Source organism: Chiloscyllium punctatum, chromosome 5 (genome assembly GCF_047496795.1).
Source record: "Chiloscyllium punctatum isolate Juve2018m chromosome 5, sChiPun1.3, whole genome shotgun sequence".
Taxonomy (NCBI): Eukaryota; Metazoa; Chordata; class Chondrichthyes; order Orectolobiformes; family Hemiscylliidae; genus Chiloscyllium; species Chiloscyllium punctatum.
The window spans coordinates 50,501,835-50,646,013 of NC_092743.1; positions in this window are offsets into that span (position 1 = coordinate 50,501,835).

Genomic DNA, 144,179 nt, shown 5'->3' on the forward strand with positions numbered 1-144,179 from the left:
GCAATCAAATGCAATATTTCCAATTGCTGATAACACAAATCTAGGTGGGATTTTGAGTTGTGAGGAGGATGCAAGAAATGTCAGAGTTAACTAAACCTGCTTAGTGCATGAACAAACAATGGCAGATGCAGTATAAGGTGAATAAATGTGAAGTTATACAGTTTGGAGTGAAAAACAGAAAAGTAGACGGTCAATTTTGAATGTCAAAGTTTGGGTCCATGGTCACTTTATCACATTGGGATAGCAGGACTGTGTATGAGAAGTGATTGGTTCAGCAGGGCCTGTATTCAATGCAGTTTGATAGGATTGTGGGGGCGGGGGTTGGGGGGGTGTGTGGGATCTGATTGAAAAGTATAAAATTCTAACAGGATTGGACAGGGAGGCTGTTTTCCCTGACTGGGGAGTCTAGAACTGTACAAACAATCTCAGGATATGGGCTAGGCCATTTGGGACAGAAATAAAGAAACATTACTTTGTTTTGAGAGTGGTCAAATTGTGGAACTTGATGCCACAGAAGGCTGTGGTTAACGATTGACTGTGCATATTCAGGAAAGGTAATGGTTTTCTTTTGGATATTTTAGACGTCCATTTTAGAAAGAAATCAGGAGTATGGCATTCAGATAGAGGATCAGCCCTAATCGTATTAAATGGGGGAACAGGTTCAAAGGGCAAAATAGCCTACCCCACCTCCCAATTTCTTTGCTTCCATGATATAAGAAATTAGGAGGAGGAAGCCAAACCACTGTTGTGTCTTTCAATTTCCTTTCCATAACCCTTGGCTTTTCTAAAGTTGAAATATTTGTCCGACTCGCTTCACTTCAAATATAATCACCGAATCAGCTTCCACAGATGTCTGGTTCGCGAACGTCAAAGACTCATGACACAATGTCAGAAAAAAAGCCCTCATTTCCATCCTTATTCCATATATATAGGATGGGACCTGATGCCCATACCATTATTGTTAATTTTTCCACTGAGTGAACAGAGTCCCTTGATGTTGTAGCGAGAGTAATGAGTCGACCAGTGCTTGTCATTATGAAGGAGTAAATTGGATGGTAACATTTGACATGTGTACGCGCACAATTAAATAAGTTGCTGTCTAATTTGCCTTGCTCCTCCACAAGCTAAACGATTCCAGTATTTTTTACTGTGAGACTCAGTATTTAGACACAAATAGCATGGAGTTCTGTTCCTCAACCATTAGAAATGCATTAAGTACTGCAGTAAAAGTTAAAGACTGTTCATTCAACTATAACCAAATCTTTAATGGAGTGATAAATCTTAAGTACTCGCAAAGCATCTTTTGTTTCACTGAAAATTTACTTTTACAAACATGGGGTCTCTCAAGTTCCAAGTTAATATTAGACACCTAAAAATGTTTAAGATTCACTTTTACTATTTCATCCCTCATTATTTCATCCATATTATTTTGCCTTTCTTCCGTGCTCATTAGTATTCTTTCTGTACATGTTTTTTTACTTAGCAATTTAGAATTCCTAGCAGAGAGTCTGCATGCCTCAGTGAGGATCCTGCCTGATTGGTTGAGGAGACATGTCACTTAGGAGAAAGTAAGGACTGCAGATGCTGGAATTCAGAGTTGAGAGTTTGGTGCTGGAAAAGCACAGCAGGTCAGGCAGCATCCGAGGAGCAGGAAAATCAATGTTTCTGGCATATGCCCTTCATCAGGAATCAGGATTGTGGGCCAGGAGGCTAAGGGATATTTGGGAAGAGGATTGGGAGAAATGTAGCTGAGAATGCGATAGGTAGACAAAGGTGGGGGAGAAAGTGACATGTCACTTGCCTGGCTTGTACAGCAGAGGGAGCTGTTTCACTGTTCCAAAAGCCATGAAGTGGTGCTTTGGAACCCCCATTGCAGTATACTCTCAGGGAATTGCCTGGAAAATTGTAAATTGTGCAATATAATTCCCCTATATCTGGAACCCTCTGAAAGTATTCATTTCATTCAGAGAATTTGAAGAGCTCCACTGCAGTAATAAAATAGCAAAGTTAGACAAATAGAAACCTCGTCTAATATCTAAGTAATGGACTCACCACCCCCTATCCACAGAATCCTAACAATGTGGAAGCAGTCCATTCGGTCCATCAAACCCACTGAAGAGCATCCCACCGAGACCCACCCATCCCTGTAACCCTGTGTTTCTCATGGCTAACCCAGTTAGTGTGCACATTCCTGGACACTATGGGAAGTCACCAATGGCTAATCCACCCAACCTGCACATCTTTTGGGAGGAAACCAATGCAGACACAGGGAGAATATGCAAACTCCACATAGATAGTCACCCAAGGGTGGAATTGAACCCGAGTCCCTGGCACTGTGTTTCACAATCCTCAATTCACCACACAGCACTCCTCAAATCAACCTTCCTTATCCCGATACATCCCCAGACCCTGACATTCATTAAACTCAGGACCCAAAACATTCCCATCTCTCCTGGGATCCAACAACTGCTGCTGTTGGGCCAGACACCCACCATCTACTCCTGGGAGCTAACACTGTCAGGTCACTGCTAGAACAAATAACCCCTGCAGATCCCAAAAAGACCCTGGATACAATACCCTGTATCCCTTCCCACACCCCTTCAAGACCAGAGAGCCCCTAATGGACTGAATATCTTCCTCCCACCCCCAACCTATTCTAAACTCCATTACTTATCTGGCTTCCTTGTCATCTTGTACCCTGGCATCCTTACCACCTGGCACCTTATCTGCCATTCCATTACCCATCTAGAACACTGCTCACCTAGCACAGTACCCACTTGGACTCCTATTTTGTGGTATCCCACTCACCTCGCATCCTGTGTACCTTGCATCCTAGCCCCTACCCATCTGGCACCTGGCACCCTGACCACCTGGCACCCTACTTTAACCTCATACTCACCTTGTGTATTTCACTTTACACAGGAGGTATCAAAGTGACTATGTGATAAGTGGACTTTTAAATTCAGAATATGGCAATTGACTGTTGTGAGAAAAGGAGAGCGTTTTGCGATATTGTGACTATCCTGCATTGTGAAGAACCTGTCAGATTTAAAGAATAGCTTAACATTTCTGAAGGAGGCTTGATCAGAATCGCCAGTCAGAAATGCTGAGGTCTTTCTTAACATAAAAGAGGCAGTTTCTGTGGGTGAATGTCACTTGTTGGAATATCTGACTCAGTGTAATGAACTGAGATTGTTGCTTCATTATTGCTGACCACAAAATATAGACTATTAACTTCAAACAAACTTGGAACAATTATTTTTGAAGACTTGTGGCATAGTCGATGGATCCTAATGCAAACAAATATTGGACTGTGCATCTTACAGTAAACCTATTTAACTTCAAAATTGTAATCCTCTGTGTAATATAAGATGCAGATCCTATTTAGGCAGCCATGTGAAATGTTGCTTTGCATAACAGAATTCATGTATAAACTGGGAGCCTGTCTGTTTAGTTTTTGGATGCATCTTTGTAAGTTCTTATTTTGGAAGTGAAGCAAAGGGGTATTGCAATGTTCACACCTGGGTACTGTCCTGCTAATAAAGTAGGTCAGTGTGATTAGGAGAGCCTTCAATAAAGTGATCATGAGAAAGTGAAATTGTACACCATTTTCCATCATTATTGTCTCAGTAACGGTGAATGATATGAGTAGCCGTACAGAATGGTGGCATGTGAGAGGTGATGGGAATTGTTTTAAGGGTCAAAAGAGGGATGAAATAAATACAGAGAAGATAGATAAATGGGTCTACATTACCATTATATTGTCATTACTATTTTAAAAAATCAACTTTAATAGAACTTGCTGTTTTTCATTTCCTTCAGTGCTGTTTGATACCACAAATTACTCAACATACCTGATTCCTGTGGGAGCTCTCTGACAGAAAGGATTTTTTTTTAAACTGGACTCTGGCCAAGTTTGAAAAATCCATACTGTTTCAGGTTATAACAAGATGGCTTTTTAAAATTAGAGGCTGGCTCCAAAGAAAAGTAAGAGTTCTGAGCTCGAAAATGATTGACTGAAAACGAAGTGAGAATGGGAAAAAGTGTTTTTCATTGCGATGAAGGGATTTCCCTCTTTCACTTTTCATTTGGTGTCCCAACATCTTATGCTCTTCCCAACCCAGAGAATGAATTCTTGGGGATATCAACCAAAACCTGTTAAAATTGAGAACTTGAAGGTGCAGGAACAACTTAAGAATGATTTCCCTCATTGTTTGGGAGATACTGTGTACTTTTAAGCAATTTGGTGAATTAATATTGAGGATGCATTATATTGACAATGTAACTTTCCACCTTAACGTTCCATTATATATTGCATTTGGGGGAGTAGCTTCACCACATGATTTATCACTAGTTCAGGCCCATCACCATCCCAAGATTAACTAAGGAACAGCATAAATGTCAGCCTTTCAAGTCACACCCATATCCTGGCACTGTATTTTTAAATTGATCCTTCAATCTACCATGCCATTATACTGCTAGTATTATATATTATTATGGATTTTGGCACATGGCTCATAAAATGACAGGTTACATATTGCCACAATATGCAATCAACTTAAACTGTTGGAGTGCACCGCAGCTCGAAATGGAATGTGTTTGTAAGGAGCAAGAATAGAACAGCAATTTACAACTTAGTGGCTTTGCTTTCATTTATGTGATCTGGTGCAGTTGAAGAAAATTCTATATTGTCATGTGTGCTCACTTTGGGATTAAACATTAAATCAAGGCTAACTTTGCCTGGTCAAGTGGCTGTGATAGAGGCTAGAAAGGAAATTCTATTCAATGGGGTTGGGGTGGAGGGATGAAATTTTTTTCCATCCCTGTCACGGCCAGAACAATGGCAAGAAAGGTGGGAAACAATGGTCAGAATGAAAAAGTCAGATTCTAAATTTTGAGGATTATTTTCCCCCCTGTTTTTAACTGAAGCCTTAAAGGTGGGGAGTGGTGCCGGTATAATTACGGAAGATCGACTATTCTACGTAGCCCACAAAGAGACAGGCATAGCTGGGGCCCATACGGGTGCCCACAGCTACCCCTTTGGTCTGGAGGAAGTGGGAGGATTCGAAGGAGAAATTGTTAAGGGTGAGGACCAGTTCGGCCAAACGAACGAGAGTGTCATGGAAGGGTACTGTTGGGGATGTTCCAAGGAGCTGTAAAATCGACGTTCCTACCTCCATATCCAGCGGTCCTCAAACATTCCCGTAGATTCCCCTGGCCTCTGGAACTGCTCGGACACCATTAGCCATGCGACTGCTGCAGCTACCATCACCACGCTATTTGATGATGTCACTTCCGCCCCCATCATGGCCACTACCACAGTCAATTCTGCCCCTCACAATTCCTCATGCACCACACTTGACATCACTTCCCCCCCCTCACATCATCGCTGATGTCATACACTCATTGACTTCTGCCCCCGCCACTGCCGTGGTCACCACCACTTCCGTCCCCACCAATGCCACTCACCTGCATTCTGCTGACACGGCCCCCCACAGATCCCACTGTCACCATCCCCGCCCTCCAAAACCCTGAGGGGAACACTACCCCTGCTCATGATTCCACCCCCATTCCCCCCACCATCACACCCACTCCAGTTACAGGCTCTACCCCCACTCCCAGCTCCACACCCACACCCACACCAGATCCCAGCTCCCAGCCCTGTCGAGTTTTCACCATCCCTCCAGACCTTCCCCTCACTGAGGACGAACGATCAGTCCTCAGCAAAGGACTCACCTTCATCCTCCTCTGTCCATGCATCAATGGATTTAATACACGCCATGACGTTGAACAATTCCTCCGTCGCCTCAGCCTCCGAGCTTACTTTCACAATCAGGATTCCCGCCCACCTTCCGAAGACCCCTTCGCCCACCTCCAACACACTGCATCCACCTGGAAACCCCGCGTTAGCCTATTATCTGCCCTCTACCTCTTCATTTCCAACTGCCACCGGGACATTAACTGCCTCAACCTGTCGACCCCCCTCCCCCACTCCAACCTCTCACCCTCACAATGCGCAGCCCTCCAATCCCTCTGCTCCAATCCTGACCTCACCATCAAGCCAGTGGATAAAGGGGGCACAGTGGTAGTTTGGCGCACTGGCCTCTACACCGCTGAAGCCAAACGCCAACTCGAGGACACCTCTTCCTACCACCCTCTCGACCATGACCCCACCCCCCCATCACCAACCCATCATCTCCCAGACCATACAGAACCTCATCAGCTCAGGAGATCTCCCACCCACAGCTTCCAACCTCATAGTCCGGGAACCCCGCACTGCCCGGTTCTACCCCCTTCCCAAGATCCACAAGCCTGACCACCCTGGTCGACCCATTGTCTCAGCATGCTCCTGCCCCACTGAACTCATCTCGACCTACCTCAACACTGTCCTATTCCCCCCCAGTCCAGGAACACCCACATATGTTCGAGACACCACCTACGCCCTCCACGTCCTCCTAGACTTCTGTTTCCCCAGCCCCCGATGCCTCATCTTCACCATGGATATCCAATCCCTCTACACCTCCATCCGCCATGACCAGGCCTCCAAGCCCTCCGTTTCATCCCCTCCCAACAGTACCCTTCCACCAACACTCTCATTCGTTTGGCCGAACTGGTCCTCACCCTTAACAATTTCTCCTTCGAATCCTCCCACTTCCTCCAGACCAAAGGGGTAGCCATGGGCACCCGTATGGGCCCCAGCTATGCCTGTCTCTTTGTTGGTTACGTAGAACAGTTGATCTTCCATAATTACACCGGCACCACTCCCCACCTCTTCCTCCGCTACATTGATGACTGAATTGGCGCCACCTCGTGCTCCCGCGAGGAGGTTGAGCAATTTATCAACTTCACCAACACACTCCACCCTGACCTTAAATTTACCTGGACCATCTCTGACACCTCCTTCCCCTTCCTGGACCTCTCCATCTCCATCTCCATTAATGACAACCGACTTGATACCGACATTTTTTACAAACCCACCGACTCCCACAGCTACCTGGATTACACCTCTTCCCAACCTACCTCCTGCAAAAATGCCATTCCATCTTCCCAATTCCTCTGCCTCCACCGTACCTGGTCCCAGGAGGACCAGTTCCACCACAGAACACACCAGATGGCCTCCTTCTTTAGAGATCACAATTTCCCTTCCCATGTGGTTAAGGATGCCCTCCAACGCATCTTGTCTAAAACCCGCACCTCCACCCTAAGACCCCACCCCTCCAAACGTAACAAGGACAGAACGCCCCTGGTACTCACCTTCCACCCTACCAACCTTCGCATAAACCAAATCATCTGCTGACATTTCCGCCACCTCCAAACAGAAACCACCACCAGGGATATATTTCCCTCCCCACCCCTTTCCGCCTTCCACAAAGACCGTTCCCTCCGTGACTACCTGGTCAGGTCCACGCCCCCCCTACAACCCACCCTCCCATCCTGGCACCTTCCCCTGCCACCGCAGGAATTGCAAAACCTGCGCCCACACCTCCTCCCTCACCTCCATCCATGGCCCTAAAGGAGCCTTCCACATCCATCAAAGTTTTACCTGCACATCCACCAATATCATTTATTGTATCTGTTGCCCCCAATGCGGTCTCCTCTACATTGGGGAGACTGGACGCCTCCTAGCAGAGTGCTTTAGGGAACATCTCCGGGACTCCTGCACCAATCAACCACACCGCCCTGTGGCCCAACATTTTAACTCTCCCTCCCATTCTGCCGATGACATGGAGGTCCTGGGCATTCTTCACCGCCGCTCCCTCACCACCAGACCCCTGGAGGAAGAATGCCTCATCTTCCGCCTCAGAACACTTCAACCCCAGGGCATCAATGTGGACTTCAACAGTTTCCTCATTTCCCCTTCCCCCACCTCACCCCAGTTCCAAACTTCTAGCTCAGCACTGTCCCCATGACTTGTCCTACCTGCCTATCTCCTTTTCCACCTATCAACTCCACCCTCCTCCCTGACCTATCACCTTCATCCCCTCCCCCACTCACCTATTGCACTCTATGCTACTTTCTCCCCACCCCCACTCTCCTCTAGCTTATCTCTCCACCCTTCAGGCTCTCTGCCTTTATTCCTGATGAAGGGCTTTTGCCCGAAACGTCAATTTTACTGCTCCTCAGATGCTGCCTGAACTGCTGTGCTCTTCCAGCACCACCAATCCAGAATCTAGTTTCCAGCATCTGCAGTCATTGTTAGTGGTTTTAAACATTAGACACTCAAGAAAACCTATTTTGCAGTTTGACTATTTTAAAAATCATTTTTAAAGGAACAATTTGTTTTCCCACTGTAATTCTATTGTTTACCCCAAGAACATTCTGGATAAACTGTCAAATTTGTTACAGGTGAGAGGAAGCAGAGGGTGGAATTACCTCTCCTGTTCTTACCCCCACCTCTTGATCAGCCACAACAAATATATTATTTCTTCTTTAGCACATAGCTGTCACACTTAACAGATAATTTGCTCTGTTACTAAGGTTTTCTTGTGAGGAAGAAAGAGTGATTGTATTACTTACTATTCCAACAAAATAATAAAAATGTGACTTAAAACATTCTCACAAACTCTGATAATTACTTAAAAATCTTAGGATTCTTGACATGTGAGAGTGAACTCTGTGTCCGAGGCTGTTCTATTGTCTTGTTTCTACATCAGCAGCGACATCTCTATAGCCCTCACTTCTCAGTGAATGGCTGCTTTCCCAAGTTGCTTTTTGTAATTATTGTAATGAGGTGAGCCAGCTGGATCTCATAGAATGTGAGTTCCCTGATTGGGGCTGTTAATTTGGCAGTTTTTTTTTCTTTTTTTTTCTTTTCACAAAGTGCACGAATCTTTATTCAATTTCCACCACCAGGAAGATATGAAAAACACCCAAGTGGCCAGTGACAAGTACTGCCCTTCACATCAAAGGGAAATGCTGTGTGATCAAAACAGTGAAGGGGAGGGTAGGGACTAAATCAAAATAGAGTTGGACGGGGAAATAATGCACTCCACTCCCTGCGGTGCCCACTTCTCCCTGAACAACTCCAGGGTGTTGGTGGACACCGTGTGCTCCTTCTCCAAGGACACCTCTAACGTAACCAAGGCTCTAAGTTTCTAATGTAACCCCGGAAGAGGGGCAGGCAGTCGGCCCTAACAACCCCCTCCCCGGCCCGCTGCCTGGACCTGTTGATGGCCAGTTTGGCCAGGCCCAGGAGCAGACCCACGAAGAGGTCTTCAGACCTGCCCTCCCTCCTCCATACCAGGTGCCCGAAGATCAGGAGCGTGGGACTGAAGTGTAACCAAAAGCAGAGGAGAAGGTTTTTAAGAAAATCAAAAAGGGGGTGCAAACGCCCACACCCAACATATACATGGTCCACAGACTCCACAGCGCCACAGAACAAGCAGTTGGGAATTTGGCAGTTTAATACAAGTCAGTACTATTCTCATAGGCTATGCACTTGCAGGGCTCCGGCCCAAAACGTTGATTCTCCTGCTCCTCAGATGCTGCCTGACCTGCTGTGCTTTTCCAGCAACACCCTCTCAACTCTGATCTCCAGCATCTGCAGACCTCACTTTCTCCTTATATATTTCTGAGTCTTGTTTGATGGCTGTTCGAAGCTGAATACCCCAAGGGCAACTTTTCATTTCCCAATTGTTTGAACTTACTACACAAGCGTGAATTAAACCGAGATGTAAATGTTTTAAGACTGACTTAGGTGTTGGTTTCACTGTCTTTGGGTGAAATTATAATTACAGTGCAAATGAAGGCCAGTGTTTGTCCTTATTTAAAAATTACTTTTATTGCATTTTTACCATAATGTCTTATATGGCAGATCATGCTGAAAGGGCTGAATGGTAGATAAGCAGGAGAAATGCAGCAAGCCAGGCAGCATCAGCGGGTGGAGAAGTAAGGGGTAGATGTAAGGGGAGATGCAGATAAAGTGGAGGGGAGGGTAGTGGGGGAGGGTTTTGGGTGGGGAAAGGGGTAGAGTGCTGAGGTGGGGATAGGTAGTAGGGATAGGTGAACACAGGTAGAGGGTATGGGTGGAACGAATCTGGTTTGTAGCTGGAAGGAAGGGTCAATCAGAGGAATAGAAGGGAGGGGAAGGGACTGGAAAGGGAGTCAGAGGATGGGAAGGGAGGTTATTTGAAATTGGAGAACTCAATGTTGAGTCCTCTGGGCTGTAGGCTGCCTAGACGGAAGATGAGGTATTGTTTCTCCAATTTGAGGTCTGATTCACTGTGGCATTGGAGGAGGCCATGTCAGTCATATCGGAGAGGGATTGGGAAGGGGAATTAAAATCTGCATTGACTGGGAGGTCAGGTCAACCTTTGCGGGCCCCTTTGAGATGCTCAGCGAAATGTGCCCTCAGTTTACGTTTGAATCACAGAGTCATAGAATCCCTACAGTGTGGAAACAGGCCAGTTGGCCCAACAAGTGGTCTCCCCAATGTAGAGAGGACCACATCTGGAGCACCTGATGCAGTAAACTAGGTTGGAAGAGAGGGAGGTGAACCTCTGTCTCACCTGGAAAGACTGTTTGGGGCCCTGGATGGAAGTCGGTGTGCCGTCAGATTTTGCATCTTTTCTGGTTGTATGGGAAGGTACCCTAGGGATTCGGCAGAACTGGGGAGGGGGGGGGGGGGGGGGGGGTTGGGGTGGGAGTGGAGAAGGGAGTGGTTCTTGTGGAAGCCAGAGAGAAGTGGGGAGGGGAAGATGTTCTTGATGATGTGGTCTAGTTGGAGTTGGCGGAAATGTTTAAGGATGATACATCAGATGCAGAGACTGGTGAAGTGGTAAGCAACAAGAGGGTCCCTGTTTTTATTGTCCTAAATTCCTATCCTTCTGCCCATCTGATTTAAACCTTAAAGTGCAGAATAGAGGAATTTTTGAGGCGATAATTTCATCCCAGGAGCTGAACTGGTGTGTTTCTAAAGATGCAGTTTGAATATATTTTCCACAGTATATTTGTACATTTGTTTGAATAAATGTTAAAATATGAACCTAATTTAAGCAAATTCATAATTAACAGGCACAATCAACAGCAGCAGTGCTATAGCATTCATCATTACTGATTTCCATTTCATATTATTCATTTGTGCAATCAGCTGCTTTATCTCAAGAAACCATAGTCATTATCCTATCTAGAGTAATTACAAGTAATTATCCTTAACATTCTTAAGTAGTCGTGATTTTTTGAATCTAAAATGATCTAACCATGAATTTTGGAAGCCATGATGTACGTTTACTGAGAGAGCAGAGAGCCACCATGCAATACGCCTGAGGAGTGTTAAGACAAGTGCTGGTATCAGAACTGGCAGTGCACAGATAACCATGGACACAAAAGAGATGTGAGAAAATGCGATCATACTTCTTGAAATAATTTCAAAGAAAGCAAAGAGAAAGGAGTTCAGAGTGCACTTGAATAAAAGGACGGATTGAGTTTAAAAAACTTCATGCCTGGCTAATTACAAAGCACATCAAATGTATTTATTAACTAAGTACACATTCAAAATTACTGGTTAGATCGGAGCAGACAAAATAAATTCAACAAAATAAAATGATTCAAAATTTGCATTAAATAGGCACCTGATATATACAATATACGAGTATTTCTAATAAATTGGGCGGCACAGTGGCTAGCACTGCTGCCTAATAGTGCCAGGGACCCAGGTTTGATTCCTGTCTTGGGCGATTGTATGTGTGAAGTTTTCACATTCTCCCCATGTCAGTGTGGGTTTGCTCTGCATGCTCCAGTTTCCTCCTACAATCCAAAATTGTGCAGCTCAGGTGCAGTGACTGTGCTAAATTGCCCGTAGTGTCCAGGGGTATGTTGGTTAGGTGCATTAATCAGGGGTAAACATAGGGGAATGGGTTACTCTTTGGATGGTCGGTGTAGACCTGTTGGGCCAAATGGCCTAGTTCCACACTATAGGGATTCTATGATGATCGGTAGCACCCTTCCACATATATAGGATCATAAACAGGTAACAAATTCATTAAGGATGAGATACTTTTGCGAATGGTTGAAGACACCACCAGAGTCAGGTTCTGCTACAAGAAGAGATGAAGTGATTATTAGTTGTCACTGTGAATTATAGATTTTTGATGCCTGTTATCAAGTTGCTATACTTACAGATTTTCATGGTGACACATCACAGGTCATGTCATATTGCCATTTACTGCTCTCATTGGCACTTAGTGTCTCCCAGGTGTGAGACCAATGTTCCTTCACATTGTTCGATAAGATCTAGATGAAATGCCATGAATGTGCTCCAAGCATAAAAGCTGAACACTGTTACTCCTCTTTTCTTGGGATCTGTAAGTCATCCATGTTTCACAGTAATATAATAAGATACCGAGAGCATAGACCTTGCGTCCAAGTTCTAAAAGTCGGCTTGATGCCTCTCAATACACATTTTATGAGTTTTCCAAAAGTGGTAACTTCTTTCATGGACTAAATACTTCCAGCATGGTGTTGTTTAGTGTAATAAGCAATGGCGGTGTGATACCTTGTCCCCTAACCATGACTTGCTTGATATTTATAGTTAGTGAGAACAAATTAAAATAAGGGAGAGATGAATAACTAAATAAATGAAAACTCCCTTCCACGTGTACAAGGAATGAAAATATCAGGATGTGGAGAAGAAGGTCCCCCAACCATAATCCAAGTTATAGCCTTGCTTCACTCACTTCTCACTGGCAAATAGTGTTATTAAACTGTACAGCACATTGCATGTTATCATGAAAGGAGCAGCTGAGACTAAAGAGATTTTTGGGCACTGTCAATTTTATCAATATTTTTGCAGATTTCTGCCTTGCTGATGGTGCAGGTACTTTGCTAAAAACTACAAAAGCAACGTTCCCTTCACTTGTCTTGTAGCTCATATATAGAGAATGTCATGGCCACTTTTTTGAATATACTCACTCTGTAAGTTGATGGAGCCTTTTCAACATTGTGAAGTGTCAACTATACCTTTAGTCTAAAAATAGTTACTGAGTTTGGGTGGATGGAGCTCTGTCATAGTGAAATCAGATCAGAGGGAGTCTGTATCTATCAGGTTCCAAAAAATGTCCTTTTTAACCATCATTTGTACATAGTTCTGTTTATTAAAGCCAGTTAATGTTCACTTACAATAGTGTAGACCAGATATTATGATGTGATGAGAAACAATGACCAGAACTGCAGAACTGGAAGCAAGGAGCATGAAGTCTGGCGACAATACAGTGCTATTATATAGGACAAGGGCAGGCCAATGATCTGATCACAGAAGTTGGGAATAATTAGCAGTGACATGGAACAGCAGGCAATGCACTTCAGGGCCCACCTGCAGAGAGGGTAATGTGCATAAAAGCTGAAGGGAAAACACAAGACAAATCCCAAAATAGGGAACACAGTAAACAAGAAGATTAATTGACACATTGAGTAAGGCACGACAATGAATCAAGGGGATGAGGAACAAAACAAAGCACTTATTATGTTTGCCAGGAGAAAATGTATGAAGATATAATGGATGCTGTTAAGGAACCCCAACAGTGGGAACTAGGCCAAATCAATCTTACAGAAAGCCTTCCAATAGAGACCAGAATGGAGCTGCATTGGCTGCACAAAGAATACAAACAGACCACAGCAGTCAGCAAGTTTCCTGGCATCAGAGGACACTGAGGAACAGGTTGAATTCTCTTTGAAGGAATATAGCAGACCCATAAACATGTTTGATCCTCCTGATTTTGCAGCCTCACAACATGAATTCTAGTATGTAGTTATCAAGATTATCAAGGCAAGAAAACTAATTTTAAATTGGATGCAGGGGCAGATGCACCTATTCTCTTAGATGTTTAGTCTAAAATTCTCAGTCCATCCTCCAATCAACTTTGGGGATCAGGAAATTATTAAAATCAGTCTGAATGGACAGGTGCATACTATGTGTCACTACATTGGAAGAGAGATTGTAGAAACCTGTCTGAAATTCCTATTCATTGTGCTTACTTATTCAGTGGAGCTGCCTGCAGACCTTTGGTTCCGTTTTGAATTTTTCTTTGGTTAGCAGTGACCAATGTTGATTGAATGCACCCGGAATCATTCTCCACTTGCAGACACCCTGACTACAAGAATATTATGCAAGTCCTTCATTCCTCTAAGCTTCAAAAAATAAGCACAAAAGATTAAGGTGATAAGTTATGACAGGGTATTCTAGACCGTAGCTTGTTCCTACTGGACAGGTAGGCAAAAAAGAAGCCCACTACAGTAATCGTGTTATTCATTGAGTGAAGGCTAATATCCCAGACTTTTCTGTGCATTTGGATTTGAGTGCCACTGTTTCTGAAGTCCCTGCCCTTTCTTTTCAAGGGAGACATCCATTTGCAGAGGAAGGTAACAAAGAGATAGAGTTGTCAATCTGTTTCACTGAACCCAGCAGTGACACGAAACAGAATCAACAGCAACTTACAAATCATAATTAGCTGAAGACATGTCTCCCTGTGATACAGGCTGATGCATTTCAGGAAAGCAGAAATAGACCACCATCCTCATACTGTCACCTGCACATCCACACTTATTAGATATAAATAGGACATAGGCAAAGTTTCTGACGACACTGAGGAAGGTAAAGGCCCTGCCAGTGTTGCATGCTAAACGCAAATGGTTGGTTATGATGGAAGGTGCATTGTATACATTATATTTTGAGATCTAGGTTTTAAAATAGAGGCTAATGGTTGTGGATTGGTTCTGTAAAGACATTTTTCTAAAATAAAAAAGTCAAAAGTCATTCGCAGTAGTGATCTAAATTCGTTAGTTCCAAGAACATATGTTACTGCAATCAACTCCCTGGGAGAATTCCTGAAGGGTTAACAGATTGATCATTTATACTGTTGTGCTTACAAAGACTAGAGAATCATTCGTTAGTTTTGACTTCACAACAGAAGTTCCTAATTGTTCAGAAGAATCCAGAATTCAGTTTGGAAGGGAGAACAGTTTCGCCGAATAGGAAAGTGATGCTTTTAGTTCAGGGGAACCACTCACCCGAACTGAAGCGTTTTAGTCTTGTGAAGGTTCCAAGCCAAGAGAGTTTGGATAAAAGTCCTCAAGTTGCTAGAACTGAAGAAAATTTAGGCCACCAGCACGGTGAAATGTTCATGTCAGTGCACCTGGAAAAGAATTATAAAACTGTCTTTGCAGTCTAAGGAGAAGTTGGGAGCAATCCACGAAGGGAGGAGTTGTGGTTGGAGTGAACTTCCTCTGGAATTGAATATCTGTAACGAGATAGCATTTGGGAACAGGTTGAAACTTTGCCCTGATGTTTATATTAAGATCTTTCTAACACATACAGTTAGTCTGACCTCATTGGTGGGAAAGATGCTGGAGTCTATTATAAAGGATGAAATTACGACACATCTGGATAATAGTAACAGGATAGGACAGAGTCAGCATGGATTTATGAAGGGGAAATCATGCTTGACTAATCTTCTTGAATTTTTTGAGGATGTAACTCGGAAGATGGACGAGGGAGATCCAGTGGATGTAGTGTACCTGGACTTTCAGAAAGCTTTTGATAAAGTCCCACACAAGAGGTTAGTGAGTAAAATTAGGGCGCACGGGATTGGGGGCAAAGTACTAGATTGGATAGAGAATTGGTTGGCTAATAGGAAACAAAGGGTAGTGATTAACGGCTCCATTTCGAAATGGCAGGCAGTGACCAGTGGGGTATCGCAGGGATCCGTGCTGGGACCACAGCTTTTTACAATATATGTAAATGATATAGAAGATGGTATCAGCAATAACATTAGCAAATTTGCTGATGACACAAAGCTAGGTGGTAGGGTGAAATGTGATGAGGATGTTAGGGGATTACAGGGTGACCTGGACAAGTTAGGTGAGTGGGCAGATGCATGGCAGATGCAGTTTAATGTGGATAAATGTCTGGTTATCCACTTTGGTGGCAAGAACAGGAAGGCAGATTACTACCTCAATGGTATCAAATTAGGTAAAGGGGCTGTTCAGAGAGATCTGGGTGTTCTTGTCCACCAGTCAATGAAGGCAAGCATGCAGGTACAGCAGGTCGTGAAGAAGGCTAATAGCATGCTGGCCTTCATAACAAGAGGGATTGAGTATAGAAGCAAAGAGGTGCTTCTGCAGCTGTACAGGGCCCTGGTGAGACCACACCTGGAGTACTGTGTACAGTTCTGGTCTCCAAATTTGAGGAAAGACATTCTGGCTATTGAGGGAGTGCAGCGTAGGTTCACGAGGTCAATTCCTGGAATGGCAGGATTGCCTTACACGGAAAGACTGAAGCGACTGGGCTTGTATACCCTTGAGTTTAGAAGACTGAGAGGGGATCTGATTGAAACGTATAGGATTATGAAAGGACTGGACACTCTGGCAGGAGGAAACATATTTCCATTGATGGGGGAGTGCCGAACCAGAGGACACAACTTAAAAATACGGGGTAGACCATTTAGGACAGAGATGAGGAGAAACTACTTCACCCAGAGAGTGGTGGCTGTGTGGAATGCTCTGCCCCAGAGGGCAGTGGAGGCCCAGTCTCTGGAGTCATTTAAGAAAGAATTGGATAGAGCTCTTAAAGATAGTGGAGTCAAGGGGTATGGAGATAAGGCTGGAACAGGATACTGATTAGGAATGATCAGCCATGATCATATTGAATGGCGGTGCAGGCTCGAAGGGCAGAATGGCCTACTCCTGCATCTATTGTCTATTGTCTATTGTTTTCTTTCCTCATGTAATATGTTTATGTTCTGTTGTTAAAGAATATCTGTAGCCTTGTGCGAATATATTTTAGTGACTAACCATTGCTTTAATCAATTAAAAACAAATTGTCAAGACAAGTTTAATTCTGGGATCTGACTTATCCAGTATTACTATCAGCTAGAATCATAACGAAATGTTCTGACGTTGAAAAGAGAAGGTGGTGGTGTACAGCCTGATGTGCTATAGGTAGACTCACAATGCCATTTGCAAAGGAAACTCAGGATTCCCACCCAAAGAATAAGGATCTATTTCCAAATCTGGATGGTGAGTAGTTTCAAAGGAAACTTGCAGGTGTTGTTGTTCCCAAGGATCTGCTGCATTTCACCTTCCAGATGGTAGTGGTCATGAGTTTGGAAGATGCTCTCTGAGGACTCTTAGAGAGTTTGCAGGATGGAAAAAGCCGCTTTGGCCCCTAATTTCTGTGCCAATTATTAAGCATCCATCAATTCTCAACCCATCTTTCAGCACTTGGCCTGCAGTCTTCTATGCTATGTTGTTTCAAGTATACATCTAAATACTTTTTAAACATCTTGAGGGTTCCTGCCTATATCACCCTTTCAGTCATTGAGTTTCAGATGTCACCAATGTCTGGGGAAAGCATTTTTCCTCATGTCCTCTCTAAATGTCAGAATAATAGGGTGGTTACAGTAGGGGATTTTAACTTTCTGAACATAGGCTGAGACTGCCATAGTGTTAAGGGCTTAGATGGAAAGGAATTCGATAAGTGCGTACAAGACAATTTTCTGATTCAGTATGTGGATGTACCTACTAGAGAAGGTGCAAAATTTGACCTACTCTTGGGAAATAAAGCAGGGCAGGTGACTGGGGTGTCAGTGGGGGAGTACTTTGGGGCCAGCGACCATAATTCCATTAGTTTTAAAATAGTGATGGAAAAGGATAGACCAGATCTAAAAGTTGACGTTCTAAGTTGGAGGAAGGCCAATTTTGATGGTATTAGGCAAGAATTTTCAAAATCTGATTGAGGCAGATGTTCGCAGGTGAAGGGACGACTGGAAAATGGGAAGCCTTCAGAAATGAGATAACGAGAATCCAGAGAAAGTATATTCCTGTCAGGGTGAAAGGAAAGGCTGGTAGGTATAGGGAATGCTGGATGACTAAAGAAATTGAGGGTTTGGTTAGGAAAAAGAAGGAAGCATATGTACAGTATAGAGAGGATAGATCGAATGAATCCTTAGAAGACTATAAAGGCAGTAGGAGTATCCTTAAGAGGGAAATCAGGACGGCACAAAGTGGATATGAGATAGCTTTGGCAAGTAGAGTTGAGGAGAATCCAAAGGGTTTTTACAAATACATTAAGGACGAAAGGGTAACTAGGGTGAGAATAGGGCCCCTCAAAGATCAGCAAGGCGGCCTTTGTGTGGAGCCGCAGAAAATGGGAGGGATACTAAACGAGTATTTTGCATTAGTATTTACTGTGGAAAAGGATATGGAAGATATAGAAAGTCGCAAAATAGATGGTGATACCTTGCAAAATATCCATATTACAGAGGAGGAAGTGCTGGATGTCTTGAAAGGCACAAAGGTGGATAAATCCCCAGGACCTGATCAGATGTACCCTAGAACTCTGTGGGAAGCTAGAGAAGTGATTGCTGGGCCTCTTGCTGAGATATTTGTATCATCAATAGTCACAGGTGAGGTGCCGGAAGACTGGAGGTTGGCAAATGTGTTGCCACTCTTTAATAAGGGTGGTAAAGACAAGCCAGGGAATAAGAGACCAGTGAGCCTGACGTCAGTGGTGGGCAAGTTGTTGAAGGGAATCCTGAGGGATAGGATGTACATGTATTTGGAAAGGCAAGGACTGATTAGGGATAGACAGCATGGTTTTGTGCGAGGGAAATCATGTCTCACAAACTTGATTGAGTTTTTTGAAGTAACAAAGAGGATTGATGAGGGCAGAGCTGTAGATGTGATCTATATGGACTTCAGTAAGGCGTTCAACAAGGTTCCCCATGGGAGACTGGTTAGCAAGGTTACATCTCACAGAATAAAGAGAGAACTAGCCATTTGGATATAGAACTGGCTCAAAGGTAGAAAACAGAGGGTGGTGGTGGATGGTTGTTTTTCAGACTGGAGGCCTGTGACCAGTGGAGTGCCACAAGGATCAGTGCTGGGTCCTCTACGTTTTGCCATTTACATAAATGATTTGTATACGAGCATAAGAGGTACAGTTAGTTAGTTTGCAGATGACACCAAAATTGGAGGTGTAGTGGATAACGAAGAAGGTTACCTCAGATTACAACAGGATCTTGACCAGATGGGCCAATGGGCCGAGAAGTGGAAGATGGAGTTTAACTCAGATAAAAGTGAGGTGCTGCATTTTGGGAAAGCAAATATTTTCAGGACTTATTCACTTAATGGTAAAAGGCCTAGAGAGTGTTGCTGAACAAAGAACCCTTAGAGTGCAGGTTCATAGTTCCTTGAAAGTGGAGTCACAGGTAAATAGGATAGTGAAGAAGGCGTTTGGTAAGCTTTCCTTTATTGGTCAGAGTATTGAGTACAGGAGTTGGGAGGTCATGTTGCGGCTGTACAGGACATTGGTTAGGCCACTGTTGGAATATTGCGTGCAATTCTGGTCTCCTCCCTATCAGAGATATGTTGTGAAACTCGAAAGGATTCAGAAAAGTTTACAAGGATGTTGCTAGGGTTGGGTGATTTGAGCTATAGAGAGATCCTGAATTGGCTGGGTCTGTTTATCCTGGAGCATTGGAGGTTGAGGGGTGACATTATAGAGGTTTACAAAATTATGAGGGGCATGGATAGGATAAATAGACAAAGTCTTTTCCCTGGGATTGGGGAGTCCAGAACTAGAGGGCATAGGTTTAGGGTGAGAGGGGAAAGATATAAAAGAGTCCTAAGGGGCAACTTTTTCACACAGAGGGTGGTACGTGTATGGAATGAGCTGCCAGAGGAAGTGGTAGAGGCTGGTACAATTTTAACATTTAAAAGGCTTTTGGATGGGTATATGAATAGGAAGGGTTTGAAGGGATATGGGCCAAGTGCTTGCAGGTGGGACTAGATTGGGCTGGGATATCTGGTCGGCATGGATGGGTTGGGTCTGTTTCCATGCTGCACATCTCTGACTCTATGACTCTATGTCCTGATTACTACTTCAAAACTGCGCCCCTAGCTATTTACTGGATTAGTGGTGCTGGAAGAGCACAGCAGTTCAGGCAGCATCCAACAAGCAGCGAAATCGACGTTTCGGGCAAAAGCCCTTCATCAGGAATGAAGGCAGTGAGCCTGAAGCGTGGAGAGATAAGCTAGAGGAGGGTGGGGGTGGGGAGAGAGTAGCATAGAGTACAATGGGTGAGTGGGGGAGGAGATGAAGGTAATAGGTCAAGGAGGAGAGGGTGGAGTGGATAGGTGGAAAAGAAGATAGGCAGGTCGGACAAGTCAAGGAGACAGTGCTGAGCTCGAAGTTTGAAACTTGGATGAGGTGGGGGAAGGGGAAATGAGGAAGCTGTTGAAGTCCACATTGATGCCCTGGGGTTGAAGTGTTCCGAGGCGGAAGATGAGGCGTTCTTCCTCCAGGCGTCTGGTGGTGAGGGAGCGGCGGTGAAGGAGGCCCAGGACCTCCATGTCCTCGGCAGAGTGGGAGGGGGAGTTGAAATATTGGACCACGGGGCGGTTTGGTTGATTGGTGCGGGTGTCTCGGAGATGTTCCCTAAAGCGCTCTGCTAGGAGGCGCCCAGTCTCCCCAATGTAGAGGAGACCACATCGGGAGCAACGGATACAATAAATGATATTAGTGGATGTGCAAGTAAAACTTTGATGGATGTGGAAGGCTCCTTTAGGGCCTTAGATAGAGGTGAGGGAGGAGGTGTGGGCACAGGTTTTACAGTTCCTGCGGTGGCAGGGGAAAGTGCCAGAATGGGAGGGTGGGTTGTAGGGGGGTGTGGACCTGACCAGGTAGTCACAGAGGGAACGGTCTTTGTGGAAGGTGGAATGGGGTGGGGAGGGAAATATATCCCTGGTGGTGGGGTCTTTTTGGAGGCGGCGGAAATGTCGGCGGATGATTTGGTTTATGCAAAGGTTTGTAGCGTGGACGGTGAGCACCAGGGGCGTTCTGTCCTTGTTACGGTTGGAGGGGTGGGGTCTGAGGGCGGAGGTGCGGGATGTGGACGAGATGCGTTGGAGGGCATCTTTAACCACGTGGGAAGGGAAATTGCGGTCTCTAAAGAAGGAGGCCATCTGGTGTATTCTATGGTGGAACTGGTCCTCCTGGGAGCAGATACGGCGGAGGCGGAGAAATTGGGAATACGGGATGTCATTTTTGCAAGAGATAGGGTGGGAAGAGGTGTAATCCAGGTAGCTGTGGGAGTCGGTGGGTTTGTAAAAAATGTCAGTGTCAAGTCGGTCATCACTAATGGAGATGGAGAGGTCCAGGAAGGGGAGCGAGGTGTCAGAGATGGTCCAGGTAAATTTAAGGTCAGGGTGGAATGTGTTGGTGAAGTTGATGAATTGCTCAACCTCCTCGCAGGAGCACGAGGTGGCGCCAATGCAATCATCGTATTTACAGAGAGCCAGTGAAAAGTTCAAGTCCAGAATGCAGAATGGTTGCAGAGGACCACACACACACAAAAAAAGGGAGGCTAGTAAGGCATGGGTGAAACAGTGCTCTAACTTCAAGAAGCTGTAACACTTTGCATGCAAGGGCTTAATAAGAAATAAAATGAAACAAGGTCATAAAGATGGCTGCTGGAGAGCTGTCTGCTGATGATTCTGAAAAATCAACTCTACACCATACAACAACTTCATATTGTCAGATCTGAAGCTAATAAATGTCTTGTTGGAAAGAATACTGTAGAAAATAATCGTATATTTATCACCAAGGAGTTGAGAAAATAGCTGCGGAAGTGCATCCATAAAGGTGGTCGAGAAATTGAGTCTCGTCTGAGAAAAGCAAGCAAAGTGCTCTACTGGCCAAATCCGAGTAATGAGGTTAATGACCACATCAGTCTGTGTCGTGCTTATAACAAATATCAAGCTAACCGATTTAAAGAGCCACATATGATGCATAACATCACAGACAAACCATAGATGAAGGTTGGAGTAGATATCTTCACTCTTGCAGGAACTGATTATATTGTCTCTATTATTTCGATTACTGGGAACTAGACCAAGTGATGTCTATGACTAGGTAAAAACAAGGGCTGCAGATGCTGGAAACCAGAGAGTCTAGATTATAGTGGTGCTGGAAAAGCACAGCAGGTCAGGCAGCACCTGAGGAGCAGGAAAAAAAAACAAAAAAAAAAATCGACGTTTCAGGCAAAAGCCCTTCCCGAAATGTTGATTTTCCTGCTCCTCGGATGCTGTGACCTGCTGTGCCTTTCCAGCACCACTCTAATCTAGGCCCCAGATGTCTATGACTAACCAGTGAGATTGTAGATGGCCTGATTAGTCATTATGGTGTTCCACGCATTATGATTAATGACAATACCTCACAAATTACAAGTGAATAATTCAGGCACTGTTATAAAGAATTGAGAAGTTCAATACCATACAACACCTTCACAGTAACCCCAGAAATAAAAGGCTGAGGTATTACTGAAACTGACAAATAGATAGTAAATAAAAATTTGGCAAAAGAGTACTGATATGTAAAGGGTATTCCTTAGTGGAGACGAGATCTACTGAAGGAATGGAAACTATTACATACCAAAGAACAATATCATACTGCACCAAAATACTCTAAATAGTGGATAAATAGTGACTAAAGCATGCAACAGATATAAATGACAAAAATTAAATAAAAGACAGCATTCTAAATTTCACTTTGACAAAACTACCAAATCAATGCCAGAACTTTGCTTTGGAGAGCCAGTCAGAATGCAAACATTCAACATTTTCAATAAAAGTCAGACTGGATGGCAATCTGTGACCTGTGTAAAGCAGATGTCACCTTAATCATATGTAGTGGATGGATAAACCTGATATATCATCACAACTACCAATATGTGCATACAACTAGAGAAGCTGTACTTTCATTACAGACATCAGATCAGAAAGAATGATCGCACGGTACAATCATGCAGCATGGAAACAGACCCTTTGGACCAACCCGTCCATGCCAACCAAGTTTCCCAAACTAAACTAGGCCCACTTGCCTGTGTTTAGCCCATATGCCTTTAAATCTTTCCCATTCACGTACTTGTCCAAATGTATTTTAAATATTGCAAGTGTGCCTGCATCTATGGCTTCCTCAGGCAGTTAATTCTTCATATGAACTACTTTCTGTGTGAAAAAAGTTGCCCTTCAGATTCCTTTTAAATATTTTGCCTCTCACCTTAAAATTGTGCCCTCTAGTTTTGAACTGCCCTACCCTAAGGAAAAGACCTTTGCTATTCACTTTATCTATGCCTCTCATAATTTAATAAACCTCTAAAAGGTCTATCCTCCAATAAAAAGGATCTGAGCCTATCCAGTCTCTCCTCATAACTCAAACCCTCCAGTCCTGGTAACATCCTTGCAAATCTTTTCTGCAGCTTTTCCAATTTAATAAAATCCTTCCTATTTCAAGATGACCAGGAATATGCACAGTACTCCAAACGTGACATCACCAAATATCCAGTTCAACAGCAACATGACATCCCAACTCTTATACTCAAAGATCTGAGCAATAAAGGCAATTGTGCTAAAAGCTTTCTTTATTACGTTGTCTACCTGTAATGCAAGTTTCAAGGAATTATGTACCTGAAGCCCTTGGTCTCTCTGTTTGATTACACTCCCTATGGCCCTACTGTGTAATCCTGCCCTTGTTCGGCTTACCAAAATGCAATACTTCACATTTATCCAAATTAAGCTCCATCTGCCACTCCTCATCCCATTGGCCCAATTGATCAAGATTCCTTTGTAATTTTAGACAACCTTCTTCACGGTCTACCATACCATCAATTTTGGTGTCATCCACAAACTTAGTAACCATGCTTCCTATATGGTTATCTAAATGATGTATATAAATGATGAATAACATTGGTGGCATGGTGTCTCATTTCACAGCACCAGGGACCAGAGTGCAATTCCACACTCAGCTGACTCTCTGTGTGTTGTCTGTACATTCTCACTATGTATGTGTGGGTTTCTTCCAGGTGCTCCAGTTTCCTCCCACAGTCCAAAGGTGTGCAGGTTAGGTGGATTGGCTGTGCTAAATTGTCCAAAACATCCAGGAATATACAAATTAGGTGGATTAGCCATGGCAAATGCAAGGTTACAGAGTTAGGGAAGGGGGATGAGTCTGGGTGGGATACTCTTCAGAAAGGTGGTGTGAACTCGCTGGGCCAAATGGTCTGCTCCCATATGTGGCTGTTCTGTGCTTCAGTGGACCTAGCACCAGTACCTGGATGCAGAATGATCAGCAGTCCCAGAGACCCACTGTTCTTCGTCAATAGAAAAGAATCAACAATAACTGTTTCCCCAGCTTGTCAAGGCAATTGAATTCCCTGGAAAAGGAAAGTTATCATAGGAATGAAATAATTCCAGAGAAACAGCCAACAATAATGTATATACATACCAGGAAGATACTGGTATCACTTAAAGACATTGTATGAAATGCATTTATGAAGACTGATGTAGTGGAACTGAGTAGAGTTAACACACTGTTTTATTAATGAGTGCTAATTTTCTTTGTGATCATGTATATTGAGTAACTTGCATGACTTGTAACCACAAATTACTATATTTTTTGTATTTTTGAGAAAAATTGGATGGTTGTGAAATGCAATAGTACTTAGTACACTGCTGTAGCCATGTGATCACTATCTCTGCTGTCAATGCCTGTGAGTGCGGCCTATGGCCTTGATTAAGCACACATCATATTAATAATCAGGTTTAAAGAGTTAAGAATCTGGAGCAATAGTGCTGAAGGAAGGACTTTGGATTCCTAAGACACTAAAAACAAAAACTTCATCCTATATGGAGACAATTATGGAAAAAGTGAACATGTAAAACTTCTGTCAGTTGTCATGCTGGATTGTCAGCACCGTCGCACCCAGGACAATTTTCCCAGACCTGACTGGGGGCAGAAGGATTCTCTACTCAGAAGGGGCACATTGTCAATCAAGGTGAGTTCATGGACTGGAGATTAGGCTACCTGCCTCAAGGTAGCCTCTCAGCAGCAGACCAATACATGTGGCAGAGATTCCAATGCTCCAGATAGGCTTCTCTAAGCTTCTTCCCATCTATTTGGCTACATCTGCAGAAACATGTCACCGAGGGACAGATTCACAACCATGGTGGCTGCCTGGCAGCTATAGCATTTTTATTTATGTTGAGTTAGTTTTATTTTCAGGTTCTTAATGGGCACTTCAAGATTAAAGCAACCTCTCCTTCTCTATCACTTGAAAGGAAAAGCTGAAGCTCCTTCTCAACACTAGTTTGAAAACTCAATGTTGGGAGACACAATGTAATGTCTTGACTCCATTTGACACCAACCACATTTCTGCCAACCCACATTACCACCCTGGGACCAGTTCAGGAGAAAGTGGCAACTATACAGGCTTGGAGGAGTTGAACTTCAAGAGAGCTGGGAGACTGCATGAGATTGGCTAATACTGCTGATGATAACTGAGTCCAACTTGGCAGGGACATCAGATCCAGAATGTAGCACTAGAAAAGGGAAACATGGTGTACAATGGATTTGGAAATACAAACAGCACTGAGGTAATAAAGAAATAAGGCATTAAGTATGGTCAGTGTTACAGAATGGGGCGGCACGGTGGCACAGTGGTTAGCACTCTTGCCTCACAGCGCCAGAGACCCGGGTTCAATTCCCGCCTCAGACGACTGACTGTGTGGAGTTTGCACGTTCTCCCTGTGTCTGCGTGGGTTTCCTCCGGGTGCTCCGGTTTCCTCCTACCGTCCAAAGATGTGTAGGTCAGGTGAATTGGCCATGCTAAATTGCCCGTAGTGTTAGGTGAAGGGGTAAATGTAGGAGTATGGGTGGGTTGCGCTTCGGCGGGTCGGTGTGGACTTGTTGGGCCGAAGGGCCTGTTTCCACACTATAAGTAATCTAATCTAATGGGCAATAAGGCCTGATTTAAGTTTGCTGTGCTTCTTAATGCACAAGACATGGTAAATAAGAGTGATATGTCGCAGGTATAGATGTAGGAGTATAAAGTTGGAATGGAGGAGACTCAGCTGAGAATAAAACACAGGAATAAAGCCTTTAGTACAGGTAGGAGTGGAATGGAGCGAAAATGAATGACAGCACTTAGTCAGGAAAATATTACAGTGCTTGACACAAAAGATGTCTCAGCAGGTCAAAGACAGCATCTATTGGTTGCAGTTATGAAATAATAGAGATAACATTGTGCTCTTGTGTATATTCTTTTGGTCATTTATTTTTGAGAATGTTATAGAGAAGCAAATGTTGCACAGAAAAGTGTAAAAATGGTAGGTTAATGGATTTTATTATGAAAATATTAATTTGAATAATAATAATAATAATAATAATAATAATGTGAAGTGTGCTTGAGGAATATTTAAGAAAATTGTCTTCATCAGTAGATTTCTCACCTAAAAGAGGATAGATCTGAAAAATGTGTTGCTGGAAAAACGCAGCAGGTCAGGCAGCATCCAAGGAGTAGGAAAATCGATGTTTCGGGCAAAAGCCCTTCTTCAGGAAACCTGAGATTCCTGAAGAAAGGCCTATGCCCAAAACATCGATTTTCTTGCTCCTTGGATGCTGCCTGACCTGCTGCGTTTTTCCAGCAACACATTTTTCAGCTCTGATCTCCAGCATTTGCAGTCCTCACTTGCTCCTAAAGAGGATAGAGGCATTTTTGGATTTGGCCTTGGGAAATGAGGTGGTGTCAAATAAACCAGGTGTCAATGAGGACATTTAACAAACTTTAAACATAACACTTAAAGGCTTTAGGCTAGCTATGGGAAAAGAGCAAGGAATTAAAATCTCCAATTAATAGTAGGTAACTTCTAACGAAGTGAGAACAGTTTTGGCCTAACTAAATTAGAATGAAAGATTAGCAGATTAAAATTGTAATGGGACAATGGGCTGCCTTTAAAGAAAAAAAGCTTGAGTACAGTTGGGGTATAGTAAGACAAATAGGGCGAGATCTACCTGGAATTCAAAAGAGGTCGACTGTAAAATGAAACAAAAATGGGGTACCTATGATAGGTGTCAGTTTAGAAGATAACGATGGTGATAATCAGGTCAAATATAAAAGTTCAGAGGGAAAGTTATGAATGAAATAGAAGAAGCAAAGGGTAGGTATGAGAAGAGACTAGCAGCTAATGTAAAAGGGAATCCAAAAGGCTTTTACTATTTATTTGATAGTAAAAGCATATTAAGAGGAAAGTTTTGCCGAATTAAGGCCCAAAAAAAAACTATGCATTATAGATTAACGTTGAGTGACAGGAAACAGAGCTTACTAGCAACTAGTTATTTCTCACACTGAAGGAAGATCTACAATGCTGTTCCCCAGGTTTAGGTAGTAGCTTCACTGATTCCTTGAAATGGCACACAGTTTAGTAGGAAGAACAAAGAGGGACAATATACAATAGAAGGTGCAATTCTAGAGAGGATGCATAAAGAATAAATCTGATATTATAATGTACACAAATCATTAAATGTGGTAGAGTAGATTAAGAAAACTGATTGAAAAGTCAAAGAGGTGCTGGGCTTCATAATTAGAAGCATGAAACTTGAAGGAAACTATGAGGAACATTCTTGGATTGGCCATTTCAGGGCATCATACTTTAGGAAGAATGTGAAAATTTTAGGGACGCTACAGAAATGATTAATGAGACAGGTTACAAGGATGAGGGGCTACAATTATAGAGATAGAGATAGAGTGAAAAAGTTGGAGTTGTTCCTCTTAGAGAAGATAGATTTTAATGTTCAATGTCGTGGGATTATAGAGAATAAAAAGCGATGAACTATTCCCATTGTTGGGTAGATCAAGAACAAGGGGAAAGAGATTTAAGATAAATGGCAAAAGAATTGACAGCAATATGCGAAAGAGCTCAATGACAACTCATGATATCAAGTCAAACATGGCACATGTTTGTACCACATACTCCACTTTCTCCTCCCATTGGCTGATGAATTAGTACTCCTCCATGTTGAATACCACTTGGAGGAAGCACTGAAGGTGGCAAGTGTACAGGCTGTACTCTGGCTGGGGACTTCAATGTCCACCATGAGGTGTGGCTCATCACCAACTTTACTAATCAAGGTTGGGTGCTAAAGGACATAACTGCAAGACTGGGTCAGCAGCAGGTAGTGATGAAAAAAAAATGGGAGGGAACAAAAATACCTTATCTCATCCTCACCAAATCGGTCTGTTGCAAGTGTATCTGTCCATGACTGTAATGTTAAGTATGACCATTATCCTGTCCTCTATGAGACAAAGTCTCACCTTCCCGTTGAAAGTACCTTGCATAATATTGTGTGGTAATATCACTGTGCTAAATGGGACAGACTTTGGAAAGTTCTAGCAACTCAAGAGCAGGCATCCATGAGATGCTGTGGGCCATCAATAGCAACAGAGCTGTACTCCAGCACAATCAATAACCTCATGATCCAGCATACCTCCACACCACCCCCCCCCCCCCCCCCCCACCCCACTCAACCATTACCATCAAGCCAGAGGATCAACCCTCGTTCAATGGAGAGTACAGGAGGGCAGCCAAGAGCAGCACCATACAAAAAAAAGGTTTCAAACTGGTGAAGCTACTAAACAGAACTACTTGCATGCCAAATAGTGTAAGCAATTCTGCCATATTCAGCCATTATAGCCTTTGTTCAATCATGGACAAAAGAGCTGAATTACAGAGGGGAGGTGAGAGTAGCTGCTCATGACTTCAAAACTACTTTAACTGAGTGCAACATCAAGGAGCCCTTGCAAAACTGAAGTCAACGGGAATCCAGCGGAATCTGCCGGTTGGAGTCTTACCTGGGACAAAGAAAGACAGTTGTGGTTGTGGGAGGTCAGTCATCTCAGCTCCAGGACATCTCTGCAAGTGTTCTTCAGTGTAGTACACAAGCCCTGACCATTTTCAGCTGCTTCAATAATGATCTTCCCTCCATCATAAGGTCAGAAGTGGGCATGTTTGCTGATGACATGATTGCACAACACCATTCGTGACACCTCAGTTACAGAAACACTCCATGTCCAAATGTAACAAGACCTGGAGAATATCTAAGCTTGGACTGAAAAGTGGCAAGCAATAATTGCTCCATACAAATGCCAGGCCATGACCATCTCCAACAAGAAACAATATATCCATTGGCTCATGATGATTCAATGGCATTATCATCACTGAACGACCCCCCACCCCCCGCCCCCCACCCCACTATCCACGTCCTGGTGGCTACCATTGACCAGAAACTGAACTGGAATTGCCATATCAATGTAATGCCTACAAGCAAGATCAGAGGCTAGGGATACTGCAGCGAGTAACTCAATTCCTGTAACCTTTTTTTTTATTAATTCACAGAATGAAGGTGTCATTGGCTAGGCAGCATCAATTGCTCATTCCTAGATACCCAGAGGGCAGTTAAGAGTCAACCACATTGCTTTTGGTCTGGAGTCACATGTAGACCAGACCAGGTAAGGATGGCAGTTTTCTTCCCTATAGGATATTACTGAAACAGATGGGGTTCTCTGACAGTTGGCAATGACCTGGTTATCAATAAACTCATAATTTCAGATTTTTATTGAATTCAAATTCCACATCTGCCACAGCTGATTTGAACCTGGGTCCCCAGAACCTTATCTGGGTCTCTGGGCACCACTAGTCCAGTATTATTACCAGTAGACCATTGCCTCCCCTAACATGAAAGCCTGCCCGTGGGGCACAAGAAGCTTGACACCATCCAAGACAAAGCAACCTACTTGATTGGTACCACATCCACAAGCACCCACTCCCTCCGCTACAAATGCTCAACAAGAGCAGCAGTGTGCACCATTTACAAGATGCACTGCAGATGTACACCATAGCTCCGGAGATAGCACCTCCCAAACCCACAACAGCCATCACCTAGTAGGACAAGGACAGCAGATACTTGGGAACACCACAGAGTGTAAGTTTCCCTCAAAGCTACTCACCATCCCGTCTTGGAAATGTATCACCCTTCGTGGTTGATGGGCCAATATGCTTGAATTCCCTCCCTAACAGCATGGTCAGTCTTCTTATAGCACATGGGCTGTAGAGGTTCAATGAGTCAGCTTATCACCATCTTCACAAGGGCAATTAGGGACAAACAAATTCTAGCTTCCTCAGATACGCAATGTCCCATGAGTCAATAAATAAAAATACATGATGTGTGATGGTGATCTGGGATGTACAGTCTGCGGTGGAGGACAAGTCTACCACAGTTTTAAAAGTGAATTGGATAAGCACTTTAAGTAAAAAAAAATTGCAGTGACAAGTAAAAGATGGCTTTTACAAAGTGTATTTCAAAATAAACATCAGAAATGGAAATGCTTACCTTTATTTTGAACTCCGAACCTTGTTTAACTGAATACCAACTTTACTTACTACTAAAAAGAAATCCTGTGGTGAATGTAAAAGGAATGTTTAAATAACTTGTAGAAAGGAGTATTTTAGTCTGTGAGACATAGACTTCCTAGAGAAAGGAAGGTATTCGACAGAGCCTGCTCTGCAGAACCTGGCCTTTTGAAGTGTTTCCATTGTATTATGTGACATAATGTGATCTTTATAGAAGAGGTAGTGGAACAAAGTAAGGCAGCACTACCTCAGCCTTTTACCTCCAGAGCAAAGCTGCAGACACATGAAACTAACAGATTTCTCTGGCTGCCATGTCTTTTGACATTGTCGGACACTGTCATATACTGTAACAAAGCATTTGTACTTTATAGGTGGCACAACTGAAGTACTGAAAAGTTTTGCAATTTATTTCAAGATAGCAGGAGAAAATACATTTTATGATAATGCATTTTGTATAACTGGAGAAAATGTGGTAAAGCTATGGAATACAAATTGCTGAAAAATGATTGTTAATCACAGTGAAGGATTAAATTGTGCTGAAAGCTCTACTTAATGTATTGACTGGCGTGCTTGGTTACAAGTGTTTTGGCAAGTTGCGAACTGGTGAATTAATGAAATTTTTATAATTTAATAGAATGGAATTTTAACCAGTTCAATAAAAATAGTCCTGAATCAAATTGAAACCCTTCAAAAATTAGATTAATTCCTTTTGTTGCTTCATGTGATTACAATTTCTTACAACACCTTTGTCTTTGATTTTCATTTATTTAATTATTTTACTCATAAAACAGACACAGGGATAAAGTGGAAAACTACATTTTACATTTCTTTCTTTCAATAATATTAGCAAAAATAGGAAAATAAAAGGTCAATATCATTTTTGTCACAAGCAAGTTGTGAGGATGCGCAATATGTAGAAAGTTGATCAAGAGAATATGAGATCGAACATTAATTTGTGAAATCATATTCATTGAGTAAAAGGGCAGATTAATCTGTTTTAATTGTTATTCAAGAACCCTAGCTCAACTAGCAAATAAATGAGATGTTTCAATAACTGGCTCTTTGTAAAATATCTGAAACAGGCAGCCATGCACTCCATGTATTGATTTTGGTTTTAGCATTTTCAAAAGAGAATGGATCATTTTATCTATATAATGATGGTTAGTTTAAAATCTAGCTATGGAATTGTTATATTTTTATGATATTATTGAGTGACTAGTGAATTGAAGTTTTATTTTATCGTGCGTGAAACTACTTTGGTGCAGAGTGAAGTAGAAATAGAAACATGTTGACCCTGTACTCTCCGTATTTCCTTACATCCCACTGCCCTGAGACAGATTTACCTGAAAGTATCTGCCACCACACATGTCTTGTACCATCCAGAATTTTCCAATGGAGCCGTGCTGGACATGCATGAGTATTTACATTACATGGCATGAATGTTAAATTGTGGTAAGAATCACTGCCATGTGAGCCTCATCCTCCCCTTAGTATGTTTCTTCTTCCTTGGAATGAATTTCTATTGTGCCTCCATAGATGCTGCCAGATGTGCTGAGTTTTCCGAGTAATTTCTGTTTTTGTTTCAGTTCCAGAGCATGTTGCTCTAAGAAGCCATCTCAAAAACATTTTGTGAATTCTTCATTGGTTAGTACCAATCTGGTTTTTCCAGTTTATATGTAATTTGAAATCATCCCTAATTGTACTGCTCCTGTATTAGAAGCAACCAATATTTCTTTTTATATGCTTCTTCCTACATCATATTTACTGCCCAAGGGTTTGTAGACCATTCCCACTGATGACTTCTTTCTCCTACTATTTCTTCATCTGTAGCCAAGCTGACTCCATGTTCTGGTCTCCTGTCATGAGATGGTTGATGTGGGCCAGGCAGGTGGGACTGGGCAGCATCTACCTTACAAAAGATTTTATAAGGGTGGAAATGAAGCAATGGTTTCTATTTTGGGAGCCAAGCCCCAAGGACTATAGGCACCTTTCTTTCCTCTCCATCTGGCCATTAATGAACCTTCACTCTCCTCTCTCCATTTCTGAGGATGCTCAAACCCTCCCCTCACCAGTGCCCCCAGTTTACCTGGGTCTGGCAATCTATATGGTTTTAATGGGATTGGTTGCTGCCATGGCCCACCCACTACTGCATTCTTGGCACTGCTAGGATTTGTAATCCAAGCATATCTACTGGAATCTATAGAGAGTGGGAAGCTTTTGTATTGAGTGGTGGAGTATTTAACTTACCAATAGTGCATTATAACTGCAGTACAGGATTATCAGTCTCTGTGGATCACTAACTTTCCTTGGAGGGGGTGGGGGGGAGGGGGGGGGGGGGGTGGGTGGCGTGTGCACTGGGGAGAGAGGTCTGCCCTACGCATTAACTTCTCTCATTGGTGGCTGTTCTTTCCATTGCCTAAGCTATAAGCTCTGGAATACCCTCTCTCTCTCAGTTCCTTCGTTTCATTTAACTCATTTATGAATTGCCCTAACACTTATCTCCTCGACTAAGCTTTTGATCATCTAAGCTCCTGATATGACTCAGAATTTCATAATGCTTCTATGAAGCAGCTCATAATTCTACTAAATTGGAAGTTTTTATATCAATTGTTAATTAATAATTTTAAAAAAGACAACCAAAATGTGCGCGTTATATAACTTTGTCAATACCAAAAAACAAGTTGCATTTGGTTTTGACAAATTACTCAGCATAAATCAAGTTAGCTTCATGTAACACAAGAACAACCTAGAGATTGCTGCCCTTGAGGCTTATCATTCGTGAGCCAAACATTGTTGCCTTTCTTTGCAGGTTTTGAAGTATACATCATCAATATAATGACTTACAACTTAGTATAGCAACTACTACAAAGGAAGCATCAAATTAAGTTAATTATACCACTTGCTTCCACCACAGCATTTTTCTATTCTTGTAGTTAATTTGCCAGGCATCACCTGGAGTAGACCCTTCATTCAGAGAACTGTAGCACTTTGTGATTTGATTGATCTTTCCTTTTAGTTTTTCTTTTCCTAATAGTTTGCATTGATTTGGTTTTGCAAGGATTGATTATTTATGGACATTCTTAGTAGTTTATTATTGGAATTTTTTTTCCCATGCTCCTTGACTTTGTTGAACCTATGAATTCATGTGATAGGGAACCAATTGGAAAAGTATCATCAGAAGAACTATAGAAAATGAGAACTGCACCTGAAACTTGTATTATATTCTCATGGGCAGATACTGTTCACTAATTTACATCAGGAAATACGTTATACCCTAAATATGTCACAGATGTTCACACAAATGACGCCAGAGTACAACAGAAGACATATACTTTGACATCTAGTCAGAAGGCCACCATAAAATAACATAGTCCCTGTAAGGCCTTCTTTAGTAGCAATAATATGATCCAAAAGACAGAATGACTCAAATTTGTATATTATCTGTCAGACATTTGAAAACAAAATCATCTGGAATAAAAGCTTTACAGACTGTAACAGACCTACACGAACACCAATCCCGAAGAGTGCTTGCAGAGGACACATTGATATTTTATATGGCTTTATACCCTTCTGATAACCTCTGTAATATTCATAAGATGCATAAATAATGTGTGCTGACATTTATAGCTCCAGCATGGCTAAGGATCTTGTTTGATGGCCATGTTGTTTTCTTAGTACTATTGTCGTGGATTAATCAAGGAAACTATTGTTAGTCCTTCTTGTGCTTCAAAGGCTGTAAAGTTTGAAAAATGAGGCATTGAGAAATATGATTAGAACAAATCTTTATTTTGCTAATAATGTTATATTTTGCATTGAAATTACAATACAGATAAAGGCCTAAACAGCCTGTGCTGATCTTTATCCCTGACTTGGGTGTTCTTTTTCTCAGCCAAGGTGACTACACTGGGCCTAGATCTTTTTATCCATCTTTCCATCAACCTATCTAATTTATTCTGAAAAGGTGACACGATAAGATCTCATCAAAGCATTAGTCCCGATGTTCGGTGCATCACCTACACCATGTATTAGATTTCAACTGCTCTCAGACCAAAACCCCTATTTAATCCAAGATTTATATCCATATCCCTTCATTCAAAATTGTAATCTTGGAAAGATTTTTATCTGTTGCTTCCTATGCTTTCATTCATAAGAGCATTATAAAGTCATTTATGAAGCCAAGTCTCGTAAGGGATTGATGAAAAGCTTGGTCAAAGAGATAGGTTTTAGAGACTGTCTCAAAGGAGGCAAGCAAGGTAAGGATGCAGTATTGACAGGGAAGGTTGTTCCAGAGCTTGGGGACTGACAACATGTTAGAGCAATGAAATATAGGGTCAGGATTAGAGCAGCACAGATATCTTTCAGGGTGTGCGGTTGGAAACAATCACAAAGATAGAAAGAATCAAGGCAATGGAGCGTTTTGAAAACAAGGTTTGAATTTTAAAAATCAAAATGTTTCTTTGCCAAGAGTCAAAGAGGCCATCAAGCACATCAGCAGTCGGTAAACAGGTCTTGGTGCAGGTTAAGACATAGATATCAGCTTTGGATAATCTCAAACTTACACCACAGAATGTGGGAGACCTGGCAGGACTGCATTGCAATCGTCAAGTCTAGAAATAATTAAGACATGAATGAGGGCTTCAGCAGCAGATGAACTGAGTTCAGTGTGACACTGGGGAAGCAGCCTTGGTGATGACTCAAATATGGGGCCGGAAGCTCAGCTCAGGATAAAATGTAACATCAAAGTTATGAACAAACTGACTTAATTTGAAACTGATACCAGGAAGAAGGAGGTTGTTGAAATTTAGGGAATGGAATATGAAGTAGGGTCAGAAAACAACGGCTTCAGTTTTCCCAATATTTAATAGGATGAAATTTTTGTTTATTCAGGACCTAATATCTGATAAGGACAGCAGGTCAAGCAGCATCTGAGAAGCAGGAAAATCAATGTTTCGGGCATAAGCTCATCATCAGGAAGGTGGGGCTAATGAAGGGCTGATGCCTTAAACATCAATTCTGCTGCTCCTCGGATGCTGTCTGACCTGCTGTGCTTTTCCAGTGCCATACTTTTCGACTCTGATACTCCAGCATCTGCAATCCTCACATTCTCTTAATATCAGAAAAGTCATCTGATTATTTTACAGAAGTGGAGGAATCAAGAACGATGGGGATGAGCGAGAGCTGGGTGTCATCAGCCTACATGTGAAAATTGATGCAATGGTTTCAAATGTTGTCACCAAGGGGCATCTTGTAGAACATTTGGATGGGATGTCATTTGTGACTTTGCTAAGAGCTTTTTCAGTACTGTATCAGTGGCAGAAACCTGACTGGAATGTATGTTCTTAGTTACCAGATTACCACTGAAAATTAATGGACTATTCGACAGTCAGCAGCTGTACATTCCTTTGCAGTGCTAAATGTCAAAAGTAGTCAGTCAAACATGGCTAACAAAGGAAGTTAAGAATAGAATGATATTAAAAGAAAAGGACTATAAAGTTGCTAGAAATAGCAGTAATTCTGAGGATGGGAACATTTACAGATTATGTCAAAGGAGGCCCAGGAAATAGATGAGGAAAGAGAGAATAGAATATGGATGCAATCTAACAAAAAACAAATAAAAGGTCTGGAAAATATTCAATGGTCCATTAAAAAAGAAACATTTGATTCAAACAATTGTGTGCCTGTTACAGGAAGGATGAAGGGAATCGATTATGGCAGAGATGCGAAATGATTAATTTTTGTCTGTTTTTACTGAAGCAAATACTAGAAATCATGCTGAAATAAAGACCCAAATGGCAAGAGAGAATGAGGAAATAAGGAAATTAGCATCAATAGGAAGGTTGTACTGGAGAAATTAATGGAGTGAAAGTCAATAAAAAAGAACTAACGGTCTGCAGCCCAGAGTGCTGAATGAGTTGGCTGTAGAAATAGTCAATGCATTGGTGATTACTTTCCAAAATTCTAGATACTGGAATGTTTCCTGTGGATTGGAAAATAATAAATGACATCCCATTGTTTAAGAAGGGAGCGAGAGGGAAATGAGGGAACTGCAGACCTTTAGCCTTACACGAGTAATCTTTGCACAGTCAGAAAGGAGAGATCACATCCAGAGTGAGGCAACCTGAGTGAGTATATAGTTAGGGGAATTGGGAGGAAACGTGGGAATTCAGTACAGGGTGGAAGAGATGCTTTTGGCTTGCTTTCTTTGTCTTATAGTTGCATTTTTTTTTTAAACACAGCTGTGTCTTGGGCTAACTGCAGAGCTCCAGCAAAGCTAAGCCTAAACTGTCAGAACAGCACCTCATTTTCCACTTGCCGATGCTGCAGCCTTCGTGACTCAATATTGAATTTATTAATTTTAGAACCTGAGCACCTCTTCCCATGTCTTTAGCCCAACCTTGTCATCACATGGGCTGCTACCACAGCCATCCCATTGTCAGCTACTCATAGTCCCCATTAACAGATACTCATCCACCCAGACAGATCTTTACCTAATCCCACGTCTGTCCAAATGTTGCTCTCTCTCCCTGAGCTCCACCTCCACCTATCTGTACTCCTTCCTCCATCTCACACCCTTTCTTTAGCATACAGAGGAACTTCGGTTATCCAAATATCAATTATTTGAATTTCAGATTATCCTAACAAGATCTCAAGGTCCCATAAAAACATTACATCAGAGGTGAGTGAATTTGGATTACGGGTACTGAAGAACATGTGAAAATGCTGACAAAAACAAAGAAACACAAGCACCTCAAGCAACAGCCACTGAATACTTTTTATGTAAGGGTTACGCAGCCCTTTGCAAAAGTAAGTGCTTTATTCCCGACACTTTACCGGGCTGTCATGAAAAAAATGGCAGAGACATTAAATGCATGAGCGAGGCAATGGTTCTGTCTTTGTATTGCCACACTGAGTTCAGCGGAAATTTACAAATGTTCTTGTGATTGCAGAAGGTGTTTGGGACCTTGTTTAGTGCTGGGATTTCATATGTTTATGTGATGGTAAGGGTTTAGTCTTCATTTAAACATGCAATTTGCAGAATGCAACGATTAGTTTGTTTAAATAACAGTCATCAAAATTATAGATTTAAACAAACTCTCTGGTAGAGCACAGCATTAGATCAGTTTGGCTTCCCTTGTTTAAGGTCATATCAATTATCTGAATAATCAGTTATCTGAATGAAATACTGCCTGCCCAACTCATTCAGATAATCAAGGTTCCTCTGTATATAACAACCCTTTCCAATCTACAATCAGTTCGAAAGGGTCACTGGATGTGAAACATTAATTCTAATTTCTTTCTACAGATGCTACCAGACCTACAGAGTTTTCCCAGAAATTCCTGTTTTTGTTTCTGATTTCCAGCATCAATGGTTCTTTGGTTTTTTTTGTGTGATGTTCTAGAAGTGACCAGGTTATACTGGATTTGGCATAAGGTAGTGTGACAGGATTAACAGGATCTCTATAAAAGCTCCTCCAGGTAACAGAGATCATAATATAATTGAATTTTACATTCAGTTGGAAAAGGAGAAGAGTGTATCAAAGATGATACTTTAAACTGTATTTAAGACAACTATGTGGGCATGAAAACTAAGCTTAGTGAACTGAATGAGTTGAACTAACTGAACTTAGCGAAGTGAGATGTGGTATTAGGGTAGGAGATTGATGACTATCACAGGCAGTTGTGGCAGACATTCAGAATACTCAAATACCTATTGAACACAACCTTACAGTCAAGTACAGGCCCTTCGGCTCTTGATATTGTGCCGACCTGTGGAACTAGTCTTACGTCTATCTATCCTACATTATTCCATTCTCGTCCATATGTTTGTCCAATGACCATTTAAATGCCTTTAAAGTTGGCGGGTCTCCTACTGTTGCAGGCAGTGCATTCCACGCCCCTGCTACAATGATTAAAGAAACTACCTCTGACATCTGTCCTATATCTATCACCCCTCAATTTAAAGCTATGTCCCCTTGTACTAGCTATCACTATCCAAGGAGAAAGGTTCTCCCTGTCCACCCTATCTAACCCTCTGATTATCTTATATGTCTCAATTAAGTCACCTCTCAAACTTCTTCTCTCCAATGAAAACAGCCTCAGGTCCCTCATAAGATCTTCTCTCCATACCAGGCAACATCATGGCAAATCTCTTCTGCACATTTTCCAAAGCTTCCACAGCCTTCCTATAATGCGGTGACCAGAAATGTACGCAATCCTCCAAGTGCAGCCACACCAGAGCTTTGTGCAGCATGACCTCGTGGCTCCGAAACTCAATTCCTCTTCCAATTAAAGCGAACTCACTGTATGCCTTCTTAACATACTAATCAATCTGAGTGGCAACTTTCAGGGATCAATGTACATGGATACCGAGATCTCTCTGCGAAAATCTTACCATTAGCCCAGAACTCTTTATTCCTGTTGCTCCTTCCAAAGGGAATCACCTCATTCCGCATTAAACTCCATTTGCCACCTCTCAGCCCAGCTCTGCAGCTTGTCTATGTCATAGAGTCATAGAGATATACTGCACGGAAACAGACCCTTCCATCTAACTTGTCCATGCCGACCAGATATCCCAACCCATTTTAGTCCCACCTGCCAGCGCCGAGGCCATATCCCCCCAAAACCCTTCCTATCTATATACCCATCCAGGTATCTTTTAAATGTTAAAATTGTACTAGTCTCCACCACTTCCTCTGGCAGCTCATTCCATACACGTACCATCCACTGCATGAAAAGGTTGCCCCTTAGGTCTCTTTTATATCTTTCCCCTCTCCCCCAAAACCTATGCCCTCCAGTTCTGGACTCCTCTACTCCAGGAAAAAAAGCCTTTGTCTATTTATCCTATCCATTCCCCTCATGATTTTATAAATCTCTATAAGGTCACCCCTCAGCCTCCGACGCTCCAGGGAAAACAGCCTTAGCCTATTCAATCTCTCCCTATAGTTCAAATTCTCCAACATCCTTGGAAATCTTTTCTGAACCCTTTCAAGTTTCACAACATCTTTCTGATAGGAAGGAGACCAGAATTGCATGCAATATTCCAACAGTGGCCTAACTAATGCCCTGTTCAGCCATAATATGACCTCCCAACTCCTGTACTCAATACTCTGACCAATAAAGGAAAGCATACCAAACGCCTTCTTCACTATCCTATCTAACTGTGACTCCACTTTCACGGAGATATGAACCTGCACTCCAGGGCCTCTTTGTTCAGCTACACTCCCAAGGACTTTACCATTAAGTGTATAAGTCCTGCTAAGATTTGCTTTCCCAAAATGCAGCACCTCACATTTATATAAATTAATCTCCATCCGCCACTTCCCAGCCCATTGGCCCATCGGATCAAGATCCCATTGTAATCTGAGATAATCTTCTTCATTGTCCACTACACCTCCAATTTTGGTGTCATCTGCAAATTTACGAACTATACCTCTAATGCTCACATCCAAGTCATTTATATAAATGATGAAACGTAGTGGACACAGCAGCGATTCTTGTGGCACTCCACTGGTTACAGGCCACCAGTCTGAAAAACAACCCTCCACCACCACCCTCTGTCTTCTACCTTTGAGCCAGCTCTGTATCCAAGTGGCTTGTTCTTCCTGTATTCCATGAGATCTAACCTTCCCATTGGGAATCTTGTCGAATGCCTTACTGAAGTCCAGATAGATTACATCTATCACTCTGCCTTCATCAGTCCTTTTTGTTACTTCTTCAAAAAATTCAATCAAGTTTGTGAGACATGATTTCCTACACATAAAGCCATGTTGACTATCCCAAATTAGTCCTTGCCTTTCCACATAAATGTAAATCCTGTCCCTCAGAATTCCCTCCAATACCCTGCCCAACACCAACATCAGGCTCACTGGTCTCTCATTCCCTGGCTTATCCTTACCACCCTTCTTAAACAATGGCACCACATTAACCAACCTCCAGTTTTCTGGCACCTCACTTGTGACTATCGATGATACAAATATCTCAGTAAGAGACCCAGCAATCATTTCCCTAGCTTCCCACAGAGTTCTAGGGTACACCTGATCAGAGCCTGGGGATTTATCCACTTTTATGCATTTGAAGACATCCAGCACTTCCTCCCCTCTAATATGGACATTTTGCAAGATGTCACCATCTATTCCCTACAGTCTATATCTTCCATAACCTTTTCCACGGTAAATACTGATGCAAAATACTCATTTAGTATCACCCTCATTTTCTGCGGCCGCCTTGCTTATCTTTGAGGGGCCCTATTCTCTCCCTCGTTACCCTTTTGTCCTTAATGTATTTGTAAAAACCCTTTGGATTCTCCTTGATTCTATTTGCCAAAGCTATCTCATGTCCCCTTTTTGCCCTCCTGATTTCCCTCTTCAGTATACTCTGACTGCCTTTATACTTTTCTAAGGATTCACTCGATCTATCCTGTTTATACCTTACATATGCTTCCCTTTTTTTCTTAAGCAAATCCTCAATTTCTTTCATCATCCAGCATTCCCTACACCGACCAGCCTTTCCTTTCATCCTGACAGGAATATACTTTCTCTGGATTCTCGTTATCTCATTTCTGAAGTTTTCTCGTTTTCTAGCTGACCCTTTACCTGTGAACATCTGTGCTCAATCAGCTTTTGAAAGCTCTTGTCTAATACCATCAAATTCAGCCTTCCTCCAATTTAGAACTCCAACTTTTAGATCTGGTCTGTCCTTTTCCATCACTATTTTAAAACTAATAGAATTATAGTCGCTGGCCCCAAAGTGCTCCCCCACTGACACCTCCGTCACCTGCCCTGCCTTATTTCCCAAGAGTAGGCCAGGTTTTGCACCTTCTCTAGTAGATACATCCACATACTGAATCAGAAAATTGTCTTGTACACACTTAACAAATTCCTCTCCATCTAAACCCTTAACACTATGGCAGTCCCAGTCTTTGTTTGGAAAGTTAAAATCCCCTACCATAACCACCCTATTATTCTGACAGATAACTGAGATCTTCTTACAAATTTGTTTCTCAATTTCCCTCTGACTGTTAGGGGGTCTATGATACAATCCCAATAAGGTGATCATCCCTTTCTTATTTCTCAGTTCCACCAAAATGACTTCCCTGGTTGTATTTCTGGTAATATCCTCCCTCAGCACAGTTGTAATGCTATCCCTTATCAAAAATGCCATTCCCCCTCCTCTCTTGCCTCACTTTCTATCCTTTCTGTAGCATTTGTATCCTCGTTGAAAAATGTGGTGCTGGAAAAACACAGCAAGCCAGGTAGCATCCGAGGAACAGGAGAATCAACATTTCGGGCACAAGCCCTTCTTCAGGAAGGAGGCTGATGTGCCAGGCGGGCTGAGATAAAAAGGTGGGGGGGGGGGGGGTGTGGAGGGGTGCTGGGAATACGATAGGTGGAAGGAGGTGAGGGTGAGGGTAATAGGCCGGAGAGGGGGTGGGGGCGGAGAGGTCGGGAAGAAGATTGCAGGTTAAGAGGGCGGTGCTGAATCCGGGGGTTGGGACTGAGATAAGGTGGGGGGAGGGGAGATGAGAAAGCTGGAGAAATCTACATTCATCCCGTGTGGTTGGAGGGTTCCTAGGCGGAAGATGAGGCGCTCTTCCTCCAGGCGTCATGTGGTCAGGGTCTGGCGATGGAGGAGGCCAAGGACCTGCATGTCCTTGGCGGAGTGGGAGGGGGAGCTAAAGTGTTCAGCCACGGGACGGTTGGATTGGTTGGTGCGGGTGTCCCAGAAACGTTCCGCAAGTAGGTGGCCTGTCTCCCCAATGTAGAGGCAACCACATTGGGTGCAACAGATACAGTAAATGATGTGTGTGGTGGTGCAGGTATCCGCATTTGTATCCTAGAACCTTACGCTGACAGTCCTGTCCATCCCTGAGCCGTGTTTCTGTAGTTGCTATCCCTCTGTAACCCAGCCTTTTTCACCCTCATCCAGGTCATTGATAAAAATGATAAACAGTAGTGGACTCAAAACAGATCCTTGCAGTACACCACTAGTAACTGAACTCAAGGATAAATATTTCCCATCAACCACCACCGTCTGTCTTCTTTCACTGAGCCAATTTCTGATCCAAACCGCTAAATCACCCTTAATCCCATGCCTCTGTATTTTGTGCAATAGCCTACTGTGAGGAAACTTATCAAATGCCTTACTGAAATCCATATACACCACATCAACCACTTTACCCTCATCCATCTGTCTGGTTACCTTCTCAAAGAACTCAATAAGTTTTGTGAGACATGACCTACCCTTCACAAAACCATGTTGACTGCCCCTAATCAACTTATTCCTCTCCAGATGCTTATAAATCTTGTTTCGTATAACCTTTTCCAACACTGTACCCACATCTGAAGTATGACTCACGGGTCTATAATTACCAGGGTTGTCTCTCCTCCCTTTCTTGAACAAGGGGACAACATTTGCTATCCTCCAATCTTCTGGCGCTATTCCTATAGACAATGATGATATAAAGATCAAAGCCAAAGGCACTGCAATCTCCTCCCTAGCTTCCCAGCAAATCCAAGGATAAATCCCATCCTGCCCAGGGGACTTATCTATTTTCACACTTTCCAGAATTGCTAACACCTCCTCCTTGAGAACCTTAACCCCATCTAGTCTAGTAATCTGTATCTCAGAATTCTCCTCAACAACATTGTCTTTTTCCAGTGTGAGTACTGACAAAACATATTCATTTAGTGCTTCCCCTATCTCCTTGGACTGCATGCATAACTTCCCACTACTGTCCTTGATTGTCCCTAATCTTACTCTAGTCATTCTTTTATTCCTAATCTACCTGTAGAAAGCTTTAGTGTTTTCATTGATCTTATCTACCAACGACTTCCCAAGTCCCCTCCTGGCTTTTCTTAGCTTTCTCTCTCGGCCCTTCCAGGCTAACTTGCAACTCTCAAGTGCCCTAACTGAGCCATCAATGTCTCTTCCTAACATAATCCCTTCTTCTTCTTGACAAGAGATTCAACTGCTTTAGTTAACCACGGCTCAGTTGCTCGACCACTTCCTCCCTGCTTGATAAGCACATACTTATCAAGGACATTCAGTAGCCGTTCCTTGAATAAGCTCCATATTTCAATTGTGCCCATCCCCTGCAGTTTCCTTCCCCATCCTATGTATCCTAAATCTTGCCTAATCGCATCATAATTGCCTTTTCCTCAGCTATAGCTCTTGCCCTGTGGTATATACCTATCCCTTTCCATCGTTAAAGTAAACATAACTGAATTGTGGTCACTATCACCAAAGTGCTCACCTAACACCAAATCTAATACCTGGCCAGGTTCATTACCGATTATCAAATGCAATGTAACCCCTTGTTGGCTTGTCTACACACTGTGTCAGGAAACCAAAAGCTGACCCTTCTAAAGTACTCAAACTATAGTATTTTCAGTCAATATATGGAAAGTTAAATCCTACTGTAAAGAAAAAAATCCAAATGCAGGTCTCACCATCTGTGGTTAACTAAAGAAGTTATGTAAAGCATTAAACACAGCAAAAGAATATGATTGTGCAAAGGTGAGTAGCAGAAAGATGACTAGTGAGAATACAAAGATCTGCACAGAGTGACTAAAAGGTTCGCCTGGACAAATAAATCAGTGTATATTGGGAAGCTGTCTAAGATGTTAAAAAAAAAGGTAGCAAGAGTTTAGATAGGAATCTGAGAAGGAAATGAGTCAGTGCAGTGAACATTGGTCCTTTAGAGAATTGAGAGTTCATGCTGGATAATAAAGGCATAATGGATGGAATGAATAAATATTTTGCTTCTCTCCTCACTATAGAGGGTTCAAAGAGGTCCTAGTAACACCTATAAATCAGGAGATGAAAGAAACAGAAAAACATGATATAAATACAATCACTAAGGAAGAGGTCCTCAGCAAAGTGATGGAGCTGTAGAGTAACAAGTCCTAGGGTTCTGTGGACTTCATCTTAGGGCCTTCAAAGAAATGGCTAGTAATGTAGTAAACATGTTGCTGATAACTTCTCAAAACTCCTTGGAGTCAGGGGAGCTTCCAATGGACTGGAAAGTAGCAAATTTAACCCATCTATTTAAGAAGGGAAGGAGAGAGAAACTGGAAACTAAAGGCCTGTCAGCTTGACATCTGTCATGGAAATGCTGTTTGAATTGGTCATTAAGGAGATTATAACTGGGTACTTCGAAACACTTGGAAAAATAGTAGTTGATGGTGAAACACATGGTACAGAATTGAAGGGCAGAGACACCCTGAGATGTGTAGGGAGCACTGCTAGAGGCTGGTTCATGTGGAATGCCAAGCTTTGTGGATATGAGGGATGTGTGGCTATTATCTTAAATGACCCTGAGATATTGATGCCCGCTTTCCAGCAAGGAAGTGAACTGGAACTAACAGGGAGCTGAATTTGCCAGGAAACATTTTGGTTTCTGTGTTGGGTTTTCCCAACATTAAGCTTGTTGATGAATTTGGGAAGATTTGCATCTGAATATCACTGAGCATGAAAAATACTGACTTTTACTGATGTGGGCTATGGAATTACGAAGTGTTTACCAAGCACCAATGACCATCAGTTGGCATCACTGTCTGTTGAGAATCTTGCCACACCACTTGTGAAAAGCATAAAAGGTGCAGAGAGATGATCTTGACATTATAATGGGCCATACCTGATTTGTTACCAGATTTTGCTACAAATATTGCCACAGACCATGTTGCTCAGACACCTATAAGATTCATCCCTCTGTCTCTTTGTCTCCCTCTTTCCTTTTCCTTCTCTCCATATCTCAGTGGCCTTCTTGTTTCTCTATTGTTCTTCCTCTCGTCCACCTCATGTGTCTCTTCTCTCTCTTTCCCGCATTTTGGAGCACTTCTCAACCAGCATGCTGTGCACACTATCTCTCTGACCGAAAGCAGACTTTCTAATTAACATGGTGTACGTTGCAAAAGCTGAGGGGATTCTTGACTCATGCATGAGAAAAACTAGATCTCTTCACACTTCTGAATTCTTCAATCTGGGTCCATTTAAATAATACACTTCTTACTTATTCTTTCTTCCAAACTTCACATTTTCAGACTTCGTATTCCTGCTGCCAGATTTTTGCCCACTCACTTAACCTATCGATATCGATCAGCATTTTGCTATGTTACCTTCACAACATATTTTTCTAGTTATGAAGAATTTACTTGAATCCCTACAAAGAGTCATACTGCAGTTAGACATTTTATAAGCTTGAGTAGCACTACAGTCTCAAGCCATTCTAGATTTCTGAAAGTTGTCAGTTAGCAACAAGGAATCGGTTGTCCATTGAGGATACTGGACATTTTATTGCGGCTTTGAAATAGCTGTCCATCCCTAGTAATTTTGAAGAATTTCAAGACAGAGCAGCACTGGAACGATTTGTACACCATCTACATTGCAAGGTTTAACAAGTGAATGCTTTCACAGTGAGTTGCTCACATTGCCAAACTTAATTTTTGACAAAGCTTGCCAGACAGCTATTGTCCATGGATACTACTGAGTTGTTTGCTAAAGTCAATACGCTACATGTGAGAAAGCCAAAGGTCCCAATAAAGGCAGTTAAAATGCACTGAAAACACAGTGCTTAAACCAACACTGGGCACAAAATTCTCCATTTGTGAACTCAGAGTCATCTTGGCAAGGTATGTCAAAAGAAGATGCCCTGAAAAAACGTGAAGGTTCTTGGAGAAAACATTGGGGGAAGCGCTGTATAGCATAATAGATCAGCATTACACTGTTAAGGGGCCAGTTGACATAAGAAACACGGGGATGTGCATTGGTAAGTTTTATGGTACTGCTATCCAAGTAATGCTGGATAAAGCTCCAGTGAACATGAAGGTCGAAATGGAGACATCAGACAGCACAACTCCTGAAATACGTTACCATCAAAGATCGAGTCAACAGAAGGAATCATGTATAAAATTAGAATTCATGCAGGAGAGAAAATCCTCCTAATGGAAAAAAACGTCAAGGTTTTCAGTCATTTACAAGGGGCCATATGTAAAATTTCCCCTTATTGTAGCAAAGAGTCACAAATCAGCCTTGCTTGGAAGGAACGGATTGAAAACACTGAAGTTAAACCAACAAGCATTCACAGAGAAATAAACCTTACAAGACAAGACAATGCATTTGCTGAATACCCTTAGCTATTTCGTGGAACTGGCAGTATGATTTGAGATTGTAAGTCCCATGTACGGGCTCAGAGGAACACCACACCAGTTTTCTCTGGACCTTGAAGACTTTGAAGGGCAAAAGCTGTTTATTGTGACAGATAGCCATTTCAAATGGGTTGAAGGGTTTACACTGAATCAAACAACCAACAAAACTCGAGATAATTTATGTAGTTCAATTGCTGCTCTTAGGTTCCCAGAGGAAATTATGACTGACAACATATCTCAGTTTTCAAACGAGTTTTCAATTTTCGGAAAAGTCACAGGAGATTTCCGCTGTATCATCCTGTTTCAAACAGAGCAGCAGAATGCACAGTATAAATTGTTAATTGTGCTCTTCTTGTTAAAAAAATGTTAGATACAAATTGGTTAGATGTCATTAAATCACAAACCAGCATTTTGTTTATTAATCATATTTCTCACACTATTCTTCGAGAATGCCAGCTGAATTGTTTCTTCGAGGGCAGCAGAGAATGTGTTATCATTTCTGAAGCCATATTTACTACAGTCATTAGATGAAAAATCAATGCAAACAGGAAGAGAGTCAAAGTGAGAGAAAAGAATTTGAAATTGGAACAGAAGTTTAAGCTGAAATTTATTATCACTGGTTGAGTGGTTACAATAAGAGTTGTGAAAATAACGTGGTCCTCACACATATTTAGTCAACATGTTTGGTAATAGAAAGGTTAGGTTGATGCAAAAATGATCAATTTTTACCCTCACAGATTCATGGAAATGAAGAATGTTGGGAATAATTAGGAGTCTGAGAAAATGGAGAGTTGGGATATAAGCACAACAATATTTATTGAAATACATTGGTTTTGAATCAAGTTCAGATTGAAATCAGTCAGATATACCTGATGAAGCAGAATATTTGATAGAAGATCATGGCAGTATCACGCTGTTGGAGAAGAATCATCAGCTTCATGCCAAGACTGATCCAAGTACTTGCTCAAGATCTGAAAGTTTGGGACAAGGAGGAAGGTATTCTTTTCGGAATCGGAAACTAGTGGTTAAATTAGATTCGGAAATACATGAAAAGCAGGAAATATATATCAGTTGTAAAGGATTGCGAACATTGTGTAACAAACATATTGATTATGACCACTGTGCACTTGTCTGAATCTTAAGGCATTTTGGAATAAACCAGGTGGGGATTGACTACTCACATGTTGTACCATGTCATGTGTCTGTTCTATAGGTAAATTACAGAAGTCAATGAACATAAGTGTGACAGGGGAATAGAAATTCATGTGTTATGAATTAGACTGAGAATTGCAGTTTGAATCATCTCAGGTTTGAGGAGAGTAACATATCAACAAGATATCAGCAAGATATCAACATACAATTTGTTGAAACATTCTGCTCTTGGGGTGAACAGAGGCTAGGAGATTTATCTCAAGATCAAGGAGAAAACTGGAATCTTTTGTTTGTGAATTGAAACACTGTGGGAGTGGTGCAAGTACTTTAACATTCGAGAGTGTGCAGAGAGGATAAGGGAGTTAACCTGAGAGGTAGCAGTATGAGAGGATCCTAAAATGGGGCTGAGATGGAGCAGTGGGAATGGAAACAGGATTAAAGAGAAAATCTGAGAGCAAGCAGTGAGAACAGGCTCGAGAGGAAACAGTGTCAGGATGGTGCGGGGGTGAAAGAGAAAGTCTGAGAGGGAGCAGTGTGAGACTCTTAATAGGCTCAGAGCCCACTAACTGCGTTCTGAAGAAGATCAAAACTTGACATAACAGGGAAGATTGGTTCTGATTTGCTTTGTACCTTTGCTCTTTCTAAATTAGTATCTGTGATGAAATTAGGAGTTGCGAAATTAAAAATATTAAATCGAAGTTAGCAGTGTAGTAAATGAATTAATAAGCGCAGAGAGCAGGAGTGGAGATATTCATTAGAATTAATAGCTGAAATGTGCACTAACTGGGGACAGAGTTTTAGTTACATCATGAGGAGACAAATATGAGACTGTTGCTTACAGTTTCTGCACCATGTAGAGACTTCAGCACGCTTCACATGCCTTGATGACTATGCTTGTGGGAAGTATTGTTACCTGCTTCAGGTCAAACTCAGAAAATCTGAGTTGGATGGGCAGTTAGAATCACTGCAGGGTATCAAGGAGGATGAGCGTTTCCTGGGTTGTATGTTCCAAGAGATGGCCACAACACAGAAAATGAGACATTAATACAGTAGATGAGTGGCCATTAGGAAGATTAGGAAATAAGAAATTATTATATATTAAAGGAATGACTGTCAATCTGGGTGTACAAGGACCTTTCTGGAAGAGTGACCATAATATGATAGAATTCTTAATTAAAATGGAAAGTGACATTGGTGATTCTGAAACTAGGGCCCTGATCTAGATCGACGATGGTATGAGGCATGAGCTGGTTATGATAAATTGGGGAATTGGTAGCGTGGAGCTGACCTCAATGATTCTTAACATTTTCCCTAGACTGACAGATAAAGGGCAATTTGTGCCCTGCTTTGTGGGCAGGCATCTGGAGGTTTAGGTGGGCACATCAGGGACATCCCTCCCCGGTACCAAAGGAAAATGCCATACCTTCAGAGCCTCCAAACCTGTTTTGAGTATGCCACCTGGATCAGTGCAGTCTCAACCATCTAGAGGAATGCCCAGCAGGGCAGGAAGAAGATCATGATCTCTACCCCTCTACCAGGGGAAGGGCCTCCATCTGCTCTCTGCTACATCACACTCACTCCCTCTCTGCCACTGTACCCACCTCCCACCAAGCTTCATGTTGTATCACACTCACTATTATCTGCCACACTTCCTTTCACTCACTATCACCTACCCCAAACCCTAACCATGAAAGGCCTCGTGTGTTGGTCACTCCCTTGGGCACCTTGTCACCTTTCTCCCCACTAGCAGTAACACCTCTGCCGTCCACATTCAAGTCACTCTCTCCCACCTTTTCTTTCATTCCAGGAGAAATTAGTCCACAAGAGGGCAGAAAGAGCCAGCATGGCTGAGGAGCTGCCTGACGATGAGCTCCTCATTCCCTGTGAGGAGAGCATCCTAGCTTAAACTGACCCCAGAGGCACTTGACAGTGCCAGGCCCCTGCACTGATATCACAGGCTGCCCTTCACACTCTGTAGCAGGTCACCCTGAGAGAGGTGGATTTCCTTGGAGTTGACCGGATAACGAGAATCCAGAGAAAGTGTATTCCTGTTAGGGTGAAAGGAAAGGCCTGTAAGTATAGGGAATGCTGGATGACTAAACAAATTGAGGGTTTGGTTAAGAAAAAGAAGGAAGCATATGTACAGTATAGAGAGGATAGATCGAATGAATCCTTAGAAGAGTATAAAAGGAGGCGGAGTATACTTAAGAGGGAAATCAGGAGGGCAAAAAGGGGACATGAGATAGCTTTGGCAAATAGAATTAAGGAGAATCCAAAGAGTTTTTACAAATGCATTAAGGACAAAATGGTAACTAGGGTGAGAATAGGGCCCCTCAAAGATCAGCAAGGCGGCCTTTGTGTAGAGCCGCAGAAAATGGAGGAGATACTGAATGAGTATTTTTCTTTAGCATTTACTGTGGAAAAGGATATGGAAGACATAGACTGTAGGGACATAGATAGTGACATCTTACAAAATGTCCATATTACACAGGAGGAAGTGCTGGATGTCTTGAAACAGGTAAAGGTGGATAAATCCCCAGGACCTGATCAGGTGTACCCTAGAACTCTGTGGGAAGCTAGAGAAGTGATTGCTGGGCCTCTTACTGAGATATTTGTATCATCGATAGTCACAGGTGAGGTGCCACAAGACTAGAGGTTGGCCAATGTGGTGCCACTGTTTAAGAAGTGTGGTAAGGACAAGTCAGGGAACTATAGACCGGTGAGCATGACGTTGGTGTTGGACAAGTTGTTGGAGGAAATCCTGAGGGACAGGATGTACATGTATTTGGAAAGGCAAGGACTGATTTGGGATAGTCAACATGGCTTTGTGCATGAGAAATCATGTCTCACAAACTTGATAGAGTCTTTTGAGGAAGTAACGAAGAGGGTTGATGAGGGCAGAGCGGTAGATGTGATCGATCAGGAGCTCAGTAAGGCTTTCGACAAGGTTCCCCATGGGAGACTGATTAGCAAGGTTAGATCTCATGGAATAGAGGGAAAACTAGCCATTTGGATACAGAACTGGCTCAAAGGTAGAAGACAGAGGGTAGTGGTGGAGGGTTGTTTTTCAGACTGGAGGCCTGTGACCAGTGGAGTGCCAGAAGGATTGGTGCTGGGTTCTCTACTTTTTGTCATTTACATAAATGATTTGGATTTGAGCATAAGAGGTACAGTTAGTAAGTTTGCAGATGACACCAAAATTGGAGGTGTAGTGGACAGCAAAGAGGGTTACCTCAGATTACAACAGGATCTTGACCAGATGGGCCAATGGGCTTAGAAGTGGCAGATGGAGTTTAATTCAGATAAATGTGAAATGCTGCATTTTGGGAAAGCAAATCTTAGCAGGACTTATACACTTAATGGTAAGGTCCTAGGGAGTGTTGCTGAACAAAGAGACCTTGGAGTGCAGGTTCATAGTTCCTTGAAAGTGGAGTCGCAGGTAGATAGGATAGTGAAGAAGGCGTTTGGTATGCCCTCCTTTATTGATCAGAGTATTGAATACAGGAGTTGGAAGGTTATGTTGTGGCTGTACAAGACATTGGTTAGGCCACTGTTGGAATATTGTGTGCAATTCTGGTCTCCTTCCTCTGTGAAACTTGAAAGAGTTCAGAAAAGATTTTCAAGGATCTTGCCAGGGTTAGAGAATTTGAGCTATAGGGAGAGGCTGAACAGACTGGGGCTGTTTTCCTTGGAGAATTGGAGGCTGAGGGGTAACCTTATGGAGGTTTACAAAATTATGAGGGACATGGATAGGGTAAATAGGCAAAGTCTTTTCCCTGGGGTCGGGGAGTCCAGAACTAGAGGGCATAGGTTTAGGGTGACAGGGAAAGATATAAAGGAGATCAGGGGCAACTTTTTCACGCAGAGGGTGGTACATGTTTGGAATGAGCTACCAGAGGAAGTGGTGGAGCCTGGTACAATTGCAACACTTAAGAGGCATTTGGATGGGTATATGAATAGGAGGGATTTGGAGGGATATGGGTTGGGTGCGGGCAGGTGGGACGAGATTGGGTTAGGATATCTTGTCGGCATGGACAGGTTAGACCGAAGGGTCTGTTTCCATGCTGTATATCTCTATGACTATATAACTCTATGACTGAGGACTGCTGACAACCAGGATTGGCTTCCTGGCTTTGTGTCCACTGTAAACAGCATGGCAAGAAGGCACTAATGATGAGTCTGGGAGCTCTGACAAGGCGAGGTGGGGGCAAAGTTGTGCAAGGCAAGAATCCAATGAGGCTCAAAGTCAGTGAGCTGCAAGAAACCACATGAAATGCTTACTCTTTATTTTACAACTTAAATTACACCCTTGTTTTCTTTCTGCACTATGAACAACTCGTTGCATTGGGCCTCCATACCTTCTGCTTTCCTATTTCTCCTCTATCTTTGTCAAAAGTATCAAAAAAGAACCCATTGTCCAGCAGTTGGCAGTTCGGAAGAAGCATCATACCAGACTCAAATCATTAATTGCGTCTCTCTTCATAGACCCTGCCAGACCTAAGTTCCTGCAGTATTCCCTTGTTTGTTTCAGATTTTCAACATGTGCCATAGAACATAAAACATTATAGCACAGAACAGGCCCTTCAGCGACGACCTGTGAAACCAATCTAACCTACACTATTCCATTTTCATCCATATGTTTATCCAATGACTATTTAAAAACCCTTAAAGTTGGTGAGTCTACTACTGTTGCAGGCAGTGCATTCCACACCCTTACTATTCTCTGAGTAAAGAAACTACCTCTGACATCTGCCCTATATCTATCAGCCCTCAATTTAAAGCTGTGTCTCCTCATGCTAGCCATCACCATCCAAGGAAAAAGGCTCTCACTGTCCAATTTATCTAATCCTCTAATTTTATGTCTTAATTAAGTCACCACTCAACCTTCTATCTCCAACAAAAACAGTCTCAAGTCCCTCAGCCTTTCCTCATAAGAGATTCCCTCCAACCAGGCAACATCTTGGTAAATCTTCTCTGAACCCTTTCCAAAGCTTCCACATTCTTCCTATAATGCGGTGACCAGAACCGTACGCAATACTCCAACTGCAGCTGCACCAGAGTTCATGGCTTCAAAACCCAATCTCTCTATCAATAAAAGTTAACACACTTTATGCCTTCTTAACTACCCTATCAACCTGGATGGCAACTTTCAGGGATCTATGTACATGGACACCAAGGTCTCTCTACTCATCTACACTACCAAGAATCTTACCATTAGTCCAGTACTCTGTGTTCCTGTTGCTCCTTCCAAAGTGAATCACCTCACACTTTTCCACATTAAACTCCATTTGCCTCCTTTCAGCCCTGCTCTGCATCTTATCTATGTCCTTCTGTAACCTACCACATCCTCTGTCACTATCCACAACTCTACTGACCTTAGTGTCATCCGCAAATTTACTAACTCATCCTTCTACGCCCTCATCCAGGTCATTTATAAAAATGACAAACAGCAGTGAACCCACTAGTAACTGAACTCAAGGATGAACCATCACCCTCTGCCTTCTTTCAGCTAGCCAATTTCTGATTCAAACAGCTAAATCACCCTCAATCCCATGCCTCCATATTTTGTCCAATAGCCCACCATGGGTCATCTTACAAAATGCTTTACTGAAATCCAAATACACCACATCAACTGCTTAACCACATCCACCTGTTTGGTCACCTTCTCAAAGAACTCAATAAGGTTTGTGAGGCACGACCTACCCTTCACAAAACCATGTTGACTATCCCTAATCAACTTATTCCTTTCTAGATGATTATAAATCCTATCTCTTATAACCTTTTCTAACTCTTTACCCACAACCGAAGTTTGGCTCACAGGTCTCTAATTCCCAGGGCTGTCTCTACTCCCCTTCTTGAACAATATTTTGCCCTTATCAGCCCTGAAAGCCAGCCTGTTCCAATCCATGAGCTGAGTGCCTTATATACAAGCTGTTCTTACAGCAGCCTGTAAGAACAGTGTGTTAGTTGCTGGTGTGCCTGAAGGGTAGCTTTAAGGTAAAGTGAATCCCAGAGGTGTGATGAGAATCCGGAGAGGAAGGCAGATGTCACATGTCAGCATCTGTGGACCTGGGCTGTGTGCACATAAGGCATGGAGCGTGCCTTAAGACATTGTGGCTGAGTGTTTGAGATGGTGGCCTGGAGGAGCATGCAGCAAGCTGAAGTTGACAGCTACCTACTCTAAATTTCATGTTGACAATTCTCAATGTCTCATTTCCTTGCAGTGGGTGGTATTCTAGGAAACTGCATATTAATGAGGCAAGAGTTGCAGTAAATGAGGCTATTAACAAGTAATAATCCCTGTTAATGGGCATCTTGCTGCTCATTAGCAAGAATTTTGTCTCTCGCCCCAGGAATCTGTTTAAAAATGCAACAAGTTATTCTTAACATTAAAAAAGGCATCATCTGACTTATCAGGCAAGTTCCCCAGATTTTCCATCGTAGTCAATCATGTTCAGGACTCTATAACATTCCGTCCATAAGGTTTGCCCTTCCATGGAGGGAGAAAGGGTGTCTGCACGACAGCTAATGCAGTCAAGGAAAGGAATAGAATAGAAAATGACAGGAGGTGATAGGAGTTTAACACAGTTCAAAACAAATAGATAAATGCTTAAAATAGTGTACAGAGGAATTTAACTCTCGTTAACTGTGCAGGCAACACTATAAAATTATGTAATGTCCATTGTGGGATATCAGTAGGATTAGTGTTACTTCTGCAATTCCATTTTACAAAGGAGGTGAACTCACACCAGTGGGTAATTGTTTTAGTCAAGAGCTGAGTCAACAAGAATGGAAACGATGTAGAGGAAATGTAGAATTGTTTTTGTATTAGCTAAAATTGTATGTCAGAATGAAATGTGCCAATGAACAATAGTAGGTACGGTGGGCAAATAGATAAGATGTTGTGAGAGGATGAAGTTAAGCTAGATACGCCTGTACAAACAGTAGGTATAAACATCTGCTTCCCACTTTTATGAAAACACAGGAACAAACCCCAATTAAAGGGGTCATAGGGATCAGAACGGCCTCGGGAAAGGCACAGATGAAGGGGGTAGATAATGATGAAGAAGGGATATGCCTAACAATGACCTATAACAGGGTAAGGTCAAACAGCCTTGTGAGGCCAGAAATAAGCATTTTATCACAGACAAGGCCGGATAAGGCAAGAGGCAAACAGGGGTAGTGGAGGCCGGTCTTAGGGAAGTGGATGATGTAAGTAGGGGAGGGAGCAATGTAAAACAATGGACATTAAATCATATAAATATTATGTATGAATTGAACCTAGTGTGTGTATGTCTTTTGCCTCTTAGACACGGGACATCACACCCACTTGCAAGCGTAAAATAAATGACACTATTGATTCAGATCTTGTCTCGGACTGAAATTATTGAAGTGTGTGAGCTTTGTTTCTCACAATTGGGGGCTCGTCCGGGATTTTCTTCCATCACCGGGGGGAGTGGCTGGCCTTGGACACTGGGAAGACGCGTCCCGTTCCCCATTGAGGAGCGGTCTCGTGTCCTGGTTTGGTCTGCTCCCTTGGGCGACTGGTACGAATCCCACAAGAGAGACATCTGAATCAGACAGTGATAGGAGCTCGATAGACAATACGGCACAAAGGGGCCAGGCAACTCTGTGCACAGACCAAGGTAAGAAACCTGACTTTTAAGTATTGCCTTGGTGGCCGGGATTGAGTTTTAGTAGTTAATAAGGAACTAACGAAGGAACTCAATATGGGTTGTGCCGTGGGTAAGGAAAAAGCCTCCGGGAAAAACAAAAGAAGGAAAAAGCAATGGAATTGGAGGTGGGGTCCATTACAACATACCTCCAGAAAGTTCTTTGGGGAGGATGTTGTGGAATTGGCAAAATAATACTTGTACAGGGGAAAAAGATGATTAAATATTGTTGCTTCATATGGACTAAGGAATCCATTCTTCGTCCCGCCTCTTTTGGCCAAAATTCAGGTCGGACAAAGACTGGGTTTGTAAATATCTGAATTTATTTGTCAATGAGTGAGAGAGAGAGAGAGAGAGAGAGAGAGAGAGAATGAAGAGAGCTGTACAGCTGGTCGAAAGTTTAACCCTTTGTGATTTGGTTTGAATGCACATTTGTTTGTTGGTGATTGAATGTTTGCGTTTTATTCCCTGGAGCTTGAGTTCCGGGACTGTTTTGAATCTGATTCTTATTATGGAAACTTAACATGATTTCTTTAAAGGTTAAGGATTCTATAGAGATTATGAAAAAAAAAGAATGATAACTCCTGTTCTTCTTACAGGTCACGACTGCCTTACTATCAGTTTCTAACTAATCTCTTTTATCTTTGCATGAAAGCGATTTATGGAGGACAGTTGAAGTTTCAGTTCAACATTAGATTGTAGTAAAAACAAGATCCTATGGTTAATATCTGTGACCTTGGATTCGGCCATTGTTCATGCATTAGAAGTTTTTTCTTTAAACTTGAATAGACAAATAATTTTAAGGCAGCTCTGATTATTTCAAGACCTATAGTATTGTAATTGAGCAATGATTGGTCAGTACTACTTAAGAAAACTAATTTTGGATTTAAATTAAGGGACTAAAACTGGGTGATTACAGTGGATTTCAAAATTGAGAACTGTATGCATTTTACATTTTGAATATTAAATACTGAATAAATGAACGTAAATATATAAATATATTTACAAATTTGGAACAGGCTTTAAAGTTAGTCAAGCATGAATTGATGAATTGGTGTTTGAAGTTATGGGGAGCTAGAAATATTGCAATATTTCATTAAAAAAAAAGAAAGAGGGGAAGAACGTAATGACTTATCCCCTTCGGGAGGTACCAATAGGGGATAAAGAGATTGGGTTTGTAAGTGCCCCCCTCAGCAGTGGGGAGGTCAGGACATTTAAAAAAAAAGAAATGAAGGTCCTGGTTGAGGATCTGGTAGGGTTGTCTGAACAAACTGATCAATTTTTGGGGCCCAGTCTGTATACGTGGGCTGAGTTAATGTCTATTTTGAATATATTATTTACTGGGGAAGAAAGGGGACTTATATGGGGAGCAGCCATTAAAATATGGGACAGGGAACATCCGATTGGAGATGGGGATGCTGGACAGGGAGAGGTGAAGTTTCCCCTCAGAGACCCCCAGTGGGAAAATCAAAATCCGGAGCATAGAGAAGAAATGAGGGAATTGAAAGACCTGATTCTAAAAGGAATAAAAGAGGCAGTTCCGAAGTCACAGAATTTGACTAAAGTCTTTGAAGTTAGACAGGAGAAAGATGAGACTCCTTCAGCTTTTTTTTGCAGAGATTAAGAGACTCAATGTGGAAATATTCTGGAATGAACCCTGAGAACCCAGTGGCACAGGGTCTTTTGAAAGTACATTTTTGTGACAAAGGAATGGCCAGACATACAGAGAAAGATACAGCAAATAGAAGGGTGGAGTGAAAAGCCATTAGATGAATTGTTAAGAGAGGCACAGAAAGTGTTTGTAAAGAGAGAGGATGAGAGACAGAAACAGAAGGTGAAAATGATGGTAGCTGCGGTTGATGAGGTAGTTAAAGAAAAGAGTGGAACCAATATTGAGCAACTGGAGCGGTGGGTGGCAGCATGTAGGACAGAGAGGAAGGGGGAAAGGGAGAGAGAGAGAGAGGACAAGGGGGAGTATTTGATAGAGGGTTCGAGCGACAGGGGCAGAGCTGGAGGTCTCCACAGGCAGGATGCTATTATTGCGGAAAGATAGGGCACTTTAAGCGGGAATGTCCGGCTCTGAAAAGGGAAGAGAGGGCAATTCCGCTTATGAATTTTGATGAAGAATAGGGGTGTCAGGGGTTCCTGCCCTCGGGGGCCCACCAGGAACCCTTGATAAACCTGAAGGTGGGACCCTATAAGGAAGAGGTAGTCTTCCTAGTAGATACGGGGGCAGCACGGTCATCACTGAATTTTAAACCAAAGGAAGTAGAAATGTCGACACGGTCAATTACTGTTTCAGGGGTTAAAGGGGAGGGATTTACTGTTCCAGTATTTGAACCTATGATGATAGAAGGTCCTAAGGATAGGGTCAAAGGGGAATTGTTGTATATCCCTGATATAGGAAGTAACTTACTAGGGAGAGATTTAATTATCTTCTTAGGACTGGAGATTGGAATTCAGGAAAAAGAATTAGTTGTCCAAATGGCAATGTTGACAGAGGATCTGGAGAGAGAGATAGACCCTATTGTATGGGCTAGAGAAGGGAATCGTGGAAAATTACAGATCCCCCCCCTTGAAATAAATTTAAAAAGGAAAGGGGACGTTGTCTGTGAGCGACAATATCCCATTTCCATAGAAGGTAAACGAGGACTGCAGCCAGTAATTGAAGGATTGATTAGAGATGGATTGTTGGAGCCATGTATGTCTCCTTATAATACCTCAATACTACCAGTGCGGAAATCCGATGGAACTTACCGATTGGTGCAGGATTTGAGAACATTAAATCAAATAGTACTGATCAGGCACCCAGTGGTGCCAAACCCCTATACCTTATTAAGTAAGATCCCTCATGACCACAAATGGTTTAGTGTGATAGATTTAAAGGATGCCTTTTGGGCCTGTCCCTTGGCAGAGGAAAGTAGGAATTTGTTTGCCTTTGAGTGGGAAGACCCTAAGACAGGACGAAAACAGCAATACCGATGGACTGTGCTTCCCCAGGGGTTTACGGAATCCCCGAATTTATTTGGACAGATGTTAGAACAAGTATTGGAGAAATTTAGCAGCCCCAAGGGGACTACCCTGTTGCAGTATGTAGACGACCTCTTAGTAACAGGAAAAAGAAGAGAAAGAGTAGTAGAAGCCACTAACAAATTATTGAATTTCCTGGGTCAGCAGGGACTGCGGGTATCTAAAAACAAACTACAATATGTGGAGCAAGAAGTGAAATACTTGGGACATTTAGTTAGTGAGGGAAAGCGAAAGATAAGCCCGGAACGGATAGAGGGAATAGTGGGAATGCCACTGCCCAGCACTAAAAGGGAGTTACGCAAATTTTTAGGTCTAACGGGTTATTGCAGATTGTGGATTGATTCCTATGCACTGAAGACTAAGAAATTATATCTCAAACTATTAGAGGGGGAACCCAAATGTCTAAGTTAGGATGATGAGGAAAAAGAACTAGTTGAGAAACTCAAAAGAGATTTGATCCATGCCCCCGTGTTAGCCTTACCTTCTCTAGATAAACCTTTCCACCTCTTTGTAACCGTGGATAAGGGAGCGGCTTTGGGAGTATTGACCCAGAGGTGGGGAGGAATGAGACAACCAGTAGCATATCTTTCGAAGCTACTGGATCCAGTATCCCGGGGGTGGCCTGAGTGTGTGCAGGCTGTGGCTGCCACTGCACTGTTGGTGGAGGAAAGCAGAAAGCTTACATTTGGGGGAGCCCTAATAGTAAGCACTCCACACCAAGTGAGAACAATCCTAAACCAAAAAGCTGGGCGATGGTTGACAGACTCGCGGATTCTGAAATATGAGGCAATATTAATAGAAAAGGATGATCTAGTGTTGGTCACTGACAATTGTTTAAATCCAGCTGCCTTTCTTTGGAAAGGGGAAGGAGACTCTCCTCAGAATCATCAGAAGATTACTTACATCGCATAGAATTTCTGCCAATCTCTCACTATGGTTGCAGTAGTCAGTTGGAATGGTTTGAGAAAAAAAATGTATTGTTCTTAATTAGTTGCAACTTGTGCTTGGGCTTGGCTAATTGATCTAGTGGACCACTTCAACCTCCCTTATTAGGTTATTAAGGTGCTTTCTGGAATCTGTGCAAGTTTTGCTGCTTTTAGTAATGCTAAATTTTTCCCAGCAGTTTAACAGCCAATCTTTCCAATGAACCTTTGTTTCTTTTACTTGTATGTTTGATGAAAATAAGAAATGAAAGTGATATTTCACTGGATTGCTTGTTATCTAAACCAACCAGACTTCAGACAGGGTGAATAATGGCTGACTAATCTGCAACTCTGTTGTACACCCTCACCAAAACTGAATTCCATGCCCTTATCCCTTACAACCTACAGAGGGGTTCAGTATAGCTCATTTCTCCCCATTTCCACAAATAGAGATGTATATTACATCTTTATTCATTTGTCACAAGCTTGGATTGAAGCTAATTTGCTTCCAGGAATGTGGGGGTGGGTGAGTCAGATCGTCAACATGGAGGTCTGAGGTAAGCTGCACTTGGGAATTATGGGACTGGAACATTATGTGAACTGGAGAATCTGACATCATGTGGCTGGATGAATTAAATAACATCAAGGGTGGGAAGAAACAGAGATCGTAGATTGTGAGAAAGGAATTTCATATCTCCCGGGATGGGTGTTTAATAGGGAAGACAAATGGGATGTTAACCTTTATTTGAAAGCGATTTGAATATAAAAATAAGGAGGTTTTGCTAAAAGTATCAAAACACGAATCATATCTGGAATACTGTTCTGAAGAAGGGTCCCTGGACTCTGCTTTGTCTCGACAAATGCTACTAGACCTGCTGAGTTTCTTTAGCAATTTATGTTTTTGTTTCAGATTCACAGCACCTGCAGTTCATTATTTTATTTTACTGAATACTATGAACAGTTTTGGGGCCAATATCTAAGGAAAGGTACACTGGCATTCGAAATAGTACAGAGAAATTTCACTGATACCAAACCTGGAGACTGTCCTATGAGGAGAGGTTAAGTAGGATGGTCTTATTGATGCATACAAGATTCTTCGAGATCTTGATAGGGTAGATGCCTAGAAGTTGTTTTCCCTTGTAGGAGAGTCTAGGACCAGAAGGCATGACCTCAGAATGAGGGGTTGTGTATTTAAAACAGAGATGAAGAGAAATTTCTTCTCTCAGAATTTTGTGAATCTATGGAACTATTTATCCCAGTAGACTGTTGAGGATGGGTCGCTCATTATATTCAAGGCTGAGATAGGCTGAATTTTAGGCAGTAAAGGAATGAAGGATTATGGGAAAAGGCCGGAACATGGAGTTAAGGATTATCAGATCAGCCATGATCTCACTGAATGGTCGAGCTGAATTGATTGACTGGAAGGCCTTCTTCTGCTTCTACATTTTATGGTGTTAGATGCTTTTTGGGATTTTGTATCTTAAAAATTGAATGGAACCTATTGATCTCCTGTGACCAGGTTTATCTCTTCCTCTAGAATTGAGCTGTGATTCTATTCTTATGGTTTTATGATCTAAATCAGACATCACATTAAGTGAGTCAGCAGTAGAATTGAACATCCCAGGGAGTTAGAGGAATGGGAGGGCTTGAGGTGTGAGAGGAATCAGGTATTGTGGATGGGAGGTGGTCAGTCTTGAGTTCCTTGAACTGAGACTTGAAATGAGAAATGAAAATTCGGCAACACAGATGGAATTCAACATAAGACCATAAGACCATAAGACATAGGAGTGGAAGTAAGGCCATTCGGCCCAGCGAGTCCACTCCGCCATTCATTCATGGCTGCTGGGTACTTCAACTCCACTTACCCGCATTCTCCCCATAGCCCTTATTTCCCCGAGACAACAAGATCTATCAATCTCTGCCTTGAAGACATTTAGCGTCCCGGCCTCCACTGCACTCTGCGGCAATGAATTCCACAGGCCCACCACTCTCTGGCTGAAGAAATGTCTCCGCATTTCTGTTCTTAATTTACCCCCTCTAATTCTAAGGCTGTGTCCACGGGTCCTAGTCTCCTCACTTAACGGAAACAATTTCCTAGCATCCACACTTTCCAAGCCATGTATTATCTTGTACGTCTCTATTAAGTCTCCCCTTAATCTTCCAAACTCCAATGAATACAATCCCAAGATCCTCAGCCGTTCCTCATATGTTAGACCTACCATTCCAGGGATCATCCGTGTGAATCTCCGCTGGACACATTCCAGTGCCAGTATGTCCTTCCTGAGGTGTGGGGACCAAAACTGGACACAGTACTCCAAATGGGGCCTAACCAGAGCTTTATAAAGTCTCAGTAGCACAATGGTGTTTTTATATTCCAACCCTCTTGAGATAAGTGACAACATCGCATTCGCTTTCGTAATCACAGACTCAACCTGCATGTTGACCTTTAGAGAATCCTCGACTAGCACTCCCAGATCCCTTTGTACTTTGGCTTTACGAATTTTCTCACCGTTTAGAAAGTAGTCTGTGCTTTTATTCTTTTTGCCAAAGTGCAAGACCTCGCATTTGTTCACGTTGAATTCCATCAGCCATTTCCTGGACCACTCTCCCAAACTGTCTAGATCCTTCTGCAGCCTCCCCACTTCCTCAGTACTACCTGCCTGTCCACCTAACTTCGTATCATCGGCAAACTTCGCTAGAATGCCCCCAGTCCCTTTATCCAGATCATTAATATATAGTGCGAACAGTTGTGGCCCCAACACTGAACCCTACGGGACACTGCTTGTCACCGGCTTCCATTCTGAAAAAGAACCTTTTATCCCAACTCTCTGCCTTCTGTCAGAGAGCCAATCCTCAATCCATCCCAGTAGCTCACCTCGAACACTATGGGCCCTCACCTTGCTCAGCAGCCTCCTGTGTGGCACCTTATCAAAGGCCTTTTGGAAGTCTAGATAGACCACATCCACTGGGTTTCCCTGGTCTAACCTGCTTGTCACCTCTTCAAAGAATACCAACAGGTTTGTCAGGCATGACCTCCCCTTAGTAAATCCATGTTGACTTGTTCTAATCAGACTCTGCTCTTCTAAGAACTTAGAAACCTCATCCTTAATGATGAATTCTAGAATTTTACCAACAACCGAGGTTAGGCTAATTGGCCTATAATTTTCAATCTTTTGTCTTGATCCTTTCTTGGACAATGGGGTTACAACTGCGATCTTCCAATCATCCGGAACTTTCCGTGACTCCAGTGACTCTTGAAAAATCTCAACCAATGCCTCCGCTATTTCCTCAGCCACCTCTCTCAGAACTCTAGGATGTATCCCATCAGGGCCAGGAGATTTATCAATTTTAAGACTTTTTAGCTTTTCTAGCACTATCTCTTTTGTAATGACAGCCATACTCAACTCAGCCTCCTGACTTCCTTTAATTGTTGGGATACTACTCCTGTCTTCCACTGTGAAAACTGACGCAAAGTACTTGTTCTCCTGCTATTTTCTGCTATTAAGGTAGATAACATCTGAGCAATTTGGGTCAAACATCTTCAGGGAGGATGAGGATTGACAGATGTTAGGGGGGAAGGTGAGTTACACAGTTGGAAGTGAGAGACAAATAGGCCTCTTGTAATATGGTACTGAAAGGCCATCTTTCGGAGAATGAATTGGTCATCTGTGCTTCCCCACAGCCCATGTCCATTAAGGCCAGAAGTAGCCTGGTTGGTTGGGTTTCCTGTGTTTTGGTTTGTAACATCCCCACAATTAACCCTCTCCTGGGAGGTTAACATTATCCCCACTGTGTCAGCATTGCTTTCACAAGTAGTTTTTAATCCCTAATGTTGCAAAACTAGTGCAACAAATAGATGAATTGTTCCAAGATTTAAGGCTTCATTAACATCGTTGCACAGTGCCAGGATAGCAATTAAGCAAATGATAATACAATTAAATTGCAGTCTTTAACTGTCAACTATATTCATTTCAGGACTAATAAAGATCTTCGGGAGTCTCAAAAATTTACAAATAGAACACATTAGCAATAACATAACAATATTAGGCAGTAACTGGAGAATTTTGATTGGAGGAGGCTGTTTAAGAAGAAATCCACATCAGACATGTGGGAGTATTTCAAATGGCAGTTGATAAAAGTTCAGGAACATTCTGTGAGAATGAAAGATAGGTATAGCAAGTTACGTGAACCTTGGATGACCACAGATGTTATGGCCTTGATCAGAAAGAAAAAGGAAGCATATGTAAGATCTAGGAGAATGGGAACGGATGAAGCCCTTTAAGTATCTAAAGAAGGTAGGAAAGGACTAAAACAAAGAATCATAGAGCTAAAAGGGGTCATGAAAAGTCATTAGCAAACAGAATTAAGGAAAATCCCAAGGTTTTTTATACATATACAAAAAGCAAAAGGGCAGCCAGGGAAAAGGTTGGCCCACTCAAGAACAAAGGAGGGAATGTAAGTGCATAGCCCGAAGAGGTAGGTGAGTTCCTAAATGAATATTTTGTGTGGTATTCACCAAAGTAAAGGAATTAGTGGAGGATGACCTGAAGGAAGGGAGGTGAAGTTTGTCAGCCAAGTTGCTATTAAAAAGGAAGAGGTGCTGAGTATCTCAAGAAGTATTAAGGTAGATAAGTCCTCAAGTTCTGATGGGATCTATCCCAGAACAGTGAGGGAGGCAAGAGAGCAAACTGCTGGAGCATTGCCAGTCATCTTTGTATCCTCTTTGGCCACAGGCAAGGTTGCAGATAATTGGAGAATAGCCAATGTTGTCCCATTGTTTAAGAAGGGTAGGAGAGATAATCCTGGAAATTAAAGGGCTGTGAGTCTCACATCAGTGGTAGGGAAATTATTGGAAAAAAATCATCAGGAACAAGATTAATATGCATTTAGAAGTAAATGGACTTATTAATGATAAACAGCATGGTTTTATGCGGGGAAGTCATGCCTCAGTAACGAAGGATGATTGATGAGGGAAAAGCAGTTAATGTTGTCACATGGACTTCAGTAAAGACTTCAATAAGTAAAGTCCTCTTGGCAGACTGGTACAAAATATGAAGTCACATGGTATCAGAGGTAAGCTGTCAAGATGGATACAGAACTGGCTTAATAATAGGACACAGAGGGTAGTGGTGGAAGGACGCTTTTCAGAATGGAGGGCTAAGACTGGTGTTGTTGCAAAGTATCTGGTACCTCTGCTATTTGTGATCTACATAAATGAATTTTGGAAAATGTAGCTATAAGATTACTAATTTTGTGGATGATACAAAGATTGTTGGTGTTGTGGATAGTGAGGAGGATTGTCCAACAGGATATAAATCAGTTGGAGGCATATGCAGAAAAAATGGCAGATGGAGTTTAATCTGGATAAATGTGACCTAATACATTTTGGAAGGTCAAGTACAGGTGGAAATTATACAGTGAATGGCAGAACCTTTTCAGAGTATTGATATGCAGAAGGATCTGGACGTGCAGGTCTACAGATCACTGAAGGTGACAGTGTAGGTAGTAAAAATTGCCTATGGCATGCTTGCTTTCATTGGAAGGTGCATTTTGTATAAGGATAGACAAGTTATACTGAAGGTTTATAGAAATAAAGTTAGACCACACTTGGAATATTGCATTCAGTTCTGGTCACCATACTACCAGAAGGATGTGAATGCTTTGGAGAGGATACAGAAAAGGTTACCAGGATGTTGCCCAGTTTGGGAAGTTTAGCAACAAAGAAAGGTTTGCTCGACTGGGTTTGTTTTAACTGGAACACAGGAGTTTGAGGGACAACCTGAGAGAAGTTTATAAGGTTGTGAATGGCATGGTTGGAGTGGAAAGTATCAGGCTTTTTCCCAGGCTGGAGGGGTTAATTACTAGGGGACACAGGTTCAAGGTGTGAGGGGGAAGTTTAAAAGAGATGTGCGAAGCAAGTTTTTCACACAAAAGGTGATCAGTGCCTGGTATGTATTGCCAGGGGAAGTGGTGGAAGCAGACATAATAGCAGTATTCAGCAAGCACCTGGACAAAATCATGAACAAGAAGGGAATAGAGGGATATGGATCCTGTAAGTGAAGGCTGTTTTAGAATGGAAGGGCAAAATGTGGTGGCATTTTGTAGCGCCTTTCTCTGCCATTCTTTGGCTGTAGGGCCTGTTCCTCTGCCGATCTTTGGCTGTAGGGCCTGTTCTTTGTTCTATAACCATTTTGTGTGGTCATGATGAAAAGATGTTGCCTTTAGTCACAATGTACAAGGCAACTGAAGTCACTAGATTCAGATAAATATCGAAGCATGTTTACAAAGATTAAGCAGTTTAACTGTACAAAAAAGATTTTGATTCCTGACACAACCAAGAGTTCCCATTACATTTGGGAAACCAAGTTGAATCACAAAAATTGTTATTAATTTAGGACTTAGAATGAAATCTATTAAGAGATCAGAATGCACAGCTATGTTGAAACATTTTCTTATATTCTCTTTACTCTAGAACAGTATTGGACTATGACAAATATCAGAATTTTACCAAGGTCGTGGATAACATATTTGTTTTTTCATGAAGATTTGGCTTCAGTTATCGAATCCATGTATTTCTTTCCTTTCATTCTTGTTTCTGGAATGAGACATCAGGATTTTCTAACTTGTATTAGTTTAAGTAATCCATGAAGCCAAACCTCATAATTGTTCCTGTGGCCCACACACAATGTGAATAAACTGCCAAAAGAAACAAATTGCCACTAAAGAAAATAGAATGAAGCATTGCTTAAGATAACATAACCAAGTAACCTGTTGTCAAGCCATTTCTGTTAAGAAATAAGAATATTACAAAGGCCACAAAGAAAATCATTCTTTAGCAATAATATATTGAGGATTCTCTTCACAGTCTTCTGTTATTCCTAATAATACAGCAAAATACTTAATTAATGTTGACAGATAATTACACATATAAATTTCATTTGACAATTACATTAGCTATGTAAGTACTCACCCTTAATCAATCACAGTTTCTGTTTTCCTACTCCTTGGTCTTTGTCTCAGTAAGGAGGAGGAGTTGTAACTATATCCCTGTACAGCATCACCGAAGGAGCTTTACAAACACTGTCACCATTTTAACTTGTCATCATTTTGTTTAACTGTGTTATTGATATTGGCTAGGCAAGAAAAAGAGAGACTAGGAGAATATCGATGCAGAAGATATAAATTTGAAGTAATTGAACTTCGAAGCATAGAGTTAAGGAGCAGGAGTAGGCCATTCTGTTTTCAATCTTTTTTTTCCCTATAGCCCCTTCTCAAAATGAACAAGATAGATGGGTTATTTATGACAATTGATGATGGCCATCAATACTGAGATGAGCTTTTAATTTTATATTAGACCATAAAACCATAAGAAATAGGAAAAGGATTAGATCGTTGTGTCCCTGAATCTGTTCCCCCCCAACACTCCTCACGTCCACTTTTCAGCCTTTTCCCCATAGCTCTTGATTTCCCTGTCTGATCAAGAAAACATCTATTTCAGATTTAAATATACGTAAGGATTCCGCCCCACAGCTCTCTGTAGCATAGAGTTCTAAAGTCATACAGTCCTCTGAGAGAAGAAATTGCTCCTCATCTCAGTCTGAAATTGGTGCTACTTTGTTCTAAGACCATGTCCTCTGATCCTGAACTCTCCCATGAGGGAAACATCCTCTCAGAATTTGCCTGTCAAGCTGCTTAAGAATCCTACCTGTTTCAATGAGATCACCTCTCGTTCTTCCAAACTGCAGTGAGCAGAGTCGGAATGTGTTTAGCCTTTGCTCATAAGAGAATCCATTCGTATGAGGGATTATTGTAGTGAATCTTGTCTGAACTGCTTCCAGTGAAAGAATATCTTTCCTTAAATAAGGGGGCCAAAACTGCTTGCAGTATTCCAGATGTGGTCTCACCAGCACACCTAATCCCTTAGTCCAACCCCCTTGAAATAAGTGCCAACATTCCTTGACCTACAGTCACCAGTATTTTTTTGTATCCCTCCTTCCTTTTTTGAATGACAGTGCCACATTATCTGCTTTCTAATCCTCCAGTACATCTCCAAAATCCAAGGAATTTTGGAAAATTAAAACTAATGCATCCACTATCTCTGGAATTTCTTTCTTTTAGAATTCTAGCATGAAGCGCTCAGGGGCAGGGGTCGTATCAGTCATTAGCATCATTAGTTTATCTTATACTATTTCTTTAGTGATGGTGATGGTACTTCATTCTTCCTCATTTTCTTTAGCATTTATGTGATGTTCGATACATCCTCCATCATAAAATCTGATGCAAAATATCTATTTATCTCCATTACCGTTTCCTGATTCCACTTGACCATTGCCACAAATTCATTTTCTAAAGGGCCTATGCTCACTCTTACCTCTTCCTTCCTTTTTATATATTTAAATTTGTTTTTTTTTCATATTTTTAGCCCCCTTTATTGGGATTCAGAATTTATCCCAGTCTCCAGGCCTATCACTGACTTTTGCCTCCTTATGTGCATTTTCTTTTAATTTTATACTTTCTTCAGTTAGCAATGATTGGTTTATCCCTCTCTTAGAATCATTAATTTAACTTAAACTCTACCAGCGTCTGTGGAGGATTTGAACCTATAGCTCCAGCCTGGGTCACTAGGTTGCTAGCACATTGACCATATCATTGCACCATCATCTCTCCTGCCCAAAAGAGGGAGAAATGGGATATACCTCCAAACTGTTAGGGATTTGGAGAGGAGCACAGAAGAAACAATGGACGCATCATAAACAGCATGGAGAGGAGGGAGCTTCAAAGGTGAGATGTCAACCAACAAGTATTAATCCTGGAAATGAAGAAATCCATTAGCTTTTGCATTGTTATTGAAGGCACATGTAAAGGGTTGGATAAAAGATGATTTCCTTTGACTATGAAGATCCAATATATTAACTTTGACTCCTGTTACAACCACAAATCCATTACTGCCAATTCCTTCAGTCTCCATGGCCATTTGTTTACACTGAGACTGATTGTTTGCAATTTTAGTGAGTCATTTGTCATAAACTGAAGATCCAGCTGCCATATTGTATTTGTTACAATAACAGTCAACTTCCAATTCTATGCTGCTATTTATCTCCATTGCTGTCTCAGCCAATCTGCTAGTCAAACCCTTATCCATGATTTTGTTACTCCTATAGATGTTTGGTGTCAAGGTATATGAATGATGTTAGTATTCAAAGTAATAGTGGCGTCATTATAAACTTGTGTGGCAGCACACTGCAGTGAGCCATTTGAGGCTTTGTGGCAGACCCTGCTTAACTTTTGGCTGGTAATCAGACAATTTATTTATTTCATGGTATTTGAGTACCACTGTCAAGGTCAGGATTTATTGCTCATTCCCAGTTGACATCTACTTGGGCCACTGTGTTCAATCTGACATTGGTACCTGTACAGGAAGGGAATTTCAGCCCCCTATTATCCAAGTTCTTAACCATTGCAGGTTCAATGAAGGCATGCACCAATCCATCCATTGGGTATGAACATATAGTTACCCTGTTATTGAGATCCTTTTGTCTCCACTAAAAGTCAGCTCTTCCTGCAAGAGAGAGAGAGAGGGGGAGAAGTGCCAGTGCTTTTTTTAAAAAGTTTTCTTCATAAACTCTGGACATTACCAGGAAGGTAAACATTTGTTGCCCTGAGTGAAGTCATTAATCTTTTTTGCAGCCATGCATATGGGTCCTTGGGGCTGTAGCCCAGGCATTGACTGTGATAGCTGTCTGATCCCATTCCTTTCATCAAGCTTGTCAGGAGGGCATACCAATCACATCTCTCCTCATCGCCACCTACTGCACCAAGGCCTATAGTGCAGTAACAAACAATGACAGAAAGTGTTGGAGAATCTCAGCAGGTCTGGCAGCAATTGTGGAGGAAAAAGCAGAGTGAACATTTTGAATCCAGTAAGCCTTTGTAACAACTGGAAACAGTGAGGAAATACCGATGACGCTCTGGGAGGGTGGGAGAAGGAATGAGATGGATAAATGGAGATGGTACCCAAAATGAGAGAGACAAAAAGGGAATGATTGCAAAACATAGCCTTACTAATTATGCTTTAGAATTGATAGCTATTAAAATTTAAGATTGAATGCAGAAGTGATGAGAAAACTCACAATTGGGACAAGGACTATTCTTTAATGATGAAGTTTCTGAACACCTCGATTTCAGATACAAAAGAAGCTGTGGAAAATTAAAGATCACTTTTTAGGACTAGAAATCTTATGGATGTATTTCACATCAGTATTCATAATTTTACAGAGTCAGGATCTATTTGAATCACCAACCTATTGCATTTGTGACACTGTTGCAGTATATGCTCTAAATTTTAAAGCCAGATTACAGATTATTTCTGTTCCATCCTTGGTGCCCCTTTCCTTAAGTAACAACAACCAAATATTAATTAAACAGGCAGTGGTATAGCAGCTGTAAGTGATTTATGATAGCAAAAGAACACAAATGCATTACTTTGTTCAGCTTTGCCAAATCCAAAGTGGTTTCTTCAATCTCCATTTACAGGAATTTCACTTGAGCAGTGGCTGATATTTATGGCATTCTGCCTACAGTATTGGTGCTGTGTCTGTCTGCTTGGAATTGGCATGAAATAGCTTTTCTTTTATTGATTTCTTAAACAAAGTTGTCAACTCCAAAGACATAGACAGAAAGCACACGTGGCAGCCCTACTTTAGAGTAGTCCATCTGCACATAAAATACTCTGCCAGCTCACACAGTGTTTAAATACAATGCATGCCCTTCAGAAAACTCAGCATTTTCACTTGATGTCTCTGCAGTTTAATTCAAATATAACCTCGAAGTGATTGTCCTTGAATACAATGCCTTGTGATTGAAGGACAATATTTGTTAAAGGTGACCTGTAGCTCCTTGCTGATACAATTCCCAGCAGATTACAAAATAATTTTCATCTGGTGTGCTGAAATAACACACTGTACATTAAATTGGATAGGCCAAATCACGTCCAGGAATCAGGATGTGTACTTACCCTGTGCCTGTTCAGAGCTACATGGGCAGCATGCCAACATCATGTTGCCTGGTCAATATAATGAATTCTGCAGGCAGCTTGCACTCACCACGCTGTTCATTGGCTGCATGGATCAGTAAGGGGCCCAATCAGGTGATGTTTGAATGTGTCATAAAATTAGCCTGCTTTCTTTAAATTACTCTGCATCTCTTAAAGAGATTTACATTGTGACTGTTGGTAGTGCTGAGATTGAGAATAGACAGCTGTGCTACACTCAGTAATGACCGCCCATGAGAAAGAGAGAAACAGACAGACAGACAGACGGACAGAGGCAAAGACAGAATGAGGCACTGCCAAAGATTTTGGACGCTTCACTGGAAGTTTTGGGGAGGAGGTGAAAATTAGGTGTAAGACCCTGTATCTGCCGGGCATGGAAGGAAACCTTCACACAAACAAAGAAAAGGTACTGGAAGCAGATAACCGCCGAGAATAGTTGTTTCATGCTGCTACTATGTGAATGATGTTCACCATTGATGAGATGCTGCTGTCAAGGAAAAAAGATTACACATATGAGTTTCAGTGCCAGTGTGATGCTAGTTATATAGTTTGTACATGCCAAATGACGTCCAGTCAGAATAAACATCATACTCTTTCACTGTTTGCAAGAAGAAAGTTACTGACGATACACAATCAACCTATGCTCACAAACTTCAAAGTACAGTAGACCTGATTCCTGCGATTGGACAGAATTTGCTAAATATTCCTGAAGATGCAAAGAATTCATTCCAATTAATTTAGAATTGTCAGTTGGACTCACAATATGGTATACTTGCATGCCCTGGAGGCAACATATATTAATACAGAGTTTTGTTCTTTGAGGCCAGAAAGAACATGTGCACCTCTTTCAACTAAACAAAATAATTGACAGCTATTCACTGGTTCACTTTTCAGGGCTATACTTTAATTAATCAGACTGAACATGCCCGGTTTAAAGAGAAAGACATAAAGCTGGGCAGTGAACTGTTAGTCATCATTTACTGGTGCATTCTCCATGTCATTGTCCCTACCAATCACAGTCCATTTGACAACTATCAGCTGTCTCCTCTCATACAGTGTAAATGTTGTCTTCCCTTTTTAGAATTACAGAACAGTTATGGTGCAGAAAAAGGCAGATTGTCCATCATGTCTGTATTGGCTCTCTGAGCATTTTAACTTAGTGCCAAATCTCCTGCTTTTCCCCCATAACGTTTCAGAATTTTTTTATTTAAGCAGTCATCCAAGGTTTTCTTTATTGAACTCAATTGAACTGACCTTCATCATGTTTCTAGGCAGTGTATTCCAGACTTTTGTTATCTGAAAAAATATTTTCCCATCTTATGTTTGCTTCTTTTACAAAACGCCTTAAACCTTTTCCCTTTGCTTCTTGAACAGTTTTTGGGTGATGATGGTTTTTCCCTATTCATTCTGTGGACACCCCTCATGAGTTTTGAAAACGTTATCAGATCTCCTGTTATGACCCACTAGGGTAGCACACCATCAACTGTGTTTTTCTATTCCTGGATTTGTGTTATATGTTAAAGATATTTTTAAGACACACATAGTACCTCAACTGGTAAGTCGGTTCAGTGGTCATTGCTTTCTGACTCTGATGTTGAGATGATTTTATTTCGTCTAGCCAGGCCCTTGGTGTTTATTTGTCATTCGCTGGACGTCTCCACTGGTTTGTAAGAAGTACAGAGCGACTGATTCACTTGAAAAATGTTTCTGATTTATTCATTCAAAAGTTGCAGCTCACATCGTTAAGATAAGTTTTTTTTTCAAGTTTAGATGGAGTTTTTACTGTAGGAAACAGGCAACTTCTGCTGGTGACACCTGAGGCTGGACTCCCTCAAAACATTTCAAGCAAGTGGCCCAGTCCCTATTTTTACTAATTGTTTTCAGCAGGTATAACGCTAATGTTCCAGGAGGGATGCAGCTGGTCAAACTCCTTAGCTTTAAACAAAACAGACAAGATTACCGAATGAAACACAAATTACTTAACTTATCCAAAAACCCAACAGATTATACCAACTTAATGATGCTGTTCCAAATTCTTGCAATGATCCCCAAAAATACCCCTTGGTACAAAAGGTAAAATCAAACTCAGGGTCTTACAGGAGAGAAGTCAGAGAGAGAGGTGGCAGCCTGGAACATCCTCTGCTTGGACCAGCAGCCTCAAACATGACTGCCTGCTTTCAGTGAACAGCCAGCCTGCTAAAACCAAACCAAACCAGAGATAAGCTGAGGTGGGAGAGCTGGCCACTCTCTTTTCATTGTATAAGAGTAATTTTTTTTTAAAAGACTTGGAAGCCTTTTGCCTGAGGTAGCATCTGTTAGCTATAATCAAACTGGCCCTAAAACCTATTGAAAGTCAGACTTGTCAGAATCGCTGCTTTTACGACCTCTCAAAAAGAAAAAGCAAGGACAATTTAACCTTGTTAAAAGAGCAGCATCACCACACATCATCTGTTTCTTTCCCTCTCTCTGCGTCTGTGTCTCTGAAACACCTTCCCAGTTCCAACCTGTTCACTTAACTGGAAACCATTTAGCTTCACTTGTAAATGACTCATCAGCATCTGATCATTTGTACATTGTCGGAATCCATAGCCATGAAACAGAATTCACAACAGATATCAGGTTCCTTGCTGGGAAATTATGCAACTGCATTGGTAAATCCCTGGTTTAGAAAACAATACTTTCTCCTTGCAGTCCACTATTTTAAATTAACCAAAAATCAAAGATATGGTTCTTATATGCCTCCATCCTTAAGGAATGCATTATAAAAATGTAATACATAACAACTAAATAAGACTTACATCCATTTATTCTTCTTTCCCCCTTTTATAAAAGGAGTATATGAGTCTTAACTTTTAAAAACTTCTTTAACCTAGTCTAAGGTTTTACATTTAGGATAGTGTATTGTTATGAAGGTGAATGTGTGTATGTTCTCTTTAAAATAGAGTTTTCTGAACTTTGGAGTGAATTTGAAGTGCAGGTTCAGCTGCCCAAATGGAACAGCTGGGAGATGGGTTGTTCCAAAATCGATACATGAAACAATTGGCTGTTAATTGGATAGGCAAAAGTGGGGACTGCAGATGCTGGAGATCAGAGTCAAGATTAGAGTGGTGCTGGAAAAGCACAGGAGGTCAGGCAGCATCGGAGGAGCAGGAAAATCGACGTTTCGGCCAAAAGCCCTTCATCAGGAATGTGAAACCTGAGTTTTGGTTGCTGTTTTGACAAAAATGCAGATTTAACCAATTAGTTTAAATCTTGACCAGGATACTCAAACAGAATTGAGTTTGAAATTATAGTCTTTAACTACATCAGACCAATGAGAGGGTATGATGTTAGGGGTTATAAAAAAAACAGACATTTTGAAAAGTGGTCAGAGCAACTGCCACCAAATAGCAGAGCAACTGCCGTAGAGCCAGAGAGCTAACTGCCCATCTAATGTCTTGCTCTCAAAGAAATTAGAAGACACTGTATGTCAAAAGGTACCTTTTCCTGTCAAACATACTGGCAGTAAAAAGAAAGAAGAAGACCCATGGAGATCAATAGATGAAAGATTGAAGACAGTGGAGAAGACAGAGACTGTGTGGATTTGAGATTAAGTTAATGTAATTTAATAATTGTGTTATTAGAACAGCATGCTTATAGAATGTGTTCAGTTAGGGGATAGAGTGTTCAGTTTGTTAATAGTTTTGTTTAGTGCTCTGTTGAAAAATGAATTATAATTTTTCTTTAAATAGTGAGAATTAGGAGTTCTTTGTCACTCACTCACATTTTAACAGATTGCGGGGTGAGGTGAGTTTTTCTGGGTGTTTGGTTTTAATTAACAAAGAGGTTTGACCTCCATGTTGTACCAGTGTATGCAATTATGTATCTTTTTCATTATTATAAACAATTTTTACATTAAATGGCTGCAATACGAGACATCTGAATTGTCTCACTTTCCAATGAAGGCTAATGGATTTTAATCAGTGCAAGTTAGAGTTTCCTCGTTTCCAGGTCAGATATAGACTTAAAAGTGCTGAAGACCTAACAACAATACCAAATGCAGTTTATCCACAATTGAGTATTTCTTCTGATACTGGTTTAGCTTCTTGGAGAAATACCACACTGACTTTTCTGTTCCTGATTCATCACCCTGTAACAAGTCAGTTCTCACCCGAAATCACTGGCATCAACTGCCATTTTTAAAGTTTTCAAAAAATCAGGGGGAGCAAAAATGATACATTTGTTTAAATTGCTTCCAGTTTCTCAAATGCTGCTTGGCAATTTGCTGGCTATACCATGTTTTCTTGTTTCTTTAACTAATTTGTTAAAGACACAGCTATCATACTGAAATTACACACAAACTTTAAGTTTTAGGAACAGGGAATTCTATCAAAGCCTTCACTTTTCCGTAGTGACACCTGTCTTTGTGAGCGCAAATTCACTTTTGCTGAATTCACCAAAACAGTCAAATGTAATTACTTAAACAGGTCTTTGACTTGTCTCAAATGGTCTTCCAAATTACAACATAATTTAAAAGGACTATGTAGCAGCTATGACTTAATTCATTAGCCTCTGCAATGTGGCTGGAGAATTCTTTAAAGCAATTGGCATTGCCCGAAATTGGTATAACCCATTTGATGTAACAAAAGCAGAAATGTCCTTAGTGCTTGAATTAATTGTAATTGCCAGTGCTCTTCAACAGATCAAGTTTAGAAAAGAATGAGGCACTGCCAAATGCATCAATGTAATCATCCAACTGAAGAATTGAGTAAAATCTGTTTTCGTGACCACATTCACCTGTCTACAATCTATACAAAGTCTACCTGATCCATCTGGTTTCGGAAACAACATTGTGAGCTGTTTGGGCGTGTTTCAATCAATGGTTTTCCAGCATGTATTGAATTTATGTTTCTTGTTTTTCTGGGCTCACCCAGTAAGAATGCTATTTTATTGACCCTGACTGTCCTGTGTCTACATCATGTCTAGCTAATGTAGCCCATCCAGGTGTACCTCATACTTTCCCAGTAATCTTGAAAGATCACCCCAATGTCCTTTCCCTAAAAATGACAGAATAGTGTCTAACTGTCACAATATTTCTGCATGAGCTAGTTGAGCGTAGGAAGTTAAGTTTGAGAACTGACCTCACTCTTGTTACTTCTGTCATTTTTCTCTACTCTTTCCACTTGACACATTTTCTCCTCCTTATTCTCTTCACTACCATTATACCCTATCAGCATGTTTATGTGACATATCTGATTCTTCTTCCTATAATCAGGGTAAGTCACTTCACTTACCCTTCTAACGATTTTATATGGACAGCTCAACTTCACTTTCAAGGGTTCATCTTGTAAAGACAAGGATTTCAATACTTCATCTCCACTTCAAATGTTTTATTCCTGAACTGCCTATGATTTCCTGGAAAACTTTAGAAATGAAGTGAAAATTCTGATCAGATTGTTTCTTAATTGGTTGTCCATGATGAGTAATTGTCCTTAAATGAATAGCTTCTGAGTATTGAGTTGAGAGTGTGGTGCTCGCAAAGAACATCAGGTCAGGCAGCACCTGAGGAGCAGGAGAATTGACTTTTGGGGCATAAGCCCTTCATCAGGAATGAAGCTTTTGAGCCAAGGAGGTAGAGAGATAAATGGGAGAGATGTGGGGCTGGAGGTGGGGGGGAGTGGGGGTGGGGGAGGAGGTAGCTGAGAGTATGATAGGTAGATGAAGATAAAGGTAATGGTGATAGGTCAGAAAGGAGGGTGCAGCGGAAAGGTGGGAAGGAAGATGGACAGGTAGGACAGGTTATGAGGGCAGTGCTGAGTTCAAAGATTCGATCTGGGATAAGGTGGGGGGAGGGGAAATGAGGAAAGTGGTGAAATCCACATTAATCCCGTGTGGTTGGAGGGTCCCAAGGCAGAAGATGAGGCGTTCTTCCTTCAGGCATTGGGCATTAAGAGTTTGGCGATGGAAGGCCCCAGGGCCTGCATGTTCTTGGTGGAGTGGGAGGGGCAGTTAAAGTGTTTGGCCACGGGGCAGCAGGATTGCTCCATGCGTGTGCCCTGGGAATGTTCTCTGAAATGTGCTGTAAGTAGGTGCCCTGTCTCCCCAATGTAGAGGAGACTGCACTGGGAGCAAGAGATACAGATACAGCAAATGACATGTGTGGAAATGCAGGTAGATCTCTGCTGGTTGGGGCCCTGGACAGAGGTGAGGGGGGAGGTGTGGGTGCAAGTTTTGCAACTTGTAGAGAGAAGAGGAGAACTTCTTCAAGGTAGACATCTTTGGAAGAGGCTTCACATCTTTGGAAGAGGGTTAAAATCAACTAAAAGAAAGTGAGGACTGCAGATGCTGGAGATCAGAGTCAAGACTGTGGTACTGGAAAAGCACAGCAGGTCAGGCAGCACTCTTGACTCTGGGTATTGAGTTGCCATGTCTATGGTTGTTTGATATACTGATGTCCTGCTTTCAATTTTCATAATAACCCTAACTATGCATTGCATTCTTCTTCCTCCTTAGTTTTAGCAAAATTGACTTCAACTCTCTGAAACATTTTCTTTTTCGAGCACTGCATGCTCTTCTAAACCAAAAATGCTACCCCTCTTCCTTTTATTGCTTTCTGATCTCTTATGAGAACTTTTTAACCAGGAGTATTTAACACCCAGATCTACCTTTCTGTAAACCAGGTCTGTTTTATGACGACAATATAATCCTGCTGTGTCAATCCCATAACTCCCTAATCTCATTAACCATACTCTGTTGCATTCTCACACACGCAGTGTAAATCTGATTTAGACTCATTAACGTTTTCCTTTCCTCCAACTCCACCTATTAACTTGCTATTCTCTATTTTAATTCTAGCTGTCTGGCCCTGCATTTTGTGTACCATCGTACTACTTTCTAATATTCCTTTCTGTTTCTATGTTACACTGGTATTTCTTGTGAATTGTGTTGATGAATGTAAGATGAATAACTTTGGCAAAATGTTTCTTTTTCAGAAATACTCAAGTTCCATATCACTAAACAATTACTTGAAAGCACCAGAGACATTGTCAACTAAAATTTTAGGGAATAGTTCAAACATTCGACTGACAGATGTCTTTTGTTTAGAATAGACAGGAATGTGTTGACTCTGAGATTCTTTTCCATTACATTTTCTGGCCAATTGCTTTTAATGAATGGTATATCCCATTCCCTTAATTACTAGCATCAATATGATATATTTAGTCTACTTTCACAAAAAAAATCTGCACCATTTAATTGTGAGCCTCATTGGTTCCTGGTAACTAAACTTTCTCAAAAACAGCTGCAAAAACCTATTGAAACGAAAGTCGATTAATTTACTTCATAACAAAAGTAGCACATTTTCAGATTAAAGAAATTCTTATTGGAGTAAAAATCATAGAAATTCCAATATTAATAATTATTACTTTTCAGAAAATTGTGAGCTCATGTTTAAACAGTGCTGTGTGTCATCTGCAGTTGAATTTTTAAGGTGGAAACTGAGGACAGTTGTCAACTACTGTGAAGGATGATAGCAAAGAAATGTGGTTACTAAATATGGTGACCATGTTTCCCTTCTGTGTGTGATTGTGACTTATTAAAGCTGAAAAGATCCTTATACTCTTTGAAAGTGATTATACAATTGAATATTCTATTTGATCATTTTGTGTATGTATCAATTAATCATCTACAAATTTCATGTGTAAGACCATTAAGTTATAGTGACTGAATGAGATTTTATAATTGTAAAGCAAAATAAAAGAACGGTTCAATCAGAAAAGGTTACTAAAAAGGTAGGTAAAATCAGCCAACATGACCTGAACTAGTCAGAGGTGGAACTGAGTGATTCAGGACTCCGTGTCCTTTACGACAATGAATGAATGGTTTGATCTTTACAAGATACAATTAAAGAAATTAGTTATTAGTTAGATATTATCTTGCAATTAAATTTGTTTCAATCTGTTCCTTCTACTATTAATAGTATAGTGATTGGAATGAGGTCAGCCAGGTGGAACTCATAGAGTATGAGTTCCCTGATTAGTGCTGTTAACTTGGTCCAATCAGTGAGCCCTGACATAGTATATGGGGGACCTCTTATGGCACAGTGGTTAGGAGGCCCAGGTTCAAGTCCTACCCACTCTAAAGGTGTATAATGATATCTTAAGACAGGTTGATTAGAAAAAGAAACAAGAGTATCAGGAGTTCTGTTCACTCTAGAAGCCATCTCTGAGCTACCTGGGTCAGTGCCATGTACTATGCATGTGCAAATTACAGGTGATTTGGTGATGGGACAATGGCCTTTGTGGAGATATTCCAAACAGCATCTTCTCATTGCCTGTCAATCTCATTCTTTATTAGAACATTTTGTTATTTTTCTCTTAACAAGTTTCTTTTATGGCTTTTTCTATGTTTCCCTTCACTGGCTATAGATTATGACAGCAATTACCACAAAAGTCGGTGATACTATAATGAAGGTAAAACAAAGACAAATTTTGGATGAGCATGAAGGTGGGAAGGGTGATAATTTTGCACCAATGCCAGCGCGCTGCTTACCAAGCTCTATCCAACTCACAGGCCAGTGTATTGGAAGTGGGATGGAGGTTGTAGATTGGCTACCTTCTCACAGCTGGTGGCAACCAATAGACTTCACTAAAGGCCTGTTGTTGACGGGTACCTTCCCAAGTAGGAGAAGGTAGGTGATGTTGATACGGAGATTTGTACTTAATCTGTGAGCCCCGCCTTCAGATGCCAAAGGAATCTTCAATGTTTGTGATATCTATGCTGATACCAGTATCCTTGTTTTATAGTGCAGTTATCCTTCTGACTCCTCGATATAGCTCTGAAACCTAGACCATATATAAGTGCTATCTCAAGGCCCCTGAGAAGTACCATCAATGCTGTTTCTGACGGATTCTCTGCATAGGCTGGAAGGACAGGAGTAGTAACATCAACACTCTTGAAACAACATCGAGGCCTAGATCATCCAAAAATGACTTCACTGTCTCCCAAGTGATTAGGATGCATGAGTTCTGATTACCAAACCAAATCTTCTTCAAGCACTCAGAAAACGTACGCAGGCAAGATGAGGATGAAGGAAACGTTTCAAAGACACCTTGAAAGCTTCCCTCAAAAAATGCATTATAACATGGTAGACCCTCATTCAGAAGCAACCGACTTGGATGACACTCCTGTCTGAAGGGACACAATTCTTTGAGAACACTCATTAGTAAGTGGGAGTACAGAAAAGGGATTTGAGAAAGGAAGGGGAAATCATGCTTGACTAATCTTCTGGAATTTTTTGAGGATGTAACTCTGAAGATGGACGAGGGAGATCCAGTAGATGTAGTGTACCTGGACTTTCAGAAAGCTTTTGACAAAATCCCACATAGGAGGTTAGTGAGCAAAATTAGGGTGCATGGTATTGGGGGCAAAGTACTAACTTGGATTGAAAGTTGATTGGCTGACAAGAAACAAAGAGTAGTGATAAACGGCTCCATTTCAGAATGGCAGGCAGTGACCAGTGGGGTACCGCAGGGATCAGTGCTGGGACCGCAGCATTTTACAATATATATTAATGATATAGAAGATGGTATTAATAGTAACATTAGCAAATTTTCTGATGATACTAAGCTGGGTGGCAGGGTGAAATGTGATGAGGATGTTAGGAGATTATAGGGTGACCTGGACAGGTTAGGTGAGTGGTCAGATGCATGACAGATGCAGTTTAATGTGGATAAATGTATGGTTATCCACTTTGGTGGCAAGAACAGGAAGGCAGATTACTACCTCAATGGAATCAATTTAGGTAAAGGGGCAGTACAAAGAGATCTGGGTGTTCTTGTACACCAGTCAATGAAGGTAAGCATGCAGGTACAGCAGGTAGTGAAGAAGGCTAATAGCATGCTGGCCTTCATAACAAGAGGGATTGAGTATAGAAGCAAAGAGGCTCTTCTGCAGCTGTACAGGACCCTGGTGAGACCACACCTGGAGTATTGTGTGCAGTTCTGGTCTCCAAATTTGAGGAAAGATATTCTGGCTATTGAGGGAGTGCAGCGTAGGTTCACGAGGTCAATTCCTGGAATGGCGGGACTACCTTACGCTGAAAGACTGGAGTGACTGGGCTTGTATACCCTTGAGTTTAGAAGACTGAGAGGGGATCTGATTGAGACATATAAGATTATTAAAAGATTGGACACTCTGGAGGCAGGAAACATGTTTCCGCTGATGGGTGAGTGCCAAACCAGAGGACACAGCTTAAAAATACGTGTTAGACCATTTAGACAGAGATAAGGAGAAACTTCTTTATCCAGAGAGTGGTGGCTGTGTGTAATGCTCTTCCCCAGAGGGCAGTGGAGGCCCAGTCTCTGGATTCATTTAAGAAAGAGTTGGATCGAGCTCTCGGGGATAGTGGAATCAAGGGCTATGGAGATAAGGCAGGAGCAGGATACTGATTAAGGATGATCAGCCATGATCATATTGAATGGTGGTGCAGGCTCAAAGGGCAGAATGGCCTACTCTTGCACCTATTGTCTATTGTCTATTGAATGCCAGTGATCTCAAGGCCAAGGACAAATTCCAAATCCCAGGCACACATGCCAATGTGTGGATGGAGATGTGGCTCCAGAATCGGACCCAAAGACCCCATGACCAGTAAGCATGGTGAACAATCATACTGCTTAGAGAGTGTTTGCTGATGATGGGGATTGTTGGAGGCCAGCTGGAATATTCTAGACTTAATGTAAATTGATCATATGATCATTTTCCTCTCTGGACTGTAACTGCTTTCAGAATCTGGTACTGATTATCATTTACTCCACTGGGACTTAGTCTATACGCTATCCAAACTGGAAAGTGCTCAGATAACATCAACTTGGGGATTTCATCAGTAATGTATTTTTAAGTCTTATAGAAAGTCTGGATCACACATATCATTTGAATGTTATGGTTCTAATTAGACAACACAGATGGTCGAAAGAAAAAAGTTACATGAACCCGGAGGAATTACTCTCTGCATGAAATATTGAAAAGATACCTTTTCAATCTTACGTTTTGATCGAGGAGAGTCAAATTTTCCAGTTTGCAATGTGGAGTCATAGAGTCATAGAGATGTACAGCATGGAAACAGATTCCTCAGTCCAACTCGTCTGTGCCGACCAGATACCCTAACACAATCTAGTTCTATTTGCCAGCACTTGGCCCATATCCCTCTAAACCCTTCCTATTCATATACCCATCCAGATGCCTTTTAAGTGCTGATGATTTGGAGGTGCTGGTGTTGGACTGGAGTGTGCAATGTTAAAAATCACACACCAGGTATAGTCCAACAGGTTTATTTGAAAGCACTAGCTTTTGGAGTGCTGGTCCTTCACCTGATGATTTTTAACTTTTAAATGCTGTATTTGTACCAGCCTCCACCACTTCCTCTGGTAACTCTTTCCGTACACGCACCATCCTCTGCATGAAAAAGTTGCCTCTTAGGTCCCTTTGTGAATTTTCTGCCAGTGGAACAGTACCATAGTCTGCTGACTGCTCCCTCGGTATGATTTAAAGCTATGCCCCTAGCAAGGGTGATAAAAATCTCACTAAATAATCAATCAGTATACAATTTATAGAGATGATTAGTCGATTGTTGACCTTTAAGATTTTTAACAATAAAATTCTTTGTGCAAAAAAGACAATTCACTGAACTTCTACTGAAGATATAAGCATATTTTCTGTGCAGACCTATGATATATGCTACTCAAAATGTTCAGTGAACTAATCAATGCATTGTCATAATTGTCACAGTAGGAACACATTAACAGGCAATCATTGAAATTCCTCAAGAGAAGCAAAGTACAGTGGATGCTGAAAATCTGAATTAAAAACAGGAAGTACTTGAAAAAGCTCCTCAGGGCTGGCAACATCTGTGGTGGGAGAAACAGTGTTAACTTTGAGTCAACTACGAGTTTTTCGGAATTAAAATCCTTCACCTCCATTTGAATTCAATTTGAAATGTCAGATCACCAGAGGACATTTGCTCCAGGAATGGGAAGTAGAGTTTCAGACTGTTTCCAGGTTCCAATTTTTCCTTGGATTGAATCAGTCACTGACCCCGATTATAACTAGTGCCACCACCTAACATTCAATTGTCTTGAATCTGATGAGATTGTGGGGATACTGGGTACCCTTGAAGAAAACCTGAGTACAAGATGTAACAAATTCACACAAAGAGTAGGTCAAATAGCAGATGTTAAGAGTAAATTTTGCTGGGGATTCAGTGGTATTGATGCTATTGAATGTCAAGAGTGATTGTTAGATTCTGTCTTGTTGGAGATGGTCATTTCCTGGCACTTGAGAGGTGTGAATATTATTTGTCACTTGTTAGCTCAAACTTCGATGTTGTCTCAATTTTGCTGCACTTGGACATGGGCTGCTTCAGCACCTGAGGAGTATGAATGGCGCTGAACATTGTGCAATCATTAGCAAAATTCTCCACTTCTGACATGATAGAGACTGAGTCATAGATGGAGCAGCTGAGGATGGTTGGACTGAGGACACTACCCTGAGGAACTCCTGCAGATATTTTGGAGCTGAGATGATTGGCCTCCAACCATCCTTCTATGTAACAGTTATGACTTTAACCAGCAGAGCATGTTCCTCTGATTCCTGCTTACTCCAGTTTTGCTTCCATACTTGGTCAAATACTGCCTGGATGTAAAGAGCAGACACAGTTGCCTTCCCTCTGAAGTTCAGCTTAGAATCAAAAGGTATTCAGCATAGGAAAATGCCCTCAGCCCATTGAGTTTGCACTGGTCAAAAACAGCCAGTTAACTGTTGTAATCCCATTTTCCAGCATTTGGCCCATAACTTTGGCGTGGCAAGTTTATATCTAAATATTATGAGAGTTTCTGCCTCTACTACCCAGATAGGCACTGAGTTCCAGATCCACATCATTTTCTCATTGAAAAGATTTTCTTCCCATATTCCCTCTAAACCTCCTACCCTTTACCTGAAGTATATTCTCCTAGTTATTGATTCCTTCAGTGTTTTCCCAATCTACCCTGTCTATGCCCCTCATAATTTTATACTTTTCAATCGTATCCTTACTCCATATCCTGTGCTCCAAGGAAAACACCTCTGCCTATCCAATCTCTCTTCATCACTAAAATTCTCTAGCACAGTCAACATCACGGAAATCTCATTTGCACACTCTTCAGTGCTATCATTGGATCAAAGAATCCCTACTGTGTGGAAGCAGGTCATTCAGGCCATCAAGTCCACGCCAACCCTCTGAAGAGCATCCCATCTGGACCCACCCTCCTACTCTATCCCTGGAACCCTGCATTTCCCAGGGTGAGTCATCCTAGTTTGCACATCCCTGGAAATGACAGGCTACCTAGCATGACCAATTCACCTAACCTGCACATCCTTGGATTGTGGGAGGAAAGCAGAGCATTCAGAGGAAACTCATACAGACACGGGGAGAGTATGCAATCTCCACACAGAAAGTCTCTTAAGGCTGGAATCAAACCTGGGTCCTTGGCGCTATGGTGTAGAATTGCTAATCAATGAGCCACCATCACATTCCTCCTGTTAAGTGGGCCTCACAACTGCACACAATACTCCAGCATTGGCATAACCAGTGGTTTTATACCATTTTAGCATCAACTCGCCTAATATAGGCAAACATCACGTTTGCCTTCTTCACCATTTTATCGATCTGTCTCACAACCTTAATGGACTGGGGGACATGTGCACCAATATCCCTCTAATCTTCATTTCCTACCAGGGTCCAATCATTCATCTTGCAATCCCTTGCTTTGTTTATCCTGCCCAAACTCATCACCACCTTTACTGGATTGAATTCCATTTGCCACTGATCAGCCCATTTGGCCAGTACGTCTATATTCTGCTTCTTTGTTCATATTTAACTAAAGACTCTGATGAGGTCAGGAGATGAGTGTGATCTGTTATCATAGGTTTCCAAATATTCTTAGAAACAATAAAATGTCTACCTTACTAATGACACTTATGCCTTACTGCTATGCCGTAAACTCTGCATTGCTTAAGGTAACTCTCTGTTCTCAATAGTGTACCTAAAGTGTTTCATCTATCATTTCAGACCAAGTAGGTCCTGCAGATCCAGTAGGTAAAGGGAATGGTGGCAAGCATCCATTCAGGCTCATGTTGACAGTGATTGCATCTCATGTTCACATGGCATCAGTAGGCTGTGAATGGGGCATAGCAGCCACTGGCCAGATGAGGCCGGCCGGGCCTCCATCTTATCTTTTCAGCCATGGCCAAGAAACTGGATGATACCAGGGATGTAGTGGGAACTTTTTATGTTCCCATCCTTTTCAGTTCTAAATACCAGATGGGCTCGATTTCCTGCCAAAGGGTTTCACCAAGAATGAAGTAGCGAAAAGACAAAAAGTGAATTATTTTGTGGTTGTTGCTTAGCAGAGACCATGAGGATTACTTTCCACATACACAATGGGTGTGTCCTAACCACTTGGACTATCCAATTCAAGAATTCCATGAATAGGAATGGGTGTTGGGCAATAAATGCTGGCTTTACCAGTGAGATCTATATTTATTATGAAAAAAAAACCAGACGCAATCCAGGAAATCATTGTTCCCACAATGTAAAGAATTATATTCCAAGAACAACACGTGGAGGCACTAAAATCTCCCTCCCATCAGGTTCATGGTTTGACTGGAATCTCAATTTAGCCCACTCTGCTCATATGAGCAAAAATGGTACACTTTATACCTTTACACTGAGGAAAAGATCAAAGCAATTATCTCTGAATCAATATGTTTAGTGTGTTCAAGGCCCCTCAGAGCTGAATCCCCTGAAGCTGCGCTCCAGATGCCATATCCAGTCCTTTCTCACTTGTGATGTTTAAGGGACACAGCAAGCAGCTATGCTGTATAAGACCTCCTTGATTGCATGCAGCAGTATCCAAAGTGAGTTAATGTGTTGGCAAATGTTTGTATTTTAAATTGATATCCCTGCCAGTCTTTTATACAGAAGGACTTGTGTAATGATGTTTTGGTCCTGGCTTTGGCAGTCAAACCAGGAGTTAAAAATCAATGTGTTAAGAGGTTAGCCAGATGGTGAACTTCCTTGTCTTTGGTGAAAAGAATTAGAAATTTATTCTTGGATGCCATGTACATGCACACAGTGTTGACTTCTTGAATCCTTTGAGCATTGCTAACTTAATGTTTCTATCAAAGTTCTACAACTTCACTAATGAAGAATTTGGTTACTTGGGACCCCAAAAACTATTGCAGAGATGTGTCTGTAAAGAGTTGGTGTAGCTCTGGTACCCAGTGGAGCAACTTGTTTTCACCTTTGGCAACTTTATTGATGATTGTTCCGAGCTTTCCAACATTTGAACAAATTTTAATTAATAAAATTGCATGGCTTCAAAAAGACATTAACATCCTTTCAAAGTAAAATCTACTATATACCCTAACTGTTATGCTGCTTCCACAACATACCATCATGAGATATAATGTGTAGAGTTATGTGTTGTGCTGTGATTATTGTAGGAACATTAAAATCATTTGTGGTGATATTCATAATTGCATATTTAACCAAGACTTATTTGCATGCATAAAGGTTGACTTTAGGCCAAGATAAGCTCTGCCGTATACTATATGCCAAGTCAACAGATGTGCTGTATTCCCTGCATGGAGAAATATAGGTCATGCACTGTAAAACAGAAGCTTCAGAATAAATTTAAATCAAAGTAATTTATGAATCAGTTCAGAGTGATTCCCACACATAAATCTAGAAGAAACTGTCTTTGATATTAACAAATGGAATATTCTGGGTACAAGTCCAAAGCTTATGAAATTAGAAGAGGAATAAAAACGCCATAATAGGTTGAAGTTATATCACAAAGACGTAGAATTTTGATCCCAGCAACACAGAGGAAAAGGAATTAACACACATTTACTGGATACTATCAGATGCAATGTTGGTTCAGGCATTAGTGATGTACCGAAAATGTTCATCAGAAGTATGCAGAGTAGGCAGATTATGATGTTCATCATCATGCAATGCTGACTTAACATAAAACGTCAGCAGAACACTCCAGTGAACAATTTCTATTAATTTCATATTTTGTGGAAATGATCTAGCCCATCATCCACTCATCAATAACCTACTGGCTGCTTACTGTGTGATTCCTTGTGGCTGTTTATGCTTCACTCAGACCTCCTCCCATTCACTTTAATTCCTCCATTCATTCTTGAGTGCCACATTTTGACCACCCTTTAGAAATGAAGTATCTTCTGAATCCTCTATTGGGTTTCTTGGTGAAATCTTGTTGTTACTTTACAAACTGCTATTTATACTCCTACACTCAAAAAGAAATATTCTCTCTATATCCAGTCTATCAAATTTTCCATAATTATACAGGCCTCTAGGTTGCCTCCTATCAGCTTTCTTTCTGCAAGAGCAGAGATGGAGCACATTATGATTTTCAACAACATGTGACAGAGTCAGATTTGAAGATAAATTTGGGGTATCACCGCCTCATTGGGACCAGGCTGGCAGGCCCCGATAAGTGGGCAAAGACGAATTTGAGGGCTTTAGTGAACAAGAAGCAGGAGAAGTCAAATGCAAGGGAAGAACACCATAGTTGGGTCTTAAATTGATATAGGGAGCCTGAAAACAACACACTTCCATTATGCCAAGCCAGAAGCCTACTCGGTTGGTTGGTCCATTCCCCTCCCCCCCCCCCACCCCAACTCCCCCACCCCCATCCACCCCCAGTCTGGGTAAAACCCAGGGAATGTGAAAGTATGCTCTTAAATGGTCAGTTAGTGGCAGATTAGTTTGCAAGTTGACTCTGGTCAGTTTAGGTGTACTATGGGGAATCCACCTTCAAAAATGGCGCAATGCTTGCCCATGCTCCTATTGCCTCCAGAAGAAAGCTCCCTGCATACGTATTTATGCAGCTTCTAGTCAGTGTAAATGTGCCACATTGTGAGCTGGACTGATGATCTAAATTGGTTGTTCATGTCATTGGCACAATTGGGATTATTCAACAAATATTCAATTTTGTGAAGAAACCTAAAACTAAGTACAGATTTATTTCTTTACGTGTTTCTGATGTAGAGACAGTGGGCAGTAGGGGAGAAGGATGTGCAAGAGATGTACACTTACACCATTGAAATCAGAATGATATGTGGGATGAGGAAGTAATGTGATTTACTTTCTTGTTGATTTCAGTTACAGACTGGTCATATCTTCAACTATGGCTGTGCACTTAACAGTCAAAACCATATTCTCCATACCGCTTAAGGGATACTGGTTTGTTGGTACCCTCTGTTTAGCTGCTGTAATCTGCTATTGCATATAGTCTTGTCCTGTCAGAGAGTGTCAATGAGTCCAGTGCAATCTCTTTGGGCGATATGCCTGTCATTGTTGAATAGCTGGCAGTGTACACAAGCTGTTAGAGGTAGTCTGAGGCTTAAAGAAGACTTACGTCTATGAAGGCCTGATTGACAGATTGTTAGTTGGTGCTTGATAACCATATGGCAAACTGAGCAGTGGTTGAGTTTACTGATGACATTAATGGGATAGCACATCTACTTCCATTGCTTTCTTACAGTCTTTTAGTAGAACCTGTTTTCCATATTCTGAATGTATTTCACTCTTCCTGTTAACCTCCTCAGTCCAGGCTAACAGTGCAGCATCTGAAAATCTTGGAGTCCACTTTCTCTCCTGTTGTTCAGTCTTTCCCAGATCAGATTGCCTTTTGTTATAACTTCCAGCAAGTGCTTCAGACACAATACACCTTCCCTTTAGGAAGTACATGATAGTTTTTTTTAGCAGAAGAGGCTAGCTTTGCTAGTCACTCATGAATTTGTCTGCGACTGATGTGTCCAGCTAATGAGCAATATGGTTAGTCCTGTCTGGGCTCAGAGACTATTCAAAACAAGCAGACAGCATGAAGCTTCCTCACTGTTTTGCACATTGTGAACCTTGCGTCTGTTTTCAGGGCTATCCAATTCAACTCATATTGTCCTTGGAAATGCAAGTGAAGACAAAAAGTCCATTTATTACTGTTGGCTTTTAGTAGCTATGGTAACATGTCTCTGAGAGGAGCCAAACCATTGAAGTTTGGAGTCAGAAGGAATCTGGCAGCTTGGGACATTAATGCTGCGAGCCTGCTTTGAGGGTTTTCAGTTGCATTGATAGAGCTGTAATGTACCCAGTTGTTTTGTTTGAAGCCTAAAGAAATAAATGCACTGATCTGATTTTTTATGCGCTGCTTTATTTCATAAATCAAATGATGATTTTAAGCTTGTATTACCATGCCAGAAGCACATTAGTGTACCAGAATCAAAGCTTTAAAAATGAAACAAATATTAAGAGACAGATACAGCCGAAATAGACTATCTGTAAAAAATGATTTGGAGATACCAGTGTTGGACTGAGGTGGTCAAAGTTAAAAATCACACAGCACTAGGTTATAGTCCAAAAGGTTTATTTGGAAACACTAGCTTTTGGAGTGCTGCTCCTTTATCAGGTGGCTGTGGAGTATAAGATCGTAAGGCACTGAATTTGAAGCAAATGTTTACAGTGTGATCTAACTGAAATTATATCTTGAAAATGACCTGGATTGTTTGTTAAGTCTCTCATCTTTTAGAATGAACAGGTTGGTTTCAGTTCTTTCAGATGTAAATCCCAGAACTTTTTTTTAAAAGTTACATTCTCACTTGAGAGCATCTCACTTGCTGCCTCAAGGCTAACTAACCGATCCACATAATGTAAACTTTCCATCCCAAGTCGTGTCCTGGTGAATCTCCTGCACTCTGGTCCAGTGCAATCATGTCCTTCCTGTAATATGGCAAGAAATACACACACAATTATTAACAAAGTTCTGTACAACTCCAACATGACTTTGCTTTTGCAGCCTATGACTCAATTAATAAAGGCAAGTGTCCCCTATGCCTTTTTCATCACCAGACGAATATATCCTTCAGACATCTATGGACAAACACTCCAAGATCCATTTGTTCCACAGAAATTCCTCGTGTTATGTGATTCATTGAATACTTTCTTGTCAAAGGTGCAGGCGACATGTAACACGATGACTGTCTCTTAATCTTACCTCTTTTCTTAGGCAGTTTGGTGTTTTATAGCACTGGCACCCATCTCCTAATGGTTTCTTTCCATTCCATTTTTCTCCTTCTCCATTCATCTGGTCTATTTCCTAAAGCACGTTCCTGTTGACTTCTGACATTTTTGGGGAATATTACATATTGGTCTGTCTTGGCAAGTGTCCAAGTGACTGTGGCAATCTCCCTGGAGTAAGATCGCAAAATGCCCTTGACTGTGTTCGTGGAACCACTGCTTACTCTCCATTATGGATTACTTCTCTTCGGCTTTCAGACATTTGATTAAAGCAAATGCAATGTGTTTACCACGTAAACTGCTGGCACATTTGCAAATGTGATATTAATGTTGCACAGCGTCATAAAGCAACATGTCCAGCCCCTTGATGATTTAATGTCAGCAACCATGACAAGCTGCCTAGTTTTTTTTTAATTTGCACTAAGAAGAAAGACAAGCAGAGATGCTATGAGCCTATAACTGTAACTATCTGAATAAGCAGCATATTTCCAATGAGGAATGAGGGTCATCATTCCATCACAACTAAGGAATCTATGTTAAATCATGAAAACAAAAGTCACTGGAATAAAACAAAGAACTACAGATCCTTGAGATCTGAAATTAAAACAGAAATTGCTGGCTAAACTCAGCAGGTCTGGTAGTATCTGTGGGAAGAAACCAGGACTAATGTTCTGAGTCCGGTGATGCTTCATCGGAGTGTAATATAACATTGATGAATGGGCATGAAGCGAGAGACTTGGAATTGACAAGCTGCATCCATCAGGTAATTTTACTTTTCAAGTCAGGAATTTGCACAGTCTGATTTCTAGCCTGTGCAGAGAATCATGAACTGCATATAAATGAGAAGATATTAGCTAATAATAAGATGCAAATGCATGGAAATAAGAGGCTTGCTGCGTACCTGTGCAATTTTGATTTAGCCATTAAAAATCTTGGGGGGAGAATCAGAGGTTTTTTGATGTCAGGAATCAGATCTTTTACATTTTCAGCATATTCTCTTACATTTAGAACATAGAACAGTATGGCACAGGAACAGGCCATTCAGCCCACCATGTCTGTACTGACCATGATGCCATTCTAAACTAATCCAATCTACCTGCACATATAGCCCTCTATTCCCTAGCTGTTCCTGCATCTGTCTAAAAGCTTCTTTAACTTTGCTACTGTATCTGCTTCTGTAACCTCCATGGCAGCCCATTCCATGCAACTACCATCCTCTGTGTGAGAAACTTTCCTTGCACATCTATTTTAAACTTTTCCCCTTTCACTTTAAACATATACCCCCTAGTATTTGAAATTTCCAGTCTGGGAGAAAGAATCTGACTATCCAACTCATTTCTTAAAGGCTATCCTATAGCCTTTCATACTGAGCAGGAATCACAAGGCATGGCTACAGCAAGGAAACCTAGGACCACAGAAACAATTTAAAATGGGACCACTGATAGAGGAATATCACAAATTAATGTGATAAAGTGACCCATTAGAAGCCTATGCACGCAAAGTACAATGGAAGAACAATGTTCGGAGACTTTTGGGAACACAGTATGGGCAGGGGATGCATTACTGAAATGCAATAAAGGTGGTAAAAATGTATTTAAATCTCACATTACAGGACTAATTCAGAAAAAAGTAGCTTTGAAAGGGATTCTTATACAGAGGAACCTCGATTATCCAAAGGACATGGGCAGGCAGTATTTCTTTCGATTAATCAAACGCTGGATAATCGAATGCTGGATAACATAGCTAGCCTTGCAATCTTGTTCGGATAATCTGAAATTCCATTAATTGAATGCTGGATAGTCGAGGTTCTTCTGTACATAGCCATAGAGAGTGGAATTCATTAAATAAAGCTATTAGTGTCATGGGAATCGTTTAGTAAATCCACAATTAACAGATTCATCGAGAGAAGCTGTGAAAAAGGTACAATTCCTCCGTTTTATTCAGAAAGGGCAGGAATCATCAATTTAACTTCTGGAATGTGGGAATTTTTCCATTTACTCACAAAACATGGGAATCTTCCTTTTGAATGCAAAAACACAAGAAAAGCTTCTAGTAGTTGTAGAGAATCTAGATGACAAGAGAAATTGAGGTTTTGGTCCAGAAAAAGTAAGAAGCATAACTCAGATATAAACATCAGAGATCAAATTAATTCCTAGAAGAACATAAAGGCAGCAGGAGTATACTTAAGAGGGAAATCAGGAGGGCAAAAGAGGGACGTGAAATAGCTGTGGCTAATAGAGTTAAGGAACATTCAAAAGGATTCTACAAATACATTAAGGACAAAACATGGAGAGAATAGGGCCCCTCAAAAATCAACAAGGCCGCCTACACGTGGAACCTCAGAAGATGCATGAGGTACTAGACAAATACTTTGCATCAGTGTTTACTTTGGTGAAGGATATGGAAGATATAGAATACGGGGAAATAAACAGCAACATCTTGAAAAATGTCCATATTACAGAGGAGGGGGTGCTGGAGTCTTAAAATGCATAAAAGTGGATAAATGCCCGTGACCTGATCAGGTAAACTCTGTGGGAAGTGAAGGAAGGATTGCTGGGCCCCTTGCTGAGATATTTGGATCTTCAATAGTCACAGGTGAGGTGCCAGAAGACTGGTTGGCTGGCCTGGTGCCACTATTTAAGAAAGGTGATAAAGAAAAGCCAGGGAACTATAGACTGGTGAACCTGACTTCAGTGGTGGGCAGGTTGTTGAAGAGAATCTTGAGGGTCAAGATTTACCTGTATTTGGAAAGGCAAAGACTGATTAGGGATAGTCAACATGGCTTTGTGTGTGGGAAATCATGTCTCACTAACTTAATTGAGATTTTTGAAGAAGTAACAAAGAGGATTGATGAGGGCAAAGCAATGGATGTGATCTATATGGACATCAGTGAGGCATTTGTAAAGATTGCTCAAGGTAGACTGGTTACCAAGGTTAGATCATACTGAATACCGAGAGAACTAGCCATTTTGGATACAGAGCAGGCTTGAAGACAGAAGACAGAGGGTAGTGGTGGAAGGTTGTTTTTCAGACTGGATGCCTGTGACCAGCAGTGTGCCACAAGAATCGGTGCTGGGTCCATTACATTTCGTCACTTATATAAATGACTTGGATGTGAGCATCAGATGAAAAGTTAGTAAGTTTGCAGGTGTCACTAAAATTGCAGATGTAATGGACAATGAAGAAGGTTACCTCAGAGTACAAATGAGACTTTGGTCAGATGGGCCAATGGACTGAAGGGTGGGAGATGGAGTTTAATTTAGATAAATGTAAGATACTGCAGTTTGGAAAGGCAAGTCAGGGTAGGACTTATACACTTAATGGTAAGGTCCTGGGAAGTGATGCTGAACAAAGAGACCTTGGATGCAGGTTCATACTTCCTTAAAAGTGGAGTTGGAGGTAGATAGCATAGTGGAGGCGGAGTTTGGTATCCTTGCCTTTAATAGTCAATGCATTGAAAATAGGAGTTCGGAAGTCATGTTGCGGCTGTACAGGATATTGGTTAGGCCACTTTTGAAATACTGTGTTCAATTCTGGTCTCCCTGCTAAAGGTGGGGTATTATGAAACTTGAAAGGGTTTAGAAAAAATTTGTGAGGATGTTAATGGGATTGGAAGGTTTGTGTTGTAGGGAGTGGCTGAATAGGCTGAGTCTATTATTCCTGGAACGTCAGAGGCTAAGGGGTGACCTTATGGAGATTTATAAAATCATGAGGGACATGGAGAGGGTAAATAGGCAATATCTTTTTCCCTGGGGTATGGGACTCCAAAACTAGAGGCCATACATTTAAGGTCAGAGGGGAAAGGTATAAAAGAGACCGAAAGGGCAACATTTTTCACAGAGCAGATGGTATATGAACTGAGCTGCCAGAGGGAGTGGTAGAGACTGGTATGATTGCAACATTTAAAAGACATTTGGATGGCTGTATGAATAGAAAGATTTAGAGGAACATGGGCTAAATACTGACAAATGAGACACGATTAATTTAGGATATCTGCTCAGCATGGATGAGTCAGACCGAAGGGTTTGTTTCCATGCTGTATATCTCTACGATTCTGTAACTGTACTGCAATACACTGAAGCTACACAGCTGTACTGCAGAATAAAAAGCAAAGAAAATAAATGATCACATTAGGAAGTCATGGCAATAAAAAAAATTGCAGGAAGATGTATTTCCAAGATGGAACAATTAGAACATAGAGTTGGACATCTTGGTGATAACAGTTATCCAACCGTTTCTCAAACACAGAATTCCTTCTAAACTAGATGTAACCTTAGAAGCTGAACAAGTCAAAATATTATTAAGCCAATAGCTGATGACGCTGCAACTTGTTAAGATGTAAACATAGAACATAGGACATAGAAAAATACAGCACAGTACAGGCCCTTTGGCCCTCGATGTTGCGCCGATCCAAGCCCACCTAACCTACACTAGCCCACTATCCTCCATATGCCTATCCAATGCCCGTTTAAATGCCCATAAAGAGGGAGAGTCCACCACTGCTACTGGCAGGGCATTCCATGAACTCACGACTCACTGAGTAAAGAATCTACCCCTAACATCTGTCCTATACCTACCACCCCTTAATTTAAAGCTATGCCCCCTCGTAATAGCTGACTCCATACATGGAAAAAGGTTCTCATGGTCAACCCGATCTAAACCCCTAATCATCTTGTACACCTCTATCAAGTCGCCCCTAAACCTTCTTTTCTCCAATGAAAACAACCTTCAAGTGCCTCAGCCTTTCCTCATACGATCTTCCTACCATACCAGGCAACATCCCTGGTAAACCTCCTCTGTACCCGTTCCAGTGCCTCCACATCCTTCCTATAGTATGGTGACCAAAACTGCACACAATACTCCAGATGCGGCCGCACCAGCGTCTTATACAACTGCAACATGACCTCAGGACTCCGGAACTCAATTCCTCTACCAATAAAAGCCAGTACACCATATGCCTTCTTCACAGCACTATTTACCTGGGTGGCAACTTTCAGAGATCTGTGTACATGGACACTAAGATCCCTCTGCTCATCCATACTACCAAGTATCCGACCATTAGCCCAATATCCCATCTTCTTGTTACTCTTACCAAAGTGAATCACTTCACACTTACCTACATTGAACTCCATTTGCCACCTTTCTGCCCAGCTCTGCAGCTTATCTATATCCCGCTGTAACCTGCCACATCCTTCCTCACTGTCAACAATTCCACCGAATTTCGTATCATCCGCAAACTTGCTCACCCAACCTTCTAGCCCCTCCTCCAGGTCATTTATAAAAATGACAAACAGCAATGGTCCCAAAACAGATCCTTGCGGAACACCGCTAGTAACTGCACTCCAAGATGAACCTTTACCATCAACTACTACCCTCTGTCTTCTTCCAGCCAGCCAATTCCTAATCCAAACCTCCAACTCACCCTCAATGCCATACCTCCGTATTTTTTGCAGTAGCCTACCATGGGGAACCTTATCAAATGCCTTACTAAAATCCATATACACCACATCTACCGCTTTACCCTCATCCACCTCCTTAGTCACCTTCTCAAAGAATTCAATAAGGTTTGTGAGGCACGACCTGCCCTTCACAAAACCATGCTGACTATCCTTGATCACATTATTCCTATCCAGATGTTCATAAATCCTATCCCTTACAATTCTCTCTAAGACTTTGCCCACAACAGAAGTGAGACTCACCAGCCTATAGTTACTAGGGTTATCCCTACTCCCCTTCTTGAATAAGGGAACCACATTTGCTATCCTCCAGTCTAAAGGAGCAACAGATAATTTTGAGGAAATTCTGAAAGTCTTTGACAATTCCTTTTCACATCAGAGCAAACAACATTCTTGAAAAACAAGATTTAACAGAAAAGTTCAGTATCCAGGAGAATCCATAAATAATTTAATTAATCTTGCGTACATATTAGTGAAAAATGGTGCCAATGGAGATCTAAAGTCAGAATTGATAAGAAATACAATTATTATTGGAATTGTTGAAAAATATTTGTTCGATTTATCACAGTCAAAAGAAGATTTAACTCAAGAAAGCCATTTAGATGGTAAATAAAGCAAAAGACTGTAAACAGCGCAAATCAATCCCAAGAGGAAAGGTTCAACCTTATTACAGGAGATCAGTGTAATTCATTCAACTCCTAAGGTACTTATTCCCTCAACTTGCATTTGAGAAACCAATACAGGGAATAAGATAGACACCAGATACAAAGTTATTATCAGCACTATGGAGCAAGGAAATCTCAAAGACACAGGAAGTCTGCAACTATTAAAAAATTACTCTTTAACTGTAAAACAAAAATTCAAGATGTCATAGAACTCTATCGTAAAGCATCAAGAAGTTGGATAGTGACTCTGATGAGGTAGGACAGGTTATAATAGAAGAAAAGCCAAATGTATTTCTAAGGGAAAAAGATGACTCAGACTTAGCCTTTCGGCTAGTGGATATTTATATCAATGACATCTCATAAATTTCAAAAATTACAAGGGAAAGATCACTATTTTATCAGATAATGCACCATGCTTGAAGAAACATGGCTTAGAATTTTAAAAATACAGCAGGTGACTCCTGGTGGAAACTCAAGCAGAAGACAGAAATCATTGAGATTATCTATGTCGGCGTACAAAATATGTTTCAACAAGATGGAAGCACATGCTTATACAAGAATGGAAGAAATGTTTACCACTGCAAGTAAATAAAAAGAGTTCAGTTTGCAAGAATCAGCAAGATAGTGACAAAACACATGCAAGCAGATAGTCCATTTGAGCTCTTTGATGCAGCTTTAACTTAGAGTGCAATACACTTGGTGAACAAAGAGTAATGACAGATTTAAGTTAAGATTAGAGTGGTGCTGGAAAAGCACAGCAGGTCAGGTAGCATCCGAGGAGCAGGAAAGTGGACATTTCAGGCAAAAGCCCTTCATCAGGAATGAGGCAGGGAGCTTCCGGGGTGGAGAGAATAAATGGGAGGGGGGTGGGGCTGGGGAGAAGGTAGCTGAGAGTGCAATAGGTGGATGGAGGTAGGGATGAAGGTGATAGGTTGGAGAGGTGGGAAGGAAGATTGGCAGGTAGGATAAGTCATGAGGATGGTGCTGAGCTGACAGGTTGGAACTGGGGTAAGGTGGGGGGAGAGGAAATGAGGAAACTGGTGAAGTCCACATTGATGCCCTGGGGTTCAAGTGTTCCGAGGCGGAAGATGAGACCAATGACAGATTTAATTCTAACGCAGATGCTGAGATGATTGAGCTGAAACAATTTCAAGTCGAGTATTTAATTTCCTTATTGCTCCTCAGAGGCTGTAACAAAAGTAACACCAAACAAGAAACATTCCTCACATAGTAAACCGAAGAAATAAGTATGCTGGTTTCATTGTAATGCAAACAGTGAATTAAAGTGTTCAAAAAGTTGAAGTTAAAAAAATCTACACGATCAGTTCAAACTTTCTGACAGAGCGAAAATAAAACTCTGCTAATGTAGATTGACCATGTGGTGCACACAACTCAATGGACACCATCCCTGAGAGAAGATGACTATCTTCTCATGATTCAGGACATGATCAAGAAGAAAATTGCCTCGTTCAGAGACCAGAATACCAACAAACAATGAAGTGCTGGGAACAGTGATCCAGGATACCAGAAAATGAACATGCCTCTTACTATAGGACAGTCATCCTCTGTGAAGGAAATTCATGCGATTAAATGTCTTCCATATAATATATTGGAGCAATTGCATATTTCAGCAGGACAGATGTCCTCCTTGGAAGATATGCAGGAGTTAAGAGTCATTCAGTTTAATGGATCTCACAGTTCTCTTGCCATCAAGAACAGAATCAACAGTACTAAAACAAGAGCTCTTAGCCTTCCATTTGAAGGGAATATCCTCAGGGAAATTAGTGAAATCATCATACTGGTCCGATTGGTGAACTCAGAGGGAGAAGGGTAGTGGAAAAAATATTTGTAGGCATAAATGCATAAATATTCAAAATTAAAGAAAAAGCTTGTGGTAGATTTTACATAATTCTGTAAGTGTCTTAAATGGCTAATACTGAGAAGTTCCTTAAGCACCACCCTCTATCATAATATCACATAGATCTGGTGGGAGAACAGCTTAGCATCTTGAAACAGTAAGGGCTATTATCGGGATCCTTCCTCATTGTCTCTGCAGCAATGTACTCACATTAACATAACTTGTATATAATTGTAAACATGCACTAATCCTACTTGTTTAAGATAAGAGCCTCTCCTCATTAGATTAGCAAATGGATTTTCTCTACCACAGTAAACCAGGCAGGTTCTGTAGATATCATCAGGAAAAAATGATAGTGGCAGCAAATCAATCATCTGTTTATATAGCATGATAAGCCATGGTGTGAATTCTTAAAAAGACATTGGACTTAGTGTTATGATCCACCAGAATAGTGAGAGTTCTTGTAGTACAGTGATAGTGTCCCTTCTCTTGACTCAGGAGGGCTGGGTTCAGGTTCCACCTACCTTCATAACATGCATGACCATGATAATTGTGCTGCTGTATTTATGGATTTGTACCAAATATCAAAGTATTTTGTAAGGTGCAGATAGTGCCTCAATTTACCAGATTTTTCAGACCAAAGTTGCTAGAAAGCACAGACCAGGTTTCTGTACTAACCAAGAATGATTATTTATGACAAGTAATTAGACATTGGTTACAGGTTAGCATTTACCACTACTAATAAAACTCTAATATCTTTATAAATTCCCTCTTACACACACTCACAGACAAACAAATAGGGAAAATAAATTATTAGCAGAGGTAAAAAAAACTGAAAGGTTCGGTTCAGTGGTCTTTTCTTCCTGGCTCCAATATTGACATTACCTTTCTTCAGTTCACCAAGCACTTTGTTGTTCACATGTCTTTCGCTGGCTGCTCCACAAGTTTTTAAGTACAGAGTATCTAATTCACTTGGAAAATGTGTCTAATTTATTAAGTCAGAAGCCATAGCTTAGAGCAACTACCATAGGAATGTTAATTGGTTTGCTTCGCTTTGAAACTGGGTTTTTGACTGCAGAGAACAGGCACCTTCTGGGCTAGGAAAAGGTCGTTTCCCTGATGTCCCTATCTTCTTAACTTGTTTTGAGGTCCAAGCAGTTCTCCCACTAGTCTCACAGTTGTTGATAAGCAAAGATCTCTGTCATTGATAACTGATCATTAGTGTATGGACCAAGCACCATATTGTCACCACCCAACAGCATCTAAATATAGAACTCTTGGGCACCTCTTTATCTACAACCGCTCAAACTTGAATTGTTCCAACAGCTGTTTATGCAATGCCTGAGTGTCAGGTTAGTTTCATTTCAAAATATATAACTGGTTTTGTAACACTTCTTTTATTTCAATTAATACAAAAAAATAGACAGACACAATCTGTGTATTGGAATGTTGTCAGCACCCACAGCCTGTATTCAGTGTGTGTCATCATTTCAGCATATAATATGAAGGGAACCAAATTGGCTAAAGCCTGGTATCTGTGATGATGGGCATCTCTGAGGATGCCAACGTGGATCATTCACTTGACATCATTAGCTAAATATTGGTGCAAAAGCTTTACCCTTGTCTTCTGCATTAATGTGCAAGGCTTCACCATCATTAAGTATGGGGTTTTTTATGGAGTTCAATTTGTTAGTTAATTATCCACCACCATTCATGATTGGATGTGACAAGCCTGGAGAGCTTTGATCTGACTTAGAGTCACACAGTCATTGAGATGTACAGCATGGAAACAGGCCCTTCGGTCCAACTCGTCCCTGCTGACCAGACATCCCAACCCAATCGAGTCTCATCTGCCAGCATCTGGCCCATATCAGTCTAAACCCTTCCTATTCATATACACATCCAGATGCTTTTTAAATGTTGCAATTCTCCTAGCCTCCACTACTTCCTCTGGCAGCTCATTCCACCCTCTGCATGAAAAAGTTGCCCCTAAGGTCTCTTTTATATCTTTTCCCTCTCACACTAAAGCTATGCCATCTAGTTCTGGGCTCCCCCACCCTAGGCAAAAGACTTTGTCTATTTATCCTATCAGTGCACTTCATGATTTTATAAACCTCTATAAGGTCACCCCTCAGCCTCCGACGCTCCAGGGAAAACAGCCTCAGCCTATTCAACCTCTCCCTATAGCTGAAATCCTCCAAACCTGGCAACATCGTTGTAAGTCTTTTCTGAACCCTTTCAAGTTTCACAACATCCTTCCGATAGAAAGGAGACCAGAATTGCACGCAATATTCCAAAAGTGGCCTAATCAATGTCCTGTACAGCTGCAACATGACCTCCCAACTCCTGTACTCAATACTCTGACCAATAAAGGAAAACATACCAAGTGCCTTCTTCACTATCCTATCTACTTATTAAGGGTGACATGGTGGTTCAGTGGTTAGCACTGCTGCCACACAGTGCCAGGGACCTGGTTCAATTCCTGCTTCGGGCGACTGTCTATGTGGAATTTGTAAATTCTCCCCTTGCCTGTGTGTGTTTCCTCCAGGTGTTCCAGTTTCCTCCCACAATTCAAAGATGTGCAGGTCAGGTGCATTCACCATGCTAATTTGCCCATAGTGTTAGGTGCATTAGTCAGGGGTAAGTGCAGGGGAATGGGTCTGGGTGGGTTACTCTTCAGACGGTCAATGTGGACTTGTTGGGCTGAAGGGCCTGTTTCCATAATGTAGGGAATCTAATCTAATCTACCTGCGACTCCACTTTCAAGGAGCTATGAACCTGCAATCCAAGGTCTCTTTGTTCAGCAACACTCCCTAGGACCTTACCATTGAGTGTATAAGTCCTGCTTTGATTAGCTTTCCCAAAATGCAGCACCTCGCATTTATCTGATTTAAACTCCATCTGCCAATTCTCAGCCCATTGGCCCATCTGATCAAAATCCCATTGCAATCCGAGATAACCTTCTTTGCTGTCCACTACATCTCCAATTTTGGTGTCATCTACAAACTTACTAGCTCCAAACTTACTATGCTCACATCCAAATCATTTATATAAATGATGAAAAGTAGTGGACCCAGCACCAATCCTTGTGGCACTCCACTGGTCACAGGCCTCCAGTCCGAAAAACAACCCTCCACCACCACCATCTGTCTTCTACCTTTGAGCCAGTTCTGTATCTAAATGGTTAGTTCTCCCTGTAATCCATGAGATCTAACCTTGCTAATCAGTTTCCCATGGGGAAACTTGTCGAACACCTTACTGAAGTCCATATAGATCATGTCCACCATTCTGCCATCATTAATCCTCTTTGTTACTTCTTCAAAAAAACTCAATCAAATTTGTGAGGCATGATTTCCCATGCACAAAGCCATGTTGACTATCCCTAATCAGTCCTTCCCTTTCCAAATAAATGTGCATCCTGTCCTTCAGGATTCCCTCCCAACAACATGCCCATCACTGACGTCAGGCTCACCGGTTTATAGTTCCCTGGCTTGTCCTTACCATCTCTCTTAAATAGTGGCACCACGTTAGCCAACCTCCAGTCTTCCAGCACCTCCCCTGTGACTGTTGATGATACAAATATCTCAGCAAGGGGCCCAGCAATCATTTTATCATTAATAGTCATTAATAGAGACTACAAATAACTCGGGGGCCTAGCACAAACTAGGGAATGGGGGTGTGGGAATGGGGGTGGGGGGTGGTCATACCAGCATATTAATTCTTCAGTGTTGGTTCTTTAAGCAATTCTCTAACCATGCTACTTGGAGCTTTTGAAGAATTCTTTATAATTATAAGTGTTGCTGCCATTTACAGCATTTGCTGTTCATCTAATGATTGCCTTCTGGAACTGTTGCAGTCAGTGATGTAAGTCTACCCACAGTCCTGTTCGAAAGGGGAGTGCCTTGTGCAATAACCTTTCATGCAGCAATCTTACAGAATGCTTCTAAAAAATCCACAGGTTGTCAATTGATGATGGCAAGAGGAGAAAGTGAGGACTGCAGATGCTGGAGACTCAGACTCGAAATGTGTGATGCTGGAAAAGCACAATAGGACAGGCAGCATCTGAGGAGCAGGAGTATCGACGTTCTGGGCATAAGCCCTTCATCATTAAATTGATGCGGGCACTGTGATAGACATTGTCTGCATGGACTTTAACAAGACCTTTGATGAGATCCCTTGTAGCAGGCTGAATCTTAAGGTGAATTTACACTGCAGTCCTCACAGTGAGGTGGTAAGATGTATATAGAAATGGCTTGGTCTAGAAGATAGATTTTTTTTGTTTGACTGGAGATCTGTAACCAGTTGTGCTCCGCAGGGATCAGTGCTGGGACCCTTGTTGTTTCCAGTTTATTTTTTATAGTTAAAAAAAAGTTATTTGCCAAATGTACATGGTGAAAACAACAAATGCTGAATACCACACTGGCTCAGACAGCATCCATGGAGACAGGGAGATAGTGAGAACTGCAGATGCTGGAGAGTCAGAATGGATAAAGAGTTGAGTTGGAAAAAGCACAGCAGGTTAAGCAGTAGAGAAGGAGAGTTAGCATCAGGTTGGAACCTTTCATTAGGACTGGAGAAGGGGAAGGAGGGTGCAAAATAAATAGAGGGAGGTGGTGAGGCTGGGGAAAAGTGAGTGGGATGGTGATAGGTAGATGTAAGTAGGAGGTGGCTGTGATTGGTCAGTGGGACAGGTGGAGCAAATAGGTGGGAAGGAAGGTGGACAGATAGGGTCAGGTTAAGGGGACAGGGTGGAGAGGGAGAGCTGGCCCTAGATGAGGTGGTGGGGTTGTGATTTGGAAGCTGGTGAATTCTATATCAAGGCTGTATGATTGCAAGCTCTAGAGGTTTCTTCCTCTAGTTTGCATATGACCTTCTGTTGATGGTGGAGGAGAACCAGGATGACATGCCGTCGGGAGAAGTGAAATGGATGGCGACCGAAGATGGGGTTGATTAGAGTGTATGGACCAGAAACATTCCTTGAACTGCACTGCAAGTTTGCACTTGCTGCCTCTGATGTAGAGGAGATAACATCAGGAACAACAGATGCAATAAATCAGGTTGGTCAGAGAAAGCTAACATTGAGTCCAGATGACTCTTCATTGGAGATGAAGTGAAATCAGTTCACTTTAGCTCTGATAAAGAATCATCCAGACTTGAAACGTCAGCTCTCTCTCTCCATGGATGCTGTCCAACCCATCGCAATCTCCAGCATTCGCTGCTTTCAGTACAGATTCCAGCAACTATAGTAAATTGTTCCTACAGAATGTTGTTGATTATGAGATCAGTTTACTCGATAGCATGTCATTCTCACTGGACAGTACGTATGTTATCATGTCTTGCAGCTTCACCAGATTGGCACCTCATTTCAGTTGAGTTGAGTGCTGTTCTCAGAATACAACATCTACCATCTAAAATCTCAAACGGATAATGGATAACTTTAGGGAATCAGCATAACATGGATGATTTCAGATTTTAAGATGATTCATAATATAGCATACAATTCAACGCATTCAATATATCCTTTATTTCTTTCTTGGAAAATTAATAACGTGGATTAAATACAATACTTTCTGGCAATTATATTAAATGTGAACTCCGGAACAATCAGAAGATGATTTAATAATCTTAAGACTGTTAGACCCCGATATGTTCCCTTTGGAAGCAAAACTGGTGACCTTTTATATTTTCACCAAAGGTATATATAAAGTTAATTGGCAAATGCCTCCCGTCACTAAGAAAATGTTTATTCCTATGGGCTCACCAAAAAGCCATCAAATAAGTCTACTGACACAGACTGTGGTGTTAGGATATTTTCTAACTCAGATGTGTAGTTTTTCATGCTATATTACAGGACACACAGAGATCTTTGCAAAGCAATAAAATGTAGGATGTGAAGAAAAGCAGGTGAACCTTTTCCTCCGGCTTTGACGTCACACAAGCCCACACACTTGATGAGTATCACAGTTCGTTCTGAGGGAGCAATTTCCTGAATTTTTTGTTTGTAGAAAAGTCTGAAGGGATTAGCCTTTTGGAGCATATGGACATGATGTCAGAAGGGCAGTAACATTTTAGTGACGCAACTGCTGCTCTGTAAATAAGATATCGATGAAGTCAATCAGATTTTCTTTAATGTTCAGCATGAAGGGGCTGGGTCAAAGGATAAATGCTCAGACTAATATTTAAGCAATAAATTGATGTGTGGGAGTACAACAGCTTGGAATGAAAAATTGGTAGCATGATTGAAGGATGAGATCTAAGGTTGTGTTTTTCAATTAAACTGCTGACAGCTATGACCTTCTTTTTGACGTGAAGTCCAGCATTATGATTCAAGTGCACTGTTTTCATCTTCAAATTTTTGCTTTTCATTTTTCAAGTTTATACATTTCAGTGGGATGAGTGGCAATTCAGTGAAGTTAGTCAATAATGGAAAATGCTCAATTCTATCAACCTACTATAAGCTGTGAAAAGAGTACACAAGTTACAAATTACATTAATGAAATAACTGCATGTAGAATGATAGAGATATATTACTTATTGAGCAGTCATTGATTCTAAATTTGACAATAACTCCGTGACCATTCAGAAATCACAAATAGAGTAAGCTTTAACTGAAACTTATTTAGCTGCTTTGATGTACTTTTTTTTAAATACATCATGAAGCTGAGCAGCAAGTCACCAAACATTAGCTTCCTTAGCTTCTTTGTAGTTGGGAATCTTAATGAGATCAAGCCTCCAGCAGGATGCAGTCAACAGGAGTGCACAAATGTTCATATCCAAAAGAAAAAGTAGTAAAAGGCCATTTCATCTGAGAAATTTTACAGGATAGGGCTTTATATGGTATTTGTATCTTATGCTCTTAACTATTTATTTGCTTTCAGTGTCCCTTTTTTCATTCTAGCTATTGTCGAATTTAGAATCAATGACTGCTCAATAAGCTTCCAAACTTTTCAGGCTTGGCTCATGGAAAGCATGAAGATTTTTTGAGGGAAAAGAGATTATCTTCTTTTAACCAGAATGATTAGATTCCCTGCAGTGTGGAAACAGGCCCTTGGGCCCAACAAGTCCACACCAACTCTCCAAAGAGTAACCCATCTTCCTCTGAATGGTGCACCTAACACTACAGGTGATTTATCATAGCCAATTCACCTGACCCACACATCTTTGGACAGTGGGAGGAACCCATGGCAAACTCCACACAGACAGTTGCCCGAGGCTGGGTTCGAACCCAGGTCCTTGCTGCTGTGAGTTGGTAGTGCTAACCACTGAGCCACCACACTGCCCGAGAAGCTGTGGCATTTTACCTGACAACTCATACTGAGGTCAATCTTTTGTAATGCATTTGCATGTAAGATCCATACTGGTTCTTAACCTATTGACCACATTAATAGCATGTTCTTTATGATACAAGTGAAGGAGTTTCTCAATACAAGTCCTTAAAACACTCACCAATACTCTATTTTACAAGCTAGGTAAAAACAAGGACTGCAGATGCTGGAAACCAGAGTCTAGATTAGAGTGGTGCTGGAAAAGCACAGCAGGTCAGGCAGCATCCGAGGAGCAGGAAAATCGATGTTTCGGGCAAAAGCCCTTCATCAGGAAAACAAGCAGAGTGCCTGAAGAGTGGAGAGATAAATAAGAGGGAGGGTGGGGGTGGGGAGAAGGTAGCATAGAGTACAATAGGTGAATGGGGGTAGGGATGGAGGTGATAGGTCAGAGAGGAGGGTAGGGGAAGGTAGCAAAGAGTACAATGGGTGAATGGGGGTGGGGATGAAGGTGATAGGTCAGAGAGGAGGTGGAGTGGATAGGTGGAAAGGAAGATAGGCAGGTAGGACAGGTCATGAGGGCGGTGCTGAGCTGGAAGGTTGGAGCTGGGGTGAGATGGAGGAAGGGGAAATGAGGAAACTGGTGAAATCCACATCGATGTCATGGGGTTGAAGTGTTCCGAGTTGGAAGATGATGTGTTCTTCCTCCAGGTGTCGGGTGGTGAGGGAGCGGCAGAGGAGGAGGCCCAGGATCTGCATGTCCTCAGCAGAGTGGGAGGTGGAGTTGAAATGTTGGGCCACAGGGCGGTGGGCCATCATGGTGACAGATATCTTTGCTCCTTTGTGTTATCAGCTCAGTAAAACATAACACTTCTATAGTTGAGCATGTTATAACTATACCAGAAATGTGCACTTTCCCTTGAATATCCAAAAATCAAAGACTTTGATTGTTGTACTTGATGTAACATATTCCCTTGAAAATAACACAGATTAGCTATTCATGTACTTTTAAGAAGTGCTTCAACAAAATAACAAGGCAGGTTCAAATAATCAAGATTACACATCTTATTTAACAACGAGAGTAAAATTTAATATGTGTAAAATTGAAACATATGTAAAACAGCAATTACCTGCTGCCAGTAACATAGGGCATTCATTTAAATACAGAATAATAGATACTTGGCAGTGATTATAAAGCAGTCATCACACCCAGGGATTTAGATGATGTCATAAACCACAAGAGAATACATGCAGACTAACAAATGTCATTACTAATTGGAAAATGTATGAGCATAATATTTTTTTGACAGCACCTCTTTCTCTGACTTTACGTTATGCTGTATTGTCTGAAGTGTAAAGCAAAGTGTCACAAAAGCTAGTATGACTCATTTGATTCTTTTCTCAGAAAAAGCCTGAAGTTAGAAAAAAAAACACACAAATTATATCTTTTTCCATTTGATCCATGTTTTGAGTCTTCATATATTGCACCAAATTTCCTGTCCAACAAAAAAGCATATTTTTTATTTTTTCAAGTAATGTCGATGTGACGGCAAGGTCAGTATTTGTTGTCCATCCCAAATTGCCCATAAGCTGAATGACTTATTAGGCTGTTGCAAAGGGCAGTTATGAAGAGTCAACTGCATTGCTGTCAGTCTGGAGTTATCAAATCAAGTACAGATAGCAGATTTCCTTCTCTACAGGTCATTGGTGAAACAAGGTTTTAAAAGAAGAAGAAAGCAAGGACTCCAGATGCTAGAAATCAGAGTCAAAAAGTATGGTGCTGGAAAAGCACAACAGGTCAGGCAGCATCTGAGGATTGGGAGAATTGATGTTTTGGGCATAAGCTGATGAAGGGCTTATGCCCGCAATGTCAATTCTCCTGCTCCATGGTTTCACAAGAACGGATTCTTGTTCCAGGGTTAACACTACTGAATTAACATTTTGACTTTGTGTTTCTCTCTCCATAAATGCTGCCAGACCTGCTGAGTTTCTCCAGCATTCTCTGTTTGCCTCAACATTACTCATCTACTGAGATTACAGGCATGCCAACATCTAACAAATGTGCTTTAGTAACTTTGAGGATCATTAACATCAAGAGGTGCTCTCTTGATGCATTATCATTTCAAATGGATAAATTTGTTCCTCAACACAACAACAGATATTCTGGGTATTACCAAGCTGCTGTTTGTGGGAACTTGCTGTGTACAAAATGATAGGGATATTCCCCATGTTATAGCAATAACCACACTTCAAAACATACCTAAAGGCACTAAAACACTTTGAAACTTGTATTGCTACCCGACAATAAATACAAGTCCCAGTTTTTTCAATGTAACCACCTTTTAATATGGATAGTCTGCTGGATGTAGAAATTGCCTATATCATTTCCATCATTTCTTTATCGAGATGGATATATGCATGAATTTATTTTTTTCTTGGAATGTGGATGACACTAGCAAGGTCACATTTATTGTCAATTGCTAGTTTCCCTGAAAATAAGTGGCACCAGTTGAAAATGCCTCTTTGCCTCTTTGCATTGTATATATTCCCAAATTAAATGACTTATCATCTTTGCTTAGCATCTAATTCTGCATTTTCAGCAAGGAATTGATTTCTGAAATCGGTGTTTTGTAAATACAGTCACATGTGTTTAATTTCCAGTATGACATTTTTTGTAAAGTGCGAGGTATTAGGCATGCAGACATTTAAAAAAGTTGAGTAAAATATGGACAAAATACTAAGTCATTTGAGCCGGTCAGTTGGTTTATCATGATATGTTCGTGATTATTTGACTTTTTTCAATAATGCCAAATAGGTGACTAGCAAATCACAAATGTCCATTTTATTTCATGCATACCTCCCAGAACATAAAACCAGTAAAACTTGCAAATGAGGCAGAACCACTTTGACTTGTTTTGTGTAGCTCAGGACAGTGCTACTGTATGAGCAGTTATCTTTGTTGCCAAGTGATACTGTTCTCTTACAGGTTCTCTCTGGCAACCACACCACCCCCCCCCCCACCCGCCCACAGTTCCCCCAAACCACCAACATTTATCACCTTCGCATTATCTCAGACATGTGTCCTAATCTTTCTGGCAGCCTCCTCCAACACCATGGCTACCCCACCTCTTCTTACCTTTTCACCCGATTTAGTATTGGCAGTGTTAGTGATATTTTCTGTTATAATAAATGAGGTCTGCAGTCCTCCTTTCACAATTTCAGACATGTCTGCTGTACTTTATTATGTCCTAATTTGGGTTTGAAATCCCATTTCTGAAAGCAGACACCAATAGTGGTTCATTGCAGACAGTGCCACTGGGAGAGTGATGGTAACTGCTGGTAATGCACCAATAGGAGGCACCGAATCGCCGTGTATTTCATGGCCACAGGAAAATGATCATGGTCTGGGAGTTACAGAGTGGAAATCATGGAGATCAGTTGAAAGGGCAAGGGAAAATTATCATTGCATCCCCTGCTAAAACAAAAATTGGTGAAGAAATTCAGCCAGTCTGGCAGCATCTGTGGAGAGAAGTCAGAGTTCTGAGTCCATGACACTGAGAGTCATAGTCATAGAGTTGTTCAGCACAAAAACAGACCCTTCTGTCCAAATTGTCCATGCTGACCTAATATCCTAAATCCTAATCTAGTCCCATTTGCCAGCATTTAGCCAATATTCCTCTAAGCCCTTCCTATTCATTTATCCAGATGTCTTTTAAATGTTGTCATTGTAGTAGGTTCCACCAATTCCTCTGGCAGTGCATTCTATGCATGCATCAACTTCTGCAAGAAAAAGTTGCCCCTTCAGTGTCTTTTATATCTTTCCCCTGTTATAGACTAGGCCAGACCACTCAAAACATTCTTAAGAAGGCAGCCCAGACCTTAACTTTACAATTTTTTTGGTGTACAGTGAAAATTACCCGGAGTGAGGTAGTTAGGTTGACTGTTAGATTTTAAAACAGACAAAAATTTGCTCACAACATTACACAATGAAATTCAAAGACCAGAATATGGAACCCCTACAGAACTCAGTCTATCCACACTAGACTTAATTATGCTGTTTTGAATATACACAACAGTACCAATAAGCAAACCCTCTTGAAACAGTTTAAAAATGGAACAGATGCTTAGAGGTTGAAGTTAGAAGGGCAGAAGGAGACTGAGTCTGTTTCCACACAGCTCACTGTTAAACTCCCAACTAGTTCTGGACTGAACTAAACTGTTCAGCTAGAAAGCTGACCACTCCCCTTTAATTATACAGGTCACTTCTAAAACATGACCACTTTGGTTTGAAGTCTCATCTATTTACATATAAATAAAAAGGCCTCTCAATACCCTTTAATCTCTGTACCAAACTAGACTAATTGGAACTGAGAGCGGTTTATTACCCCTCTGATAAAAAACAAGGAGACAGTATCCTTGAGAAAAGCAACAGCTTTTAGAAAAGAAAGGGACCAGCTTTGTGACACTTGCCCCCTTAAAAAATGAACCATCAATACCAAAAGATGACTTCATTTTTAAAACCCTTCAAAAACCCGGTTAGTATTCCGGACAAATATATACACTCATCTAACTTTAAATATGCAAGCCGCATGCAAATTCAAGCTGCTGCACACCCGCCATCGATCACCTCCGTATCTCATTCGATCCTTGATAACACATCAGCAATCACATGTTTGCGACCTGCCACATGCACAATTTTCAAATTGAATGGCTGCAACAATGAACTTCATCTAAACAGTCTGACATTTTTGTTCTTAAACTTTTCCACGAATGTCAATGGGTTATGATCAGTGTATATGATTGTCTCAGATGCATTGGTGGTAACATAAAACCTGAAATGTTGCAATGCCAACATCAAGCTTAAAGTCTCTTTCTCCACTGTTTCAAATTTCTGTTGATGAACATTCAACTTCCTGGAAAAATACCCGATGGGTCTTTCTATTCCCTCGTCATCCTCCTGCAGGAGCACCGCACTGACACCCACATTACTGGCATCGATAGCCACCTTGAAAGGCTTTGTGTAATCTGATGTGGCTAATACTGGGGCAGTGGTTAACACAGTTTTTAGGCTGTCAAATGCCTCCTGATAGTCCACTGTCCACTGAAATGTCTTGCTCTTTTCTTTAACAATTCAGTGAGTGGAGCAGCCACACTGCTAAAGTTTGGCACAAACTTTCGGTAAAATCCACTCAATCCCAGGAACCGTAGTATTGCTTTTCTCATTGACAGTGTGGGAAATTCCCCAATTACTTTTGTTTTCATATTCCATGGGGCCTTTTGTCCATGTCCAATAATCTGGCCCAGGAAGGTGACTTGGGTTTTGGCAAACTTTTAGCTAGGTTTACTAGCAAGCCTTCCTTCCGAAGTCGATCGAACAAATCTGATAAATGCTGTAAATGGTCCTTCCATGAGTGACTAAAAATCACCAGGTCATCAATATACACCACACAGTTGGGTAATCCAGCAATGATCTTATTAGTCAGTCTCTGAAATGTTGCTGGAGCATTTTTCATCCCAAATGGCATAACTTTGAACTGATATAGTCCATTTGGCGTTAACAAAAGCTGAAATTTGCTCTCTATGACAGAGGTACTTGCCAGTAGCCTCTGAGGAAGTCCAACTTAGAAATGTAAGTTGCTTGTCCCACTTTTTCAACACAGTCCTCCAACCATGGAATTGGATATACATCACTCTGTGTAATGTTGTTGACCTTGCAATAGTCCACGCATAGCCGTTGGATACATCTGGCTTTGGCACCATGACTATGGGTGAGCTCCAATCACTGTAACTCACTTTGATTATGCCATCTTGCAGCATACACTCTATTTCCTTCTGAACCAGTGCCAAATTCAGAGGGTTATGCCTATTAGGATGTTGCTTAATCAGAACAGCATCTCCTACATCTACATCATGCACAAAGAGGATAGTACTTCCCAGTTTATTTCCAGATATCTCCCCATGTGATAGTAATACCTTTCAGGCCACTTCGATTTTCTTGTGTAAGGTAACTCAATAATTTATTCCAACTTTTGACAACTTCCTCATTGTCCAATTTGATTTGAGGAATGTCCAATTCAGCATCCTCTGAACTTGATTCTTCCTTCTGTGCTGTCATCATTAACACCTTCTCCTCTTGCTTTCCTTCCCTATCAAAATACCTTTTCAGCATACTCACACAACACACTCTGTGAGATTTCTTCCTGTCTGGAGTCCTTATCAAATAGTTCACCTCACTCAATTTCTTCTCAATTTGATGTGTCCACTAAACCTTGTATTTAAAGGCTCACCTGTTACTGGAAGCAACACCAATCCCTACTCCCCAGTTGCAAATTTGTGATTTGCAATTTCTTATCATCTTCCTGTTTCATTGTATGCTGTGATGCTTTTAAATGCTGCCTAGCCAACTCTCCAACTCTATTTAATCATTCTGTAAAATGTGACATATAGTCCAAATGGTTGGTCTCTGAGTTCTGACATATTAATTTCTCCTTAATCAATTTTCATATGGACTGAATTTGGTCAATTCGTTCACTGCATATCACAAAAAGTACAAATGGAACTCCCTTATCCCAGTCATCTGGATCCTGACCATAAGCCCTCGACATGGTGTTTAGAGTTTGATGCCATCTTTCTCGTGCTCCCTGCAATTCTGGATGGTATGTAGTCGACTTGAATGGTTTTATTCTCAAGTTATCCATAACCTGCTTGAATAGTTTGGATGTGAAGTTTGCTCCTTGATCTGACTGGATCTCTATTGGTAGTCTGTATCTAGTAAAAAATGTAAGCCATTCTTCTACAACCCTATTAACTGTTATATTGCGTAATGGGTTTGCCTCTGGAAATCTAATTGATTTCCATTACTGTAAATAAATACTTCTTCCCATGTTTTGTTTGAGGTAGGGACCTATGCAATCAATCAAGACTTTTGAGAAAGGTTACTTGAATGCTGGAATAGGTATTAAAGGTGCAGGTTTTATTACTGCCTGTGGTTTTCCAATTAGTTGACTCTTCTGGCAAAATTCAACTATAGCTTGGGGTAGTCCAGGCCAGTAAAAATATCTTTGTATTTTAGCCTATGTTTTCCTCACCCTTAAATGACCTCCAAGTGCTAGGTCATGCACCATTCATAGTCCTTTCTATACCCGACTAGCAAAACAATTTGATGGATCTCTGCCCATTTCTCATCTGCTTGAATGTGTGATGGTCTCCATTTCCTCATTAAGACATCATTTGTTAAGTAATAACACACAGGGATGCATTCACTTTCCTTCTCTGTAAATGCCTTTTGATATAACTGTTGAAATTCTCATCTTTCTGCTATAATTCAATCAGCTTAGCAGAGCTGAAGATATTTGCATGTTTACCTATTTTCTCTTTCTCTGTACCACTTATCTGATCAAAAAAAGGTCTCAGATAAATGTCAGCTTCCTTTTCTGTGCCTTTTGATCCCTCCTGCTTCAATTTGTGCCTCTGTGACCTTGTGACCACACAATCAGGGAAAATTCCTAGATAAACATCCTACATGTCTTCAGATGCCTGCGTCTCCACTGGCTTTTTAACTACAGTAGGCAGCCTGCCAACTGGTGAATCAGTTATATCATTTGCAAGGACAAACTGTATTCCTGGATCTGAGAGTTTGTCCAGTACTGCTACCACAAATTCTCTAATCCTCTCTGGACTCTCTAGCCTCACTACATATTTGAACACTTTTTTGTCTCACCATGAATTCCTGTTACCAGTACCTTTTCTGGCAATAGTCTTGCAGGAGTACATATCTCCTCATCCTTCAGCATTACAGACTGAGAGGATCCTGTGTCCCTTAACATTGTAACCTCATTACCCATTGCTCCGGGCCTATGTGAATGAACTTTACCCTTGCAGATTTTTTAAGCAGATCTGGCACTTTCACCTTAACCAACCTCTGATCATCTTGTACACACTGAAGCAGTTGTCTAACTTCCCTTGTGTTTTTTGTTACTAGTCCAATAAAACTTCCAGGCTTGTCTGGTTTTCCTACATCTGGCTTTCTCCTAGCCCACCAACACTGTGATTTTGTGCGGCCCACTTTATTGCAATGAAAACACCGGAGCTTTTTAACTCCTTTGTCGCCCTCAAGGGTTTCTTTTTTACCCTGTGGTAAGTTATCCTTATGATCTTCACTGAGATCCACTTTTCCCTTTCCACGTGAGGATTTCTCTTTGACCCAGTTTCTATCCCTCATGGACTGAAATTGATTCTGGACACCAAACCATGTTTTATGGACCAGCTCATAATCATCAGTCACTTCAGCTGCTAACCTTGCCATTTTAGCTCTCTGCTCATCCACATGAGTTCACACCATGTCAGGCAGTGAATTTTTGAATTTCTCGCTAAGGTTACCTTCACTTTTATCTCTAGCCTTTTAAGCTGTTGTTCCTTTTTAAGTGTCAGGTTTTGAAGTTCAAAAGCTCTCTCTTTTTCCCTCTCTTCTGCTTTTAACCATAACTCAAACTGTTTCACTTCCGCTGCCCTTTCCTTATCTCTCACCTCTAACTCAAACTGCTTCCTTTGCAATTGAATTCTTGCCATGTCTATAGATTCTGGTGGTTTCTCCAGCAAGTTTAAATGTTGAGCTACTGCTGTAATGATCTCTCCTTTCCTCACAGAAGCAGGCAGTCCCAATTCCAGCTTCTCTGCTAATTCTAGCAGCTTGGTCTTGTTCACTTTTTGCAAAACTTCCAAAGTCAACACATCCACTTCCAGAAAACGTTTGGTGACTGAAAGAGCCATTACTATCCCTAGCTTTGTCTACCCAACCAAATTAACACCTGAAATAAAGACACTAGTACCTACCACTCACTGTTTAAAAGCCCATAAAGAGCCCCCAATCTGTTATGGACCATGCCAGACCATTCAAAAAATTTTTTCAGCAGGCAGCCGGACCATAACTTTGCAATTTGGTTCAGTAAGTGTACAGTGAAAATTACCTGGAGTGAGGTAATACAATGAAATACAAAGACCAGAATATGGAACCCCTACAGAACTCAGTCTATCCAAACTAGACTTAATTATGTTGTTCTGAATATACACAGCAGTACCAATAAGCAAACCCTCTTGAAACACAGCGAAAAAATGGAACAGATGCTTACAGGTTGAAGTTAGAAGGGCAGAGAGAGAGAGAGAGAGAGAGAGAGAGTTTGTTTCCACACAGCTCACTGTTGAACTCCCAATTAGTTCTGGACTGAACTAAACTGCTCAGCTAGAACGCTGACCACGCCCCTTTCATGATACAGCTCTCTTCTAATACATGACCAGTTTGGCCTGAAGTCTCATCTGTCCACACATAAACAAAAGGCCTCTCAATCCCTTTTCATCTCTGTACCAAACCAGAGTAATTGGAAATGAGAGTGGTTTATTAATCCTCTGAAAAACACCAAGGATATAGTATCCTTGAGAAAAGGAACAGCTTTTAGAAAAAAAGAAGCCAGCTTTGTGACACCCCTCTCAGGATAAACCTATGGCCTCTAGGTTTAGACTCCCCCAACCCAGGGGAAAGACCCTGGCTATTCACCCTATTCATGCCCCTCATGATTTTATAAAACTCTATAAAGCCACTCCTCAGCCTGTGACACTCCGGGTAAAATAGCCCTAGCCTCTTCAGCCTCTCCTGATAGCTCAAACCCTCTAACCTCAGCAACATCCTTGTAAATCTTTTCTGAACTCTTTCAAATTTAACAACATTTTGTCCATTGCAGGGAGACCAGAAATGAACACAGTATTCCAAAAGTGGCCTAACAAATGTGCTGTACATCCACAACATGACCTCCCAATTCTTATCACGGCGCCAAGGACCCGGGTTCGATTACAGCCTCAGGCAACTGTCTGTGTGGAGTTTGCACCTTGTCCCTGTGTCTGCATGGATCTCCTCCAGGTGCTCTGGTATCCTTCCACAATCCAAAGACGTGCAGGTTAGATGGATTGGCAATGCAGAATTGCCCGTTATGTTTAGGGTTATGTAGGTTTGATGTATAAGTGATGAGAAATGTAGACCAATATGGTAGGGGAATGGGGCTGGGTGGAATACTCTTTGCAAGGTTGGTGTGGACTTGTTGGGCCAAAATGGCCTATTTCCACACTGTATGGAGTCTATGATTCTGTGATACTCAATGCACTGATTAATAATTAATAAAAATTTTTTTTAGGGTGTATCTCTGAAGATGGACGAGGGAGATCCAGTAGATGTAGTGTACCTGGACTTTCAGAAAGCTTTTGATAAAGTCCCACATAGGAGGTTAATGAGCAAAATTAGGGAGCATGGTATTGGGGGCAAAGTACTAACTTGGATTGAAAGTTGGTTGGCTGACAGGAAACGAAGAGTAGTGATAAACGGCTCCATTTCGGAATGGCAGGCAGTGACCAGTGCGGTACCGCAGGGATCAGTGCTGGGACCGCAGCTTTTGACAATATATATTAATGATATAGAAGATGCTATTAGTAATAACATTAGCAAATTTTCTGATGATACTAAGCTGGGTGGCAAGGTGAAAAGTGAGGAGGATGTTAGGAAATTACAGGGTGACCTGGACAGGTTAGGTGAGGGGTCAGATGCATGGCAGATGCAGTTTAATGTGGATAAATGTATGGTTATCCACTTTGGTGGCAAGAACAGGAAGGCAGATTACTACCTAAATGGAATCAATTTAGGTAAAGGGGCAGTACAAAGAGATCTGGGTGTTCTTGTACACCAGTCAATGAAGGTAAGCATGCAGGTACAGCAGGTAGTGAAGAAGGCTAATAGCATGCTGGCCTTCATAACAAGAGGAATTGAGGATAGAAGCAAAGAGGTTCTTCTGCAGCTGTACAGGGCCCTGGTGAGACCACACCTGGAGTATTGTGTGCAGTTCTGGTCTCCAAATTTGAGGAAAGACATTCTGGCTATTGAGGGAGTGTAGCGTAGGTTCACGAGGTCAATTCCTGGAATGGCAGGATTACCTTGCGCTGAAAGACTGGAGCGACTGGGCTTGCATACCCTTGAGTTTAGAAGACTGAGAGGGGATCTGATTGAGACATATAAGATTATTAAAAGATTGGACACTCTGGAGGCAGAAAACATGTTTCCGCTGATGGGGGAGTGCCGAACCAGAGGACACCGCTTAAAAATACGCAGTAGACCATTTAGGACAGAGATGAGGAGAAACTTCTTCACCCAGAGAGTGGTGGCTGTGTGGAATACTCTGCCCCAGAGGGCAGTGAAGGCCCAGTCTCAGGATTCATTTAAGAAAGAGTTGGATAGAACTCTCAAGGATAGTGGAATCAAGGGTTATGGAGGTAAGGCAGGTACAGGATACTGATTAAGGATGATCAGCCATGATCATATTGAATGGTGATGCAGGCTCAAAGGGCAGAATGGCCTACTCCTGCACCTATTGTCTATAAAGGCAAGTGTACTAAATGCCTTCTTCATTACACTGCCAACCTGCGACTCCACTCAAGGAACAATGAACCTTCTTCAGAACAGTGTTCTGAATTGCAGTTTCATTCTGAATTGGTGTTCTGAAGAAGGGTCACTGGGACTCGAAACATTAGCTCTGTTTTAGCTCCACACACTCTGCCAGACCTGCTAAGTTCATCCAGCAATTAATGTTTTTTGTGTGTTTCAGATCTCCAGCATCTGTAGTTCTGATGCTGTGTCATTCAATATGGCACTTAGTGTCTTGTATGAGGGAGCAGCCAGACCCACACTGTACCCTGAAAAATGGCTTTTATCTCTGCTTTTTGAACTTCTTGCATCAGAAGCTGAAGGTAAGTCATCTTGTACCCAAAACTAACACTGTTTCTCTCTCCACAGATGCTGCTCCGTCTGTTTTCATTTCAAATTTCCAGCATCTGAGGTATCTTACTTCCAAATTCACATTTGTGTTACTTTCTGCAACAAAGGGATGATTCATAATGTCACAATAATATAGCTCACTGTACACAAACTCAGAAGCCAACCTGAGAGTAAAGATATAGTCAACAATGTACTCCACACTTAACAGCTATATGTTGGGGCCCTACCTTTAAACAGCAACTTATTACCTTTGAAAATGAGAATAGCTGTCTACATAAATTCTCTGCTAAAAGTACAAGACAGGATAGAATAAGGATTTGTTTAATTCTAACACAGCATTTTAAGTTGTGCTTATTAGTGTAACTAGAAAAACAGCCAGCTTGCTAATGTAAATCTACTACTGAAGTTCTGATAGATGATGAAAAATAAAGAGTATTGATTTTCTTTCAGAGTGTAAAGTTGTGTTTCAGATCTACAAGAAATATACTGAGAGGAAATTTACAGACATTGACAATTAATAGCATTAGCAGCATCATTTCTTCAGGATAGTATGCAGCCTCACATCTATTAAAAAAATCCCCAGGTTACAATCACAGATTGCTCTGCATAGGAACAGCAGAGTCTTGCAAACAAAAGAGCAGATTTCTTGGAGATTTCCCAAGATATCAATCAAATGCACCAGCTTGTCAAATTCGGTTTAATTCAATACAATTTCAGGATGCGCCCAAGGCATTTTAACACAATTTCTGCTGTTTCAGGATCAAAAGTTTCAGAAATCTGAGTAAAATGTGACACCAGAATTACTCAGTAAAATTGATAATTTACGACAGAAAATCTATAATTGAAATTAAAAATTTTAATAGTGCTGTAATCTTATCCCAGTCACTCCATAGTCGTCTCACAAATGTTTGCAGCCATTATGGCAGTTATTTAATGTATAGTTTTGGGTCTGAAAAGTGAGGAGGAGAAACAAGGAAGACGCAAGAAAATAATACCAGCCACCAGAAAAGGGAGAGAGAAAAAAGGCATTTCATATGTGTCCATCCTCACAGTGTGTTTTGAGGGACTATTTCTCCTACTTTAACTTTACTAGCTGCAATGATCTCTTTTATATCTTTCCCCTCTCACCCTAACTCTATGCCCTCTAGTTCTGGTCTCCCCACGCTACAGAAAAGACTTTGTCTATTTATCTGATCCATACCCCTTATGATTTTATAAACCTCTATAAGGTCACCCATCAGCCTCCGACGCTCCAGGGAATAAAGCCCCAGCCTATTCAACCTCTCCCTTTAGCTCAAACCCTCCAACCCTGGAAACGTCCTTATAAATCATTTCTGAACCATTTCAAGTTTCACAACATCCTTCTGATAGGAAGAAGACCAGAATTGCATGCAACATTCCAATAGTGGCCTAACCAATGTCCTGTATAGCCGCAATATGACTTCCCAACTCCTGTACTCAATTCTCTGACCAATAAAGGAAAGCATATCAAACGCCTTCTTCACTATCCTATCTACCTGCGACTCCACTTTCACGGAGCTATGAACCTGCACTCCAAGGTCTCTTTGTTCAGCAACACTCCCTCAGACCTTACCATTAAATGTATAAGTTCTGTTAACATTTGCGTTGCCAAAATGCAACACCTCACATTTATCTAAATAAAACTCCATCTGCCACTCCTCAACCCATTGGCCCATCTGATCAAGATCCCATTGTAATCTGAGGTAACCTTCTTTTCTGTCCACAACATCTCCAATTTTGGTGTTATCTGCAAACTTACTAACTATGCCTCTTATGCTCACATCCAAATCATTTATATAAATAATGAAATGCAATGGACGCAGCACCACTTTTATGCGTTTCAAGACATTCAGCACTTCCTCCTCCATAATATGGACATCTATTTCCCTATATTCTATATAAGACCATAAGACCATAAGACCATATGTTCCATGTCCTTTTCCAAAATAAACAATGATGCAAAATACTCGCTTCGTGTCTCCTCCATCTCCTGCGGCTCCACACGAAGGCTGCCTTGCTAATCTTTGAGGGGCCGTATTCTCTCCCTAGTTACCCTGTTGTCCTTAATGTATTTGTAAAAATCCTTTGGATTCTCCTTAACTCTATTTGCCAAAGCTATCTCATGTCCCTGCTTTGCCCTCCTGATTTCCTTCTTAAGTATTCTGTACTGCTTTTATACTTTTCTAAGGGTTCACTCGATCTATTCTGTCTATACCTGACATATGTTTCGTTCTTTTTCTTAACCAAACCCTCAATTTCTTTAGTCATCCAACATTCCCTATACCTACCAGCCTTTCCTTTCACCCTAGCAAGAACATACTTTTTCTGGATTCTCGTTATCTCATTTCTGAAGGCTTTCCATTTTCCAACTATTCCTTTACCTGCGAATATCTGTCCCCAATCAGTTTTTGAAAGTTCTTGCCTAATACCTTCAAAATTGGCCTTCCTCCCATTTAGAACTTCAACTTTTAGATCTGGTCTATCCTTTTCCATCACTATTTTAAATCTAATAGAATTATGGTCTCTGGCCCCAAAGTGCTCCCTCACTGACACCTCAGTCCCTTACCCTGCCTTATTTCCCAAGAGTAGGTCATGTTTTGCACCTTCTTTAGTAGGTACATCCACATAATGAATCAGAAAATTGTCTTGTACACACTTATTGAATTCGTCTCCATCTAAACCCTTTACCCTAGGGCAATCCCAGTCTATGTCTGGAAAGTTAAAATCCCTTTCCATTACCACCCTATTATTCTTACAGGTAATTGACATCTCCTTACAAATTTGTTTCTCAAATTCCCTCTGACTATTAGGGGGTCAATAATACAATCCCAATAAGGTGATCATCCCTTTCCTATTTCTCAGTTCAACCCAAATAACATCCATGGATGTATTTCGAGGAATATCCTCCTTCACTACAGCTGTAATGCTGTCCCTGATCAAAAACGCCATTCCCCTCCTCTCTTGCCTCCCTTCTATCCTGGAACATTAAGCTGCCAGTCCAGTCCATCCCTGAGCCACATTTCTGTAACTATTACAATATCCCAGTGCCATGATCCTAACCATGTCCTGAGTTCATCTGTCTTCCCTGTCAGGCCTCTTGCATCGAAATAAATGTAGTTTAATTTATCAGTCTTACCATGTTCTCTGCTTTGTCCCTGCCTGCCCTGACTGTTTGACTCATTTCTTTTCTCAACTGTACCAATTTCAGATTGATCTCTTTCCTCACTATCTCCCTGGGTCCCAACCCCATCTTACTAGTTTGAATCCTCCCGAGCAGCTCTAGCAAACGTCCCAGCAAATATATTGTTCTTTTTTTTTGCAAGGTTTGTGACAAGGACTACCACAAACACTACGTAGGACAAACAGGAAGAAATTTAGCCACCAGGATACACGAACACCAGCTAGCCACAAAAAGACACGACCCTCTCTCCCTCGTAGCCCTACACACGGAGGGGAAAAAACACCATTTCGACTGGGACAACACATATATCCTGGGACAGACTAAGCAAAGACATGCCAGAGAATTCCTAAAGGCCTGGTACTCCAACCACAACGCCATAAACAAACACATAGATCTAGATACCATCTATCAACCCCATAGAAAACGAACAGGAAATGACATCACCACAAACCCCAGGAACCCCATCCAGGACAAACATATAAATAGAAAGCAGGAGACAACAGCTTCGCTTCACTTGGAGGTCGCCACTGATGATGTTACCTAGCCAGTTAATGAAACGTCTGGATATCAAACCTATAGCTCAGCGAGCACACCTACACCCTTGCAATTCAGGTGCAATCCGTCCTTCTTGTACAGGTCACTTCTACCCCAGAAGAGATTCCAATGATCCAAAAATATGAATCCTTCTCCCATACACCAGCTCCTCAGCCATGCAGTCATCTGCTCTATCTTCCTATTCCTACCCTCACTAGATCGCAGCACTGGGAGTAGTCTACTACGCTCAAGGACCTCCTTTTTTAAATTCCTGCTATATCTTCTTTATTCTCCCTTCAGAATCTCATCCTTTTCCCTTCTTATGTGTACAATGACCTCCTGCTGAGCCGTCTCCCCTTTGAGAACATTCTGCACCCTCTCTGAGACATCCTTGATCCTGGCATCAGGGAGGCAACACACCATTCTGATTTTTCACTGCTGGCCACAGAAAGGTCTGTCTGTGACTTGGACTAGAGAGTCCCCTGACACAATTGATCTCTTGGAAACTGACATTCCCTTCATTGCATTAGAGCCAGGCTCGATACCAGAAACTTGGCTGTTTGTGCTACAATCCCCTGAGAGTCCATCACACCCTACATTTTCCAAAACAGCATACTTGTTTGAAATGGGGATAGCCACAGGAGATTCCTGCACTACCTGCCTACCTCTCTTACTTTTCCTGGAGTTAACCCATCTATCTGCAACCTTTTTCACTTTCTAAAACTGCCATCCATCAAACCCCCTTGCTCTTGTAAATTCTTCATTGACTCGAACTGTCTCTCTAACCAATCCATTAAATCTGATAGGATTCGCAACTAATGGTATTTTTGGTAGATATAATCTTCAGTAACACATAAGCTCTCCCTAAATCCCCATATCCGACAATAAGAGCATATTACTCTACTAAAGGCTGTTTTTGCTTCTTTCAATCTATAGACCCAGAAAATAGCACCGTCTTATTCCTCTGCAAAAGACTACTCCAGGCTAACTTAATACTTATGGCTTATATTTTAAAGTTTAATCAAGAGACATCTCTCAATAAAACATATAATCAAGAAAGAACTTACTCTACTCACTAATGCAGACTTACAGCAAGGCCACACTTAAAATTATTCACTTATCTGTTTCTGTGCTGTGACCTCTTCCAAACAGGTACCTCCAAGATCGGTTGTGAATTTCACTGTTTGTTAATTTTCTTAGATGCACTCCGATGTCCAGTGATACATGAATTCAAACAGCAAAGGCAGTAACTTTGCAGGTTCACTGCTGTGTCAGTTAGCAGTGTGAGTTTTGTTCTCTCTCTCTCTCTCTCTCTCACCTGCGCAGACCATGTACAGCCTTTGTCTGTTCCTCTCCCTTTTAAAAGTGCTGTTGTTTTGATGCTTTTTTCTCCAAAATTCTAAAACAATTGCAACATCATATAAAACAGTAATTGCTGCTCCTGGAATTCAAGGAAATCACCTCCAACATCTAAAATACCTCAAAAAAGAAGGAGCCTGTTACAGCTCATGCAGAGGGTGGTGCATGTATGGAATGAGCTGCCAGAGGAGGTGGTGGAGGCTGGTACAATTGCAACATTTAAAAGGCATCTGGATGGAAATATGAATAGGAAGGGTTTGGAGGGATATGGGCCAGGTACTGGCAGGTGGGACTAGATTTGGGTTGGAACATCTGGTCGGCATGGACGATTTGGACTGAAGGGTCTGTTTGCATGCTGTACATCTCCATGACTTTCTGACTAATGATGCAGAAGTCTTTCTTTACCAAGAAACCTGTTCCCATGCTTTGTCAACCGCAGCAACCACAATTTCAGCATTGATCCAAGGCATGGAAATCACTGTTTATTGTGCACAGCAGGTAACAGAAGCATCATATCCTGATTGGCAGTATACCAAGTAGTTTGCAGTGGGTCTTAACACCAAGATGAACACCTACATCACATTTACCACAAAGCAATGCAGACAAAGCATCAGTATGTTTCCCCAGGCTGCAAGGTGCCATAAATAACCTACATGCTCCAGATCAAAATTCAAATCATTTTTGTCATTTGTTCATGCAATGTAATCATCTCTGGCTTTGTCAGACTTTGTTGCCCATCTTCAACTTCCATTGTGACATTATTGCAAACTGGTTCTTGAACCAGTGCAGTTCAAGGAGGATGGGAACACCCAAAAGACCGTTAGCTACAGGGTTTTGACAGGGAACAAATAGTGATGTGTTTCCAAGTCAGGATGGTTATTTCAGGAGAATTTGTTTCCATGTTCCCATTGCCCTTCAAGGTGGTAGAGTTTGAAGATTTGGAACATGCTGTCTAAGGAATCTTGTAAATTGTTGCAGTCAACTTACAGATTTGCGTGTTGCTTAAAGAAGGAATGAATATTAAGGTGGTGGATGTGGAAGCAGTTATATCCTGGATAGTATCTCTTTCTGTTAGTGTCATTGGATATGCACCCAAGTTGACAAGTGGACAGTTTTCTAGCACACTCCTAAACAATGCCTTATAAATGATGGCCAGGCACTGGGGCAACAGGGGGTGAGTTGCTCATTGCAAAATCCATAGCCTCATACCTGCTCCTGTAGCTGCAGTATTTATATGGATGGTTCAGTTCAGTTTCTAGTCAATAGTAGCCACCAGGATGTCAATAGTGGAGCTATTAACAATGGTGAAGCCATTGAGTGTCAAATGGTAATCATTAGATTATCTCTTGTTTGGAATGGTCTTTGCCTAGAACTCCTGCAGAGATGTCTGACCTTTAATCACAATCACAATCATAAGCATTATCCTTTGTGCCAGGTTAGACTCCAACTAATAGAGACGTTTCCCAGTAATTCCCATTGACTTCAGTTTTACTCAGGCTTACTTACATCATTTTTGTACAAAAATAGAAACAAGAATACATCATTTAGCCCTTCAAATCTTTGACATTCAACTTGATCCTGGCTGATCATTCTATTCAGTACCATGTTTCTGTTTTCAACCCTTACCATTTGATCCCTTTAGTTGTAGTAGTTGTAAGAATTATATCTATCACTTTTCTGAATTCAATCTTTTACTAATCTTTCTATGGCAAAGAATCTCACAGGCTCACTACTCTTTGGATAAAGAAATTTCTCCTCAACTCAGTCTGAAATACCCCAGACAATTACCACATTTCTGGGCAATATGGTTTTGGTTAAATGTTGCCTTGATGTCAAGTGTAATCACTCTCACTTCACCTCTGGTATTTTGCTCCTTTGCCCATATTTGGACCAAGGTTGTAATGAGGTCAGGAGCTAAGTGACCCTGGCAAAATGAACTGAGAGTCAGAGAATACCTCATAGCTTAGCAAGTGCCATTTGATAACACACTGATGACTCCTTCCTTCAGTGCTGATGATCAAGTGTTAACTGATAAGGCAGTAATTGGCTGGTTTAGATTTCTCTTGCCTTAATGGACAGAACATACCTGGGCAATTTTCCAGATTGCCAGGCAGATATCAGTCTTATAGATGTACAGGAAGAGTTTTGCTAGGGAAGTTCTGGACCGCAACTCTTTAGTAACATTACTTAATATTGTTAGAACCTATAGCCTTTGCAGTATTGAGCATCTTCAGTTATTTCTTAATATAACATGGTGTGAATGGAATTATCCGATGACTGATATCTATGATGCAGGATACCTTAGGAGGAGATCAGGATGGGTCTTCCTTTTGGCATTTCTGGTTGACTATAGATGCAAATGCTTCAGACTTATATTTTACATTGTTATGCTTGACCTCTATAACATCGACAACTAGGATATTTGTAGGGTCTCCAGTAAGCTGCTTAATTGTCCAGTACCATTCATGATTGGATATGGCAGGATTACATAGTTTAGATCTGATCCTTTCATTGTGTGATTCTGTTTTACCGTTTGCCGTACAGCTAGCACTGTTTAGTAGCTCCATCAAGTTGACACTTCGTAGTTAAGAATTCCTGATGCTGTTCCTGTCTTGGCATCCTGCACATTTCATTGACTCAGGGTGGACCTCTTAGTTTAATGTTGCTGAAAGATTGGGTTTCTGCTGGTCCATGAGATTATAAATTGTGTAAAATAGAGTTCTGCTGTTTTTAAGTGCCCGCAATATCTCATAAATGCCATGTTTTGTGTCCTTGATCTGTTCAAAATCTATCCCATTCTCACCCTGTAGTGCCACAAAACATATTAGATGCGAAGACATGTTAGGTCCTCAATGCGAAGACTGGTCTTCATTTCCAAAAGGACCATGTGATGGTCACTCCCACCAATAATGAATTGTGTACATAGATTGATGAAATACACTTTTCCCTCTTGTTCTTTCCCTCATCAAATCCTGCAAACACGATCAGGCAGTTCCAAAAAGGTTCAACCAGCTCAATCAGTCATGGTGTGACTAAGATCGGGAGCTGACTGATATTCTCAGTGTTGTAATTTAGTCAGCCTTAATGATAAAGATTGAAGTATCCACTCAGAATATATCCTGTGTACTTGTTAGCCTCAGTACTTCTTCCAACTGGTGCCCAGTATGGAGGAATAGTGATTCATCAGCCAATGTGGGGTAGGGGTGACATGGGAGAGAACTACAGTAATTGGTAATTAGCAGGAGGATTCCCTCCCCGTGTTTGACATGATACCATGAAACGTGATTGAGTCTGGAGTCAATATGGTGGACTCCCAGAACAACTCCCTCACAACTGTATACCACTGGGTTGCAACCTCTCATGACGATGTTATCTGGAACATTGTTCAGGGTTTGGTTGTATAGTCTGACTGTATCAGTCTGTTGCATGACTCATCTGTGGGGCAACTTTTCCAATTTTGGCACTAGCGCCCAGATTTAGTAAAGAGGACTTTGCAGTGCCAATAGGACTGCATCTATAATGTTTGGCAATTTATTATATCAGGTATATTAATTGAATTCAAATCTTACCATCTACTGCGGTGACATTTGAACCCCTGCCCCAATAGCAACAGCTCAGACTGTAGGATTTCTAGCCCAACAGTACCACCACCATTTTTCAAATTATTACAAATAACACAGTCAACTTCAAATAAGGTATGTTCCCACAGATGTGCTTCTACTTTTCCATCACAACTTTAGCATAAGTGACACCAAAATAATCTCAGAAAAGTTACCATTTAGCACTATTCCTATGATTTCTGTGGCTCTTTAATGTGTGGAGTTTGCACATTCTCCCTGTGTCTGCATGAGTTTCCTCCAGGTGCTCCGGTTTCCTCCCACAATCCAAGGATATGCAGGTCAGGTGAATTGGCCATGCTAAATTGCCCATGGTGTTAGGTACATTAGTTAGAGGTAAACATAGTGTGAGGGAATGGGTCTGGGTGGGTTACTCTTTGGAGGGTCAGTGTGGACTTGTTGGGCTGAAGGGCCTGTTCCGATACTGTAGAGAATCTAATCTTAAAAAAATTTGATTATAGTTGCTAAAGTATGGAGGTCTAGAAGGGCAATTAAGCTATGAATCCACTTTCAGGTGAATGATTTACCTTCTTTATGCAGGAGTTACATAGGCCTGGCTTCCCCAAGTCCAGCCCCTGATGGTATAGATGGTTTTGGGCAATCTGTTTTGGAAGAGGGATCTCAAATGGGTTTTAGACCCTTTTGTGCTCAAAGAATGAGCCTAATATTTGCCTTAACCATGGCTGATGCATTTCTGATCTATGTGACAATATTCGTGTTTTGAAACCTTAACAGGCCACTTAGATCAAAAAATGTGGCTTCATGTAATCTAATTTCTGAGTTAGTAAAATTGCTTTGTTATGATTTGTGACGGTACTGTACCTTCAAAAGAGATCTGTTACAATGCTGTTTCTCTTGCAGAGAGGTGTTGCGCAGAGGCGTTGGACTGTCTGCTTCAGAAGTAGTGGGCAAAAAGCAGTGACTCTCTGACTGTGTTTTTTAAATCACAAAAAAAGGGTAGTAATCTCTGGATTACTGCTGCTGCCATGTGCTAAGGAGTGTAAGAATAGGAGGGTAGGTCAGATGAATACGTAGATGAGGATTTGGTGTAAGGAGCAGGGATTCAAACTTCTGGCTTATTTGGATTTTTTCGGAAGCACAAGTGACCTGTACAAAATTGAATGGGATCAATCCTTGAGGGAGAGATTTGTGAGAGCTACTTGGAAAGGTTTAAGTTAATTTGGCAGGGGCATGGAACTGTAAGCAGTAGTGAGACAAGAGAGAAGGTTGAGGTTGGTACAGATGTTAAAGAGACCAAGTTAAATAGACAGGGCAGGCAAGAGCACAGCAGAGAACAAGGACAGACTAATAAATTAAGTTGCATTTAATTCATTAGTCTGACAGGTCTGATAGGTAAGGCAAATAACTTTAGGGCATGAATGGGAACATGAGACTGGGATATAATTGTTGTTACAGTAAATGACTGAATGACTGAAGGAGGGACAGGACTGACAGCTCAGTGTTCCACGGTTCATCAGGAATAGAGGCAGGGAGCCTCCGGGAGGAGGGGGGGTTGCGGGAGAAGGTAGCAAAGAGTACAATAGGAGAATGGGGGTGGGGATGGAGGTGATGGGTCAGAGGGGAGGGTGGAACAGATAGGTGGGAAGAGAGATTGGCAGGTAGGACAGGTCATGAGGAAGGTGCTGAGCTGGAAAGTTGGAACTGGGGTAAGGTGGGGGGAGGGGAAATGAGGAAACCGGTGAAATCCACATTGATGCTCTGGGGTTGAAATGTTCCAAGGTGGAAGATGAGGTGATGAGGTATTCTTCCTCCAGGCACGGGTTGTGAGGAAGCGGCGGTGGAGGAGGCCCAGGACCTGCATGTCCTTAGCAGAGTGGGAGGGGGAGTTGAAATGTTAGGCCACGGGGCGGTGGGGTTGATTGGTGCAGGTGTCCTGGAGATGTTCCCTGAAGCGCTCTGCGAGAATGCGTCCAGTCTCCCTAATGTAGAGGAGACCGCATCAGGAGCAACAGATACAATAACTGACATTGGTGGATGTGCAGGTGAAACTTTAATGGATGTGGAAGGCTCCTTTGGGGCCTTGGATAGTGGTGAGGGAGGAGGTGTGGGCGCAGGTTCTGCAATTCCTGTGGTGGCAGGGGAAGGTGCCAGGACGGGAGTGTGGGTTGTTGCCTTTTGCCTCATGTTTGCCTAGAATGGTAGTTGATGTCTACAACAACTTTAGCAAGGCCTTTGACAAGGTTCTGTGGCAATCTAGTTAGTAAGGTTAGATCACAGGAGATCGAGGGAGAACTTGGTAATTTGATACAAAATTGGCTTGACAGTACGGAACAAAAGGTGGTGGTAGATGGTTGTTGTCAAACTGAAGGCCTATGACCAATGGTGTGCCACAGGGATCAGTGCTGGGTCCATTGGTGTTGTTTATAATAATGATTGGGATGAGAATATTGGAGGTACTGTTAGTAAGTTTGGGGTTGACACTAGATTTGGTGGTAGAGCAGACAGTGAAGGAGGTTCTCTCAGAGCACAATGGGATCTTGATCAACTGGGCCAGTAAGCTGAAGAATGGCAGGTGGAGTTTAATTTAAATAAATGTGAGGTGTTGCATGTTGGTAAAACAATCCAGGGCAGGACTTAACACAGCTAATGGTAGGGCCCTGGGAAGTGTTGTCAAACAGAGGGAATTAGGGATGCATGTACATAGTTCCTTGAAAGTGGACAGGGTGGTGAAGAAGTTTAGATCAGAGTTGTGCTGGAAAAGCACAGCAGGTCAGGCAACATCCGAGGAGCAAGAAAACTGACGTTTCGGGCAAAAACCCTTCATCAGGAATAGGGCGGTGAAGAAGGCATTTGGCATGCTTGCCTTGGTCAGTCAGAGCACTGAGTACAGCAGTCAGAATGTCATGTTATGGCTGTAAAAGCATCGGAGGCTGAGGGGTGGCCTTATAGAGGTTTAGAAAATCATGAGAGGCAAAGATAAGGTGAATAGCTGAGGTGTTTTCCCCAGTACCAGGAGTCCAAAACTATAGGGCATAGGGTTGAGGTGAGATTGGAAAGATTTCAAAGGTACCTGAAAGATAACATTTTCACAAAGAAGGTATAAGTTGCCAGAGGAAGTGGTAGAGGCGAATACAATTACAACATTGAAAAGACATTTTCTCAGGTGCATGGTTAAGAAAGTTGTAGAGGGATATGAGCCAAACGCAGGCAAATGGGACTGGTTCTGTTTAGGAGACCTGGTCAGTATGGGCAAGTTGGGCCAAATAGTCTGTTTTTCTGCTGTATGACTCTATGACTCTATCAGCATCAGTGGGTGGTACCAAGCTCACATAGACTCGGGTTTTTTGTCATTTTTTCACTTGGGGTTTGGAGTTAGCTGTTAAAGCTGATAAATACAGCACTCTCTGTCCCTGCAGCACTCTCTGTCCCTGCCTGAGTTCTCTCTCTGCTCCGAGATTGTTTCTTTGGTGTTCCTTTCTCCTGGAAAGAAAGGATGATAGCACAAAAGGAAAATCTGTTTTGCTGAACTTGTCTTTGCCAAGCGTATGTTTATGGGATGCTGCTACATTGGAACAGTTGAAGATTAGCAGTTCAAATCCAATATGGCCGGAGATAGGGATTGCAGGTTGGCACTGATGATGTAGGAGGTAGTTTGGAGTCACTCCTCAGAAATGTAGTAAATTTATATATTTTGGTTTCTTAAATTTGGTCATTACACGCCCTCCACACTCTGTTTGGCTATTCTTTTTCTTTTTTCTAAACAAGACACATTTTTACCTGTATCCTTTCAAATAACGATGTCTCGAACAAAAATTGAGTCAGCCAAGTCCAGCCATGCTAGGCTGCACCATTCACCTCGAGTCTCCAGAGAAGCCAGATACTAAAGAAGCCATTCTTTGTAGCATTAAGGACATGATGGATGATATGTGGGGCCGAAATCATTACCAAGTTTGAATCTATAATTTCAGACATGGTTAAAATGGAGATAAGCAATTGCTCTGAAGACGTTGGAGGAAAACCTTTCTTCGCAATGTGGGACTATTTTGGACCTAGAATGTTCGGTTAATGAGCATGATAACCAGATAGCTAGCCTCCAAGCTAACGTTAGTATATTATCTGCTGTGGTTGAGTCTCTGACTAAGAAATGCGAAGACTTGGAGACCTGCTCCAGGTAGAATAATATTCAACTTGTGGCTTAACCAAGAGATTGGAGGGTCCTCACCCCACAGAATTCATGGCCCAACTATTACAGAACATGCTCAGACCCATGTGGTTAGGGTTCATCACATGTTGTGTGCTAAACTGAAAGAAGGCAAATTATCTCGCCCGATGTCATCAGGATGAACCAATTTCAAGTGAGAAATCACATTCTACACCACGCTGGAGGTGCTCCTCCCTTGTATACAATGGAAAGGGAGTACACATTTTTCTGATTTTCACCCCGACTGTGGCTAATCAGCTTTTGACAAGGTAACGAAGGAGCTACACTCATGTCATAACATTTAATTTGGCCATCGTTACCCAGCAATATTAAATATCATCTTATCGAGCGGCCTAATTTGGTGAACCGGGTCAGGCTATGTACTTTGTGAACAAAAATATTTAAAAGATTGTATTTCCAAAGTCAGATTGATGATTGGACCTAACTAGGCCAATTAGACATCAGCTTTATTCTACCACAGACACAAAGACTACATTTCCCATTGTGGAAATGGAGATGGATGGTATGCTATGTTTACGGACTTGGATTTGGTATTATTCTTATATTTGACTTCATTCGCCAAGAAGTACGTGCTTTCTTACTCAAGACTTTATTTTGTTGAAAGGTTGCTCTATTGATACCAAAGAATGTAGAGTTTAATTGTTTAACTATATACAGTACATATTTTTATTACATTTACATTTTTACTCATTCTTGCTTCATAGTTTTTGTACAGTTAATTTTTATATTCCCCGAGGTCACCGTGTAGTTTGCTTGACCTACAAAAGACGACAAGTTTTTTTTGCTATGGATAAGAGAGCACGCACCCACCTCGAGGGTGCCTTTGCTGGGAGAGTGAAGGGTTGGTGGGTAGGTATTCCATTTGGGGGATACTCCAATGGGGAGGGGGGGGTGGATTTTGTTTTGTTCTGATGGGGGTGGGAGGGCAGCACATATACCTCACTTTTACAAGGTTTAGGTTTGTTTATCTATTGTTGCGCACTTGCACTTTTACTTGTGATTATTACATATGGCACAGGCTAATGCTTAATCACCTTTGGAAGATGGGGTCATTAAATTTGCCAGTCTGAATTGTGAAGGCCTGAACAACCAATTAAACACAGTAAGGTCTTACATTATTTACGCCATCTTAATACCGATACACTTTATTTACAAGAAACTCACTTGAAAAATATAGGCAGTCCTATGTTGAAATGAGGTTGGACTGGACAAATGTATTTTTCCTCCTTTTCTAGCAGACCTAGAGGAGTTGCTATTCTTTTACATAAATCTATTCCTTTCGTCCATGCTAAAACTATCTTTGACTCTACTGGCAGATTTATTATTATTACTGGACAGATTTTTGATATTGATGCAATCTTGGCTAATGTTTATGCTCCCAACTAGAATGATGAAGCTTTTTTCAGACAGTTCCTTTCAATGTTACCGGATTTATCTTCACGCCAGTTAATCTCGGGAAGAGATTTTAACTGTTGGTTGAATCCTCACTTCGACTGTTCTTCCTCTGTTCCAAGTGCTCAGTCCAAACCTGCTAAAATAATTAAGAATTTTATGGAAGAGTTTGATGTTGTTGATTCCTGGTGTTTTTTTAATTCCTTTGAAAAGAATATTCTTTTTCTTCCCATGTCGACCACAGTTTTACTCATATTGATTTCTTTTTGGTGGATGACAGACTGCTCACATCCATTTCTGGTTGCAAATATGATTTCATTGTTTTATGAGACCATGCATCTGCCTCTATGAGTGTTCGCTTTCCGAAGTTTCTTAATACACGCCCACCGTGGTATCTCAATACACACTTACCCTTAGAAGAAGATTTTGTTAATTTTGTCTCTCAGCAGATAGATTTTTAAAACAAAAGTAATAAAACCCCAGCCATTACAGCTTCCTTGCTTTGGGAAACCCTGAAGGCGTTCATCGGGGTGAAATAATTTCTTATGCAGCACATAAGAATAAACTTAGGAAAGAGAAATTGGCATGGTTAGCACAATGTCTCTCTCAATTAGCCTCTCTTTATGTAATCTCTAAGTCTTCAGAAGTGTATAAAGAACGCATATCTCTACAGGCCGAGTATGACGTTGTAATGTTCACAATATACAACCGAGCTTTTACTTCATTCTAGGTCTAAATTTCTAAACAAGGCGATAGAACTAATAAAGTGTTGGCACATCAGTCGCGCCAAATGTACTAGTCTCAATTAATCCTATAAATTAAGGCTAATTCAGGTATCATGTTGGACCTATTAGAAATCAATAAGACTTTTAAGAAATTTTGCATTGCACTTTATTCATCTGAATGTTCTTCTGCTACAGAAGATTTCAATACCTTTTTTGATAAGTTTAATGTTCCTGCTATTGATCAAAATGTGGCAAAGAAATTGGAACAACCAATCACAGCAATAGAACTTGAGGCTGCAGCTGGATCACGACTAAGTGGTAAAAGTTACAGAAGCGATGGTTTTCTGGCCGAATTTTATAAAACATTTTGGAAAAAGCTGGTTCCGCTTTTGGTAGATGTATTTGTTGAAGCATTTAGTTCTGGCTCTCTTCTTCAAACTTTAACTCAGGCATCAATTTCTTTGCTTTTAAAGAAAGGCAAAGATCCTTACTGTGGTTCATCTCGTCCTCTAAGTCTGCGAACTGTTGACTTTAAATTGTCGTCAAAGCTATTGGCCCGTCGTTTGGAAACCATCCTTCCATCAATCATATCCTTGGATAAAACTGGATTAATTCGCAAGAGGCGCTCCTTTTTTAATCCTAGGTGGGTATTTAATGTTGTTTACAATTCTTCCCCATCCACTCTCCCTGAGGCTTTGATATCTTTAGATGCTAAAAAAGCCTTTCAGCGAGTGCAATGAAATTATCTTTTTTTCACTTTGGAGAAATTTGACTTTGGGGAAGAAATTATTTCTTAGATCAAACTACTCTATGCACCACTGCAGGCCTCTGTTAGGACCAATAACATATGAATTCTGATTTTTTTTCCACCTTTATCGTTCCACTAGACAAGGTTGTCCTTTGAGTCCACTGCTGTTTGCCATTGTAATTGAACCTTTGCCTATTGCTCTATAGACTCATCCTGATTTCTCTGGCATTATTAGACATGGTGTGGAGTTGAAAGTTGCACTCTATGCAGATGACCTTTTGCTATTTGTCACTAACTTATATTGCTTCATTCCCTCCGCAGTTTCAGTTGTAGAATCTTTCAGTAAGATTTCTGGGCATAAATTAATCTTTAGCAAAAGTGAGATATTTGCTATCAATAAGTCTGCCAGGGAATACCCACTAGATAATTTACCATTTAAAATTGCCAACTCTGGTTTCGTTTATATTGGAGTAAACATGGCAGATACACTAGTTAATTTCTACAGGAAAAGCTTTGATCCATTACTGGTACAAATAAAACGAGACTTCGAACCATGATCTCTCCTTAATTTGTCTGTTGCTGCTAGAATTCATTCCATTAAAATGGATATTTTTCCATGATTTTCTTATTAATTACAATGCATTCTGCAAAATAGATAGTCTCATTCTTGAATTCATTTGGAATAAAAAACTCATAGGTTACGAAAACAGTTGTTACACAGACCTAAGATACTGGGTGGGATGGCACAGTAGAATATTTTGTTTTATTATTGGGCAGCAAACATTAGAAGTTTGAACTATTAGCTCCAATATGAGAATTTTGATACTCCCCCAATTTGGTTGACGATCATGACAAATTCCATTCATCCAGTAACAATAAAGGCTTTATTGCATTCACCTCTCATTAATTCAACCACTATTTACACAAACAATGTAATTGTTCATCCTGTCTTAAAATTTTGTTTCAATTCAGACGCCACTTTGGCTTTCAGTCATTTTCTACTAAGGCACCATTGGTGGCAAATGTTATTTCTCCCCCATTTTTACTGGGCAGTACCTTTCTTGGTTGGGCTAAGTTGGGAATAAAATCTGTGGAAGATTTATATGTTGATGGTGTTTTTGCATCTTTTCAACAATTAGTTGATAATTGCCACTAAAAGCCACTTCTTTAGATCCCTCCAAGTTTGCAGTTTTGTCCGTAGTTCACTTCAGGTTTTCCCGCCCTTCCCAATGATTCTGATTTTGACATCTTTCTAGAACCACATTTGTCATTGAAGAGGGCTAGTTCAGCTATTTACTCAAACATCCATAAAGTATGCTCAGATTCTTCTGATTCAATTAAAGCTATCTGGGAGGCAGTTATGAAAGGGGTAATTCTGGGTGATGTGTGGGATGAGATTTTACAAAGGGTGCACAGATCTTCCATCTGTGCAAAGCATTGTTTTACTCAATGCAAGATTCTACACCGCGCCCACTACAACAAAGCTCGACTTGCAAAAATTTTTAAGGAAGTGTCTATGTCCCATGATCGGTGTCAGCAAACCCTGACAAATTACATGCACATGTTCTGGCTTTGGCCTTCTTTAAGTAGATATTGGACTGATATCTTTGACACCTTATCTGAGGTATCTCATGAAAATCTTACTCCTAATGCTATTACTGCTTTGTTGAGGGTGTCACCCCCTTTACTAAATCTTTCTTCCCCTAAAAAAAGCATTCACTACCCTACTGGCCTGAAGATTGATATTATTAAAATGGAAAGCCCTACTTCTGCCTACTCATACACACTGAGTTCGAGATATGTTATACTTTCTTAAATTAGAAAAGATTAGATTATCCTTATCTGGCTCCTCTAATTAACTTTCAAAACTCTGGAACCCTTTTCTTTCACATATTAACGGTGTTGTCTTTTTAGCTTCTAGGCTGAGGTATCTTCTGTTATGGTGTTTTTTTCTGTTTCTTTTTCTTTTGCTAATGCACTGACCCTATTGCTGTCTAATTTATTAGGGTTTTGTGATTTGTATATGTTTATATTTATTAGGATTGTTTGTCATTTTTTTCATTGTATTTTGGGGGTGTGTTCGGGGTTTTGTTTATGGTTGTTTATCGCTTGCGATTGCATCTTTTTCTGTTGATATTTTATAGAGAAAAATCAATAAAAAATATTTTTAAAACAAGATTAGTAGCAAGATAACATTATTTTGTTTAAGTACTCGAATAGAGTTAGAGTTATGCCAATTCTTTTTGTTTTGTTTGTATTTTAACTGTGTTGTAAAAGTATAGTATATTTTGTTTGAAGAATAGCACTGGACCAATCAAATCACATCTGGAACACAGCACCTTATATTTATCTTTAAATAAAATAAAAAGTTGGGGTCTAGGCTATTGCCTTGATGTATTTTGAGGGGGTGTTCTAGTCTATAACATATTTTTAAATGTTTTGTTCCAAAAATGTGTTTTATTGAATTTTAGCAACAAAAATCAACAACTTGCATTTTTTATTCTTTCATGGGATGTGAGCATTTATTGCCCATCCCTAGCTGCCCTATGAAATGTGTTGTGAGTAATCTTCTTGAAGCATTGCAGAAAAAGTAATATAGATTCACCCGTAGTGCTGCCAGGAAGGGATTTTACCACAGCAATAGGAAAGGATATATCGGTCCATGTCAGGAATGTTATGTGGCTTATAGCGTAATTGCAGATGACGTGTTCCAATGCATTTGCTGTTCTTGTTTTTAGGTGGTAGAGGTCACTGGTTTGGTCTATGCCTTTGCAGGAGTCTTGGTGATTTGTTGCAGTTCATTTGTTGGGGGAGGAGTGAATTCTGGAGGTGTTGGATAGTGTGCCACACAAGTGGGATGCTTCGTCTTGGATGATGTTGAGAATTTGAGAATAATAGGACCTGCAGTAAGCCAGGGAAGTAGATCATATTCCATCACAGCCCTGATTTGCATCTTTTAGACAGCAACCCTAAGGAGAAGAGAGGAGAACTACTCAGTGCAGAAATTCTAGCATCTGAGCTACTCTTGTGGTGAGGCTGTTCCTCTGGCTGGTCCATTTCAGTTTCTAGTCAATGATTTTGATAGTGGGGAGTTCAATAAAGATAATGCCATTGAATAACGAGCAACAATGGTTAGGTTCTCTTTTGTTGGCAATGGTCACTCCTTGACACTTCTGTGGCATGAATGTAGCCTGCAACTTACAAAGATTGGTGGAGTTGTGGATAGTGAGGAGGATTAAAAACAATGACTGCAGATGTTGGAATCCAGATTCTGGATTAGAGTGGTGCTGGAAAAGCACAGCAGTTCAGGCAGCGTCCGAGGAGCAGGAAAATCGATGTTTCTGGCAAAAGCTCTTCATCAGGAAAACAGGCAGAGTGCCTGAAGAGTGGAAAGATAAATGAGAGGAGGGTGGGGGTGGGGAGAAAGTAGCATAGAGTACAATAGGTGAGTGGGGGGGGGGGGAATGAAGGTGCTAGGTCAGGGAGGAGGGTGGAGTGGATAGGTGGAAAGGAAGATAGGCAGGTAGGACAAGTCATGGGGACAGTGCTGAGCTGGAAGTTTGGAACTGGGGTGAGGTGGGGGAAGGGGAAATGAGGAAACTGGTGAAGTCCACATTGATGCCCTGAGGTTGAAGTGTTCTGAGGTAGAAGATGAGGCGTTCTTCCTCCAGGCGTTGGGTGGTGAGGGAGCAGCGGGGAAGGAGGCCCAGGACCTCCATGTCCTCGGCTGAGTGGGAGGGTGAGTAAAATGTTGGGCCACAGGACAGTGTGGTTGACTGGTGCTGATGTCCCAGAGATGTTCCCTAAAGCGCTCCTAGCAGAATTGCACATTTTCCTTTGTGTAGGTTGACTCCAATAAATGAAGCATTTTTCCCTTGATTCTCATTGGCTCTAATTTTGCCAGATCACCCTGATACACACTTGGTCAACTGATGTCAAGATCAGTCACTGTTATCTCACCGCAGGAGTTCAGCTCTTTTGTCCCATGTTTCAACCAAAGCAATAATGAGATCAGTAGCTGAATGATTCTGGCAGAACCCAAACTGCTTCAATGATCAGGTCTTTACTTACTAAGTACCATCTGAAAAACTGAGAATAGATTGACAGCATATTGATTTGCTGGTTTGGATTTGTCCTGCATTTCGTGGACATTTTAGATTATTATTTTCTGAGCAATATGCAACCTCCTTAATTTTCTTCCCAAAATGTAATACCTCACACTTATTGATATTAAAATTCATTTGTAAATTAAGTACCACGTGTTTGTTAATAGATTCTTGTAATTAGGTTTCATTTCTTTCTGATATTGGCTGTTCTGCCACTCCCCACCTAGTGAGATGTCATCTGCAAATTTCAAAATGTGCTTTTGAATCTGAAGTTTAAATCACTCATACAAACCATGATTAGCAAGGGCTCTAGCAGTCATATTCACAGAACACCAATTGCCACATCTTGACACTTTGACTTAATCCCCATCCCCCACTTTCTTTTTTCCTTCCTGTCTTGAGGTCAGCTCACTCCCGATTCTGTTCAATGTTGCCTGATCCTACTTTTGCTGATCTCATACATTGGTATATTATTTGACATGTTATAAAAGGAATTTGGTAAATCTAGTTAAACTGTATTTGTTTTATTATTCTTCATGACTGTTTCTTTTACATCTTCAAAAAATTCAACAAACTTGGTCAAGCTAGGCTTTCCCTTTTGAAATCCATGTTGACTGTTCATTACTGTTCATATCTCTCTGTTTTCTCCTTTTGGAGAAATTTCATGAATTTCATTCCAATGATATGAAGCTAACCAGTCTAACATTCCCAGCCAGGTTTTGTCTTCCTCCTTAACTGTAGGCATAACGGTTTCTATCCACCAGACTGCTGGTACTAGATTTTTCTCCAATGAATTACAAAATATGAGTACTGATGCCTCTGCTATCTATTTCTTAGGCAGCCAACCACTTTTTAATCTGGAATTGGACAGGCTGATAACTCACCGCAAACAAGTAGATCAGCAATACAGTTTCCTCTTTTCCACCATCAGTGAGATCTGCTGCCAATAAGAAATTTTAAAGCAATTGCACCTTTTAAATAATTACAGGCTCCCAGTTTGTTATCTGGCTTGAGGGACAAAGCAACTGGGTAAGACAAAAAAATGCTGCCGTCCAATGATATCCAACTCATACTTGAAACGAGAGTGCCTTTTATACCATTGACAACTATAAACGGGAAAGTTGCAGTCTGTATGTTGCAACTCAGAGAAATGTCAGTGTAAACAACGTACTAGCTGGCCTGTAATAGCCATGTGACCTCTGCCTTTGTTTTGTGTTACTTTTACTTTAGTTTGTGGGAATTATTAAATACATTACCTGAAACATGATGCCAGAAGTGCGATGCTGTGATTTCGTGAATTATCAAAGCTGTACGAGAGCCAGCTATTATGAAAAACAAGCCAATCTGCAACATTGAAGAACTGGGTGAATCAAGATGGCTGCAAATCTTTCTCGTCTGTCTAATCATAGCAGAATTAAATAAAAAGACTCAAAAACTAAGCAAACATGCAACCTTGCTTTCAGTGTTGGTTTAGGAATACTGTCCTATTGCACTCTAAACCTCAAATTAGCAGCAGAGGATCCAGGCATGAGAGATGTTGAAAGCTTTGAGGACATCCTTTAAATGCTGTGTTAATGTAACTTATGTGCAGTATGTGTTCAACAGCACATCAGGGGAGAAGGTCTGGTCACTGCATTATAGGAGAATGTGGAGGTTTTGGTGAGTGTGCAGAAGACGTTTACCAGGAGGCTGCCTGGATTAGAGGGTATGAGCTGTAATGGGAGGGTAAAAAACTCAGGTTGTTTTCTCTGGAGTGGCGGAGGCTGAAGGGAGGCTTGAAAGAAGTTTATAAAATTCTGAGATGCGCAGATAGGATTGACGGTCAGAATTCTTTTCCCAGAATTGAAATGTCTAAAATGAGAGGGCATACATTTAAGGTGAGGAGGGGGGAGTTCAAAAGAGATGTGAGGGACAAGCTTTTTACATAGAGAAGAAAAAGAGTCTGGAACACACTGCCAGGGGTGTTGGTGGAGGTAGATATGATAGGGGCATTTAAGGGACTTGTGGATAAGCACATGAATATGCAAGGAATGGAGGGATATAGACCAAGGCCAGGCAGAAGGGATTAGTTTAATTTGACGTCATGTTTGGCACAATATCGTGGACCGAAGGGCCCATTACTGTATTGTTCTGTTCTATGTTCTACGTTCTATGGCACATCTCACTGGATCCTGAGAATTTGGATGACTGAAAGATGATCACATCAGAGATAAGATTGCCTTAAACACAAGAAATCCTGCTGAGAGAAGAAACATTTACTCTCAAGAACATTATCGACATGTGCGGATGTTCTGAGGTTGCCAAGCATCAGGTACAGAGTATTAACAGAAAAACAGACAAGGATTTGTCATTTTGCTGGGAGACACTGCAGATGTCATGAGAACAACATGTTGGAAAAGGAAGAAGGTCAAGCAGGAAGAACAAAGCCAGAGAACAAGATGTAAATATTGTGATGGAATGTCACACAAAATGTAATGAAGTCTGTCCAGTTGAGGAAAGCAGTGCTCCAACTGTAGAAAGCCCTCTTTATTAATATTGTGGACTTGGGGCAAAATTGAGGGAACTATCCACATACCAGTCAAGCAATGGGCTACATAGTCACAGAATCAGACCTTACTAATGATATCCGAGATACCACAATCACCATTCCTGCTTATGCCCTATCCCACTGTCAGGGCAGATCTACTAGACGTGAAGGCACAGTGATATGCAGTTTTGAAGGAGGTACCTTGGGAGTCCTGAATATTTTCTCCAAATCATATGATGTCTCATTGCATCATGTCAATAGTTGGGTGGAAACGCCCAAATTTTCTCCCATGTTGAATATGTGGAGAATGCACTGAGGATAGTTAGGACACAGTCTGTACTTTGTGCAGGGACTTCAAAGTGCATCACAATGAGTGGCTCGGCAGCAGGAATACTGTCTGAGCTGGCTGAGGGGTGTGTGGGTGTGTGTGTGTGTGTGTGTGTGTGTGTGTCTGTGTGTGTGTGTGTGTGTGTATATGAGGTGTCATATTAGTAAGAAAGGTGAACATTTATATTTTCATTTTCCAAGCAGTGTGTTAATCAGTTATATACCATTACTACAATTCCAATTTTTGCAATAAATCAATAATGTTGTTTATTAAATAAACCTTGTTGATAGATTATTTTTATTCCATATAAACTTAGATAAAATTGACCATGAATTGTCCATATTGATAACTGATAAAGTATTTGAAGCTATATTGTGATCACTGGACTAGTGGAATTAAAGAGACCTAGTACACTCTTTCAACATCAGTTGTAACACAGTGCAATCTTCACCAAGCTGAAAGTGAAGAGTACTTTCTGGAAACACCCTAGATGGAGAATTCAAACTGCTAGCCATGTTTGTAACACTTTCTGGATGTTATTGTTTAACCTGTCTACCATTTGGCATTACACCCATACTTGAGATTTTTCAATGGACAATGTTCAATATATTAGAAGGCATGAAAGTAACATGTACCACATGATGTCATTGCATCTATGGTTCAAAGAAAGTGCAGCATGATGACAAAGTAAGGAAAAGCTTGAGAAACCTACAGTTACTGGGTTAACACTCAATAACAAAAGTGAATTGATAAAACTTTGAGGTTATGTTGCCTAGGCAACAAAGATTATGGCAGACCCATAGAGGATAAAAACTATCAGGATATTTCATCACTCAGCAATATAACGAAACACATAGAAATGGTGCAACAAGTGGGATAATTCTTGCCTTACTTTGCCCAAGTGCTTATGCCTTATTCCTGTTCGTACCTTCATGATTTTAGATCCTTATCAGTCTTGGCGACCTGAGACACTAAAGGGACAGACTTCAATGCTCAAAATCATTTTTTCTCAGTCATGACGTTTCGGTTCCAACTTTTGCCAACAGCTTCCGAAATGAATTTGGGCCTTATAGCTAGAACTTTAGAGTATTATGGGTGAAGTTATTTTATTACAGTCAATTGAAAAATACATCAGAAAAGATTTGGTATCAGTTTTGAAAGTTTGAATATTTCAAATATTTCACTTATTTTTGACAACAGAGAAATTGCACCACAATTCACTGTGATGTGCAAGGATTTCCTTTTGCTATACAAAGCATCAGCAGGTTAATTTTCAGTGGACAAAAGTGAACAGCATCAACAGGTTAAACTATTAAAGGCAGATGGATATCCAACATAAAAGAAGGTAAGCAAAGTGAACGGAGTTTGATATCTGCTGGTGAAAGGATCGAGTTAATGGAAAGTGTTGTCACAACTGGAATAGTCAAAACATTTCATGAAATTCCCTGTGTGAAGCTTCCATGAAAGTTTAATGTTCCCTCAATTGATGTGAAAATAGACAGCTAGATTGAAAACTGATTTAGCAATTGAACAAAGGCAATAACCAGTTGAATGTATGCTTTTTGGCAGATCCTTGCTTTTCAAACTATTCATAAGTGGCATGTAGATGTGAGCCAGTAATGCAAAACAAAATTGCTTGCTTACATCAAGTTATGGGGTTGGATAATGATTATAAATAAATGATACTGGCAAATTACAAAGATAGAGCACAGAAGATACAGGGAGATTTAATAGAGTTTTAAGATCGTGCAGAATTTTGATACAGGAAATAAGGAGAAACTATTTACAATGGCTGAAGAGTCAGGTATTGAGATTTGTGCAATGTTTATCAGATTGTGGTAACATAGCCTGAAAAGATGGTGGAAACAGATTCAATAATTACTTTCAAAAGGGAATTGGATAGATAAATACTTGATGGGAAACATTGGAGGGCAGAGGAGGAAGGACATGGTAATGCAGTTAATTAAATAAAAAGCTGGCATAAAAAAAGACAGACTTGCATTTAAGTAACACATTTCATGACCTCAACCAGAAATGTTGGAATTCTTTTCTTTCAAGAAGGGAAGACTGGGAGGAGATCTGACTGAACTATTCAAAATCATGAGTGGTGAGGACACAGCAAGCAGGAGAAAAATGTTCCCGCTCATGAAAGGATCATGAATAAAAGGGCATTGATTTAAAGCAATTGGTAAAAGAAACAAAAGTGATATGAGAAAAAACATTTTCACACAATGTGTAGTTAGGAAGTGGATTCTACTGCCTGACAGGGTGGTAGAGAGAAATTCAAAAGTGAGTTAGATGGTTAGTTGAAAAGGGAGAATGTGCAAGGCCATGTGGAGGTTGCAGGAAAATGGCACTAACTGTTCATTTGAGGGTCAGTACAGATATGATAGACATAATGTCCTCCTTCTGCACTGAAGGAGACTGAAAACCTCAAGATATTTCACTGACAATAAAGTATTTCTTGCAACATAGTCTGCTGTCACAGTGTAGGAAAGGTGGAAGTCAATGGGCAGTGCGACACCTCGTACAAGCACTATGTGAAAATTGCCAGATAATCTGTTTTTGTAATGTTGATTGAGGAATGAATATTTTCCAGGATGCAGGGTTAGTGTTTTAAATTGATACCTAGGCCTTCTTGTCTACACGGACAGTGGGGCCTAGGTTTATTACCTGATCAGAAAGAAGGTACTTCTAGTAATATCGTCTCAGTATTGCACTGGTACATCAGCCTCAAAGTTTGTGCTGAAATCTTGGATTGGGACTTGACCTTACAATCTTCTTCTTCAGAGATAAGGCTATTTTAAACTGATCCATGGCTGACATCTAATAATGATGGTTGAGAGTGGGATGCTGGAAAAGCACAGCAGCTCAGGCAGCATCCAAGGAGCAAGAGAATTGATATTTCAGGCAAGAGCCCGACATCAGAACGTCTTTAACTGATAATGATTAGAATTCTATGATCTTTTTCAGTGTCAATAAAGGAAGACAGTCAATCCATCTCATTCATTCTATTCTAAATGATATAGATAATAAGTTGATAAACTAAAAATTGTAAGGATTATAATGAAACAAGTAATGCTAATGCAGAGAAGATTCATGAGCTCACTATAGACCATTGATGAGTTTCCTTGTATCCTGCCTGTCTGACCCATTATCCATCGTCAGTTTTTCTTCTTTAAAAACTTAACTTTTGAAACTTTCATTTTATTCATCTGAAATCTATTTTGAAAATATTCAGTCAGCTGGAAAATCAAATTAAATACAATGCTTTAAATCAGCACATAGAAAAAAATGGAAAAAGGATGGTAAAGAAATTAAGTACATGAGGGATGATTTTCATTTTGTGCAGAGTTTTACTGCAGTACTGACCATGTGGTTCTACAGATCACCTTGTTCTTTGGAGAGATACCTGATCCATTTTGAGGACCATTTGATCAGTAGTCCCTGGGGCTGAATATCACAGTAAGATAATTCTGTTTCAGATTCTTGAGTGGCTTTATTAGAGGCATGGTTATTCTCTATCACAACTGCAGTATAGGAAATGAAAGCTCACAATAATATCACGCTCTGGGAGACATATTATTGGGATGTGACATCTAATTAAGGATTAATGCAGAAAGGAAAATACAGAAGGGGAATTTTACAGGTGGCAAACTTTGCTTGAGGAAAAATGAAATATTTTTATTTACACATCAACAAATTAAACATGAGTTTCACAATATTAGACTTCTTTTAATGAAGAACTAATTTTATTCTCTGTATATAAATTGTCTTGATCTATTTTACATAAAAATGTTCTGCAATTTAAGGAAAGATTAGAATAGGTAAGGCATTAGATCCCACTACTGGTATAGCATGCTTTGCAAAGGAAAGCAAAATTTACTAATGCATTTAGAGTTCTGTAGAACCAATAAATTCTGGGAACTACTAACCCTGAATCACTGCCAACTTCATTTAAAAGCATAAAGCTAATGAAAAAGAGTAGGATCCATTAACTTTCCTTTCACTGTCCAATCTGGCAACTATGCTGCTTTCAGTTTACAAATGCAAGGCACGTTTCACAAGAACGTCAAGCAATAATAGTGATCTAAATGGTAGTTGAAGTAAGAGGGACTGCTCTTGACATCAAGGCAGCATTCAATTGAGTATACATCAAGAAAGCCAAGCAAAACAGGAGTCAAAGGGAACTGGAGGAAACATCGCTGGTTGAATTCACACCAACACAAATGAATCTATTCAGTTAATATTTTAAAATGGGAGTTGTGTAAAGAAAGAGAAATCTTTAAAACTCTCCAATAACTTGGCAGGCCTACTTGCTAGGATGTTGTCCACTAGCTACATCTTTATTCTAACAAATGATTTCTCTCTCCATAATGCGATGCTAGCTCATTAGCAAATTTTACTAGTACCCAATCATTATATCAAAGTTGAATAGGTGTGGAACTACCTGTTCAGATGTTCAAACCTTTTAGACTAAAAAGTGCTTACGATGGAACCAACTCATTTTGTGCCCAAGCTTTTAAAATATGACAGGATGATGTTGGCTCATTTGGTGGTTTTCTTATCATAAATAATACAACCAGAGTCATATGATTAAAGGTGACAGCATGTTATCAATGGGGACTCATCTGTGGCCAAAAAATAGCTGAACATGAAGAACATTGCTTTTTGAAAATGATTCAGGTTGCTGTAAATAACATCCATAAAATTCATGCCAATGTATCATTGCAAGTGAAAGTTTTACAAGTGATAGGAACTGGTCACATGAAGAAGGGAATTGATCAACATTGCTAAGATTGATTTGCCAAGATCTACAGAGAAAGCTAAGTATCCATAATTGCAGACAGCTAGTGAAGATCACTCTTGTTTTATTAAAGTTCAAAGAGTATTTGAATTTGAAGAAAGACATTCAGGTGGTAAAAACTGAGAGAACTGCGTACGCTGGAAATCAGAAACAAAAACAGAAATTGCTGGAAAAGCTCAGCAGGTTTGTGGAGAGAAATCAGAGTTAATGTTTTGAGTCCAGTTACATTATCGACATGTCAACCTTTTGTTCCTCTGTAACTGAGGGAAATTAG